The sequence below is a fragment of the Colletotrichum jinshuiense genome, chromosome 12 (genome assembly GCF_051148585.1).
Source record: "Colletotrichum jinshuiense chromosome 12, complete sequence".
Classification (NCBI taxonomy): domain Eukaryota; kingdom Fungi; phylum Ascomycota; class Sordariomycetes; order Glomerellales; family Glomerellaceae; genus Colletotrichum; species Colletotrichum jinshuiense.
This window is the reverse complement of record NC_139305.1, coordinates 395,717-498,530: the sequence shown is the minus strand read 5'-3', so window position 1 is coordinate 498,530 and position 102,814 is coordinate 395,717. Positions and strand designations below refer to the sequence as shown.

Genomic DNA, 102,814 nt, shown 5'->3' with positions numbered 1-102,814 from the left:
ACCCTAACCCTAACCCTAACCCTAACCCTAACCCTAACCCTAACCCTAACCCTAACCCTAACCCTAACCCTAACCCTAACCCTAACCCTAACCCTAACCCTAACCCTAACCCTAACCCTAACCCTAACCCTAACCTTAATACCTACTACTACTACTACTACTACTACTACTACTACTACTACTACTACTACTACTACTACTACTACTACTTTATATATAAGTAAGTAAGTAGGTAATAGCCTAGTAAGTTAAATCTAGTAAAAGGGTTAACTAAGGGTTTAAAGAAAAGCCCTATAGGGCTTTTTAGCTTGCTTTACTATTAGTTATACTTTTATTTATTATACTAAGCTAATATTACTTTACTTTAGTTAAAGATATAGTTTAGTTATATTACTATCTATCTATTTAGGTAACTAAGTAGCCTTTTACTTAATATAGTCTTTATACTATACCTAGCCTACTACTACTACTACTACTACTCTACTTCTACTACTTCTACTACTATTACTACTACCTACCTACTGCTACTAGCCGGCCCTACCTAGCAACTATATGTAACGTAACCTAACCCGCTAGGACCTAACTCTAACCCAACAAGGCTGGAGCCATCCGGGCGTACTACTATATTCTATTAGGCTGTAGTAAGGTAATATATAAGATTAACTATATACTTAGCTTTAGGTAATAAAACGTTACTAACTTAGCTTATATTTATATAATCCTTAATATACTATAGATAACCTCTATAATATAGGCTCTCTTAGCAATAGGGATAAATAAATACTATAATCTTAAATAGGTTGTTACCTTATTAACAACTACAGCAAATTAGTATATTATATAAATTATAACGGCATACTACAGGTTGTAGATAAACGGTTTTATCTCTAGTATTTATACCGGTTTCTAATAATAATAAATTATCTACTTCTAATAGCTAAACCTACAGCTCTACTTTATTCTATATACTTTATCTCTCCTGCCTCCTTATACTTTTTAACTATTTCTTTTTCCTTTATTCCTACCTCCTTTATTTCTCCCTTATCGTCTAGTATATAAAATAATTTACTAGGTGGCCTGCCTTTCTAGATTTAATAGGCCTATACACGCTTAAATACTAACTACATCCCTATTTCCTCCTTAATCTTAAACCTCTATTTCCTCTTCTTCTATAAAACTACTACGTTATTAAACTGTAATACAGCTTTTCTAGAACGCCAGCTTTTAATATATATACTTTTTATTAAATTTACAGCTAAAAAATATAATAAACTCTACTTACCTATTTTTAATAAACTCTACCCCCTATCTTTAAGGTCTCTACTTTAATTTAGCTAGTTGTTTTAATAAACTCTACTATAGTTTATTATTAACGCTATATTAAGCTTCTTTAGAATAGATACTAGATTCTTCTATTAGTAAACCTATCTCTATAAGAAATAAAAATAGGTCTCCTTTTAAAAGGAAGAAGTATTTATACTATCTTTACTATTAAGATAAGACGGAAAAGTCTTTATATAAAGTAGGAGATATACTTTTCGTCTGTTAGAAGTCTAATAATATAGTAGAACTATATAAACTAGTAGTACTTTTATTCTTTCTTTCTTCCTTTTCTTCTTTTTTTTCTTTTTTCTTCCTTTATTTATTTCTTTATTTATTCCTTTTTTTTTTACTACCTTCTAGTAAGCTTTATATTTATAAGATAACAGTTAGTAGAACCTTATTTACCCTACAACAAGACGTTAATAACAAGATTAATTTCTTATACTATATTAAGTAAATAAGACGTATTAAACGTCTTACTAAAGAGATAACTCTAGCAGCTGTAGTAACTATAACGTGCTTTTAAGGTTAGGCCTTCTGCCTGCCTTCCTTTTTTCTTTCCTTTTTTCTTTTCTTTTTTCTTCCCCTTTTTCTTTCCTTTTTTCTTCCTCTATTTATTCCTTTATTTATTTCTTTATTTATTTCTTTCTTTCTAGCTGCCTCTTAATAAGCTTTATATTTATAAGCTGGTAGTTAGTAAAACCTTATTTACCTTATAATAAGACGTTAATAAGATTAATTTCTTATACTATATTAAGTAGATAAAACATATTAAACGTCTTACTAAAGAGATAACTCTAGTAGTTATAGTAATTATAATAAGCTTTATATTTACAAGCTGGTAGTTAATAAAACCTTATTTACTTTAGTAGCTATATAGGCTATAGGTTAAGCCTCCTACCTGCCTTCCTTTTTTCTTTCTAGCTGCTACCTACCTTTTTTCTTTCTTTTCTTCTTTCTTCTTTTATTTATTCCTTTATTTATCTCTTTCTTTCTAGCTGCCTTTTATCTATATACCTCCCTTTTTATTATACCTATTAAGGTAAGTAAAATACACTATAAGTATCTTATTTAGATTTTCCAGCTTAGTAAGCTTATACCGCCTTTAAATAACTTTAGCAGCAGCTTATACCTAGGCTTCTTACATCTAATAATTAATAAAGCTACTTCTATATAGTGTAAAAACCGGTCTTTTATAACTACTTCTACTTTTTTCCTAGATATATACCTACCTTGTTTCAGCTTACTTAAAAACGTTATAGAGATTCTATAACTAAAAGGGAAGAGAGGTAAGAATGTATTTTACTAGCTGATTTACCTACTTATAGGCCTTAGCTACTAAGCGTAAGTATTCTTTTTAGATGCCTAGATGTATAACTTACTATAAGGTTGAAGTTACATCTTCCTCTACTTTACTACACTAAGGTAAAAACTCCTAGAGATGCTACTATATTTATATTCTTACTATAAAGTCAAGCTCTAAAGAGAAAAGCCTTATAAGGCTTTTTTACCTTTCTTACTTATAATTACTTATAATTAGAGGTAGGTTCCTTTAGTTAGGACTTATAGATATAGAATATAGGAAGAAAAGCCCTATAAGGCTTATTTATATATATATTATAGTATACGGTTTTACAGATAACAGTAGAGATAGGTTACCTTTAGATAAGAAATCTTTTTACTTCCGTTGCTTCCTTTTACTCTACTAGCTAGCTATATCCCTATATACCTACATACCAGCAGGCCTTTTTTTTTTTTCTTCCTTTTTTAACCCTACGTTTTTTATAACCCGACTATAGCCCTGCTATCCCCTTCCTAGCCCTAACCCGACCTGTAGTGTACCGATCGGGCGGTCTACTGTATTATAGTTAGTAGTGGGTAGAGTTAATAGTTAATTAAAGTCGATACCTATAGTACGGTTGTCCTGGTATTTTAGGTGGCCAACAGTGGGGGTGGCTAAAAGTAGGTGGCTGACGTTATTCAGCGATAACGAGCAGAGAGTCTCACCTCAACTCTTTGGATTATACAAGTACAATACACTTCTCAGCTTCATGCCCGGGGGTCTAAGACAAGAGCAAACATCCATCTTTAGGGAGATGGAATCTTGCTTGGAAGCAAATCCCGACCAACTGCCGATTCCGCATTCAGCACCAGAGTGGGAAGACGAAAGTCACCGTAGGTATTCAAAGAAAACCAATATATATTCACCACAGTTTTCTATCGCATGTCTTGCCGCAAGCAACCTGTACCAGCAACGGCACGGAACCAATGCCAAACAGGCAGCGCCACGAGGCAAACCACCCAGTCGTTTGGTTTGCTTACATGGAAGTTTGATCAAGAGATTGTCTTTGGCGGCAGCGCTGGCTGCAGGGAGGCCCGCTACTCGTTGTCGACCCACCACGTGAAAGAGGCCTTGTGGCGACCAGGCGCATAGCCGTTGCATGTAGTCTCCCCGCGGGCTCGCACTCTCCACGCACCGCTGAAGTTCATCTCGAACCTTTTGAGAGAATCGCGGATGAGATCGGCAACGTCTGTGTTGCCGATGTAGCCGATAGTAGCGTCGTGCTTGATCCAGAACGCACACGCATTCTTGCCGGATGGGTGGGTCTTGAGGAGCCAAGTTGCCCGGCCGTTGGCGTGATGGTGGTTGTAGGTTTTGAAGAACCCGTTGTTGGCCTTGGCCCACTCCATCAACACCCTGCAGCGCCCAGTGGTCGGCGCATTAGGACCCGTGTCTTTGATGAAGCTGCTGGACCCACACTCGTCCTTGGCGCGGCCGTCCGGGAACCAAAGGGGCTCCATGACGGTGGTCTGTCTCTCGTGCATTGCCGGAGTGGTGCCGGGGGCAGTGTCATCCACCAAGGCTCCGTTGATCAACTGAAACGACGCAGAACGGGGTGGTAATTAGCTGACTGGCTTTCCAACAAACCAAGGGCAAAGGTGGCTTGCAACAACTCACAATCTCGTACGTCTCTCCATCGGATGTTGTAAATTGCTCCGTCCTCACGTGGTCGCTGTCGGAGGAGGAGGCATCGAGGGCTGTCGTTGCATCCTGCGTCGGGGCGGCAGCGACGGCCTGGAGAAGCAGAGGCAAGAGAAGGGTTGAGAGAAGCATCTTGGTATCAGGGTCCCCGGGAGAGCGATGGTTGACAAGGTTGAAGCTGTGCCTGGTGTCGAGAGCAAAGAAGAAATTCCGAAGCAGAAGCCGAACGTGTCGAGTATATATAGGTAGGAAAAAGAACATCGCCTTGGCTCGGCAAGACCGTCGCGTGAGAGCATCACCTCCGGCTCGGCCATTTGCGAAAGAAGTGACAGAGAGAAGTCAACTTTGCAGCAGGACCCAGGCAAGTTGAGCGTCTACCTACCCAGGTTGACGATGTTGAGTAACATCAAGCCCAACATCCACACCAAATCGCCCGGCTACTATGATGAGTGTGTATTTACCCGCCTACCGCCAGACGATGAATATAATGATCCATGCCAAAGATGGACCGAAGATACGAAATCACGCTCGCTCATTGTTTAGGCAACCAGAGTTGAGGCTTGTCGCTCATGTCGGCTATGCACGTGGCTGGGAACAGCGGCCTTGCAGAGACTAGCAAGTGCCTTGGCCGCAGGGACTAGTGTGGTTTTTTTGGACAGTATTGTAACGTCGGCAAGCAACGTTGGGAGGAGTGCTACATGCAGTTAGGTCGTCCGTTCTGTGCCGCTATCCCCCCCTGCACGCTGCCGGAGGATTTGTGTGGACCCTGAGGCCTGGTCCCTGGAGCGTGGCCGGCCGGCCAGCACGGCCGAACGGCCCGGTCCATCACGGGGTCTAGCCCGCAACGTCGGTGGGGCCAGGCTGCAGAAATTCTGGGTTCGACTAACAGTCCGGGCAACATGCCCAGACTGAACCCATCGTGAGAGCGGGGTTTTACTGGTGCGGCACGCTCGACTGTCCGATATGGGGTGTTTGGGCCGTGACTATTCTCGGCTCCTGAGTTCCTGATACCAACTGTATCCAGCCGCGCGGCTTGCTCAATTCTCTGCCGGCGGACAATTAGATCGCAATATCACCTACACTGGTGCCAAATCAACACGTCAAACTATGAGGCGTCGAGCGTTTCGATGTCTTCTGGGGAAGCTAACAAACGCCATGGCGACTATCCGTCACTCAGACTGCAGCCCATCGATATACTGGATGCAGCCACGCGGCGAACATTTTCATTTAGACTGATTGCTGTTTGGTTACGCCAACGTTCTTGAGCGTTATGATCACCCCTAGCTGATCAAGGAGACAACTGGCGGTAGAACCAGAGGGAAGAAATCAGTGCGCGTGCCAGGCTCTTTCTTTACCCTGTCCTGCTGCGGGCGACTATAGTCGAGTAGCCAGCCACGACAAACACCAAACTGTTAACCACCCACCCACTATACCGCCCCCCTTATCACCGAGCTGGACAACACATACAACTTCTGTCGATTACGACGACTTAGCAACCGACAGTAGTGCGAGGCACATCAGAGCCTGGCAAAGACAAGGCCGTATGGCCTCTAGACCGTACAGGCCATTTACCTGGGTACTCCGGAGCACAGTATGTCCATTGCGAGTAGGCGTGAACTAGGATTCGGTATCCAGTCTGAACTTAAGTGGGAACAAAGCTGCCTTGGCACGGCGATAGGTCCAGTTGGGCTTGTTGGTGCCCCATAGCCGCTGAAAACAGCATCCCTGGAACGGAAACTTGTGCGACCTTCCTGCATGCCTATCAAATTTAGGCGATTATGATTAAGAACAGAGAGCGGGACAGGAACTGGAGACAAGTAGCTTCAACGCAACGTGCATTGAGACTGCTAGGTCTGTGATCGATCACTTCAGCCCCCACCAACCTCCAAGTTGTAGCTTAGGTTCTCGGGCGTGGGAAAAGCTTTGTCCAGCAATACCAACGAGAGAATCTCCTGAATCACCACGGATTGGCAAGCACCGCTAACCCCGTCAGATGGTTTGGGCGTCCAACATGGTCGTTGAAATCCCTCGTCTAGTCAGGTTGACACGGCTCGTCTCTGGGTAGTGCACTTGGGCACTGTACCATAACAACTTACGGGGGTTACGTCCCCATGACTATGCGCAGATACTACTTCTCACATGACCGGGACCGCCGAGACCCTGCTTGGCTTTGGAAAGCGAGCGTCGTGTCGTGACTCGTATCTGCTTGCTTCCAGCTCCCGTCCGCTCTTGCTTGCGTCGATTCTCGGCGGCTTCGGCGATGACACACGAGCGGGGAGCGCGGTCACGCCCCCGCTATGTGGTCGCCCGAGACGAAGCACAGTGATCTTGGAGCGAACGCAGAAGCCGTGTTCTTATGCGGTGCGCGACTCGGACGACTATCCGCGCGACACTCACCCCCGGGCTCCATTCTCAGGGGCTTACAGTTCACAGCTCTTATGCCATATAAAATAATCAGGACCGTCTTCACGGCTACCACTGATGGCCTCGAAGATGTGGCGCAACGGGTCCTGGTTATGCCTAGTCTTTGGCTTACCGGATGGTTGACGGAGACGACGGCACAGCTTGCCCAGAAGCATGTCTCGTGTTGCCGAGATGATCGCTGCGCCAGCGACAAGCCAGTGACATTGCAGGGGCTCAACCGTCTTAGGGGTAAGGCGTATCTCACCTGTGTCTGAGACACTCCGACGTCCAGGAAGAACTTACCGTGAGTATATCGCATCTTCCAGGTCGTCTTTGCCGGGAGTTTTGAACTCCACTGGAATGAACTCGGCTGGCTTCAAGGCGGAGACGCTAACGCGGCCGCGGAGATTGAGGGGCGACGATTGTCGCTGCATCTGAAGGTCCCTTCTGAGTGTTCGAAGACGCCCTAAAGGTTGGGGCTTGCAGGGCAGGACACAATGAAGACGGCGATGGCACCGATCCAGGCAAGCCCCTGCGATCAGAGCTCGAGAGGGTTGCTCCTTCGCAGTCACTATGTACAGCACTGCGGGGCACCATCGAGATTGCCATAGTATGTACCGTGGAAAGGTCTCTTGTCCGGTTGGTTAATGACGACGGAGCGGCACACATTGGCTGCGATGGGGCCTCTTTAGGGCCACATCTCTGGAAGCTCTGTCCTGTCGCTGTCGTAGTTTCGGAGTACGCCGCCTTTCATATGGGCGACGAAATGTCTGCAGGCGGCACTAGGTGGTTCAGGGGGGCTGCTTGCTCAAGGCCAAAGGCCGCGACGACCAGTCGAACCGGTGGAAAGAATGTTCCCCTGCTCGGCGAATGGGCGGGGGTTGATGGCGCAGGTAGTAAAATTGAGAACTACGTGCCCGCGTATTCTGGTGGGTGGTTTTGGATGCACCCTTCGCCGAGGCCCCTGAGAGCACAACTTATCTTGGCTATACTTGGTTTGGTGGGCTTGTCCGTTTTACGGGATGACTATTCTGTAGGTTGCAACCAGCGGCCTGGATTGGGGGAGACGAATTCCACTATGCAACCCCCTACCGACCAAACTCTATGCGTTGAGTGTGCTTACCTACTAATATCGCGGACAACAGTAGCGTCCTGGTGTTCAGTTTGCTTACGATCCCGTTATGTACGGAGAAACACGCTTTAGTGAAGTTCCGTAACCAATAGCAGAGAAACTCACCTCATCCCCAACAGTGTAGGCGCTGATGCGGCGAGACGAGGTTTATCTCTACTTACCAAGGGAAAGATTCGGCATAGATAGCGGCGAATGTCTGTTAGGTGAGGGCAAAGTAACGTGCAAATTCCTTAATCATTTCGTTTCCAGGTCGATATATTAGCCCTGGACACTTTGAATGCGGGCGGGCTGTGTCTAAACTGCGTGGCACCCGCCGTAAATTGTGTGGTTGCGTAAGAAACGAAAGTGGTAATTGCAATAGGTAGACCGGGTTAGGGACACTATGTGTGACCGGAGTGGCAGTATTAGGCGTCTCCTGTAATTGCCTAAATCGCCGGCCTCTTGAACAGCCGTCTCGCTGAGTAACCACGCTTAAATGTCCGTTGCTTTCAACAAGATCCTCTATCGCCCCTCCTTGCCGATAAGCAGCCATGGTTGCATAGAAGATGATCTAGACGAGAGAATGCTTGGCTTTATTGTGAAGCGTCCGAAGATAGGAGTCTAGTTACGCGGCTTTGGGGAACCTCCTCCAGCCGAGAGGCTCTAGTAGAACACCTCCCAGCTCATGGCATATCCGACCAGCTGCTAATGGTGGAGCGGGACTTAGGGGCCTCATGCCTTCATCACTGTTTGCTGCCAGGGGACGCATGAGGTAATGAAGATCTATAGAGATGAGGTGGGGTATCGTCTCTTGAACGGGTTGATAATTCTGCCGAGGTCACATCGTGACTCGCCGAGGGGGAAGGTAGTATTCCTGTTGAGTTAGACGCGATGCTGTTGACGACCGCTGCGGCAGCTGGGGTCACATGATGCCTGCACCCTGTTGGGGCCTTCGTTCCTGCTGCCAAGTGAGTGTGTCCTAACTGCTGTTGGTGTGAGTCGTGACTAGGTTGCGTCAGGATTTCAAGACCTTCCTTGAGCAAAACAACATATATATTCCACGATTGATTCTAGAGATCGAGAGGTTTCGATCGCGATTAAATTTTCAAACGATGTGCTCTCTCGAAACGTACGCTGACGATAAGGCGTTTAAGGAGGCCTTGGACCTGTTCTACGCACTAGCCGGCAAGTTTTTAAATGCGACTAAGATTTTTATTACCTCGTTAGCGTTAAGAAAATCCCACGTCCTTGATTATAAAACAAGCACTAGAATTTAGGCGATAGAAGTCGCTAAGTAAGAAACTACTACTATAAGAGACGATTATATTAGAAACTGATAATAAAGTAGGCAGCTGGGACTAGCCGGCGACGTTATAGGATACGAAGATACTTGCCTATACCTGTAAGTATCTCTTGCCTAAGGATACTAAAACTCTCTACTAACACCAAGGTAGCTCTAATTTCCCTAAGAACTTGAAGATTCAGGTGGGAGGAGAAGATAAGGTGTAGATAAAAGATACGCCTTATAATTTTATTTATACACAAGTAATTAGGCATCAGATATATTAGGAGGCTTTTGTTAAGAATGCTTACGATCACCTTAGACCTGGTGGTCAGCTCCAGGTAGAGCTTCTAGACTAGACGCCTCGAAATAAAGACACCGATGTAGAGGAGTACACGGCCCTTATGCGTTAGGCAAAGATGCTCTACGAGAACGATCGACACCTTAGCCATAAAGAGGTGTCTGATTTGCTTAGAGACATCCGCTTTAAGACCCCAGAAGATGAAGATACCTAAAGAATTAAGCTCCCTGTTAATCCAACCGAATACGGATAAGAAATTAGCTTCTGGTTTAATGGTTTCCTAGACCTTTTCCGTAAAGCCTGAAGTTCTAGCCTGGCGACCTCAGCTTTAGACGGTTCAGCAGAGGAGTGTTGTAGCCTAAGTAACTATACTTATTTTTATTTGTAAGTACCCCTTCTAATACATGACTGCGGCTAAAAGTACTAATAGCGCGGAAGCTATGTTCTACATGCGTAGAAGCCATTAAGGCCTTAGGAGTTATAGGCCGTCGGTACCTAGGGGGGTAGCGAGTTCCAAGATGTATAGCAGTTGTTATGGTTATAAAAGGTGATTGTTAACTAGCATATTTAATTCATATTTAAATGAAATCAAAGTCTTTTAGGTTGTATGTTTCTCTATCACCGTGATCTACATCCCGGTGCATGACTATGTAATATAATCGAAGGATTAGAGGGAAAAGACAACGGTAGCAGCGTGGCAGTACGATGGGTATAATGGGCGGTCTCTAGACGTAGTCTTTAGTCATTACATGAGTCCTCCAAGCCGCCGTGGAGATCAAACTGGCATATGCAATTAAGCGCGGGCTTAAATCGACTGCGCATTCGAAAGTACGTTTTCGTGTTTCGATGTGCTGTCGCGAGAGAATCGTCTCCTCAAACTAGCTGTCTACCAACGACCCTCGGTCCGGCCGTTCTATCAAAGACTGCAACAAGTTCGCCATCTCACCTCCTTCGCGGTTGATATCCACGTGCCCCACTTCTACCAGGTCCTGAAGACGGTCACTGCCAAACACCGTCACCCACCTGCATGCCTAGAGCCCAAACTCAAGACCGTCCTGCCACTGACGGCGCGCAAGGCTGTCAGCGACAGTTTGACCATCGCCGCCAGACACAGCCAGCCGGCCCTCGTCCTCCTGATCGACGATGGCTCTGGCTCGATCGCTTAACAGCGAGCCCAAAGTCGCGTATTCGGCGATGGCCCGGGACGTTGCGAGAAACAAGGTGTCGGCCGTCTGAAAGGGAAGCATGTCAGCGTAAGTCCACGGGGTAGGGAGCAGCTGTATGCGCCAGGCCTTGAAGGACAACCTACCTCAGGGTCGTTGGGATTAAGCGGTCGACAATGCTGATCCAGGTTGTAGTCGGGGGACGTGGTTAATATCGCGTGCAGGGCGGTCTTGCTATCGCGGAACACCTGACCGAGATGGGCTCTGAAGTTGGCGTCACCGTCGTCCGCCGACCACCAGATGCAAATCTTGACGTTGCTGGGAAATCCAAAGTCGGCAAAGTAGTTCGAAATCACGGCGGCGAACTGAAGGTTATACGCTGGAATCAGAAAGACGCCGGGTCGGTACAGCCGGTTCGCGATCGGGAGACGTTGCTGGGCTTCGACGTGTGCATCTCGGCGATCGAGGGGGTCGTCGAAGACGATAGACATGGTGAGCCAGTCGACGGAGGACACATGGCTGGGGCCGTTTCCCTTCAGAACGAAGATGTATTGCTTGGTGGGAGGGATGCGATCGTAGTCCAGCTCGGCAAAGTTGACGGGGCAGACGGACGCGTCCTAGGCGTCGCCGCAGGCGACATTGCTGTTCTCTCCGGGCATCGCGACTGTGGGTTGGGCCAGTGCGAAAGGTTTGTCAGCTTGGACGGAAGTCAGCTTGCCTAGAGGTGCGGCTTTTCGGCGGGCGAATGTTTGATGGACAATCTACAGCAGCGTGTTTTGGGGGTGGAGAGATGCTGGAGAGGGGCAAGTAACCGACCGAGTGGAGGAAACGGGAGGGCGGGTGCGGAATACAATGGGCGGGAAAATACCGGCCCGAAGGACAGCAGGCCCCGCCGGAAAATAAAGAAGAAAAACAAGAAGGAACCAGGCACGCAACATCTGGGACGACAAACCTCCCAAACTACAACAGGGTGATTGGTTGACAAGCCACTCAATCCAGGATACCCTCCCATCCCATCAAGGTGGCGCTTCCGCCACATAGCCGGGCATAGTTGCTACACAATCCGAATCCCTCTGGTACTTCTCGACAATGGTCAGCAGTGTGATCTCTATGTATACGGCCATATCGGCCGTTGACCGAGGTTTTATCGAATGACTGCAAAAATCCAATGTCGCTGGAAGTTGTGCTCGCTCTGGCCTGATCTTTTTTTAGTGGAATCGTTGCCCGCCTCTGGCTTCGCCGAGTCCATTGCCCCAGTAGCTTATGGTCTTCGGTATTCCTCGCCTAGGGAATATGGTCGAACGCAATCCCTGTAAGGGGGCTCGGCCAGGCCAGCGGATGAAGACTGATACTGGCGGCTAGTTACCTGTCTGTCTCAGCCTCGATCCCAGAGGTAAATGCATGATTACCGTCTTCGTGATCGCAATGACCGCCGTACTAGCAGCAGGTAATTACACCGAGCTGGGCCGACACTATCAGCAATATACTTAAACCCCAGCATGACTTCACATAGGCGTCGATTCAAGGACCGAACCTGTGAGCTGTTGCGTTAAGAACCAGCCTAGGTCCTTCTGAATTTTAGTACTAATACACGTTTCTAATAGCCAGCCGACTTTAGGTATATTAACTTACCTCACAACACGACAACAACAGCTATGCGCTGGGCAGGATTGGCCGTCACAATGTCGTGGTCGCCGTCTTGCCTGATGGAGAGTATGGTACCACTTCGGCAGCGGTAGTGGCTCAAGGCATGCTGAACAGCTTCCCAAACGTGCGCATTGGGCTTATGGTTGGCATTGGCGGCGGCGCGCCTAGCTTGAAGCACGATGTGCGGCTTGGCGATGTTGTGGTTAGCAGTCGTGACAGAGGTAAAGGCGGTGTCTTCTAGTACGATTTCGGCAAGCTTGTCTAAAACCAGGACGTCTCCTTTAAACACACGGATTTCTTAGACCAACTACCGATGGCGCTTCAAACAGCTGTAAACGCCCTAAAGGGCTAGTACGAGATGGAGGGGCATCAGCTTAATGCGTACATCGAAAAGGCACTAGTATAGTGGCCTCGCCTGCAAAAAAGATATATGCGGCCCCCTTCGCATAGCGATAGGCTATATTAATCTAGTGTCCTTTATCTAAACTTAGTAGACGAATGCGATAGCGTATGTAGTAATGATCCGACTTACCTTATGTATTAGACTAAACGAGACGAACTTGACGATAACCCTACTATCTACTACGGATTAATTGCTAGTTTAAACCAACTAATGAAAAACGCCACTATTAGGGATAACCTGGCAAAAGAAAAGGGCGTTCTATGCTTCGAGATGGAGGCGGCTGGTCTTATAAACCATTTCTTATGTCTAGTGATCTATGGGATCTGCGACTACTTTGATTTGCATAAGAACAAGAACTAGCAAGGGTTTACGGCGATGACGGCGGCTGCTTATACGACGGACCTCCTGCGCTAGATTCCGCCTAATAGAGTTGAGGCTGAGAAGCCAATTGGGGCTATACTAGGCTAGAGTTAGTATGACAGTTTAAGTTTGATTTATACCATCTAACTCGTCTTAGTTTAAGAAGATCTCGGCTGTATACACCAAGACGTGATTAGAACGAAGGCCGCTGTGATAGCCTCTAGAAACGATCAGCATGTTGAGAAGCTCTACTGCTGGCTATTACCTGTAGATCCGTCTACGAACGCTATGAGAGCGTGAGAATGCCGGCACGCTGGCACTGGAAGTTGGCTGCTGGAAAACGCTGCGTTCCGCGAGTGGGAGGCTGGATAACGTCAACACCTGTGGCTCTATGGACTCGCCGGATGTGGCAAGACAGTTCTGAGTACGACAATTCTTAATTATATCGAGCAAACAGGCGTACACCTTACACTAAGGTTCTTCTTCGATTTCAACAACATAAGGAAGCAAAAGCTTAAGGACTTACTACGCTTATTAGCGTTTTAACTTTACGATGCTAGTGTAGAGGCTGTAAAACGACTCGATAATCTTTTTACATCTAGTGATAAGGGCTGTAGACAACCAGACGTTAGTACTCTTTCGGCCTGTGTTAAGTTGATGCTACAGAGTTCCCTAAAGGTCGCCGTCATCCTAGACGCTTTAGATGAATATACGACGAGGAGGGAGCTCCTTTCCTAGGTTGGGGGCCTTGCTTCTGGCTTAAGCAAGAGCAGCATTAAGCTGATTATGACTAGGCGGCCTGAAGCAGAGTTTCAACACGAGATCCCCTAACGTTTCGGCGAGAGTAACTGTAAGCTGCTTGATAAGGAGGCTGTAAACGCCGATATATACTCCTATGTTGATTACAAGCTGAATCAACGGCTTAATTTCAAGGATAAAAGAATACCTTATGATCTTCTGGATTAGATTTGCAGCCGAGTTGGAGATAGAGCCGACGGGATGTAAGTCAACAACATAGAGCATGATGTTTGCTGAATTCTAATAACTAGTCTAGGTTTCGATAGGCGGCGTGTCAGCTGGATAGTCTCGCTAAATGTCTCCACCTTTAGGCCATTAGAGCTACTTTAAGTAATTTACCTCTAGACCTTAATAAGATGTATCAGCGTATACTCTAGAGTATACCGCTAGAGCTTAAGGACGACGTATTTCGTCTTCTATAGTTTCTTATCTATGCCAAACGACCTCTAATAATTCCGGAGGTAGTGGATGTAATTACTATATTAATACAGAAGGGACAACAAGAGTTTAATATCGAATGCAGGCTTCTTTGTAACGACGACATCCTGTATTACTACCTTAGTCTAATATTAATCGCTGAAGTCATGAGGTATAAGACATCTGTAAGAGAAGTGCAGCTAGCCTACTTTTTAGTTAAGGAATATCTATTGGACTAAAGCTAATTCAACCTGCAAATAGCGAGTAGTGTAATCACAAGGACTTGCTTTACTTACATCAGAAGCATTAATTACAGCTACCTGGCTATAAGAGTAATCTTCCCTCTGGCATGATATGCTGCTGAAGTTATAATAGAACGTGCCTAGTTTACAGAAGTCTCCAACGAGACCGTCCAAGATATAGTAACTTTCTTTTAAACAGCAACTTCTTTTAAACGATAGGGCTTTCTATATTAGCCTGATATTCCTTAGGAGAATTACCCTGGTTACCCTAAAGCATAACACCTTTATTATGCTTCTATCTGTAGACTCTTAAGAGTATCTAGGCGTCTAATTAACTAAGGAGCAGACGTTAACGCAAAGGGCGGCAAGTACGGCAACGCTCTCTAGGCTGCCTCTTATAGAGGCCATCAAGAGATTATACAGCTTCTTCTCAACTAAGAAGCAGACGTTAACATACAGGGCGGCTACTACGGCAACGCTCTCTACACTGCCTCTAAAGGAGGCCATCAAGAGATTGTACAGCTTCTTCTCAACCAAGGAGCAGACGTCAACGTATAGGGCGGTAAGTACGGCAACCCTCTCTATACTACCTCTTATAGAGGCCATTAAGAGATTATACAGCTTCTTTTCAACCAAGAAGCAGACGTCAACATGTAGGGCGGCTATTACGCTAATAGTCTCCTAGGGCTACGTAACGCTGAAAGTAAAGTCTTTTCCTAGACTAATTGGCTACGTAGTACGACCTAGAACTAAAGTTTTCCGCCTGGAAACGTTTATACCCTGCTTTGGTTCTAGAAGGCTTTAATAAAGACTTAAATACTTAATACCCTTATGCGTCTGACAGGTTGTGGAAGAGGGCGTAGTGGTCCTACTAGCGCTTGTCGGCACCATCCATGTCGAGGAGCTCCTTATACTTGTGGAGCTAGAGGGTGACCTAGGGAGAGTTAGGGTTGCTGTTGCTGTGGCACTTGGTGAGAACCCCTTTAGCCTTCTCCTTCTTGTTGTTGACGAAGAGCCAGCAGGAGGACTTGGGGAGGAACATACAGAAGATGTAGATAAGGCTGGAGAAGAGGGCCTGCATCTAGGTGATGAGTCGCCAGGAGGCGTCGCCGTGGATCTCAAGGGCGCCACGGGCCGTGCTGGAGGCGACGATGGCGTTAGAGAACTAGAGGGTGTTATACATGGCACCGACGACACCGCGGTAGGCGGGGTGGTTGATCTCGACGACGTATATAGGACCGGCGGAGGCGGCGATAGAGACGCTGCAACCAAGGAGGAAGCGGCCGCCTATAAACTAGCCGGTGCCGTTGGCGGTGCCCTGGATGCAGGTCCCGATGATAATGATGGCGGCTCCAATGAGCATGCCGATGCGGCGGCCCTACGTGTCGAGACTAGGGCCGACGAAGGGAAGGGCGACGACACCACCGATCTAGTAGATGGAGGAGATAATACCAGCCTAGATGCCGTCGTTCTTGGCGCCGTAACGCTCCTTAAAGGAGGGGTTCTAGAGCAGGTTGTTGGTGAGGGAGCCATTGTATCCGTTTATAGTGGAGCAGAAGAAACCGACGAGGGAGAAGGAGAAGGTGTAGATCAGGATCTGGGCCCTGGTCTAAGCGGAGGGAGGCTTCTTGATCATGGCCTTGTTGAAGGCCTTGGAGCCGGTGACGACCTTGGTCTAGACCTCCTTCTATAGGACGCGTAGTAACATTAGCTATTATTTAATATGGTTTGATTATGATAGCTGTCTATTGGGAACTAGAAGCAAGCATCACGACGTACCTTCTTGGAGTTATAGTCGTTATGGGGCTGTACCGTGTTAACGGTGTTAATCTTTTCGGATATGTTGGCGGTTGGTGGCAAGCTGCTAGGAAATACAGTTCCCCTATTGAAGCAGTTGCAGTTGTTAGAGAGAGGTGCCGATTACTACATAGGCCGAGCTATGCGTAATAGAGTTTAAGGTAAAGGTGGAGAGGGATGAGGATGGAGAGCTAGAAGAGTAGGCTAGGGATGACGGGATGGAGGCAAGGTTTTATAGTTTTCAGCCGTCTCGTCTCTTGTTTCTTAGGACCCTGGGAGGATATAAGGAAACGGGAACAAGGAGTAGGAATTCCGATAGAGAGACGTAGTTAATAGCTTGTAGGGACGACTTAAATTTACCTATACTACAAAGCACTCTTTAAGGTAGGTACCTAGCCTTTCTCTCTCGTTAGCTTGGCTGTTTCAAGCTTATCATCCCTCCCCCTTGCTTTATCTCTATGTATGGACGGGGTATAAGGGGGATGGGATGAAAGGACGGGCTATTCCCACCTATATAGAGACCGAAATAGCGGCTGGCCTAAGTAAATTGAATCCTTAGACTTCTGCGTGTACTGAGCTGGATAGTAGATCCTTAGTTATACTACTCTACTCTTAGGCCTGCTTATATACACCCCTCACCCCCCTTGTCGGGGTCTAGACCTTTATCTTTTCGGATTATAATTGCGGAAGAGCTGTAGGCGCTGATTGCCACTAGGCTATAGACCGGTCCACCAGTACCCGATAGATAGGTAGAACGGAGGGAGCGAAAGTAAGTAAATAAGTAAGTAGGCGATCAGTAGAGGCGGCTCCTGAGCCTTAAGGACACGCCGTGGCCGGTTCTCGCTGTCGGTTAGTCTGCCTGCGGCTTTAAAAATCAGACTTATTCTTTATAAAGAGAATAAAGTATGGCTGTCTTAGAGAACGTAATAGCGCTTAGCAGGTATTAAAAAGTCGTTCTCTAGAGACGATAATAGCTATATCGTAATTAATATAAGTTGCTAGAGATTAGGCCTAGGTAGTTACCTCCTAAATTCTGTATCTCTAGTATATAGTTCCTATCGTCTAGTAGCATTTATACCCTAAGGCGTATTAAATTCTTTTATAACTACTATAAATAGCTTTAGGTGAGTGATACTTAGCGTTAATATCTAAATCAGCAGCAGATAGAGTATATATTTAGTATATATCGTTCGTCCTTAGGCCTTTACGTTTCTTTTATTTACCTTATTCCCTCTCTAGATCAGCAGGTAGAAGGGCTCTGTAGAGTAAGGCGACTAGGGTGTTTGCGGGTGTTTCTTTCGCATTAGCCTGCCCCCTTCTGCTGGCTGCTGCCCACCATCTAATAGAACCGCCCCTCCTATCTACAGAAAGAAAGTTTTCCTAAATCTAGAGGTGAGTGTGTGGGCTTTATAGAGATGCTGCCCGTCTTGCCTTAAGCTGGCCGGGCTGCGTTGTGTTAAATACATTAAGAGAAGAAAGGCGAGAGAGTAATAGAGTGACTTGCTCTAGGCGTAAGCTTGTGTGCTTGTGTTATACCTATGCTGTTGTAGTAGTTGCGCCTAAGGAACCGTAAACTCTAGAAACTGTGAATTAGGAGTGACGCTAATAAACCAAGCTCTAAAATCTATGAGAGTAGACTAAAGATGATGTATTTAAAAATAGTGCGTATTAAAGAACGCTGACATGAGGTTGTGTATCTCGGTTTGGTTTAACATTATGGTAAGAGTTAGTGGTTGAATATTGCGAAAGTTTGCAACAAGAATAACTTATATCTGGTATATATAGTTTTCCTCTAAGGACCTAATAGTCTCTCGCTATACTGTAAAATAGGAATATTTAGGGAGTAGCTAGGACTCTAGGATTGTGGAATATAGGATCTAGGACGTAGGATGTGAGATGTGGGATGTAGGATATAGGATGTAGGATGTAGGATTGTAACACTGTAGCTGCTTAAGTGGGGCTTTCGGGCCGTTAAAATCCGTTGAGTGTCTTAGGTAAATGTGGAGTGACATATTCGTCAGGTAGGTAGTATCTTGCTCTTTAAGCACAACCGACGGACATCTACATCCTATTCTCTCCCGTTTTCAAGAGGTATATTTAAGGAGACCAATATGTAACGTAAAACTTGCAAAACTAATACTATCATTTAGCAGACACTACCGCACTAGAAACGTTATTACTACATAATATCCGGGAAGCAGAGCCAGCCACCGTTATGTAATATCACTAAAGTCACCCGCCTTGGCATGTCCATCCATCCATCCATCCCATCCATCCATCCATCCATCCATCCATCCTGCTCAGAGACTCTCCGAACTACATCAACCGACCGGTCGTGATTACGCCTTCTTCTCGTAATTTGACCGCTAGTGCAAAGTCGGCTTTTTCCTTAGCCGTGTAGAAGGTGTTGATCACTCCATCGCTGGTGACAAATTGCCGTAGAGGTGCCCTTCGTCGAGGTCTTCCTCGACGTCTTGCCGGCGGCGGAGGAATTTGTACACTTTGGCCTCCGCTTTCTTCCTCGCTATTCACTTCGCCTTCGTCGTCTGATTGTGCTGCTACGACGATTTCGTCGAGGATGATTTCCTGCTCCTCAGCAGTGGGCTGCGGGGATTCCCCTGGCTCTTCTTCTTCCTGTTGGGTTGAAACAAGCTCGGAAAGGACGGGGATCCCATGTTGCTCAAGCGTCGCCTTAGGGCCGATTCCGGACAGCATGAGGAGCTGCGGAGAGCGAAAAGCACCGGCCGACACGATCACCTCCTTCCTACAAGCTACCTTGAGTAGTAGACCGCCATAGTCGATTTCAACACCGTTGGCAGTCTTGGAAGCGACGAAGAGGATTCGCGTCACCAGGGAATTGGTGTAAATAACCAGGTTTTCGTTGTTCATCCCCAATCTGTCGAGGTAGCTACTGTCTGACGTCTCTTTTGTATCAAGTGTCGAAAGCTGATAGCCGACGCCGTGAAGCGAGCCACCGACGAAGCCATCGGGATTTTCTTCGAAGCCCAGTCCAGTGAGGGCTTTCTTGACCCAAGACGCCCACGGCCAGGCATAGTTGCTGAATGCGAGCTGTAGCGGGCCGGAGGTATGACTCGCCCAGTGCGGCGGATACCGTGCCGTGCTGTTCGGGAAGCGATACGACGATGGGGCGGTGAAATTGACGGGCTTGATCAAGTGAGGATAAAACCCCTCCCAAGTGTATGATTGGTCGTCTACGGCATTCGCCCACTCCTGGTAGCTGCTCTTGGGGGCGAATGTGAAGGCTTGGTGGCTCCGAGTGGATGTCCCCCCAACCGCCTTTCCCTGCGGGTAGAGTCGATGGAGACCGGCTTGTGGGGTGGTGGTCAGGTTCCAGTCGACTATCGGATTCACCAGGGAGCCCGGATAAGTGTGCTGAAAGGCAGAAGCATACAATGGCACTTGGCTGAAGTTGCCATTTCCCAGCTGGTGAAGAGAACCGGCTTCGATCAAAGCGACGGTGCGGCCTGCTTCGGCAAGGCGGACTGCCACTGGGATACCGGCCGTGCCAGCTCCAACAACGATGTAGTCAAAAGTGACTTGTGCGGTAGCGTTGAAGATGTCAAAAATTGGCAGTCCAAATGAATAGCCAAGTAGTCTTGACGAGGCATGAGGCACGCATGCAAGTAATATGATGAGCTTTGCCACCGTTGTCGCCATGGCAAAGGTGCTCATGTTTTTTCCACGGGGGGGGGTTGCTTTATTTTTTTTGCCTGCCTGCCAAAAAGAAATAGCACACAGATGAATGAATGCTGGGCACTAACATTGGAAGTGGGAAGATGGCAAGCATACACAGCGCGGATACCTATGGAGGCTAAAAGAAGGTTTTTCCTGTAGGGTTGTCAGCAAAAATGCCGGAAATGCGAAGAAATCATCCTAGAAACATTCACAATGACAGTGAGCCATTGTATTACAGTTTTGGCAGTGATTATGCTTATGGTAAGCATAAGTGAATGCACTATGATTACCTTTATTAAATGAGGAAAACGTAGGCGGTTGGTTCCCTTGTCTTTACCGTTCTATCCAATTCTTGTAGTTATACCTATTCCCGACCATTCCCGGATGCCAACAGAAGCGCGAAAGAAAGTCCAGACATACTACAACTTGCCCCATTAACCAGCAACTAGACTAATAATATTTGAACTACTAAAAGTGGAAAATACTCTAAGGGACACTCCCGTGTTATGGTGCAATAGGTTGCCTTGACCTAATTGAATAGTGCAGGGTATATTGATAAGCTTGTGGAATTAATGACAGTAACAGGGATCTAAACCTCTATATAAGAGAATGTGGCTTAGACCCTATATTGCACGAGTAATGTATAGGCATTGCATACGTTTCGTATACATCAATCAAATAACCGTGCATTACAGGGTTCTGACCCCCTGGATCTGACAGGTAGTACGTAGAATGTGTTTGACGCGGTTGGTGCTGCTGTTGGCAGCGTCGTAACCTGCTGCTTGCGGAGATCAAACCAACGGTCCATTACCAGGATGTCTATCCGTATACTCCACCAGGATTCTGAATGTTAGCGGGGTGGATTCTCCACCCTTCCACGGGAAACAGTAGATCCCATAGAATCTTGGCAGAGAAGCATGATACAGACGAATCTAGATGTTGCTAGATACGGGGATGACCAGGTACGTCCTGAATAGTAGAGTAATTAAAAAAGACTCGAAAATCGGTAGGAATCTAAGAACTTGTTCCTATCTCCTATATACGTGGCGCTTCTAACAAAGTAACCTTTAGAACCTCGGAGGAGGTGTGGAATGACTAACGTGCTGGCTCTTGCTGTGGAGACTCTGTTGGACCTCGGCTTCGTGCCAGGAAGAGCTCTGACTTCCAGGTTCCTATCCGTAGCTGGGGCCAACCATACGGGATCAGCCAATCAAGTCTCAACAGCACAAACAAACCGTTGGTTTCCTAGCATTTGCTCGGTTAGATATTGCGTCGCCGGTGACGACAGGGGTCGGACGGGGTCGCCACTTTGGACGGTCCAGACGGATTGAACAACCAACATGGGGCCCATATGAAGCCGTGTTAAGCGTCGCGGCCAGGATTATACGATGCGATACCCACAGGTTAGTTTTGACCAGGCCCGCGGTGGGTCCCATGATGCCGAGTACCTGATTGCTAGTGCGGCACGGCTCTGATCAGGCCAGCAGCAAAAAACAGATTCACAGTTTTCCCTTCGACCCTCATCAGAGGATATTTGTAGTAGTCGCTATTTCTAGTTGTAGATACTCTAGCCTCGGATAGGTATACTTTGTTTAGCTAAGAGAGGGTTACTTCGTGATAAAGTCGGTGAGAGAGACAGGAAGGGTTCTAATCAATACATTGTGTAAAGAGCGCTGTTAATATGGATGGCAATGTTAACGTTACGCTATATGAGAACCTCTAGTAGGGCGACCTTGGCTACCGTAGGCTCGAGCCAACAGAAAACGGGTCTACTAGTGGGGGATGTGGAAGAGACAAGCATAAGCGGGTATCCTTTGCTCCAACACAACCAATCGGAAAGCAGTGCTAGCATCCCCAAACACTCAATCCCACCAACCTCACTGTTGGTTGATAATGCTGGAGGACTTTGTGGGCGTTCTTCTGCGATTGCGTTATTTTCTGTACCTTAATACTATGTAGTTGAATACACTGACTACTAGACTTAGCTGAGGTGACTTTTGGGATTACAATATCGCACTAACGTAGACAACATCGAGGGAACTAGAGATCTCTAGACCTTGGAGATGGGCGTTCACGGCTTTTAGGTGCTAATTGTGCCTGTTGGACAACAATTCCAAATTTTCGAAATCGTAGTTCTGCAACACCAACACCACCGAGACCTTGACCGAATTAGATTCACTAGTCAGCCAAGAGCGGCTGGTGCCGAAAGTGTGGTAACTAGGTTAGACCTAGCGTGCTAGCGGCTGTACAGTATAATATGTTCTGTCAGGCCGTGGAACGTATGGGGCCAATAGTGTATATTGATTGACTTGTCTATGACAGAAGCAGGGATTAAATCCTCTATATAAGAGAATGTCGCTTGGACCCTATATTGTATGAGTAATGTATGGGCATTGCATACGTTTTGTATGCATTAATCAAACAATTGTGCATTGCGGGGTTTGACGTCTCTTTCCCCCGTGGCTAGGCGCTTACAGGCCCCGAACGTCCCGAAACAGGAAGGTTGGCGTGCGCGATGTGATGAGATGAAGGACCCCAAGCCTTCGGTTTTGGGAACCGCCGAAAGCCGAAGAGTGGCTTTGCCTTCTCCTTGACGAGGAAGTGAAGAGAGCTTCGAGGACATAACTCACAGTCTTACGACAGGAAGCGATCATGGCGCCTGAAACGAATCATCGCTGGCTTTGGCTGGGAGTCGCCGCCGTGGGAGGCGTGTTCTACGTTAGTTTATCTCTATCCCTTTTACTAAATGACGGCGGGAGGGCGAAGGGGTCAGGCTGACTGTAAGACAAGATCACCAACATCGTAATCTATCGCATCTTCTTCCACCCCCTCGCCAGGTACCCAGGCCCGTTGATCGCAAAGGTCACGGATGGCTACCAGCTCTACCACGCCTGGAAGGGTGACCGCCATCTCGACTTCAACAAGCTTCACGGTCAATATGGTACGCACTTACCTCACACCATCTTCGAGCTCCCCGAGACTATTGCTCTAGTAGCCGCACTGCGACAGTTGCGAGAGAACTGACAAGAGTCCCAGGCAAAATCGTCCGCTTCGGCCTTAACTCTGTCTCCTTCAACTCGTCGACCTCCCTCAAGGATATAAGGCTTCCGCTTCAACGTCCGTAAGGCCGAGTTCTACGACGCCTTCGCCCACCCCGCCGCCAACATGTACACACACGCGACAAGGAGCTGCACACCCGCAAGCGCCGCGTCCTCGCCCACACCTTCTCCGACAGCGCTATGAAGGAGGTGAGGCGGTATATACTCGAAATTGTGCGCTCCTTCACCACCGAGATCGGCCGCGGGGCCTCCCCCGACACAAAGGGGTGGTCCGCGACCAAGAACATGGCCGACTGGTGTAACTAACACGCCATGGACATCTTCGGCGACCTCTCCTTCGGCAAGGCGTTCCACAAGCTCGAGGCCCCGGACAACCGTTTCACGCTCGACCTCGTCGCCGCTGCAACCAAGAGGCACCTCATCTGCGGTGCGATACCCATCACGACAAGCTTAAGCTCGATAAGCTCCTCTTCCTGATGATCGCGGCCAGTCGCGCGCGGTGTGTAGCGTATAGCAAGTGGCAGCTGACGGAGAGGACGAAGCCGCGAGGACACCGATCGCAGGGACTTTTTCTACTACCTCCTTAACGCGCGTGATCCGGAGACGGGACAGGGCTTCTCGAAGCCAGAGCTCTAGGGAGAGTAAAATCTGCTGTAAGTGCATCTTCTAGCTGTCGTCGCAATGGGGAAGTTGTACCGACGAAAGCAGTATCATCGCCGGCTCCGACACTACGTCGACTGTAATGGCCGCCTCGATCTTCTACCTCGTCTACAAACACTGCCACCCTTGCTAAGGCTACCGAAGAGGTCCGCAGCAGGTTCTCTGACGTCAAGGAGATCTACCAGGACGCGACGCGTAACTCATGCTACTACCTCCGCGCCTGCATCGACGAGGTGATACGTCTCTCCCCCTCCGGCAGAGGCCTTCTCCCCCGTAATTTTCTAGTCTGCGGCATGACGATCAACGGAGCTCACATCCCTGCTAGCACCATCGTCAACACGCCGCACTAGACTATCCACCACAACGAGAATTACTACCCCTCCGCATACTCGTGTATCCCGGAGCGGTAGATGACGGGCGCGATAAACCCTGCCACCAGAAAACAGACGAAAGAGGAGGACGTTGCGAGAGCGCAGAGCGCGTTCTGTCCTTTTTCGATAGGTGCGGGAGGGTGTATCGGCAAGGTCTGGCGTACGCCGAGATATCTAGCACGATCGCGCGCATATTATTCCTGCACGATCTGCGGACGGCGATTGGCGTCGTAGACCCGGCCGAGGGGAGGGCTGACTTAGAAGCGGGTCGGAGGAGGATATCGGAGTTCCAGTTGTATAACACTTTTACGAGTATGAAGGACGGCCCGCTGGTGGAATCCAGGGCAAGGTCGTAGGTGGAGATGCCAAACCGTCGATGATGCCTTGGTCGTCGTCTTGGAAGAGTCTGAGTGAGTTTGAGCCATGGCCTGGGCGAGATTGGACTGATGTTGACGGATGCGATCCGAGGCTGGGGGGTCGCGTATTTGAGCTGCATGAAGCCTTTCGTCATTGACGGACGATAATTACATGTGCACCAGCACGACCTTGTGATCGCGCGACGAAGGCGATTCAGGGAGCTCTGGCCGCTTCGGGGAAGAAGTCGAGTTGTTCGTGTGGAGAAAGCTCTATGTTGTTTTCCCAGTCGGCAGATTCAACAAGCAATGCGGGACGAATGTGGGCCACTAAGGAAGCTGCCGTGACCCTTTTTGTCTTCCCAGCTACCGTCGTCCGATTCGGGTCGTATCCGGTCTTTATAAACCTGTTGTCCCTCGGCACTGCTCGTTTTCTCGGGAGAAAGCAACCTCCGAGGCATCGTTCGTCGATGGTCTGAGAGACGCCCAAGAGATGTCCCGCTGCGGGTTGCGAACTGTTGGTCGACTGATAGTCATGAACATTGGCGTCCGTTCGATTCTGGGAAACTGTCCGGAGGGGGTGAGCTGTGCCAATGCTCGTGATGTTAGCGTCGGCTTTTTTGGGGGGCTGCAGGTCCCATTCTCGGTCCGTGAGGGGGAGCTCGATGATGGTGGCGTTCGCTGTCGCACCCATGTGAAGTGGTATAAGACCACTAGAATACCGCGGGATTATACCATAGATACTATCAGACGGGCCAGGGACGTCGCAGGCGGGACAGTTCCGAGTTGTGAGACTGCGACAACGGTAGCCTTGTCAACAAGAGAGGCGGTTTCCAACCAACACCACGGTCTGCGCCGAGGGAACTGCGTTCTATCCCTCCAACCAAAAAGAGAACAGCCATCTCAAGAGGTAATGTTAGTTGTTTTCTTTGCTTTGCCTTACCGACGGGAGTCCTGAGGGTCCTGGAGCCATGTCGGTGTCAAGCTTCCGCTGGAAAAGTCGGTGGATAGCGCTGGCCATGTTGATCCGTATCCCGAAGACGGCATCCAACGCACGCAGGGATATTACTTTATTATTTCTATGTGTCTAGGTGGATATCACACAGACTATTTTGTTCGTAGGCTTATAAGCAGGGTGGAACTAGGCCTGGAGATTTGCAGACGACTGCTGTTTGCCTGTTCACAACCAGAGAACAGTGGGCGGGCTGTGAACTTGCAATCAGACAGACAAGTGCCACCCTGTTTTGGCTCGAAATCGAACGGTACTTTTCTCTTCGATGTGAATCTCAGCTTGCCTGCCGTTTGATTTTGAATACAACATGAATAAAGGAGGATATTTCCTCGGGAATGTCCTCCAAGCTGACCTTTGTCCTCACCTTGAATCAGCTTGATTCTCATCTCTCTGACGACTTGAGATTTCCTCCCAGTATCACCCAGGTCTCACAACTTCTACCATGCTACCGGGTGGGACTGGTTTGGGAGATCAGGCCACATCAGCCAATATTGACAAGAGGGAGCTGAACGTTGGAGACACCATCCCGTTGCCCCAGGTAAGTCAGGGGAGTACATCGCTCTTTAGATTTCTCATTATTTGATAGCTTGTCGTCGTTTGAGATGGTTATCCGGGAAGAGTTCTGTTCTAGTGAGTCTAACATGGTTCTCTTTCCCTCGCGCTGCTGGTCTCTGTACTCGCTATGCGACTCAGATAAAATGCTGCTGTGAGCCAGAAAAGGGCGTTATTGTCTCAGTTATTCCTCGTCCGGACGCAGATGGGACGCTTAAGGCCAAGCTTCTCCAGTTCAAGGGTCACTTGTCAAGTATAGACGGCAATAATCTCGCCAGCATCTTCGAAGAGGTTTTTTAACGCCCCGGCAACCTTAGGTTTTCCGCACTAACGACATTATTGCAGGATAATAATACTGTGGACATCCAGATGGGTTCGGATGAGAAGGATGTTGGTTTTGCGGCCTTTAGTCAAGATACCCTCAACATTGAGATAAGTGGACCTAATGTTAGTTCTCCCCGGACCTCGTGGCTCTCTCTAAGGCTAACACCCCTTGAACAGCAACAGCATCTCACTGTAATTGACGCTCCGGGTATCTTCCGTGTCTCTACACCAGGTAGGCTACAGCTAACTCGCTGAGAGTGTCTACTCATCAATTGGCAAAATCCAAAGGGCTTACCATGGAAGGCGACATCATTCTCATTAAAAACATAGTAAGGTCGTATGTAGTAAATCCACAAACCATATGAGCGTTTGTAATTATTGTCTGTAAAACCGCCTAGCTGACGCATAGTAGCATTCTTGCAGTCATTTCTTGCACTGTTGATATTACTACGCAGGAGATTCTCAAGCTTGCTGAGGGTGCTGATCCTAAGGGTGTGCGAACGATGGGTGTGCTCACAAAACCAGATCTCGTCACAGAGGCGGTCACCAGACGCGCCATCATTGACCTAGTTCTCGGGAGACGAAGCACCCTTAAACTTGGATACTACGTGGTTAAGAATCGCAGTGCAGATGACGACACCTCGACACTTTCCGAACGTGCCGCCGCCGAACAGGCATTCTTTACGGCGCCTGCTTGGTCGTTGGCGTGCGAGATGAATCGCAGGGAACAAGCTGCATTGGGATTGTGCTGTGGAGCCGGGCCGTTGGCGTTGGGTGGAATCTTGGAGCATAGTGGGACCACTGCTCTACCTAGGATGTTCTGCGCAACCTTTTTGGTGGTAAAGTGTTGCGCGGAAAAACAAGGGGGGGGACTGATAATGTTCCGATACACCGTAACCATCCGTGTTTTTCGGTGAGCACTCGGTGTGCGTGCTGTTCGGAAGAGAACCAAGACGGGGCTCGGATAATTGCTATTGCAATGTGATGTAAGCACGGATGGACACTCGCGGGATAACGGCGGGTGGCGGCGGGTGGCTGGTGTCTCATCACCATTACGCAAGACTCCAGAAGAGGCAAGTCTGCCTATCTAGCCGTACTTACCTAACTACCTAACTTGGGTAATGTCTGATGTCCTTGGATGGGGCGGGAAGGCACATCCACAACCTTGGTACGTACCAAGATCACAATCGGCTGCCACCCCCTCACTTGACAATGCTCTTGCCCCTCCCACCTCTCAACCCCCGCTGCCACGGCATGCAAGAAACTTGAGTCTTTCTTCCCCCTTAGAGGGAACGGCAACACTCGAGTGCCTTGAATATCAGTGTCGACGATGCCTCCAAACGAGGTTTCTGAACCACGTGCGTGGAAAATTCAGACATGTAACGTAGTACCGCTTCTTGATGCTAGTTTCTTACGCCAAGCCTCGGCTGTGGGAGAGACGATGCCTAAGCCATGTGTCGAGGAGCAGTGTGAGGCTGCTCCCAACTATTCTTCCCGCGACTGACCGCCTTCCGTGATGACTTCGGTCCGTGCGACCGGTCTCTCCACACGAAGCCGGCACAGGTAAGCCAGCTTCGCGGGCGAAATCTAGATAGCTAGAACAAGCCACTCTCAACCCAAATGTCTTCCGCTAGGTGATCCCACTTCGTAATACCATGTTTATAGGCTAGTCAAGTTTCAAACTCAGGCTTGGACGACCCGGTGAGTTCTGGATTCGGACTCACATGCTTTGGCGTCAGGTAGTAAAAGTTTTAGTTATTAAGATATAGTCAGTAGTAATTTAGAATAGTAGAATTTTAAGGCTGAATGTCCTACTACTTCCAGCAGGATAACTATATACCTGTATTCTAGCTAGATATTCCACCAGTTTTAATCCTATTTACTAAGAGCAACACTAACTATCTGCATCTACTATAATACTTTGCTTATTACCTTATAACCTCATCTCCGATTTACATCCGCTCCGGCTTTGATAAAGAGCTCTGCAATCTCTATCTTTCCCAGCTCAGCAGCTAAATATAATGGCGTGCGGTTTTGTTTATCCTTCATATGGATCCATTTCCGCCCTTTTTCACCCAGACTGGTACAACATTCGAGTAATACCGTTAGGAGAGAGATATCGTCCTCCAGCACAGCCCTGTGGAACAAGCCTAGCCCTGACTTGTCCTGAACCGCTCCGAGATTAGCTCCCAAGTCCAGACAGCACTTTACAGTCTCCATTTGCCTCATTTCTACTGCCCAGAAAAGGCTCGACTTGCCCGACTTGCTCTTGGACTCGGGATCTGCACCGCTTTGTATGAGAAGCTTTACAATTTGAACGTGGCCTCGTGCGGCGGCTGCCAGAAGCGGCGTGGACCACTCATCGTCATCTACCAGTGGCGGGTGCCGTCCTGCAGTGGCGGACCCATCATGATTTCCAGCTTCGGAAGGGCGCCTTGCCAATTGTAAATCGGGCGAGGCAGTTGCATTCACTTCCGTCGGTCCGGACTGATCCGCGCTATCGAGGGAGTTTGGAGAAGTATGGGCAGAGAGCCTTTTGCCCTCTCCCAGATCAGCGGGTGACGTGATGCACTGTGAGGTCGAGGGTGTGTTGATGTCCACATAGGTGTCGGGCGCGCCGGGAGACTCGGTGCTGACACTGAGCAAGGGATCAAATGTGTCCGAACCAGAGGATGGAGAGAATTGAAAGAAATCAGACGGCGAGACGGGAGTAAACTAGCAAGAGTAAAAGGTCAGGCAATGACCAGTTCTGTTCGGCTCTCTTCGTGGCCGTCTCAAATAGTACTTACCGGTTCGACGACTTCTACTCGCGGAGACGTATCTCTACCTGCTTGAGGCTCGTTTGCTCTCACGTAGATGGTGTCATTGCTTGGCCCCGGTAGTGTGTTAGCCTGTGCCGGCCCCGGCATATCTACGCCGGCAACCCTGAAGTCCAAGTCTCCCAAGTTATTGCCGTAAGCTACACTAGCATTTCGTCCGGAGGTGCCAAGTCGCATCGAGGATTGTTGTGTTTCCGCTGGAACGCCATCCAGGGAATGTTCAATATTCATGCTCGATGATGCTTCCGATTGAGTACCTAACCAAGAGCTATAGTTGCTCTGCCCAATCACATGGCATTGTTTTTGCATGGCCTCGTGGGCAAGCAACAGTTTATGGGCATTCTCAAGGCACTGCTTTTGCCGCTCCCCTATATTCAAATAATCCAAAGCTTAGTTCCTTGTCCTGTCTGCCGAAATCAAGGAATGGAACAGATCAGGATGGAACATACTATAGTGGCGTTGAGCAATACGGTTTTGGATTTTGCGTCTCTCATTTACATCCTCAATTTGGACTTGAGATTTTTCCTTCCTTCGGCTCATCGGCATCTTTAGAGTATTCGTCGTTAGGCAGGCCTTTTCAGCCTCATGCCTTGCCAGCGCTTGGCCTACGTAAGCTGAGTTGTACTTGGCGTTCGTCTTGTTTGGTCAAGACGTACACAATCGAGCCCGAGGAAACTCGAAACCTTGAGGGGTTTACCTTACTTTAAACCCGACCAATGCTTGATTCCCCTGAGATCTATACACAGCAGATTAAATCCGATCGTAATCGCTTTCGCTGAAGTTGGTGTTGAGTTTTCGCTTCGATATGGTGTTGTAAACTGATGACAAAAGCACATCATTCACCTCCTCCACAATCCCAGACTTTATAAATTTCCAACAGCGTAGCAAGCTTTCGATAATTTTGCTTCTTTCTGAACGTTAACTATGTATGCAAACACTAACTTGTAAAAAACGTAGATCGTGCCATACTACGTATTGCATACGACGCGCCATAGCAGGGGACAAACCCAAAACTCATGTGTCTCCACTAGGGATATTCAACTGCTACTCAACGTGTACAGAACCGAAACCTTAAGTTGTACGGAGTAGATGGGGGAAAAAAGGGGGAGGGGCCATTGCAATTCGGGCCACGAAATGAAGCCAGTGTCCCTAAAGAGGTGTTTGTCGACTTGACATCAACCATCCATACTTCCGACCCAGGCACTGCACCATGTTGCTTGCCACTACGCCCCAAGCTTCACGGACATCTCGAATACGAGTTCGTAAAGTCTTAAGTTTGTTTCAGCATGAGTCGTAGAGGCCCATGAATTTTCTTCGTACCCAGGCCAATTAGAAATCCAATTATCCTATCGAGTGATGCTTGACCTCATTTTTGCTCAGGGCGGGGTAGAGCCAATTACATTTATTGCTTGGGAATATGTATAAATATTTGCCCAATTAAATACTTCTATGTTGGCGTTTTTAGAGTAAAAATGGGTATTTTGGGGCTTGTCAACCCTTCTAAAATTTAAGCTATTTAAAATATTAAACTTTAATTAGTCTAGAATTCGGAATTAGTTGCCGAAGCTAGACAATTAACGCAGCTACGACTGCATCTCTAAACTCAGCTGTTATTTACGCTAAACTGCAAAGGCCCGGAGTCCGCGGCAACATTACAGCGTCATCAACTTCCCTCTCGCCTAATTTTTCTTGCCATCTTCTGTTAGGGAAATAGGTGGTCTCTCACTCTCATCCTTGATACCTGAAAACCTTTCACTTCCTATCTCCAGAGCCCCCTTCCACATTGGCTTCACAGCTAATGCTAGGCACCAGACCGGTTTAGCCCTGCCTGCCAGCCCAGGCCAGAGCTCTAAGCTGCCTCCAGAGCTAACTACTACCCCAAAGGACAAGCGCTACTACAATTGTCGAATTACGCGTTGTACTTAGAGGGATAAATGTGTGTATTGTATATGTCTTGGCCCCTCCTTTGGATCTATATACCAGGTTGTTGGACACCGATGTTTCGACTTACACTCCAGCAGGGCTCAGGCGGGTGCTTTTCGTTAGGAAAGGTTAACTTTCCCACCTAAGGCAGGCGCGAGCGGAAAAAAAGTCACTGTGCCTTGGGACCCCCTGTCGCGCGCCTTGTGATTAGTCGACGCTCCGGCTTGTGATTAGTAATCAAAAATCGATGGTGATTAGTTAGACGTCGTTTCTGGCCAATCAACGCTCTGTTAGTTCTGTACCGCCAATTAGCTTCAAGAACTCTCACCTATGGCCAATCCTTATAAAGGTTAATCTTACCACCCTACCTTACTTGATTTTCCTTACCTTACCTTGACTAAGCTTCTATTACATACTAGTATTTTTGCCTTAACTACTTTTTACGCGCTTTCTATGGAGGAGCGCACTAAAAGTTTCTGCCAAATCTGCCAAGACATTAAATGGGGCCAAACTCGGGAAATACACTTGGATACAAGGTCTTATCAGGAACTCAGCATATTCGTAGGAAATTATAGAATGAGCTGATCACCAGGGGAATTACATACAAGGCTCTGTGTCCTAGAGAGTAAAGAGATATAGTGAGTTAAATAGCGAAGGTCCTAGATATAATGTAGCCCCTTGTACTGATACTGTTGACGGGGTGATTTGCTTCTTGGCAAATGAGGTGGTAGGCTAGATTGTCGGTGAGATGAATTATGATGCCCCTGATAGATTGTATGCTCGTATTGAAGAATCTCGGTAGCCGAATGCCACAGGATTCTTGGATAGGGTTATTGTGAAAGTGACCCTGGAAGCGATCCATGAGACAAACAACCGGTTGATACCAAAGGCAACTGGCGACCAACCGTCCATGTCAAATTGAAGGTGCATTTTCCTGGGTTTTTATTTCTATAAAGACATCGTGAACACATCCTTGTTCTAACCCTGTGCAGTAACTAAATAGACGAGCTGCAAGCCCTATGTTTTAAGTAAAAGATCTTAGTCCCGATGAGATTGGAACCGTAACCAGGGGCCACTTTTTGCACCCGTTACGTGATCCCTAAGTACAAACTCAGCGGTAGATCCTCGAGATAGTTTCTCATCTCGAGAGAAGTCAAACCGATACAGGATATTCGCAAGTGTCAACGTGATCTCGTGATATGCAAAGCCTTTACCTACGCAGCTCCTTGGCCCACTTGAAAAAGGGTAGAATGCACTCCGCGCCAGCTCGACGGACTCCTTGGTCGATTTATCCTCCCCAACAAGCCACCTCTCTGGCTTATAATTGAATGGCGCCTGAAAGTAATCTTCGTTATGGTGGAGGCTGTAGATTCCTGTGCCGACATCAACACCTGCGGGCAGTGCTAAAGCCCCAATGTTCATGCCCCCCGGGCGGATCTCCCTCCATAACGCGCCACCTACCGGAGGCGACATCCGTAAGGCCTCATCGATACAAGCACGTAAGTAGTTACATGAATTAAGCTTAGAGCCAATTCGGATCTCAGCTAGATTTCGGAAGGTGGTCCTGATTTCGTAACTCACTCTCTTGTATACTTCTGGGTTGCCGCTTAGATAGAATAGGGTAGCTGCTAATGTTGTTGATGATGTATCCGATCCTATGATATATGAGTATTGCTGCCACACAAGTCTCTATAGTAACACATACCAGCAACTACTAGCGTGGCAGATTCTGCCCTGATCTCCGATTTACTAAGCGTGGATTCACCATCAGGGTCCTTGGCAGTTTCCAAGTATGAAAATACGTTCCCGTTATCGGAACCTGAGGCGTTGGGGCGATTCTTCAGTAGTGACGCAAGGAAACCCAGAAACCTGTTCCGGGCTGCGATCGATTCGGGGAATAGGTACTTGTCCAGTCTGGCAATGGTCAAGCTGGAGGCTTGGACCAGGGTGCTGATACGCAAATTGGACTCTTCAAGGGCTTTCATCACGAAACGATACGACTCAGTCTTGAGCGTGTTGTATCGCATACCGAAGATAACTTCCGACATGACGTCGAATGTGAAATAGTCACCTTTCTAATGTTAGCTACCCTGAGCTCTGGAGATCATTGGCCTCAGGGGAGCTGAAGACTTACTTTGAATCGCCATGTCCAACAAAACACCCTCAGATCCAGGCTTATTGCGATCTGCATTCTCGCCGAGATTCGAGCATAGGGTCTCGATATGGCCAAGCAGGATACCCTCGTATGCGCGCAGTTGGGCATCGGAGAAGGCCAAGCTCAGAATCCTGCGTCTTCTCGCATGATCACGTCTGTTCCTGATGGTGAGGGTATTGGGAGCACTGTGAACAAGCGCGTTGTAGGCCTTGGACTTGATGACATTGGCTCCATGCGAGCTAATTTCTGAGCTTGTTAATCAAGGGTTTAGCACATGGATGTAGATCGATTAATACCTTTAGCAGCTAGACTGCTATTTATAAGAAGACGAGATGGCGAATAGCGCACGATCGGCCCTGGACAGTGATTAGAGGGTGCTTGTTAAAGATGGGTGAGCAAGTTATCCTCATACCATACTTCCGATGACAACGGTACATGTCGATATGCAGCGTTCCCTTCCACGCATGGTAGGCTGCGTAGAGATTGGTGCATTTTCCCAAGAAAGGGCCCGGATAACTCGCTAATGGATGCCAGAACAATTGCCGGGCGAGATAACCAAGAACCTAGAGCATTCAATTCCATCTGTTAAAACGCCGACTGCTATTGGAAAGCAAGTGACTTACAATAAGAACCACTGCGCCAACGACCAAAAAAGCCGAGTTCGCACTGAAAATCGGTACTAGAAGTGCCATCGCTGCTGGTATGCTGCCGTGCCAACGAGAATCAATCCAGGGTACAACAGTTCAGCAGTGCGGGTGATTCACATGAGGATTGAGATTTAAGGCCTATTAAATCCGCTGCTAGGGTGCCCTGAAAAAAAAAGAGCTCTTTTTCCCCGTCCGTTTGTTGACTTTAATACGTAATAGTTGCAGCTTTGCTCATGCTCACGTCACATCTCATGTTAGTCAGCGCCGAAACTCAAATATTCCAACCCCAATGTGGTCGACCAGCCGCCCGAAGATGTGACCGAGATCAATGACTCCTTGATCTTGCATGGCTGAGACCTAATTCATCTGGCCTTGTCCAAGTCCAATCAGAGCAGTAGCCAGTTCATATCCAGGTTTCAACATGGAAGCCCTATTCTCGTCTCTACCAGACCTCCACTCCCTTGGTCACCTACTTGCAGTGTCTGCAGGATTGGGGTCTCTAGTTCTCGTATGAAACACTTCTCATCTAGGTCAATGAGGCCATCGTTGACAGAATACAGCTTGGACTCTGTACGCACCGCTTGTTTTTCCACCCGTATGCGAAATACCCAGGCCCATTTCTTGCCAAGATAACTAGCTGGTATTCCGTGTATCACACATATCTTGGGGATCTCCATATTGATATATGGAGGTGCCACGAAAAATATGGTACGCTTAATTGCCCTATACCCTACTGATCAAGCTACTCCTTCCAAAACACGCGGCTAAGGTATTTTCCAGGAGATGTGATTCGGTACGGCCCAAATAGGCTGGTCATTAATACTGATGTTGGGTTGAAAGGTAGTTGAATACATGGGTGATCTACCCCGATTTAATTATGCAATGACTCACTCCTAGTAGGCATCTACGGCCATGGCAGAAATGTTCGTAAGGCCAAGGCCTACCACAGGGTATCTCTCATCAAAGGAGTTGAGGCATCACAAAGTGTCGTGGATAAGAAGCAGCACGGTAAACTTCGACGGATTCTCAATCAAGGCCTTTCCGACACTTATATCAGGTCAAGAGATTCCGAGTTTTCCGCGCTTGCACGATTTTTCTCCTCAATGCTGGGAGAGCCGGTGGACCGCTTCTCCAATCATGGAGCCGATCCTCACGATGGATGGACAAGCTCTAAAAACCTAGCTCATTGGTGTAAGTTGTTCCAAACCCCAGTCCGATAAGTCGCGTAACTGCAGCTCATGTTGTCCCATTATCTATGCATCATACCCGACGCACTGCGCATAGAGACTGACTTTTCCAGGCGATTACTTTACATTTGACATCACATCTCAACTTGTCTTTGGAAAATCCTACCACTTTCTCGAAAGTAACGAAAATCATTGGATCGCAGAGGCAATTCTGGGTCAGATGCGTCGCGTCAGTTTCTTGATGCAGCTCCCAGAAATTGAAGACCTGGGACTTCACAGACTATTATTCCCAGATGCGAGGCGTAAGGCTTTTCGTTTTTCACAGAAGAGTAGGGAAATCATGGAGTCTCGCAAGTCCGCTGAAAAGGGCGATTCCAACGATCTCTTTTCAAAGCTGCTGGCTGCCAAAGACCCGGAGACAGGAGAGTCTTTATCACCGCGACAGCTATGGGCCGAGAGCAACCTCCTGATTATAGCAGGCATGTGATCAACCCCAACACCAACCCCAAATTTAACCCCCCCCCCGGATGCAGTCATGGAATACATATTCTAATGGGATTGAAGGCTCTGACACCTCCTCTACCGCAATGGCTGCGCTCTTCTTCTACCTTTCTAGGAACCCCATCGCCTATTCCAGGGTGACGAGGGAGATACGCAGCATATTCAGATCTTCCGCCGAGGTGTGCCAAGGTCCCAAGCTATCATCCTGCGTATACCTCCGCGCCTGCATTACTGAGGCTACCCGGATGTCGCCTCCGGCTCCTGGCTCTATGTGGCGTGAGGTGCTTCCCGGAGGCTTAACAGTCGGCGAGCTCCATCTCCCTGCGGGTTACGACGTCGGCACTGGCATTTACGCTATCAATCATAACTCCAAGTACTTTCCTGAACCCTTCAAGTTCCAGCCCGAGCGCTGGCTAGTAGAAGAGGTCGGGGAAGAGGCCCTATTACAAGCCAAAGCAGCATATGGAACCTTTTCAGTAGGGCCTCGGAATTGTGTCGGCAAGAGTCTTGCTATGACTGAGATATGCCTTGCTATGGCCGCTGTTATATGCGACCACGAATTCCGTCTCGATGAGACTCATCTTGGGAGAATTGGCGAGGGAAAGGGAGCTGCAAAGGAAGAGTATCAACTTTTCTGGACATTCACTAGTATAAAGAACGGGCCTTATATCCAGTTCAGGCCACTTGAGGATGGATCCGGGGTGGTAAAGCAAGGAAAATTCACGTCTGAGCTGGAAGCGTGAAGGACATTATGATGAGGCGTTTTTCACAGGAGATGATACTCAAGTCCACAGGGAATTGACTAGCTCTCACATGATGCATATAAAAAGCAGGAACAATTATACAAAATGTCACATATCTTCGCCCATGTAGTACATATTTTCGAACGATTAAGCAACACAATTCATATCGTTCGAGTCACTTTTGAAGTAAATGTGTAATGTTCCCAACACCTTTTGACAGCGTAAGAAAGCTCGTTCGACACTTTCAAATGGACAAACATAAGGGCTCCTAGAACAGGTATGTTTCAAGAAACTATCTCTTTCTAATAATTGCAGTAGATCTTCTATGCATTTATTCCAGTTCGTTGTCGAAATTGGGTTTAGGTAGGGTTCGATTATCCCGTCACTCAAGCTCATCACTCCTTATCGTTGGTGGTGGCGTTACTACTCGACAAGCTTTGTGCACCATTTGAATTCGTCTTCCAGCGTTCCGTTCTGGATTCCTTGTAGCTTTGTCCACAATTTCTGATAGTGTGGCCCATCAGGAAGGAAGTCGTATGTTTGATTTGTTGACTCTCGACGTATACATGAGACCGGAACCAGTCCTGCTGCGGTCCCGGCAGCCAGTACTTCTGAGAAAGTAGCTAGCTCGTTAAACCTGACCTACAGTCAATTAGAAAACTAGAGTCAAGAAATATAATAGCAATATTGGAAATTTTGGGACCCGCTCACCACTCGTTTCTCAACAGTCCATCCAAGTGACCTTGCCAGCTTGGCAGCGGAGTCTGAAGTGATACTTTCGATAGCCGCCTTGCTATCAGCAACGACAAGGGTAGTTTGATGTCCGTCATTACGGATTCCGATAAAGCCAGATGTTGAAAACTCGTCAATTTCGGTTTGCGTCTGACTGTCGAGATGTAGCAAGACATTGTATCCGGACTGCTTTGCAAAGGACGTCCAGCGCATAACGGGGGCATAATTGCCGCCCACCTTGACAGCACCAGAGCCGCGCGTGGCAGCACGGTCAAAGTCGTCAATGACTAGGGCCTTAATAGACCCGTGGCCATGGAAAGAGATGTGTGGTTGAACGTAAACGCAGAATGTGAAGTCGTCAGGGGGGTCTAGTCCAATCTGGACGCCAGATCCAAACAGAAGTGGTCGAATGTAGAGCGAGCCGTTAACATTATGTGGGCAAACGTACTCTGCATTACACCTGACCGCGAGCTGGACGCTTTCGAGAAACAGCTTTTCTGGTACATGAGGTATAGAGAGGAAGGTTGCAGACCGTTTCATGCGCGCAGCGTTCTCTTCGGGTCGAAAGATGAGGATATCACCATCAGGACTCCTCCGTGCTGGCAATGCTGGTTAGTGCCAACTTTTTGTCTACGTGTGAGATGAGGCATAGGTCATTACCCTGCAGTCCTTCGAAAGCTTGTTGTCCTAATATTTGATCAGTGATTCTATATCAATAACAGGATGAAAACTTCGTAACAAGGTTACCATAATTGAGCCCCGGAGCCAGTCCGTGGATTGAGAGGAATGGGCTTTTCACAAATCGAGGCGCAGTCCAGGACTCTTCCTCCACATTGAATGTACATTCCACATGGCCAGCCACTTGCAGTGTTTAGCTGTGAAATGTTCAAACTGAAGAAATTGTAACACAAACCATCGTTCTTCTTGCTATTATAAGCGTCCCATTCTATGAGCAACTTATTAGAACATCATGACCTTTTAACTTCACGAGTCAAGGAGAGGGTTACTTACTATAGTCTGCTTTAGGTGGTATCATGATGCAGTTGCCAGCTCGAGCCCGCCGAAAAAGGGATGTAGGGCAAGTAGAAGGCAGTGCTGCGTGCGCCAACTTGAGCTACTGCCTGTTGGTACAGCAGGGAGTTCGGCTACATATCCCATCGGGTGCTGCTTGACCTCATTTCTGCCAAGGGCGGGGTAGAGCCAATTACATTTATTGCCTGGGAATACGTAGATAGATTCGACCAATCCAATTGAATACGTCTATATCGGCGTTTTTGAAGTAAAAATGGGTATTTTGGGGCTTGGCAAAAATGTGGTCAGGCAGCATCCGATAGGATAGGAGCCTCAACATTTCGCATTTCGCCAAATGTAAATGCTGACGTGTGGCCTGGACAGCATGACGTGAGATGGACTGGATCCCGATTAAGCAAGCCGCTGATCCGTGCACCATCATCCCGCCACCCCCTGTGCCTGACAGTGTCGAAGCATGAGGAATGGAAACATCCAGGCATTGCAAGAGGTCCAAGCACTGCCCTTCCCAATAGAGACAGGAGTGGATACAGATGATGGAACTGGAGAACCACGAGTCACGCCAGAATTGACCACTTTGAAGGCCGATCACGAGCTTCATCCGTTGACCTTCCTTATCTATCTTACCGACTGACTCCATCGGAATTATGGCTGATCAGACCGTCTGCCCGGCCCACCAGCTGGGAGCAAACCTATAAGCAAGCAAGTTGTCTTTTTGATTGTTCTTGTAGTTATATACTGCAGCCGCAGGCCAGAGAAAATGGGTGACCATCCACGCGCCCCATTCAGGTTGGAGTTAAATGCTGGTGTCCGCAAAAGCCAATTGCACGTATTCATGTAAACGATACAATCATTATTTGCGTTGCGCAAAAAGTATGGGACAAAGCACTCCGCCTGTGTCACCGGTGCAACCTGGGCGTGCATTAATCTACCCAGTGAGTACCAATAGCTATTGTTGATGTATACTTTCTATTTGTTAGGGGGCGTCAACTCGTTCTCCTAACTATTCGTATCTATTTCGCCGGCGCGCTCCGCCACTGTTGGTGGCCGAACTGTTCTGTCTGAGTCTAACTAACTCGGACTGTAATATGAGAATAACATCAAAAGGCCATCCAAAGGGCATCAAAAGGAAGACGTTGGGCCAGTAATACAGACCCTCTGTTCTTATAAAAAGTCAAATCATCCTAAAAGGTCTAGATTTATCGGCTGTGCTCGTTGGCCACATCATACCCATAACGTGGCGACGAGCGCTTGGCGTGTGAGCTGTTACTCCCCCTGAACCAATGAAGAGGCTGGAAAGGTCTATATCAGAACTCATTAACAGTCACACCCGAGCCTTAACCTCGACGAGGGGACCGCTCTTCCAGCTAATGAATGTATCGACCAGTTCGTACTCCTGGGATGGGTCAGGGCCGAGACCACTACGGGTTCCATTTACCCAAGCCTCCCTAGACAACCTTATATCATACTTCAGCATCAAGGTCGCGAAGAGAATCGAGATTTGAAGGTACGCTAACGGCTTTCCGATACATCCCCGGGTACCGGCGCTAAAAGCCATGAAGGCGCTGCTGGAATGTCTGAGAGACTCAGTGGTTATAATAGTGCCGTCTTTTAGCGTCTCTCCGACTATCCACCGTTCTGGCTGAAAGGAAAATGGATCCGAGAAGTATTCCTCGTCGTGATGAAGTGCGAAGACAGGCACGCCGATGTTAACCCCTTCTCGGAAGAAGTGCTCTCCGACTTGGACACCGCCTGGCTCGACTTGCCGATGTAGAACTGAGCCGGCGGGAGGAGAGAGTCGGAGCCCCTCGTTTATACAGGCACGAAGATAGGTACAGGATTGAAGGTTATTGCTAAATTGGATCTGTTCCGTGCTGGTGAATACATTTCGGATCTCGGATTGTAACTTCGCCAGCTTGTCGGTGTTATGCAAGAGGTAAAACATGGTGGAACTAATGGCTGTCGATGTTGTATCGCTTCCTGCGACGTTATGTTAATTCTTAAAAGTCTAATGACGACGGTATAGATTCTTTTAGCTCACCCGCTGTAATTAACAAGATTGCTTCTTCGACGAGTTCTTCCATGGAGAATGTGTCGCCCGTCGATGGATCGACCGCACCGGTGAGCCAGAACATGAAGTCCTTTTTAGAATCCACCACCTTGCTCACTCGGTCATTCGAAGCTTTAAGTATAAACGAGTCGAAAGTGACTGTTGACCGGACATGGTACGAAAAGAGGAGCCATTTCAGCCTCCAGGTATGGAAAAGTTTCATCGACGTCCCGGTCTTTTATGTCAATTTCTTGTCGTAGCTAGACAGTATAGTTGAACTTACCACATTGTCTGCCCAGAGAGTTGTGTGCAAAATTTTGATTACGTGCCGGTTAGTAGCATACCGCATAGTATCGAATGTTTTTGAGAATGATAGGTCGCTAGAGACGTCGAATGTAAAGCGGTTGATCCAATCCGAGAAATTCTTCGGTCTGCTCCATTGTCCAAGTCGAGGTGTTGCATTTCCACAGACGGCGTCTCCCTCCTGGCTGTCATTCTGGAGAAACTCCAAGCACCGACAAAAGGTGTTAACATGCTTCTTAATAGTGATCTCTGCGGATTTCAAAGCTGAATCCGAAAATCCGTGTCTTAAGATACGGCGCTTCCTAGCGTGTACCTGCTTGTTGATGCAGGAGAATAAGCTTGCGTTCTCTGGGTTTCGGGGGAATGCGAGATATGAATCGGCTTTCCGGACGTAACGGCTGTTTGTATACAACATCTTGACCGCCTCTGCAGATCTGAGGCTAACATGATTCGGGCCGTATCGTACAATCGTGCCATATTTCTCGTGGAGCCGCTCAAGATTGCGGGCTTGGTCCTTTTTCAAAGCGTGGTAAGTGTGATAAAATCCGGAAATGCGGCCGATGAGAGGTCCTGGATAAGACCTCAACGGGTGGAAGAAGATTCGATAGATAGTAATTCCAGAAGCCCATATCCTTTGTTTCCACATGGTTAGCGCCACACGTCACGGACAATGCCCCTGAGCTTAGGGAGTCGTACAAGGCACTCACGGCAACAGCCAGCATGGCAATGAATTCCGCTCTAGCATCGTAGACTTGGTTTGGAAAATCCATGGCTGCAGTCGCTGAAGTCCTGTGCGGTAGAATCAGTTGCTACGTCACGCCACGTTCAGTATGGCTCGAAGTCATTGATTCATAGCAGGTGCACAGAAGATAGCAGGTTCACAGGAGGAGCATGAGTCATCAGCCAGTGCAGCTCTGGCTCTGGAAGTTGCGTAATATGGAATGTGTTTACGTTCTGCTAATGTAATTATTTGAGTTTACACTGAATAGTGTGTGTCTCCGCCGCTGCCGAGTCGCATGTACCGGTGATGGGTCTACAGGGACAATAAGCCCGGGCCCCTGCTTGAACCAAAGTTCTTGATTATCAGGCGCCTTCATGTTAGCCAATCCATGGTGCGGAAAAGGTTGAGATCAGCCGAAGCCCGGTGCTCGAATGTATTTTTGATTTCGGGGTTTGCCTACTTCTTCCTTTTGTCTTCCCCTAGCCTATTTTGCAAACATTGAAATCATGCATCCGGAGTCTGAGAGGGAACTTGCACACATCCTCCTGGTGGAGCTCTTGGCGTGAGTTCACCTTGCGACTCATGTCTAGCCATGGTCTTGATGTATCTAACGCCAAATCTACAGTCACCAGTTCGCATACCCAGTACGGTGGCAAGTTCTCTTTTTCTCCTCGGAGTTGCATGTGACTGACAAGCTGCACAGGATCGAAACACAAGATGTCATCCTGGGATACGCTGGGACAGAGCGAATTGTGGAGGTCGGTCCAACGAACATTCTCACAGACATGATGAAAAAGACATGGTCTCGGGAATACAAGGAGGCGGATGATGCTCGCGGAATTCGTCGAGAGATCTTGGGCCCCAAAGATGATTCAGCGAAAATATATTATGAGCATTCCATCGAAGAAGCCCATGGCACCGAAACTCCCATACCCGTGGTCGATGTGACGACCCTGCAATCTCTAGATACATCAACAACGGCCTCCACGACACCTGCCCCGGACCCTGAGGTTCAGGTTTTGTCGTCAAATGCGTCCAAAGCCATCATCGAAGTTCCCGATACCCAGGTTCCTGTCTCATCCATTGTCATGGGAATCATCGCGCATAAGTTGAAGAAAAGACCGAGTAGTATCGCTTCGGATAAGACGATCAACAGCCTCGTTGGGGGTAGGAGCATCTCCAAGCTTTACTCGGTCTCTGCTAACCATGTTAAAGGGCGTTCTACCCTGACCAACGAAATTATTGGCGACCTACATGCTGAATTTGCGAACCGCCTTCCCGACCGGGCCGAAGAGCTGCCCATTACGCAGCTATTTGAAGCCTTGGAAAAGAACCATAATGGGCTCTTGGGACAGAAAACGTCGAGTCTTATTGCCAAAATGGTTTCATTGAAGTTTTCAGGGGATTTTACACAAGCATGTATGCGACAGCATCTGCGGGACCGATGGGGACTCCTGAAATTGCGGCAAGATGCGGTTTTGCTGGCCGCGCTCCCGTTGCAACCAGCATCTCGAATGGAGACTCAAGAAATAGGCAAGACTTTCCTCGACAGCGTTGCCACGGCTTACTTCCAGGAGCAAGGCCTGTCTCCCCCCAGTGCAGGATTGGGAAGCTCCCCGGGGAGATTGCCAACCTTCATCGACGAAAAAACTGCACAACTACTCACTTCAAAGGACAGGGCGCTTTGGCTTGAGATTAGCGACTCGATCTCAAGACACCTGGGAGCGCATCAGGGGCCAGACTCTAACGATCTGCACAACACGGATAACGTTGCCGATGAAACATACGACGACTCGGACGTGTGGCTCGAAGAGCACGGCGAAGACTATGCCAGAGGCATTAGGAAAATGCTCGATCTAAAGAAAGAAAGGGTTTACGATTCGTCGTGGAACTGGAATTCCCAGGACATAGCCCTATTATTCACGCTAAGCCAGCAGCGCAACCCGGAGTATGCCGCTTTCATAGACGAACTGTCGGCGTGCATCGTCAATCGATCATGTGAGCGGTCGTTGGCCCAACTTCGATACCTTTGCTCCAAGAACCCCGACGAGAAGAGCTATCCAGGAAGTGTGATTCGGTTTTGTTACGAGGCGTGTTTGGCATCTAAAGACAGAGACCCAGTCTTTATCGACCGCTCACTGGATTTGGCGCCCCGGACCACGATTGATATGGACGGAACCATCAAATTCTGCGAAATCCCTTGCATCAAGCTTATCAAAGCACCCAAAGTACCAGCCCCGGGGGCCATTTTCCCTATTCAGTTCTTCGACAATGGAGTCTTGACGGTTTCCGACAGCCTTAGTAGCGCCTACGCCGAGGATCTTGAGGCCGCACGGCGTTCAGGGTTCTCTTTCCGTGACAAGAATGTCCTTCTTACGGGTGCAGGTGAACATTCAATAGGGGCCGAAATACTCAAGAACCTGCTTTCAGGAGGCGCAAGAGTCACTCTTACGACGAGCAGTTACTCCCCCAAGACGACGCGGATGTATCAGGCCATTTATTCTCGCTATGGCGCTAGAGGCTCGGTGTTGCGCGTTCTTCCCTTCAACCAAGGAAGTCGGCGAGATGTTGAGATGCTTGGGGAGCAAATGACGGACGATTGGGATCTTGACTTCATTATTCCTTTCGCCGCAACGTCGGAAAACGGTAGAGATCTTGAGAATATCGACTCAAAATCAGAGCTTGCTCATCGTCTCATGTTTACCAACCTCATGCGGCTCCTCGGGGCTGTGGCTCGCTCAAAGAGACTCAAAGGCATCACTACAAGGCCAGCAACGGCAGTACTGCCATTTTCACCCAACCATGGCATTCTGGGTAACGACGGTCTTTACTCGGAGTCGAAGAGGGCTCTCGAGCCGCTCCTCGCCAAGTGGAGTAGTGAGAACTGGCGTGACTATTTATCTGTTCTCGGGGCCGTCATCGGCTGGACACGCGGGACCGGATTGATGGACGAGAACGATATTGTCGCTCAAGGCATCGAGCAACTGGGAGTTCAGACCTTCTCGCGGTCCCAGATGGCAGCGTATATCACCTCCCTGATAGGAGGCAGGACTAACATGGCCTGTCAATCCATTCCACTGGTCGTCGATCTCAGCGGTGGCATGGGCAAGGTCAAAAAGCTCAAGGACGTTCTCACCGGTATCCGACGGGATATCCGCACTGAATCGGGGATTCTGAGAGCCATCAGGGAGGAGAACGAGCGGGATGCCGCCGTCATAGGTGCTAGGGCTCTTAGGGCAGAGGGCGACATCCTGAGACGACTTTCGCCAAAGGGAAAGATTCAGTTGCAGCTTCCGAGGCTCCCCGACTATGAGACAGAGCTCTCTGGTCTTGCTCGGTCGCTCGAGGGAATGGTGGACTTGAGCCGCGTCGTTGTCATTGTCGGCTTTTCAGAGCTAGGGCCTCTTGGAAATAGCCGGACACGATGGGAAATGGAGGCCGAAGGGACTCTGTCCCTCAGCGGCTGCATCGAGATGGCGTGGATGATGGGCCTCATCAAGTACGACCAGGGGGTTCACAAGAATGGGACGCCCTGGTCTGGATGGGTGGACGCAAGGACCGGGACATTGGTTGAGGAGACGGAGATCCTGGCACGTTACATGGGATTCATCCTTGAGCATACGGGCATTCGGAAGATCGAACCAGACATCTGCGACAACGGATACGACCCGGAAAAGAAGGCGTGCGTGCAGGAAGTTAGCCTCCAGCGGGATCTGCCCCCATTTGAAGCAACTCCCGAGGCTGCGCGCGAGTTCAAGAACCAGTACGGCAACAAGGCAATCGTCTCCAGAGAAGGATCTGACGCCTGGACTGTCCAGTTGAAAGCAGGGGCTACAGTATTTCTACCGAAAGCTTCCCGCTTTAACCGCACCGTGGCCGGCCAGATTCCCACCGGTTGGTCGGCCAAACGCTACGGTATCGAGGACGAAATCATCGACCAGGTCGATCCAGTTACGCTCTTCGCTTTAGTATGTACGGTCGAGGCTTTCCTCTGTTCGGGAATCGTCGACCCCTATGAGCTATACCGCCATATCCACATCTCGGAGCTCGGTAGTTGTATCGGATCTAGCATGGGCGGTCTTTCGTCTTTGAGACAGATGCACAGAGGGCGGTTTCTTGACCGACCAGTTCAGGGGGATGTGCTCCAGGAGACCTTTGTCAACACTACCGGGGCCTGGATCAACATGCTCTTGACGTCCTCGACCGGTCCGATCAAGACCCCAGTTGGTGCATGCGCAACCTCGCTAGAGTCACTTGATAGCGGATACGATCTTATTGTCGACGGCAAGGCAAAGGTCTGTTTAGTAGGAGGTATAGAAGACTTCACTGAAGACGTGTCTTTTGAGTTTGGGAGCATGGGTGCCACCTGCAACACGGATACGGAGTTCGCAAAGGGGAGAAGCCCAAGACAAATGTCCCGCCCTATGGCATCATCGAGGAACGGTTTCGTCGAATCTCAGGGATGCGGCATACAAGTATTAACAACCGCAGAGCTGGCCCTAGAGATGGGGCTCCCGATATTCGGCGTCGTTACGTATACGAGCATGGCGGCCGATAAGATCGGGCGCTCAGTGCCAGCCCCTGGGAAAGGCATCCTAACGAACGCCCGCGAGTCGCACGACTGGAAGAGGCATAACATGCCCTCGCCCATGCTGGACATCAACTACCGTCTCAGGTTGCTCAACATGCGGCGACAGCAAATACAAGATAGCTTCCGCGACAACCTATGTATCCTTGAACACGAGATCGACTATCTGAGGCTGGAGCAACTGGAAGGCTTCGACGAGGCCAAGTATCGCCAGCTGAAGACGGCTCATTTCGAGAGAGAAGTAAAACGACAGGACTCGGAAGTGACATACAACCTCGGAAACCATTTCTGGAAGCGGGAGCCTGATATATCTCCCATTCGCGGTAGCCTGGCGGTATGGGGCCTTGGTATCGACGACCTGACCGTGGCGTCAATGCATGGAACCTCGACGGTGCAGAACGACGTAAACGAGGCTTCCGTGATTCAAGAGCAGATGCAACACTTGGGCCGAACAGAAGGCAATCTGCTACCGTGTGTATGTCAGAAATGGCTCACGGGGCACGGCAAAGGTGCTGCCGGGGCGTGGATGATCAACGGGTGCCTGCAAATGATGGACTCGGGCGTCATTCCCGGAAACCGGAACGCTGATAACATCGACTCGAAATTGCAGCAATACCGTTATCTACATTTCCCAAACACCACTCAGACCGAGGATGTCAAGGCTTGCTCCGTCACATCATTTGGTTTCGGGCAGAAAGGGTCTCAGGCAATCGTCGTACACCCAAGATATGTCTTCGCTACCATGCAGAAGGATAGATACGACCACTACGGTAAAAAGAGGCATAAAAGATGGCAAAGGGCCTGCCAACATTTAAACAAGGGCATGGTTCACGGCAACCTGGTCGCTACGAAGACAAGTCCTCCTTACGACCCTTCCCACGAATCCAAGGCGATGCTAGATCCAACCGCACGATTCTGTGGCCAGAGACGATTAACAAAACATAACGCCAGAGAAGATATGAGCTGCTGCAAGCACGAATAGAAGTTACTGCCTGGCACGAAACGAAGGGTGAGCTCCCTGTATTTGAATTGGTTGCACGGCGGGTAAATGGAGCCTAGAATGGAAAGACACAGGGCAGCATCTAGAACAAGGGAATGAAAATTATTCAGCAACATCATATGTCTTTAATATGAAGGTGATTTTCTTTATGATTGCAATAGACTTCAGGGTAAGAGTCTGGTCAACGGGGTACGAGTACATGCTTCCAGACAGGTCTGATCTCGACTCCCTGAGCTTGGATTTGATCCCAAAGAATGACCGACTGGCCGCTATTTCTGTCATCTACTTGCGTGCCACAGGAAAGTTCGGGATAGCCGCATGTGCTGGGCCTTCCGGTGTCACATAAGCCTAAGAACAGCTGTCAGAAGAGGTCTTGGACTCGAAATGGAGTTGATGATCTGCCTACCTTGGTGAGCCCGCCGTCCACGACCAGCTCCTGGGCATTCACGAACGAGCTGGCATCGCTGGCCAGAAACAAAGCCACGGCGGCTTGCTCGATTGGCTCGCCAAACCTGCCCTGGGGCAGATGAACCTCTCTCCTCGCCCTCCTCGCACTTTCGGCGCCGAGGTAGTCCTGCATCAGGGGCGTATTGAGCGGGCCGGGGCAGAGCGCATTGAACCGGATTCCCTCTCTAGCGTGCACGATGGCGAGTTCTCTCGTCATGGCTATGATTGCTCCTTTGCTTGTCGTGTATGCTAGCTGCGCGGTCGCCGAGCCGATCAACCCGACGATGGAGGAAGTGTTAATCACACTCCCCTTTGTCTTTCCGTGGCGTCTCATGCTCAGGACTGCGTGCTTGCAGCCGTGCCAGGTGCCCTTGATATTGACATTGTATGTCAGGTCCCACGCCTCCTGCGACACTTCAACTGCATCGCCATCACTTGAGGGGAACACACCGGCGTTATTAAACATAACATCCACACCTCCATGTTCGTCGAAACGCTTTACAAGAGACTCTACTTCATCTTCTCGGGCTACATCGCATATTTTGTACAACACCATGCCCTGTTGCGGACCGTGCATTTCAAAAGTCTCTTTGAGACTGCAGAGGGCTTCCGCAGATGCATCTGAGAGGAGCAAGTTTGCGCCAGCCTTGGCAAGCAACAGTGCAATCTGTGTTCCGATGCTTCTGCTTCGTATTAGACTAACACTACAAGAAGCCTAGGCAGCATTTGGAGTCTGTACCCTCCCGCGCCAGTTACGATAACGTTCTTGCCGGTCAACTGGAATAGATCCGACATGCTTGCGTGTGTATAGGAAGGCTCGGAGATTCAATAAACCTCGTATGCATCTACAGCTGAATGGTGCTCGGGACTGATGCTGGAGTCTTTGGATGCGACAGGGTTATCGATGGTCCGGCGGCTTCAACCCCGAGCATGCATGGCATGGCCAGTAAGAAATGACCAAGAAATGACTAGTTTGGCATACAGTGGTATGATGGCTTCCATATATTGCATACATGCAATGTTGACGTGTTTGGGCCCGACGCTGACTGTGTCCCAAGTCCGAGAGGGTTCATTAGGGCCAAATTTGTGACGTGGACATGACATGACATGAGTCCCCACACGGATGATGATGTAATCTTGATGAGGTGAGAATGGACCGTCCGGATTGAATGTTAGGTACGGATAATCGGCCCATTGATAGATAGATCCGATACAATTTGTTTAATGTGACTGACTGTACAACATGGAAAGACGGCTGGCCATGGGATATTTTCCGTACTCCCGGGAAGAAATGAGGATGGGGCCTGTGGTCATCAGGAATATCGAATGTACTATTATTTGGTGATCTTGTAGAACTGAGATGGTGTTGGAGAATAGATACACATACATTGCTGTAAACAGCATGACACTATACCCATGCAGGGGCAGGCCTAGAAACCGGCTTATTTGCATGAGGTAGATGTAACCTCGTTTAGATAGATGCGTATTTAGCCCGCCACAATAGTGTACGGCAGCCTGCAAGGCCGACTAGGTCAAAACGATTTTTGTAATGTGAAAACGGTAGGAGTGGCTAAAACTATCAGAAATTGCTTATCGCCCCGCTTATATCTCTTATCCTAGTAGTATAATTGGCTTATAAAGGTACTAGCTTATGCTATTACCAAATTAGTAATTTAAGCATACTGTTAGATCCATAAAAAGTCAACCCTAGACCCTTTATACTTACTATTCATTGGATGCAGCGATTACACAAGCCTAATAATTACCTACAACTACTACTAGCCACTGCAGCGTCCACCACACTACAGTGCCCGCCGACCATTAATCACTACGGCACTTATTACAACGCTGACAATTACTACCAGCGACTATCAGGGACTGGAGCCAGCTGGCAGCAGCTGTCACAGCATTCTACTATCGCGCCGCTTGGTCCACTTCCTAGCCAATCGCGTTACTAATTTACTCGCAATAAACGAAATGTCGATATTACAGGAGGGTGTAGCTGCAGTAGTCAAAACTCGTTTTGACCTATTCGGCCTTGCAGGCTGCCGTAATAGTGGCCACTTTGGCCAGTTTTACTCCTCTGTAGTACGAATACATTCTTCTGCTCAATCTCTTAATTGCAAGCCTTGCTGGCTGCCACACTGTCTTCGACAGATGGCTACTCGAACCCGCAGTAAGGAAAATTGGATCGCATCCCCCATCGTGTCGCTGGAAATACTGCATAGGGAGACCTAATGTGGTAAAAGAAAGAAAGAAAGAACCAAGGTAACAAGGCAACAAGGAAGAAGAGACACATGGTGGTACACAGCTATGCCGGCTATTCTCGATTATTATTGAGGTCTCCCTCTCCTTTACATTTAATTCTCACCAGGGGAAGACCTGGCCTGTCTGTGTCATAAACTTCCCCGAGGCTGTCTCTCGAGTAGCTTTATCTATAACCTTGAGAATTCCGTCCACACTGTCCTCGATAGTATCTGGAGGGCCGGGCTTATAGCCCCAGGACTTGGCCGAGAAACGTCCCGCATCAGTTTGAACCCACCCTGGGTGAATAGCGACGCTGACGAGACCACTATCCTTGTGCTGGAGGTGTAGCGACTTTGTGATCCAATTTAACGCTGCCTTGCTCGGGCCGTAGGCGCCTCCCGGAACCGGCTCCAAACACTCAATCGAGCCGACGCACGAAGTGATGGCTATGAACTTGGGCGGGCTCTCGCCTGCAGAGCGTGGCTTGTCCATAAGAGGCCAAAGGCCTTGGAAGGTAAGTAATGGGGAAATCGTATTGACTTCGAACGAGGTACGGAGATCCTCTGCGGTGGTGGTGATGCTCGGGGTCAGCGGGGATACCATGGCCGCATTGGCGATGAGGACGTCGACTCGGTCTATAGTGCCCGCCGTCGCAACGGTAAAGGCTTTCCGGATAGCCAACGGCGCGACCGCAACAGAAAAGTCCAGAATCATGATATGTAGGTTACTTCCGTCGCCGTTATCAATTGAGGCGGCGTCGGTCGTGAGGGTCGCTGCGGCGGCTTCATTCCGAACACTGACAACCACCGTTGTTGCTGGACGGGCGAGTAGCTTTTTGACTATTCCGAGGCCGATGCCGCGGTTGCCGCCCGTGAGTACGTAAACGATGTTTGCCATGGCGTTGGTTTTTTTTTTTTCTTTTTTTGCTTTCCTTTCCCAAGGGTGCTGCGGATCAGGGATGCCGGTTCATTCGTAACATCGAAGATTGGGTTAAGTATCATAGGGAAGCCTGAGAAGAGGGGGGAGGAGAGAAGACGACAGGGCTAAGGGAATGGATGGCAGCTGGGGCATGCTCAAAGGTGCAGACTGTAAGACAAAGTTTGTTTATGGAACATACATCACGTCAGCTTATACTTCTCGCCAGACGCCTTCACGAAAGTCTGTACGTACAGCAGAGTTCGTCCAAGCTGCCCCAGATATTGGTGAGTCGGCCGGCTACTTGAAATAGGTGGAAGACAACGCTTGGTGTATTGACAGAACATCACGTGCGTCAGAGGCTCCGTGATGGATGGGGATAGGATCATGATAATGATGTCAATACGCCGAAGTAGGCATCAGAAAGTCAGTTTTGACCAGCAAAAAGAGGCATTGATACACTGCATTCTACACCACATTGGTAACATCCTACTTTACTGTTGGGGATGTCTGAGATACCAGTACTGGGTTATATGCGGGAATATTGCATACACGTCATGGTTTACATAAAACGAGGGTATTTTTATCGGATTGCTACCTATCATTAGAAATGGCAGAAATAACACAACAGCGACAGCAATCTGAGGCAGTGCACGAATGGCCTAAAAGGGGGCTAGGAATACGTGGCCAACTAGTTACGTGTCGCGATGCCCTCATGTTCATCGCGCAGCCTTGGGAGATTTCTGTCAGGTCGGAATAACTATTATTCAGACCCCTCTGGACCGACCCACTATGTAAGATACTTACTTATACGTGCCGGTCAAGGCAGTCTCACATGAATATACTTCAAGCCGTTTTCGAATGTCTTTTCCCACCCGAAGTGTTGACTCTACGACATTACATAAGACGGATTCAGGGGTTCGTCTTCCAGTTTGGGATTCGGAGTACCGATTAAATGGATCAACGGCTTCTCAAAGCGCTTGGTTGACTGCCGGAGTCAAGGTACTGTGAATGACGGATTCGACGTGCTTTTAATGTTGCTGTATGTTTGTGCTGCTGCCGGTCGAACTCGACGAGGCCGACGAGTCGTAGATGGATCGCTCAATGGCTTAATTACTTCTGACTTGCCCGACGGGCAACGGTGTTTGCATGCATGCATTTCAAAGATGCCTACAGGTTGTGGACATGCGAAGAGTGATGCCGAGGCTTGTCACGGTGGCCCAGGAAGCCCGAGGCTCGGGTGGACTTGATAAATCGCCCTCCCGGTTGTTGTTGTTGTTGTTGTTGTTGCTGTTTCTCGGGGCAATACAAGCAAGTTCAATACGAAGCTGGTTGCGGAGGTCGGGCACAAGTCACATTTCCATCCACGCGAAACTGGATCATGGAGAATCTTGACAGCTTTTACTAGTACATGATACAACTAAACAAGTACAAATGAGATTATCTAGAACAATGCGGCGTTTTCAGAAGCAACCCAGCTCCCTCGGCGTTGCTTTCTCCCTATATGCCTTCTCGCCTAGGCCGTGATGCCAAGTCATTCTTCGAGAACGGCGGCAAAGTCGTCGACTACGGCGTCGACCAGCTCTCTAGCGGCAGCACGACCATCCCACAGGGCAACAACCTCAATCGCGTCGTCCAGGATGGTCACCTCAACGCCAAAGGGCCCGGGCGCGGGAGCTGCGAGGCGCGCCCCGGTCGCCCGCAACCCGATAGAAGCCCCCGGCAGCTGATCCACGCCCCCCGAAGTGCCGCGGGGATGCACGACAAGATCCAAGGGAACCCTCTCCGGATACCAGGGAAGTTGGCCGTGGCGGGGACAGTCCGCGCGGTCCGAGACCTGCAGCAGCGCCTTGTGCGTCGCCTCCACGAAAGCCGGCAGGGTCGGCTCGGCCGGCTCGGCGTCCTCAGAAAGGCGGATGCGTAACGGGATTCTGTTTAGCAGCGGGCCGACGGTGCACTCGATACCCGCGAGCGGTCCTGCCCGGCCGCTCAGCGTGTAGCCCAGCGTCACGTCGCGCGGGGACGACGAGAGACGGCCGATGACCTTGGCCCACGCCGCAACGATGAGCGTCGCCGTCGTCACCGTCGTCACGGTGCCCCCGCCGCGGGTCTCGTACACGGGCAGCGGCAGCCGGCGCTTCGCAGACTGCGACCTGCGCGGGTCAGTCAGGCGGTCGTAACGAAAGAGGGACGACGATTTAGCTCCGTCGAGGTACGAGGACCAGAAGGCTAGCGCCGCCGCCGACCGGTTGAGACCGCGGACGTGGGCGGCAAAGTCGGCGAAGGGGAGGTGGCCGGGCGGCGGCCGGTACGACTCGTCCAGGTAGGCCTTCTCGACGTGGTCCAGAAGCAGACGCATGCTCCAACCATCGTAGCAGGAGTGATGCTGTGTCCAAATGATGTGCCGGGGGCCTCGGCCGGCCGACCCCGCCTCGTTCCCCGGGCCTGGCTCCGGCTCAACGAGGCAGAAGCGGGACAGGGGCTGTCCCAGGCCGAGCGGCGTGCCGACCTCGGCCTCCAGTGCGTCTTCCAGGGACCCAGATGCCAGCCACCACGCCGGCGGCTCCGCGGCGACGACCTGCATCATGCATGTGCCCTTCCCCCGGTGCGTCGGCATGGGCACTTCGACGAGGCGGGCGCGCAGAATGGGGAACCAGGCGGCGCAGCGGTCAAAGGCCGACCGTATCTTGGCCACGTCCAGACTCTGGTCGAGGGAGAAGATGAGGCTGGACACGTGTGCCCCGGGGCATGAGATGGAGGCATTCATGAAGTGCTCCTGGGTGGGCGTCGGGGGGACGAGGTCAGCGGCGGTTACGCCGGCAGGCAGGCATCGCGCGTCTTGGGCGGCCCTAAAAGCCTCGGCCCTCCATCCATCAACGTCATCATCGTCGTCGTCGTTATGGCGCCCTGCCGCGTCCGGCCCCGTAGTCTCGGCCTCCGTGCCCCGGCAGCCCTGGGCAGCCCTCGCCATCGAGGACAGTGTGGGATTGGTGACGATGTCCCGCCAAGTCAGCCCCAAGTCGAACCGCCGAGCCAGTGCCACCAGCCGCATGGCCGTGATGGAGTCGCCGCCCAGCTTAAAGAAGTCGTCCCCCCGTCGCGCCGGCGCCGCGCCGCCCGCCTTCAGCCCCCTGTCCGGGATGCCTTCGATGCTCTCTTCGGTGCTCGAATGGCCGTGGAGGACGCGCGTCCAGAGGTCGGCGAGGAGCGTTTCTTGAGCCGACAGCGGCCCTTCATCGACCTGCGCTGCCCCCGACCAAGGCTCGCCGGGCGAGAAGGAGAAGGAGGCGATCTCGCCGGGTGTGAGCGACTCGACCTGCTTCCGCAGCGTCCTCTCGTCCAGCTTGCCCGAGCTGGTCACGGGTAGTGACCGGAGGGGCACATAGCCGTCGGGTATCATGTATGCCGGTAGAACCGAGCCGAGCTCTTGCTGGAGTCGGGACGTGATGGCTCGCACGGCCGACAGCGTATCTGGGTCGTCGACTACGGGCGTCGTCGACGTCTCTCTCTCCTCGGCGCCCTCGTGCCCTGGACCACCATCATCCCTTGCCGAGCTCGAAGTTGAACCCGAGCCCGAACCCATGCCGAAGGCGGCCAGCAGCATGGAAGACCGCGCACGGGCATCCATTTCGTCATGGCCGCCGCCCGTGGCTCCGGGTTTGAAAGTCTTGACTGCCACGGTGACGGACGGCGGGATACGTCGACGGATGGCCTCCTCAATCTCGCCCAGCTCGACCCTCTGGCCCCGCAGCTTGACCTGGGCGTCTTTGCGACCGACAAAGCGCAAGCTCCCGTCGGGGTTGTAGCACACCAAGTCCCCGGTGCGGAACACCCTGCATCCATGATCGGGACCTGCGCCGCCGCCGCCGGACCCGGATCCGGACCCGAACCGGTCGAGCCAGGGAGGCCGCTCCAGGAAGGCAGCGGCCGTCTTGGCGTCGTCATGGAGATAACCGCGGGCCACGTTGACTCCCTCTATGTACAGCTCTCCGACGGCCCCGACGGGCGCCAGCTCGTGGAAGCCGCCGTGTTGTTGCTTGAGGGGGTTGACGACCCAGAGCCTGCAACTGTCCAGGGGGAAGCCGATGGTGCCGGGAGGGGTTGCCTGGGTCGTGACCTGCATGACCGAGGCGATGCAGGCCTCGCTCGGCCCGTAGCCGTTTGACAGCCAGACGCCACGGGAACACCAGCGGTCCGCGTCGCTTTGCGACATGGCCTCGCCCCCGAGGCTCAGCTTCCGGAGAGGTGACGGAAGCACCGCTTCGGGGGGGATGGTCCGGGAGAGGGACGGCGTGCAAAAGAGGTGGTTCACCTTGGCGTCTACGACGAAGCCGGCTATGTCGTTCATCCTCTGCTTGTCCGACGGCACGCACACGCACCCGCCAAAGGCCAGCGTGCCCCAGATCTCGACCAGCATCGAGTCGAAGACGTACGAGGCAAACTGCATTGTACGCGTCGCGGGGCACATGTTGTGGCTGGTGCCCAGCGCGATGAGCGACGTGCTGAGCGATCTGTGCTCGACCATGACCCCCTTGGGCCTTCCGGTGCTGCCCGACGTGAATAGTATATAGGCCAGATCCGACGGCTCGGGACGCCCCGGTCCAGCCTTTTCATCTCGTACCCGTCGGTTCTCCTTGTCTTGGCCCCACGTGCCGGCGTCGGCGCCGTCGTCGTCGACGACTATACACGGATAACCGACATCTTGACCGGCGGAAAGGCAGTCCGAGGTGACGAGCAAGGCGGAGGCGGTCACGGTGCTGGCGATGAGCCTCAGTCTTTGGACAGGATGCGCAGGATCCAAGGGCACCAAGAGTCCGCCGGCATTCCAGACGGCCAGCATGGCGACGATGGCCCATTTGGACCTGCGACACAGCATTGGGAATGCCCTACCGTGGCAGTCGCCGAGCTTCTCCCTCAGCCTGCTCGCAAGGCGTTCAGACGCTGCCGCGAGCCCGGCGTACGTGAGCTGTCCGTCCCACGCGTCGATGGCCGTGTCCTGGGCGCGCAATTCCGTCTGTCGGCGGACCAAGTCTTGGACGCACGACTCGACGGGGCGCGGCTTGTGGCTCGCCGCACGCCGATGGAGGAGAGCGGCGTCGTGAGTTGTCAAGCACGGGAGCTTGCACAGGGGGGTGCTCATGGCGTCCTCTCTCGCAAGCTTGGAGAGGATGCCGGTGAACGTCAGCAGGATCCGCCGCGCGGCATCATGCGGGACGAGACGCGGGTCGTAGCCAAGGTTGACGCGGACGTCTCGGTCCCCGTCGTCATCGCCGTCGTCCACGTCGTTCCGCAATGGCGACGGCGGCAGGCATTCCACCATCAGGGGGTGGGGGTACATGGCTGCCGCCGCCGGCGTTTGGACGGGCTTGATGCTGGCCAGGAACTCCTCGACGTCGCCGTCAACGACCCCCCGGGTCCCCAGATGCCACGACGACGAGGACGGCAAGACGGTGGGCTGCACGACGACGATGCTCTGGAAGCGGCACGCATGACGGGCATCCGGGCTCGCTCGGGCGATCCGCTGGAGGCCGAGGTGCGCAAAGCGGGTGATAAGGGCCCCCTTTTGCCGTACCTGGTCGAGGTAGTCGCGTGCCGGCTGCGAGTAGTCGACGCGCAGCCGCAGAGGCGCCGAGGCCATGGTCGGCCCGGCCAGTGTCTCCGGGTCCACATCCGCCAGCCCGGCGATGGGCTCGCGGCCAGACGAGACGACTCCGAACACGACCTCGGGGTTGGCGGTGTAGTGTGAGACGGTGAGGGCCCAGGCACCGTGGGCCAGGTCGACAAGCCGGTACCTGGACCTGTACGAGGAGCTGCCTAGGGTGGCTTTGCCCGTCAGGGTCGACGACGCCGCCGGCCGTCTCGCGACCGATGACGACGACGACGTGGAGGAAGATGGCAACGGCGGCAGCGCCATGGGGAAGTGGGTGCAGTCCGGGGCCCCTTCAAGGTCTTCCCTCCAGAAGGCCGTCATCTCAGCCCGATCCAGGAGACCGAGGTACCGGACAAACGCCCTGAAAGGGGTTCTTGTCGGCGTAATCGCAGCGTCGGCGCCGGTGCCGGTGCGGCTCAGGGTCTGTTTCCTGAGCGACTTCATCTCGGCCCCGACCTCTCTCCAGAGCATGCTCATGGAGAAGCCGTCATAGATGGCATGGTGTGCGGCAACGATGACCTGGACCGGCGCCGTCTCCGCCCGGCCGCCGCTGCTGCCGCTGCCGTCGCCCTCCTCCTCGTCCTCCTCCCGCGACGCCGTCACCCGGGCCAGTCTTACCAACCGCTCGCCATACGCGTGCCGCCCGTGCACGTCGCGGATGAAGCTCTCGACATCCGGGGTACTTTGCCAATACTGATCTGCGGTCTCGTACTCTGGGGCCATGACGACCTGCAGTGCTGCGCTGGGCCGCCCAGCACCGGGGGCACCGGGGCCGCCTGTCTCATCCTCGCTGCCGAGCCAAGGCACGATGCGGGTGCGGAGCAGCTCGTGGCGCTGATGGATTGAGTGCCACGCCGTCCGGAAGTTCTCAAACTCCCGGACGGCGACCTCGAGCGTGTGGAACGAAATGTAGGCGCCCTGGTGCATGACGCTCATGGCCATGAAGGCCTCCTGGATCGGTGTACAGGGGTACGCGTCGCGTACGTGAGCTCCGTCTATGCCGTAGCGGGGCATCAGCTGGCCGAGGATGGAGTCGAGCGACTCTTTCCCCCCGACAAGCTCCGAGGGACAAGCGGAAGCGGAAGCGGGAGCGGCAGCGGCAGCGACATGACCGTCCAAGCCGTCTTGCAGCGGTGGATGCTGTTCTTGTTCTTCTTCTAGCTGCTTCAGGGTGTCTACCATGTCCGCCAACCGGGAGTGCGTCACAGCGTCTTCGTACTTGAGCAGTCGTCCACGATTGCGCAGCATGCCGATCAGGCGGATGGCGGTGACGGAGCTACCTCCCATGTCGAAGAAGTTGGCCTCCCACCCGATCAGCGTCACAGGACGGATGGAGAGAACCTCTGCCCAGCACTCCTGGAGAAGGCCGGCATCTCCCATGAGGTGATGAGTCGCCTCCGTCTCGCCTCGTCCAGGCTCGGCGCCTGGAGACGAAGCAGAAGAGGCACGTCCCAAACCTCGGAAGACCAATCTGTGCTTGTCTACGAGCGTCTCGAGGCATCGATGGACCCAGCGGCTGTCCAGCTTGCCCGACGGGGTGACGGGCACCTCGTTCACGGCCACGTATGTCTTGGGGACGATGACTTCGGGGATATGCCGGCGCAGGAAGGCATCCAGCTCGGCAGCCTCGAGGGTCAGGGGTGATTGCTGCTGCCGCCTGCCGGGGATAGCAGAAGCAGTAGCCGTAGCCATGGCGGAATGCAGCGCCAAGGAACACGCCACCCCGTCGACTTCGTAGACCTGATGACCATCATCATCACCATCGGCGGCGTCGGCGCCGCCGCCACGCCGCAGGGGCCGCGCGCTGGAGATGATGGCCACTAGGCAGTCGGCAGGGCTGAACGCCGTGACGGCTGCGTTGGGGACGAGGACGGCCGAGGCGCGCCGGGATACCCACCGGCGGATCATGTCGGCGACTTCGTCGGGCTCGACGCGCTGGCCGCGGATCTTGACCTGACCGTCTCTTCTCCCGAGGAACGACAGCGACCCGTCCGGGTTGCGGGACATCAGATCGCCAGTACGGTAGACGCGTGGGACGGCATATCCGGTCAACCACGTGGGCTCATCGATGAAGGACGCTTTCGTTCTCGGCTCGTCGTCGTGATATCCGCGCGCCAGACCAGGGCCTCCCACGAACAGCTCCCCGACGGCTCCCGGCGGTGCGAGGCTCCCGGACACGGGACTGACGAGCCACAGGGAAGCCCCGGCCGGGTAGCCGACCATTTGCGGACTGGTGTCCCGGCCGACCGGCATGACGGCCGAGACGACGCAGGCCTCCGTCACGCCGTAGACGTTGTACATCCTCCTCTCCATCCCGTGAGGGCCGCCGAGCCAGGCTTCGATGTCAGTCCTGGTCAGGGGCTCGCCGCCCGTCACGACGGTCCGCAAGCCCGGCAGGTCCATTGGGTCCAGGAGGCGCAGGAGGGATGGTGTGAACGTGCAGACATTGACGTTGTGCCGGCGGATGAATCCGGCCAGGTGGCCCGTACGCTCGGCGTCGTCTGGCAGGCAGACGCATCCGCCGACGCTCAGCGGTGCGAACATCTCCAAGATGGACGCGTCGAAGGCGAAGTTGGCGCACTGCAGCATGCGCGTGTCCTTGGTGCACCGGATCGCGGCCGTCTGGGCTGCCATGCTGCTGCAGAGGGCCTGGTGCTGGACGACGACGCCTTTCGGCTCGCCGGTACTCCCCGACGTGTAGAGCAGGTAGGCGGCGTCATCGGGGTAGCGCTGTTGTTGTTGACGGTGGTGGTAGTGACGAACGGATGCGCCGTCGTTGCCGTTGACGCTTTCACCCGCCGTCCGGTGTAGGAGGACGTCGCCATCCCGAGTCGCGGCAGCAGCAGCGAACGCAGGGGGGTCAGGTTTTGCGTCAAGAGCCCAAGTTTCGACCCCCTTGACGCCATCAAAAACGGTGCTTGTCGAGTGTGTGCAGAGCACCAGCGTAACGCCGGCTCGCGAAACGAGACTGGCCAGGCGCGAAGGTGGGTGAGAGGTATTTAAGGGCATGAAAGCCGCCCCGGCCTTCCAAATGGCAAGCATTGCCACGACAGCATGGGGAGATTTGGGCATGCAAATGGCCACGAACCGGTCTCCCCTGCCGGCGCCGGCTGGAAGGCAATGCCTGCTCGCGGCAAGACGGCCAGCGAGCTGAGTGGCTCGAGACTCGAGCTCCCGGTAGGTTAGGGAGGCCTCCGTCGCCACCAGAGCCTGGCTGTCTGGTTGCCATGCTGCCCGGTAGGCGATTACGTCGTCCATGCGAGCATAGTGCTCAGTCAAGGTGGGAAGAATACGTGGATTGGGAGAAACTGCCGAGCCGGAGCCGGCGGCCCCCAGAACCGCCATGATGCCGGCGAGAGTTTCCTGGGGGCTGGTCCGTTCTATCTCACGGCACAGCAAGTCGAAAGAGCGGACCATGCTGCTGACACGGTGTTCCTCGATGCAGTCCGGATCGAAGCGGACCTCGACGGAGAGAGAGTCGTCCACCATGAGCGAGAACTCGACGTTGAGGACATACGGATGAAATGCGTCGTCGCCCGAGGCCGGGTCATCCGTGCTGCAGACCCCGACTCTCACCTGCGCTTCGGACAGAGAGGCCGAGTACTCGGCCGGCTGGACGACGACGACGGACTTGAAGTCGCAGGCCGCCCGGGGCCCGGGCCCGAGCCGGAGGATTCGGTCAAGCCCGAGGTGCTGGTGCGCCGTCATTGCCAGCGCTGTCCTATGTATGTGGCCGAGAAAGTCGGCGATGTTCCCGTCCCGGCGCACCGGGATGTGGCTGGGCACGGCCGCCATGGTGGGGCCGACCAGCTGCTCGATCCCTGGCACTGGCGTATCTCGGCCGGAAAGGACCACTCCGAAGGTCGCCCCCGGCGTTCCGCCGTACAGGGCGAGCACGAGGGCCCAGGCTGCATAGATAAGAGTCGGCGCCGTGACGTTGGAGTCCGAGTACCGGGGCGTCCGAGGTTGAGGAAGAACCCGGGTGAGCCTTGCGCGGGCCAAGGGTTGATGGCCGGCCGGGACAGCCGGGAAGGAAGTGCTCTCGTCTGCGTCGGCATCGGCCAATGTTTGGCGCCAGAACTCTTCAGAGTCCTTGCCGGCCGTCTGTTGTATCCAGCTCACGAATGCCTGAAAGGGTGGAGGAGCCGCCGCCGCCACCGCTGCTGCTACGGTCGTACTTTCTCCCCCTACTCCTCCTTCTCCTTGCAGTGGTTGGCAGTAGACCGACGCGACATCGTCCCAGATCAGCTGGAGGGACCATCCGTCGTAGATGGAATGGTGTGCACTGAACACGACATAGACACATCTGCGGCTGGCACCGTCGGGCCGGCCGGTGCTGATGCGGTGCTTGCGGTTGGGCTCGGGCCCGGCCTCGGAGCAGTGCACGATCGCAAAATGCACCAGCGGACTGCCATAGTCGAAACGCACCTCTCTCTGCCGCTGTTCCAACCAGGGCTTCAGAGGACCGTGGTGGTGATGGGTGGTGCACTGCGATGCGGCCGGCTCCTTGGCCATCACCAGCAGGCCACCCCGCGGCGTGGAGACGATGCAGCTGCGCAACAGGCCGTGCCTGCGCAGGGTGGCTCGCAAAGCCGCGCTCATGCGCGCCACGTCGACCCGGTCGGACAGGAGGAAGGTCTGGTGACTGACGTACGGCTGCGGGTTGGTCGTCCGGCGTGTCGAGACAGCCATCAGGTTTTCCTGCAGGGGCGTGCAGGGGAACACGTCCTCGACCTCGCTCACAGCCATGCTGCACTCGGCAGCTACTCTCTGTACGAAGTCGTCGGTGGAGCTGTTCATGTCCGGGAGAATACCGCTGCTGCGGAGCAGCTGGAACGGCGGCGGCGGCGACGGCACGTCCTGGCCCTCCTCGAATTTCCCTGGGCCTCCGTGGCTTTGATTGCTGCAATCCCCGTTGACAGCGGTCGTCGCCGCCGCCGCTCTGGCACGCATCTTGGAGACCATGTCAGCAATGTGAGGCGTCTCGAAGATGTCTGCAACGGTCAGGGTGAGGCCGTGTCTGCGTGCCATGCCGCTGAGACGGATGGCTGCCACCGAGCTGCCGCCCAGGTTGAAGAAGTCGTCATGCATGCTGACCGTGTCCAGCCCGAGCTGCCTCGCAACCATGGCTGCTACGGTGTCTTCGATGGAGCCCTCGGGCTCTTTCGGCCGGTCTGGTTCCCGCTCCCGTTCCCGTTCGGCCACGGGAGCAGCATCAGCGGCGGCGACAGCATCGCTCTTGTCGTCCTTGTCGGCTTGAGGACCAAAGGAGACGAGACGCTGGCGGCCCAGGCTGGCGGCGATTCGATGAAGAGCACGGCGGTCCAGCTTGCCGGCCGTGGTAGTCGGCAGGGCCCTGAGAGGCACAAAGATGCGCGGCATCATGTATGACGGCAACGGCAGTGCTGAATGTCGGATCCGCTCGACCAGAGACCGGAATGAGGCCAGGGTCCCGGGATCCGCGGCAGCCAGGGCCTCCTCGACGTGATCCTGATCCTGATCCTGATCCTGATCCCCTCCGCTCCGGGCATCTTGTCCTTCTTGTTTGTGCCTGCTGCTGCGCGCGGCAGCGCCCACAACGACGAAGGCCGCGAGCACCTCGGATCCTTCATGTTCCTGCTGCTGCCTGAGCAGCTCGACAGCCACGGGAGGAGAGGCCTCCTGCAGAATATGGGCCATGGATACACGCAGGTGCTGTTCGATGTCGCCGAGCTCAACGCGTTGCCCGTGGATCTTGAGCTGTGTGTCCTTCCTGCCGATGTAGTTGATGGTGCCATCCGAGCTGTACCGCACCAGGTCACCCGTCCTGTACAGCCGGGCGTCCGGCCGGGCATGTCGGCCACCCTGCAGCCAAGACGGGGCGCCGATGAAGACGCGGCTCGTCGCATCAGGGCGGTCCAGGTAGCCGCGGTCGGCTACGATGGGACCCTCGATCAACAGCTCACCCACGGCCCCGATGGGCTGCAGTCGCTCGTGGTCATTTTCGTCGACTATCCACGTCACACAGCGATGGGCCCGGCCGATGTTGGAGGAAAACGAGTCCCGGGTGACGGGGCTGTTGTTCGTCGCGGCCATGCTGCACTCGCTCGGCCCGTAGATGTTGACCATCCGGACGCGGTCCGACCACCTGTCGACGAGCGACGGCGGCAGCGGCTCGCCGCCCAGGCACATGCACTTGAGGTTCGGCACGTCCTCCGGGTTAATTAGGGACGCGAAGGAAGGGGTCCACAGCGCCCAGTTGACCCGGGTGCGCGCCATGAAGGCGACGATGTCCATGTTACGGTCCTCGTCCGAGGGGCTGCAGACACAGCCGCCCACCGTTAGCGTCGTGAGCATCTCCCCGATGCTCGAGTCGAAGCTGTAGGCCGAGAACTGCAGGGCCCTCGTGTCGGGCCACACCTCGCAGATGGCGCAGTGACGCGCGAAGCCCGCGGCGAAGTTGCGGTGCGAGATGACGATCCCCTTGGGCAGCCCCGTTGTGCCCGACGTGAACTGCAGGTACATGGAGTGGTTGGGCCGGACGCGGCGGCATACCGGAAGGCCGGACATGGCGGCGTCGACCGCGGCTGGGTCCCGGGCAAGCTGTCGCCGGACCCAATCCTCGGTGACGGCCCGGACCTGTATTGCCTCCTTGATATTGACGCTGGCGCTGCTGGGAAAGTCTCTCGCCAGGCGTTCCAGACGAGCCTTTTGCTTGGACGAGGCCAGCATCACTCGCGGGTCGACCTGCTCCACGATAGAGAGGAGCCTGGAGTCCGGGTGGCTCGGGTCCAGCATCACGAAGCACCCACCGGCCCGCATGACCCCGAGCATGGCGACGATGGCCCATAACGACTTTTCCGAACAGATGGGCACAATGCTGTCGGGAACGACGTGGCATGAGTCCATCAGGTATTGGGCGACGCATCGCGTTGCTCGGTCCAGCTCGCCGTACGTCATATTGCCGTCCCAGCTACAAATAGCCTCGCGCTCGGGGCTGGCCCGCATCCGCTCCTCGACGAGGTAATGCATCACCCTTCCACCGGGCTGCACGCACTCCTTGTTCCAGCTCCAGATCTGATCGAGGTCGTGGGGGCTCGGTTTGGCCAGATCGCGGGCCGTCATCCGGGGATTGCGTAGTATCTCCGCGGCCAGGTGGGCGACCGTCCCTGCGACGTTGGCCGCCGCCGTGTCGCTCATGAAGTTTGTCTGATATTGGATGTGGACACGCATCGCGTCCTTGCCGGTCTCTACGATCAAAGCGATATCCATCTGCGGCGTGTGAGTATCCTCCTTTGATGGGACACAGGAGCACATCTCTTGGCTGAACGGGACTCACCTCTGATAGTTCCCTGTTTTCTACCTGCGTAAAGAGCAGCTCAAAGTTCTCCTGGTCCCCCTCCGTGACGAGAGGCCGGCATGAGATGCCCGAGTTAAACAGCGGCGCCCCGGAGCTCCTGTCGCGGACCAGGCCAGCCGCCTGCTGCATCTCGGCGAGCGAGCACGACTGCTTGCTGCTCCCCTCGATCGCGGCACGCTGGATCCTCCTCATGATGCCCAGAAGCGTACGGCCAGGGGTATGATCGCGCTCATCCTTATCCTCCCCGTCGTCATCATGATCGTGGACATCTCCTTCTTCTTCTTCTTCTTCTTCATCAACATCATCACGGCGGCGGAGGAGGTCCACTCGACAGACCAGCATCCCCATGAAGAGCCCAAAGGCATCCTGGATGCCCCTGACCGGCACGTTCCGCCCAGAGTCGATGTTGCCCAGCACAAGTTCGGTTTTTCCCGTGTACAAGTGAAGAACCAGTGACCAAACCATCTGAAAGAAAGTGGGCAGCGTAATGCCCAGCCGTGCCACCGCTTGCTGCAGCCCGCGCGTACCATTGCCGAACGTCACTTGCACCTCGCGTTGCTCTCCGCGTCTTCCCCCTGACTCGGAAACCGAGTTGGAGTCCGAGTCAATGAGGCTGGGGAAACGGCACGCCTCCACCCCCTTCAAGTAGGAGCTCCAGTAGGCCAAGCTCGCTTCACGCCTGTGCCGGTCGCGCGTGTACCTCACAAACTCGGCACCGGCCGTCATCGGCGTCATCGGCGGTCCCATGTCGGGTTCCCCGGTGTGGCGCCCGTGCCGGTACGCGAGGGAGAGGTCGCGGAGCAGCGGCAGGATGGACATGCCGTCCTCAACCAAGTGGCTTACCTCGAACCTGAGCCAGACCCTGCCACTGCGACGACCTTGTCCTTCGTCGGACGCGTCGTTGCAGACCATCAGCATGCTGTGCGTTGGGAGCCCAGCGTGGATGAGCTGGCCATGGCTCAACTTCAACTTGTCCAGCATGCGGGGGGACTCCCGCGCAACGTGCCGTGCATCGTCGTCGCTTGCAGCCCTTGCCCGGCTGAAGCTTGCCGGGCTTCGTCGCAAGACTGCTTGATGAAGCGGCATGCTCGTCTCTGCTGTCGCCTCGTCAACGGCGTCAGCGTCAACGTCGACGTCAACAAACACGGTCCGGAGTGCCTGGTGGCGCGCGACCACCGCCTTCCAGGCCTGCTCGAGACGCTCCGGGTCGATTTGGGAGCCGTCGGCGGCCCGTAACTCCCAGAGAAACTCATCCATGTAGAACCGCCCCCCCAGCCGGGCGAGGCTGAGCGCCAGTGATTCTTGGATCGGGGATAGCGGGAACACATCTTCCACGTCTTCGAGGCGGTGAACGGTGGGCAGAGCCAACAATGCTTTTCTAATGCCCGGGATCTGTCGCCATGACGCCGGTCTGCCAACAAAACCGTTGCCTGCTGCTTGCTGCCCGCCAGATCCGTGTCCAGTCCCGTCCTTGCTCTCCCCGTCCGCCGCTACATGTTCTACATCGTGAAGCCCCCTGACCTTGGCGGCCACTTCCAGCAGGCACGGGCAGGTGAGAAGGAGTTTGACCGTCATGCCTTTGCCGACCTCCCGGTATCGTGCCACAACCTGCATCGCCCGGATAGAGTCGCCTCCCAGCCGTACAAAGGACTGGCTGAGGTCAACGGTTGCCGGCTCCATGCCCAGGACGGTAGCACAGACTTGCTGCAGAAAGGCCTCTTCTCCGTGACTGGGATCGGGAGGGGGCGTCTCGGCGAGAACGCCTGATGTGCAGATGCTCTCGTCTCCAACGAATTCGGAGGGCTGCCCGGCCATGGCCTCAATCTTGCTCAAGACCAGTGAGCGTGACAACTTGCCTGAAGATGTCATGGGGAAGTGGGAGATGCTCAGCCACACGGAGGGCACCATGAAAATCGGCAGGGCCTTCCCCAGTTTTGTCGACATGTCTGCCGCCACGTAGGACGAGCAGCGTCCGAGTCGCGGCTCCAAAGGCTGGTGGCCCTCGGCGCTTGGTGTTCCCAGCGGCAGAGCTCCCAGGACGGCCGTCAACCTTCCGGCGAAGGCCCCGGCCTTTGGCACAAAAGCCGAAACGGCGCGGAAATCCGATGTCTCCCGCAGATGGTGCTCCACCTCGGATAGCTCGAGCCTCTGGCCTCCGAGCTTTGCCTGGGTGTCGGTGCGCCCCATCACCTCTAGAGCCCCGTCGGCGCAGAGACGGCCAAGATCGCCTGTACGGTAAAATCCATGTCCAAATCCGGTGCCGACTTTGGCAAGCTGGAGGCTCTGAGCCCACTCTGGGCTGTTGGGGAAGCTCTCCCGGCCCAGAGTCGGGTCGACGTTGATATAGCCTTGAGTGACCGCTTGAGCGCCACGGGTGTTAATGAGCGGTCCAACGATTCTAGAAAGAAAGGAGGGTGATCGGGATCACCTACTGGGGCCCTCGAGCCATATCTCGCCCGTGCAACCAACCGGGCTGAGTGCCCGGTTTCCTCTTCTGACGATCCAAACCCTGGTGTTAATTCCGTAACCACTGATGTGGCCGCGGCCGATCCGCGCACCGCGCTTAGGTGTCGTGACCTGCACCCACGTGGCCTCGGTACATCCGTAGACGTTGAATGTCCGGACGCCGGCGTCGACCCAGCCGGCCACGTCTGCGTCACCCATCGGCTCTCCCACCAGGAGGAGTGTACGCAGGTGCTGCGCCATCTCTGCAGGTCTCAGCGTTCGCGCAACCGTGGGCGTCAGGTGCGCCCAGTTTGCCCTGGTTCTGGCCACATAGCCCTCCAGGTCGTTCCAACGCTCGTCGTCGGACGGGACGCAGACGGTGGCGCCACGTAACAGGGAGCCCAAGTAGTCCTGCACGCTCACGTCCCACGAGTGCGCGGCAAACTGGACCGTCCGGGTTGAGCCGTCCACTTCGAAAGCGTCCCCGAGCGCGGCGGCCGCGGTGCAGATGTTGGCATGCGAGACCACGATGCCTTTGGGCACGCCCGTGCTCCCAGACGTGAAGACGACAAATGCCGTGCTGTCGGGCGAAGGCCGCGCCTGCTGCTGCTGCTGCTGCTGCCTTGTGTCGCCATATGCGCTGTCTTGCGGACTTGCTTCGCCGCTCGGCACCTGTACCATGTGAAGCTGCTGTATCCCATAGCCCCTGAGCCTTCTCAGCTGGGCCTCGGAAGTTAGCAACAGCCTCGCCTCTGTCGCCTCGGCGATCTGCAGCACGCGGCGCTTCGGATAATCCGGGTCCAGATTCGAGCAGAACCCTCCGGCCTTGAGAACGGCCAACATCGCGACCGACATCCACACCGACTTTTCGAAGCACAGGAGCACGCCCGCGCCGGGGGCGAGACCCCCCCGCCGGAGCCTTTCCTTTAGCATTTCCGAGGCCTCGTCAAGATCCTCGTACGTCATGCGGCCGTCCCACGCGTCGATGGCCAGCTGGTTTGGCCGGCGGCGGACTTGTTCCGCAAAGATGTCCTGGATCAGGCCCGAGTGTTGTCCGAGCCCGCCAGTGCCGGGGTACGGGTGCCACGACACCATCTGCTCGATGTCCCTCTCGCTGGGGCCAAGGGCGGTAACCGGCTGGTCGGGATCGGCGCGCAGACGGGCCATGATAGCCTTCAGAGTTGCTGCGACGTTCTGGGCCTCGCTGTCGGACATGAGCCTCGGCCGGTACGTCATCTTGCAAATGCTGACGGTGCCCTCCCGATCCTCCAAGGCATCCAGCGCGAGGTCCATCCCCGGGGGCAGCGGCTCCACGGCGCCGCGTTCGCCATGGTGCATGGTGAACCGCGTCTCCGTGTTCCAAGAGACCGGCGGAGACGGAGGTTGTTCCCGCTCCCGCCTCTCTTCCAAATGCCGCAACATCGCGGTAGCGACATCTCCCAATGTGTCCAGCTCGTCGATGGTGCAGGATATGACGGAGTACGTCCATGGTCCGCCACTACCACCGCGCCTGCAGCCGAAATAGACGTCGTCGCGGTTCGCATACAAATGGAGCAATACACACCAGGCCGTGTTGATCTCTGTTCTGGTTGCGGCTGTCGGCTCCTCCTGCCATCCAATACTCCGTACCACGTCCTTGTCGCTTTGATCTCCCCCTGGTAGGTCTGGAAGCACGCAACCCGGCCCGCTGCCGTCACGATTGGGCTTTATTTTTAAATCCATGCTGAACACTGGGTTGATAGGCATGGCCAACGACGAACAGTTGCTCAGAGTGCGTATAAAGGACTGAATAAGAAAGTCGAGGGGATATATTACTTTGTCCTACTCCTGCTCTTGTCTGCTTTACAGTCTGGTGTACATCTATTGGTGTCTTTTACTTGTGTGTGACATCCCTTAATGGTTACCTCGAGAGCTGAGTCGTCCTCAGCAGCACGTAGCCTGGACCTGCAATATGTACGGCAAGGTATAGCAAAGCCCGCAAACCTAGGGTAGCACCGTAGACTGAATGACAATTTCCAAGTCGATTTCCCAAATGAGCCTAGCAGCTAAGAAGCTCCTCATCCGTAAGCACAAATACACACCCAATGCCATTTGGGGATCAAACCCTACATATAAGGTTTCCATCTCATGTAAACCACTGCTCCATAAGTCAAGCTATAGACACTGTCTTCCCCGTTCCTTGTAGCCCCCGCACATCACAAGCTCTTTCTCATGACTAAATATATTAATTAATCTACGTAAGCATCTCCCTCCCCGCCCACTCATCCCGAAAAGTTAACCGACGCTTTTTACACCAACACTCAGATCTTGACACTACGTGACGGAGGTAAATATAAGCATTGGGTAGCTCGCTGCATTTAAAATGTGCTACCTTACAGCTGCTAATGTAGAATATTCGCCCACTGATATAGAAGAGGAAAAGGAACTAAAAATACTCGCAGAATGAAGTTGACTTATAGAAACAGATGATGGAATATTAATCACAGGCAATTGATACCCTCAATCGTGCTGCTATGAGGGAGCTTTCTGAGCCAGCCCGTCCTTGCGCTGCATGACAGTAAGCGAATCCAGTGCAGGTCCTGCGCAGAAAGGGTAAACTGTAAATTACGTGTTCAGGATGTGAAACTCTTTTCGGAATAGTTCTGATGGCATGTCCGATGACCCAGCCTCACTGCTTTCACGTTGGTTTCGATTTGTTTCATATCATGTTCTTTGTTGTAGACGATATTGGAGCCATCGGACTGCGGCTCAAACAAATGTGAAGTGTGGTCTGCGAACCAAAACATAAAAAACCGTGCCAGAATGGACTTTACAGCGGTAGTCAGCCGTTGAAATATCAAGATACACCAATACCTCCAACTCGGTCCCAGTCTGCAAAGGGCAAAATAGACGTGATCTTTCAACCCATTTTCGGGGAAACATGGCCTCAAATTCGAGAATTATCGACCTTGCCCGCAGCATCGCCGAGCATGCGGCCATCGTCGACGCCTACTTACAGGTGAATGGACTATCGGAGCGTACAGAGAGCAGCGACATCAACAGCCCTCCCTGGATGCCCATACCAGAGACGACGGCCGAGCAGTCGCGGCAAAAGACGATGGCCGCATGCCAGGAGTTGCGTGGGCTCGTCGGAGGCCCTGTGCTCCCACTGGTCGTCGACTGGACGAGGCCGGTGATCCTGCGACTCATCATACAGCTGCGGCTGGCAGAGCTGGTGCCGCTGCAGCCTGCCGGCGGCACTGCGGGAACGCCTTTTGCCTCCGTGGCCGCTGCGACGCGCCCGCAGCTCGGTGAGTCTTATGTCCGCCGCATCCTCCGCCACGCCGTCACTCACGGCATCTTTTGCGAGCCCTCTCAGGGGCTCGTGGCCCACACGCTGACGTCGGCATTGCTCGTTCGCTCGCCCCCCGTCAAGGATCTCGTCACCTACGGCATGCTCGATATGTTGCCCGCGGGCATGAGGCTGGGCGATGCCTTGCAGCGGTTTCCCGGCAGCCTGGATCCCAAGGATACTGGCTCTGCCCTGGCAAACTTGGACCACGACCTTGCGTTCGTGGACGCTGCCGCAGAGGACGGGGACGTCGTGATAGCACTGTCGCGGCGGAAGAGCCTGTGGCAGATTCACTCGCAAGAGCCCGAGATCGCAAGACGGTTCCACGCCGCCATGACGCATGAATTTACTGACGAGGACGCCTTGCTGAGTGAGTTTTTCGGCGAGATCCGGATTGAAGGTCAGACGATAGTGGATGTTGGCGGCGGAAGGGGAGCAATGGCCGTTCAAGCGGCCGGCAAAGCCCCTACTGCGCGCTTTGTGGTACAGGATTCGGAAGAGAACTGCGAGAAGGGACGGGAGAGTCTCTCTCCCGAGCTTCGGGAGAGAGTGCGGTTCATGGCCCAGTACGTCCTCTGCACGCCCGCCTCCGCAAAGGCATCTCTGGCTGACCGCAGCGTTATAGTGACTTTTTCTCTCCGCAGCCGGTCAAGGATGCCGAGATTTACTTCTTCCGCTGGATTCTTCACGACTGGAGCGATGATAACGCGCTGAAAATCATACGCGGCCTCATCCCGGCATTGCGTTCCGGTGCGAGAGTATTGTTGAACGAGTTGGTAGTACCCAGGGCGGGTACCGTGCCTTGTGAAGTAATCAAAGCTGCGCTGTGAGCTCGTCCCAAGTCCTTCCTTAGAGTCCCTCTCTTCCACTTTCCCTGGTCTCTTCCAGCCGGGCTTCTACGTTTGACACGTTTTGCGTCCTCTGTTTGCCTTTTCTTCACCTGCTGCCCTTTATACTTCGGACCTCGGCCTTTCATGAACTCTCGCTGACGCATTCAACTGCAGAAGTTATGACTTGGCAATGATGGCGTTGTTCAACGGGAAAGAACGTACTCTATTGGAATGGCAGGAGCTTTTCCAGCAGGCAGACCGGAGATTCAAATTTGTAGCCTGCAGGACTAAGGACCCTAAACAATTATCATTGATAGAATTTATCTGGAATGACCAGCTATGAATAATTTATCAGTCTATATGATAAAATAACTTGGACTGTTCCTAGTTTTATTAAATAAAATAATAAGCGGTTTTATGAAATAGTTATAACTTGATGTTTAGTTACCATGTAATTAATTATTGAATTATACTTGAATAGTAAAGTATTTAGCCTCAAAAGAAGCTAAAATAAAATAACTTTATTAGATCGCGCGCTACCGGCGGCCTGAGGCACTTACGGAGCTTGCCAAAAGGTAAGAATAGCTAGACCACATACAATATGCGCAAGCCCATGGGCAATTCCACTATTCAACAACTACTTCAACAGAAGGATACCTGAAATATCCGCACAGCATAAGAGGTTCAAGCACTGTATGGTTTAACGGAGAAGGGAATGAACCAACCAGGATGAATAGATCGGTATAAATAACACCATAATTATTTACTCTGAGTCCCATTACCAGCTTTAATAGTTGCCATGTGTACCCTATCTAATTATTTGCTCCCATCGAGTGCTCTACCCGACCAGACGGCTTTGTCTGTTTCACCATTTAGAGTCCTCATGCTTTAACAGAATGTTGTATCCTCATTAGTAGAATCAGTCGGTTATCCTGCTCAACCACATGCGGTCGCAAGCCAAAGTATAACCCCCTATTCAGGTTCCTGTGGCCGTGCTGCCTGCCAGAGGTACTTCCAGTCACTTGTGCCTTTCTGGGCCAGTCAGGTCACGACTCTGCTCTCAATCTGTGGGTCAACACCACGAATACCAGGCCCAGGGTTTTTACTTGCCCATGACACCGTAGTAGAGTGTGAGGCACCCTTGCGTCTAAATGTTACGACCCGTGATGCAAGGATAACAGTTAACCGACCCACTTGGGCGTAGGGCGGTTATGACAGGACATCGGTACTGCAGGATCACCGGAACAGCAAGGGTTCACTCCGAAACGGAAGAACTATGGTGCAAATCACGTGATGATAAGATAACAGATTAGATCCGTACGCCAAGAATACGGTGGCCGTACTTGGTGTGTGCGGGATCCGTACTATCAAAGGACGGGCCCCGTCATGAGTCGGAACGGTGACAAGGAGGACTGTTCAAGAAACACTTGTATATAGTATGATCTGAGCCTGGCTCATGGTCAGACTTCCGTAGCTCTTTAGCAATCAACTTCGTAAACATTCTTCGGAATACTTTCAGCTTACCTTCACTGCGAATTACCTTGTTGAGTCTAAGATTGATCACCTTAGCCTCTGAAGACCTGATCTGTTCAGCACACGCCAGCCCTACATTCAGTACCTACGATATCTGATCTACCGCGTCATTACCAGCTTCTGTTAGTAGACCATACTGTCGGATAGCTGACCGTAACGCTGGGCTTCACTTTTGCCCGCAGCACCCAAGTAAGCAGAAAGCTTCCTACACTCGCCAGTGAAACCGTCACTTGCCCTTGCTACACTCCGGCTGGTCTTTATGGAGGCGAGATGGGAAATTACCAGGTGGCAAGGACTGAGATTCGCCGCATTGGGAAACTAGTGGGTTGATCGATGCAGTGGGCCCAAGTTGGTACGCTATTGAATTAGACTTTGCTCCCAGTCAGCAGCATAAGTTTTGCTGACTATGATCAAAACGTTTTATGCTGCGAACTCATCTTCTCAGCTCATACCACAGTCTTGATCAGCTCACGTCAGACCTTCTTTCTCCCAGCCCCTCCCGGCCCCTCTACCCCCTGCCTCCCTCCCCGTTTTCGTTTGATCATGCGGTACTGCAGGGGCACAACGCCACGTTGTAAAAACATGATGACGATTGTTGGTAGCAGGCTGGGCGACAAAACGCTGCCTGGCTCGCGCCACGGAATTACTTCCGGCAGCAAAGGGGGCCATCAACAAGCTTTTGCAGGAAGACGTCTCATCGAGCTGCGACGGAACCCCGGCATTATCGACCATAGCACTGTCCCATCTACAGAGTAGTAAACCGGGCCTTGTGCTCTTGAATTATATATATATATATTTTTTTGCCGCTAACAGGCCATTGTTCCACGTACTCCGAGAAATGAACTCCTCACAACCGGACGGATCATCTGATGCCAGTAGCTTGGTAAGCTTCACCGCAATCTTCACGCCAAGAAATTACGCGGAAAAATCTAACAAACGATATGCCAGGAACACGGGTATCTTTCAGGTTGGCGCCTGACGGCCATCGTAGTGGCACTCACGTTGGGTCAGATAACGATCGGGATGGTAAGTAGCCTCTTCGTGAGCGGTCCGCGAGGCAACCTAGACCCCGAGCCTGTGGTGTGGAGCCCCTAGAGCCGGAGAATGCGGTATACACAGTGTCCTATTCGCAGAATGTGGCCGTTAACATCTTGGTTGGTGTCGTTATCGCGTAGGACGCGAGCTTTGTTGGAATTCTAGCGCCAACACTGGCGGAAGAATTTCACTCGCTGGCGGATGTCGGCTGGTGGGGATCAGCGTAGTAAGTTTCCGAGAAACCCTAACCCCGATCCGCCTCAACACAGTCAACAAGGTGATCGAGTCTGACGCACGGCAGCCTAGCAGCGATCGGCGCCTCGCTGTTGACATTTGGCAAGTTGTATGCCACGCTGTCTCACAAGAAAGTATTCCTGGTGTCGATCCTAGTTTCGGCGGCTGGCTCGATTGCTTGTGCTGTTGCCAAGACGTCGCCCGTCTTTATCATCGGGAGAGTCCTGGCTGGCCTTGGGTGTGCCGGTATGCAAGTTGGAACTACGCTGTATGTCTGCGCCGCTTCATCGCTTCCCTGTCCGCCGCCGATTTTATTTGCTGAAAAGAAACCGCACCCTCCAGCCTTACGGTATCTATCGTGCCCTTGTACAAGCGGCCTTTTTATGGCGGAATCATGGGAACGGGAGAGACGGTTGCTGTCTTGGCTGGTCCCCTTGTTGCAGGTGGTATCACCAGCTCTGTGGGCTGGTCGTGGTGCTTTTGGATCAACTTGCCCGTTGATGCTGTCATCATGGCATCTCTCATTTTCCTATTGACCGAAAAGAGAACAGACTCGAGACATTGTGGGACTTTACGACTGGCAGACATCGGTAAGCTTGATCTGTCTGGGGGACTCCTAATCGCGGGTGGTATGGCATGTCTGCTGGTGGCACTGAACTCGGCCGGCGCAAAAAACTCTTGGACTGACGCTGCGGTTCTGGCACCCCTCCTGATATCGGTCGCCCTCTTCATCGTGGCAGCCGTGGACCAGCACAAGAAAAGGGACCGAGCCACCTTCCCTACGCGGCTCCTGAAGAATCGGCACTTTGTCACAAACGTTATTTGGCTGTTCACGCAAACGGGCTCATCAATATCCACGGCGTACTTTGTGAGCAAAACCCGGCAGAATATTGCACTGGCTCGTCCCATATTTCACAGCCCCTGTCCTCGCTGTGCCCAGGTGCTATACTGACATTTCAATACCACGTGAAAGTTTCCGATTTGGATACAGGGGCTGGCAACTGATTCCGTTTTCCAAGCGGCCGTTGGCATAATGCCCACTCTCGGCGCATCCATCGTCGGCGCCATTGTAAGTGGGCTCCTAGTGTGGGTGATACACTATCTGCCTCCGGGGACGATAGCGGGAACGGCGGTCATGACGGTCGGCTCAGGCCTACTCTGGAATCTACGGCAAGACAGCGGCCCGGCGTCTTGGATGGTATTCGGCGCCGTTTTCGGACTGGGAAACGGGTTTGTGACTCAGCAGGGCGCAGTCGGTGCCCAGGCCGAGCTGGACGAGAAGGACTTCCCTGCTGGGATGGCGGCCCTCGCCGTGGTGAGGCACGCTTCTGGAGCCATCCTGATCGCCGTGGACCAGGCTGTTTTTCTCAGTCGACTCTCCGGCCTCTCCAGCATATTGCCGGGCTTCGACGCAGCGTCCAGTTCCAGGATCAATAGGGGTTATCTGCGGAGCCATGTGTCGCCGGAGAATCTTGATCGAGCGCTGGACATATACAACGGAGCCTTGACTCGCGCGTTCCTAGCCTCAATGGTTCTGGGAATCGTGGGTTTCGTAACAGCTTTCTTCCTTCCCTGGACGTCTCTGAAAAAGCCGCAGGCTAGTCCTGATGTCTGTAACGAGCTGGATCCTGTTATACCTCGCGTGCGGGAACTTCCATGGCTTTCAAACCACGACACAGACACTTTGAAAGTACACTACCGCCACACAATTGCAGTGGAGCGCAACATCGGTGAGAAATTATGTCAGGGCGATTGGCTCGGGGAAGACGCTGCATTTCAGCCACAGCGTCACAAGTCGGGATACAATAGCAAACGTCGTGTATCCTTATAGATAACTGAGTTAAATAAGCGAAATTAGACATATTATCGAACCACTGGTCCTGACTTTGGTGCAACAGGCAGGTCACTGGTGATCAAGCCGGGGTGGCTGGTTGGTAGTGGCAAATCGTCCTGCAAAGATGGGCTTTATCAATGTATCTACCAAGGACAGACAGAAAAAGAGTTTGCCCGAGGTCTAAGGTTACTGGGTCTAGACTCTGTATGTTTACTAGTGGTCTACATCAACGATCCTGCACCAGCCGTAACGGTCTTGCTCAACTCCTCTCTGTATTCCTCCCAGGGCTGTAAATAATTTGTGATGGTAGCAGCCGCCTGAGGCGAAGTCGAACTTCTCACCAGTCGATTTTCGGTAGATCTGGCTAACAGATAACGCTCCTGACGCAGTACCCGCTGCGATAACCTCCACCATGGTTTCGAGTTCTACAAGGCCGATCTAACACGCAGACGAGACTGGTCAGCTTGGATCACGCAGGCAACATCAATAGCTAGAACAAAGTGATACAGGGACTAGGGGCTTGCCTACCAGCCGCCTCTCGACTCTCCACCCAAACGACTTCGCAAGGACCGCAATCGAGTCCACAGTGATGCTGTCGAGCACCGTGTCGCTTTCCGAAACTAAAACTGTCACTGGTCGATTGCCGTCACTGCGTATACCGACGAAGCCAGACGTGGAGAACTCCTCAATCTGGGTCTGCGTGCTGCTGTCCAGGTGCAGCAGGAGATGGCATCCCTCTTCCTTGGCGATGCGGGACCACTTGGGGATACAAGCATAGTTGCCCCCTGTCTTGGCCTTGCCAGAGCCCCTCGTCGCAACGCGGTCAAAGTCGTCGGCAACTAGGGCTTTCAAGTTAGGGACGCTGTGGAGCCTGAAATGCGGTTGCACGTAGACACAGAAAGTGTATTCGTCCGGTGGATCCAGTCCGATTTGCATGCAGGATGCGAACTCTAGGGGGCGGATGTACAATGAGGAGCCAACGAGGTCGTAAGGGGGGACGTGTTCGGCGTTTCGGCGGACAGCCAAATCGACACAATGCAGGAACAAGCTTTTGGGAACCTGGGGCATCTCGAGAAAGGCTGCCGACCGCTGGAAGCGTGCCGCATGATCCGCGGGTCGAAATACAGCTATCTCATCATTTGGATGGCGAAACGCCTTGAGGCCCTCGAAAATTTGGTGACCGTAATTAAGACCAGGCGAAAGCCCATGGACCAAGATTGCCGGGCTTTCAATGAACTCGGGCGTTGACCACTGGCATGTCCGTGCAGTGAATATGCATTGCACATGGCCGTTGACTGCAAAGGCAAAAAGGGTAGCCCGGTTAGCGGTAGCCCACTCCTCGAAGACTACTGCGGCAGAGCAACAAGCACGCTTACCCGGATTCTTCTCAGTATAATACGCCGAACAACCTGTAATGTTGAGTATTAGTACTCGACATTTCAGAAAATCCCAGTTCGGCACAAGACACTGGTGAAATTTAGGGGACATACGGGTTTCGGCCTTGGGTTGGAGGGCTGGCATGACGCCGTCAGTCGCTGGCTTTCAGTAGGACGCGTAGCGGCCTTGGAAATGCTTAGAAGGGGAGAGGAGAAACGAGAAAACTCGACATAATAATACAAATCACTGCCCGGCTGAATGATTCATCAACCGCAAACTTGTAAAACGATTTAAGTCTTGTGAGATGCCTACACGAGATTTAGTTGGATATTACGACGCCGTGACATAAGCTAAAAGTCAACACATGTTAACCTTATTAACAAACGTGAGTTTACGTTATACACTGCGGCCTAAAGCGGGCGAGGGGAAGTCATCGCCTTTTGAATACGCCTCTTTCTACTGTTTCAAGCCTAGTTCTATATGAGGATCACTCTGACGGCGGTAGATTAAAGGCTGATTTCACTCCAGACTGGTAACAAGGCAATCTGTTACGGAACATTATTCTATACCTGTCACCTTGGTCACAAAATGATCGATGCTGCGACAATTCAAGACAAGTATGGCGGCAGGATGCCGCCTCCGGTACCTCTTCCGGATCGCCAATGGCCATCCAGGACCATGACGAAATGCCCGCAGTTCCTATCGCACGACCTGCGCGATGGCAACCAAGCCTTGCCTATTCCAATGGTACGCAGCTGAGAACCTTTAGAGTCTTAGTCCGATACGTGAAGCGTCGTTCTTGATTATCCCCGCCCCGCCATCCCCCATCTCTACAAGGAGGGACTTTTATGATGGACTCACTTGATAGTCTGGCAGTTTACTAATTGTTTTGTTACCAACAGACCTTTGACCAAAAAGTAGTAATTTTCAAACAACTAGTCTCGATGGGGTTCAAGGAGATTGAGCTAGCCTTTGTTGGCGCTTCCAAGACGGATCACGATTTCGTTCGCTACGTGGTCGAGACACCCAGTCTCGTACCAGACGACGTATGCATCCAGGTCTGCTCCCCTTGCCGGAAGGAGGCACTTCTGGAGACCGTCAAGGTTCTCCACGGCGCCAAAAAGGCCAACATCTTCACCTACATCGGTTGTAGCAATTACCTGCGTGAAGTAGTGCTTGGAATGACGGAAGACGAATGGATCGAACGAGCGCGGTCTTGCGCTGCGTATGTGCGATCCCTCGTCAAAGACACCGGCCCTTATGCCGAGGGGACGGAATGGACTTTTAGCTTTGGTTTTGAAGATTTCTCAAATGCTCAAGTTGAATCAGTGGTACGGTGTGCCGAGGCGGTCAAATCAGCATGGAAGCCAACGGTCGATGACAAGATGGTTCTCGGTGTTGCTGCAAGCGTCGAAGTATCACCTCCTAACGTCTTTGCTGACCGCGTCGAGTATCTCTTGAAACAAATTTCAGACCGCGAAACCTATCGTTTCGGAGTACACCCGCACAACGACCGGGGATGCGCCGTTGCAGCTGCCGAGATGGCCTGCTTGGCTGGAGCTGACCGCGTCGATGGTTGCCTCTTCGGCCACGGAGAGCGCGGAGGCAATGTCGACATTATAGTCGTCGCTGCTAACGCAATGACTCTGGGTTTTGATCCAGGTATCGACCTGAGCCACCTCGACCAAGTAGCCAAGATCTACGATGATATCACCGGCATCCCGGTTCACCCGCGAACTCCCTATGCTGGTGCATTTTATTTCCGCGCCTTCAGCGGATTTCATCAGGATGCCGTGTCCAAGGGCCTCAAGGTGCGCAAATTAGCAGCGAAGGGCGAAAGCTGGAAGGTCCCGTACCTGCCTCTCGACCCGGCCGATGTAGGCCGCGACATCGGGGAGTGCGTTGTCGGCATCACCAGCCAGAGCGGCAAGTCTGGCACCGCCTGGGTTCTCCGTCAAAACCTGGGTATCTGCCACATTCCCTGTGAGTTGTTGCGCGAGTTCCAGAACGTTGTGCAACAACTTGCCGAACAGGCCGAAGAGGAATGTAAGAGCATCAGCGCCCATGACCTCTGCCAGACCTTCTGCGACCTGTACCACGTCAAGAAGCTGGGGAAGAATGCCGAGCCCGCCTTTCTGATGGCTACGGGCGGGTCGGAAATACTCAAACTGGATGACATCCTATCGGCCTTGGACACGAACGACCTGGACGAGACACATGCGGTTTTGGCACCGTTGTTAAACCTCCCCAAGCAGGCCGAAATATCCGTACAATACGAAAGCCTGGATGGATCGGAAACCAAGGCTCTCCAAGGTAGTACTGTGGCGTACGCAAAGCTCACTGCCTTCGATACGGTTGCGGGCTGGGGCGTTGGCGTTGGCGGCGGAGAGGCCGAGGCGTCAATACGCGCTGTCCTCTCGGCGTGCATCGTGAGTAACACCGGTGAATGTGTATATATGCATGAGACATTCGAGCTGACCTGGCGCTTTGCGCTTATAAACAGGTTACCGGGCACCTGCAACTCTGCGAGCGCGAGGCCAAGGCTAGCACAATGAGCGGTAGACACATTGATCCTCGTCCTCTGCCCAGCAGCCGTAAGCTGCAAGCCGTCGAAACCATATAGATGACTCGATACGGATCTTGTCTTTAGGGCAAAGGTACATCATGTAGACTTGCTTGGCCAGATTTCGGATAGCAAATTCTTTTTTAAAAATTCCTCCCTTCAACCGTCTATTCTCCCTCTTGCAGTGACCGTCGCATGAAGACTGTGACGCTGGTGGCTATGTTCATATCGTGATAATCTCCTATCTCTCTTGGCATCGCTCAGGTTCTTTGCCTCGAAAAGGCAGAAGCCAAGAACAACACTCGATGGTCACCAGGCTCTGCCATGTCAGCTGACACACCAAGACATCCTGTAGCCCGAACGATCCAGATGATTCCGAGTCCACATTCTCTGTCTATATATATATATATATATATATATATATATATATATATAGAGTGCATGGCAGTACATGAGAGTGTAACCCTAATCCCAGGCCTCGTTGTCATAGAGAACAAATGCTCTCACTTCGATGCTCTGTCTCCCGGGTGCCTTTTCGTCGAATGGGGGCTCTGGAAATGCAGAATGTGCTACCCTCCTGGCTCTGCCGTCTGTCTTGCTGTCAAAGGTCTTGAAGATCAAGACGTCGTCATGTTTCATGCCCGACTTGTAAAACCACTTATGGCCCTTGCCATGCCGGACCTCGTTAGTCTCCATCTTTGGAATGGACTCATCTGTGCTGTGTTGGATGGTAATGGTGACCTCGTCCTCAGGAGGAACACTGTGGGCTTCGCCCACGCACAGAGGATCCCGAAGGACGGGCGCCAGAGGCCGCCAGGTGTTGACCATGACCACGCGGGACTTGAAGAGCTCCTCGGCTTCGGCGGGGAAGAAGTCGTGGACGAGCTGGTGGGCGTAGGGAATGGACGAGTCAAAGTGCACCTTGTGGCAGGGCTGTCCTGGATAATCAGACCTGTCCCCGTAGCGGAGCTTGTGATTGGCAGCCACAACACGCTTGACACCGAGCCTGTCGCGCCGGGTGCGAACCGTTATCAGCCTGAGAGTATCGGAACCAGAACACGCAACTGCAGGGCAAAAGGGGCGTGCTGGGTCTTTCGAGGCGATACTCACAAGTCGCTTAGCAGCTTCTCCGTCTCGGCATAGTAGACCTCCTTGACGAGGCGTTCGTCTTCAAAGTCCTTAAGCCCTGACGCGTGGCGAAGCCATTGAAATCCATGCTGTTCAAGCGTAAAGTGCTCCTCGTGACCGCTGACATCGAAGACTGTCACCTCTCTGTTGTCACAAGGTTTCGCATGTGTCTCCGGCTTGTCCATGTAGGACACAAAATCATCCGAGCCATCGCCCTTCACTTTGATAAAGTTTAACGTTGTGCGCACTGGGCGACAATCATGCTTCTCGGGCATATTCGACTTGACCGCTATTGAGGACAGCTGCAGCAACCTACAGATGCTGTTCGAGTGCCAAAAACGACACGGGACGGGGGGGGGCTTGAAATTAGCGGCGCAATTCGGGGCGATATTGACGGCTGGAGAGAATAAGGCGCGGGATGGGGTGAGTTGCCGCCTCTCCGCGTGAAACGCACGTACTTGGTCGATCGGGGTCATGTCGCAGGTCACCTCACGTAATGCGTTTCTGTGCCTGTTGAAGGTTTGTTTGGGCTGATGATACATTGAGCAGCGCCCTCTAGTTGCGGGGCTTCTATGTATCGTAAGCAGCCTGATCAACCCACGTAATGTAGAAGGAATGGAAAATCATCTTGATTAACCGCAGTAGGCACCCCTAGCGGTCGAGATGACATATCCCGTATTGCAAGGCAAATCATAGGCATGAATCGAAGTTATTCAAAATTGTCAACAGCCTGACGTACCAATGAATGCACATCCGCCCCGCACTCCCTGGAGGCGAGCTTTTCGCTCACGTCTCTGGATCAGGTCTCTGTGGTTAGCATCGGTGGTGTAGATAGACACCAACCTCCCGACAGGAAGGTCTCCCCGCTAGACGTGGCATTCTCTCTTCACTTGACAGCCTATGACTATCATCGTCTCACTCCCTCGGCACAACTTATGTAGTCTCGTATAAGATGCTCAAATCATTCATAGTACGTTCTAGGTTTCCAGTGTTCCATGAGCATGATTACATGTACAAATCGGATGGATTAGTTGGTTCTAGACCGATTTCGGTAACTAGTGCGATTATTCGCATGGCTCGACCTGGCAGCTTGTTCTGACACGAAGAAAAGCACTTCTAGCCTGCCTAGGTCGCTCCTGGGTATCAAAATAGCAGCAGTGCTAGAAGCCCGTAGTAATGGCAGTGCGGGGCCAGAGCACAATTCCACCCTTCAAGATGTGGCCCATGTTCGCGAAGCTGATTACGGCAGCCAGCCCACTGGTTGCTGGCTAGTAACCCAACGAGAACGAACACTTTCACAGGATCCATAGGAGCCCATCGATACCAGTTGCACGAAGACCGAGGACTCTGCTTCACACATGGACCGTTCAGTATACGTTGATGGGTTATCGTTCATCATCCCCTATAGCCACACTACTTGAACTGCTTTTTGCTGCTTTGACACAGCTACAACCATATTATTAACCCTCGAGCAGGGAGTACGCTAAGAGTATTTTTAATATACGCCGCCCCCTGTGGCATTCGAAAGCTTAGTCCGCCATTTCCGTCTACATTGTCAGGTCGATCAATTCGTCCCACTCAGACTCTGCTTGTCTAAAGGGAAGAAAACAAGACAACATGGCCGTCGAACATGACATTGTTGTTTTCGAGGGCGACTATGCTGGTCCTGAGGTAAGATCAGCCGCTCCCTTCCCCTCACCGCCCCAGGGCCTACCTGCAGCACCAGACTCTAATAGTCCGTCATATCCTATCTAGGTCGTTCGTGAGGGTGTCAAAGTATGTTTTCATACGAGAGGGCCGACGTGGTGGCCAAGATTTTTCTCCCAGCATTACCTTTTCGTTAACAACGGATTGAAAAAGGTCCTCCGTGAGATTGAGCGTCAAACTAAAGGGACAAATTTCAATTTGAAGTACCGTCTCATTGGCGGAGTGAGTGAGGCCTGCAGGACTGGACATCTTGACACACCCACTCACCCAGTTCCATCGTACTTGACAGAGCTCCTGGGACGCCGACGGAGTCACGATCTCTGAAGAAACCCTAATCGAGGCCGCATCGGCGTCGGCCGTCCTGCTTGGCGCCGTCGGAGGACCGGTAAGGACACAAATGCAGCAGCCCTAAATTGGTTGCGTTCAAGATGGCTGACCTTCCGGGCACTTCGCCCCATGACTTTAGAAGTGGTCCACGGCAGGGGTGGCTGTCGAGTCTGGGCTTGGACGGCTGCGCAAGGCCATGGACGCCTTCGGAAACTTACGGCCGATCAGCTTCATAGCACCGTCGCTCGTGGCGCAGTCCGCGCTGAAGCCGGAACGATGCTGCGGAACCAGCATGATGATTGTGCGCGAACTGACGGGCGGCATGTACTTTGGCGAAAAGACAGAGCACGACGGGTCTTTCAACATGGCTGCTGACACAGACTTATACACGAGAGCCGAGATCGAGCGAGCGGCCCGGCTGGCAGGTAAGATGGCCACGGCTACGGATCCGCCTCTGCTTGTCATCAGCCTCGACAAGGCAAACGCTCTTGCATCGTGCGGCCGTCTTTGGAGGGGGGTGGTAAGCCAGATCATGGCCGCAGAGTTCCCTCAAGTTCGATTGCAGCATATGTTGATCGACACGGCTGCCATGGTCATGGCAAGCAACCCGACCAAATTGAACGGCATAGTACTGACAAGTAACATGTTCGGCGACATCATCAGTGACGAGGCGTCTGCTATCGTCGGCAGTATCGGACTGCTGCCTAGCGCCAGCTTGTGTGACATTCCTGAGGACGTAGAGGGGGGAAACAGAGTTCGTGGTATTTATGAGCCTATTCACGGTAAGTATACATAAAGAGCTCTAAAGACGAGCTTCCAGTCCCGCTGTCGGCTTTCACTAATGAACCGTCGTGCAGGTTCAGCGCCGGACATTGCTGGGAAGGGAATCGTCAACCCCGCCGGCATGATTCTCTCTGTTGGCATGATGTTCAAGTACTCACTGAACATGCCTCTGGCTGCTGCCTGTATAGAAAGGGCTGTCAGCATGACGTTGGAAAGTGGTCTACGGACTCCGGATATTGGTGGTTCAGCCTCAACGTCGGAGTTTGGCGACGCAGTGGTGGCCACTCTATCTACTCTGCTTTAAATTATATCAGTCTTGGAAGCCTACGCAAGGCTATAGTTATACAAGGTCATGAAACGATGGTTCCCGCGCCCAATAAAGATATGTGTGACCACTACAAAAAACATGGTAGATCGCCAGCACCTGTATTGGCAAAGACCATTGTGACATTAGATTGGGGACATTCACGGACGTCTCCATAAGCAGTCTTAGCCCTATTCCCACCCGCCTAACCTGGCTGTCCTCGTAGGCCGATATCACACATGATAGCATATCTCTTTACCAGCTCTTGGTCCGGCATCCAAGCTGCAGAAACTGGGTCTTATGTTACTTCTGACGCTGAGAGTCTCCAACAACAGGTTTTCACGGTTTTCATTTGGCTACAGTGAGAGCCTAGTTGTGCGGTGCCGGTCCCTTCTACTATTTGTCAGAGCAGCTAAACAATGATTCGAACCCCGGTAAGTTGTGATATCTATACAGCAAGCATGTTTGTAGGCTCGTCCATGATTTAATATATGATATCCGGTCTTGAAATTCTCAAGGCGATGGCACCACATACAAATGTCCTCGCCCGCTCGCGCATTCAGCTGGTTCAGCTGGTGTTATCGTCCTGCCGAGGTTTGATGTCAATGGACGCAGCAGGCAAATTGAGCACCCCTCCCGGCGCCTGGAACTCGAAGTTATGTACGAGATACATCATAACCAGTCTCATGTAGTCTGCGGCAAAGAACCTGCCGGGGCAAGTGTCCCTTCCCCGGCCAAAGGGCAAGTACGTGTCGCTTGTATCCGTCAGTTCGGTAGCTTTCTCTCCATTTGGACGTACGAAGCGCCACGGCATGAACTCGTTACATGCCTCGTAATTCTCCGGATCACGATGGATGGCGTCATACGCCACAGTCAACCAAGTACCCCTGGGAAGTGTCGGACCGTCCTTAGCGGATGGGAGCCTTAAGCCGCTCTCTGCCACCACCTCCCGATTTAGGCCCAGACCGAAGCCGTTGAAAGTGTGGTAGCGCAGGGTCTCTTTTAGAAAAGATTCCATGTGGACGAGACCCCGAGCGTAATCTTTCGGCATCGTATTCCGTGCCCCCTTTTCCAAGAGTTTAGCCGTCTCCTGTCGAAGCACGGCCTGGATGGACTCGTCGTTTCCTGGCACCTGCCGCGTCAAGTTGATCGCAGAGTCGCTCAGGCTCTGATAGATGGTTGGAAGCGCGAGTGCGCCGATCATCAGGACCAACCGTGATATGATGACGGCGGGATCGCGATCTTGCGGGTTCGCTGACCTTTGCGCCCACTTGACGTGGTGGTGGAGCACGGTATCTCTGTCCTCGTCGGTCTCAGTGCCGTCAAGATGTTTCTGGACGACAGGAAACAACCACTTTTGGAGCTTGCACAGGTAGTACCTCGATGGAGCCGCAATCAAGGGCACGTAGAGCCGTCTTAGCGGCTTGGGAATGGCGTCATGGAGCTGGTACGGGAAGCTGTTGAAGGTTACACCATACATGATCATGGTTCTAACGAATTCTGCGTCACGACTGAGGCTCTTTGATAGGAAGAGGCCTACAGATACGCGCCCAACAATGCCACCTAAAAAGTCAAAGAGGGGCTTGGTCTCCCAGCCATTGTCCGATGGCTTGGCATGGGAAGCCCGGGCATCAAGGCTAGTTGGGATGCTATTAATAACTTGCTCCCAGATAACTTCCGGTGTGATTTTCTTCAGGTCGACATTGATGGTTGGCATGTGCGTGAATTCGCCAACGGGCATCTTGGGCAGGTAGTATTGCACCAGATCCGGGTGGATGACCATCTGAGGCGGCATGACTTCAGATCGGGGTCTTTTTGATAGCCATTCAATGTCAGATGGCGGCACAACCACTATGGGCTTGGTTGTTGACAGCGGGGTCACGAATGGCATTCCGTGTTTGTTGAACTGCAAACAAGATAAGTTATCAGTGCAAATGCCCGTAGAGCGTGGATATCCTCCAAATTGTGTTTTTGTACAGTCAGACTTACCTTTTTATACCCTTCCCCCGTGATCCGTATACCTTGACGCTTGTGACGCAGGCTAGCTCGGAGCTTAGGGAACAGCTCCTTTCTCAGGCCAGTCCAGGGCAGGCCATCGTAGGTGGGATGGCGGTTGTGCCGCATCCATAGTATCATCGCCGAGGCCGCCATAAGGCAGCCAAATAGTATACAGAATGTTTTCGTAGTCAAGACCATTGTGGGTTAAGCCGGTCAACGCCTCCGTGTCGACACCGAAGATGCTGGGCGAAAAAGCGACGCAGAGGAAGGAAACGTGGTCCGGATATTAACGGCGCTTGGCGAGGCACAATCCGTCAGCAGTTGACTTTCTTGCTGCACCGCAGAGATCTCTCTTTTCCCCGGCGTGTCCGTTATCACTACCACGCGCGACAACGTCGCGACACGGAATCCCTGCTCTTTTGTTGTTGACCGTTAATATTGTTGATTGGGAGGAAACCATTACCTACACTGGAATTTACTGTGGGACACAATGAGGTCACCAGCCCAGTTGCAAATTCTCGAATCTGCTTACGTTTTTTGCTCACATGTGCATCGACTCAGCATTCATGTCATTAGTACACGAAGGCATTTATACTTTTTCCAACAAGAGGCATTCGCTTACAAAGCTGTCGAGATGTGGCATGAAAGTTAGGTTAAGATTCACCCTTGGCATCACGTCCCCTCTGCCGCACACCGCCAGCAAGCAATGTCACCGACAGCGAAAACAAAACTGCCCGCTGCGGGAGAGCCAGCGATATCTAGTACATTTGACTAACAGGACTTCTGCTGTTGCATCAACTTCTCAAGGCACCATTGTTCAGGGCGCCCACAAACGACACGGCTATCATGGAAGAAGGGCGTCATGGGTTATTTTCAGCCGAGTGGCCTGGCATATGGGCTCATACAGGCCCGAAGCTTTTGCTGCTGGCTCTTACCGTTTGGTTCTTTTCCCGCCTTTTTTGGACGTCTACAGCCCGGCCTCTGCTTCCTACCGCAATGCCGCTCGATATCGTCCTCACCAGCGTATGTGTGACCGCGGGAGGAAGGGCTCGGAAACTCCGGTAGGCCTCCGTCGCTTCCCTTCAAGAGCTTGCTCATTTGTGACTGATGTGACATTTCCAGGAATGTTTTCCGGCGGTTTGGCGGTCCTCTGTACGGATTCACCGCGAAGCATCAAGTAATCTACGACCCGGACATTAGCGGGCCGCTCCTGATCAGCGGCCAGCCCGACCATGCCCTTGAGACCAGGACGGTCATGTGGAGCCTTTTCATGCGCGTCGGAGGGACCGGCAAGGAGGAGGGCGAGGAATTGCACACGAGTTGGCAATCGTCGTACAAGGATCTCCTGACTGCTCTCGAGCGCACCTTTTTAAATGAGCACGGTGCGGCGAATGCATTGGCCTCGGGAAACATCCCAAAAAGGATGTCGAACTTGGTATCCTATGTCGATGGCAGTGACAAGACGTTACTCAAAGCCTGGGAGCGTACTGCAGGCGTGAAGGTCATCCGGCCCGACACCGCGGAGCAGCCAGGCATAGTCGAGGTCGACTTGATGAATCTGCTGCGGGACTTTGGAGCCCACCTGGCGATCTCTCTACTATTTGGAGACAAATGGCTGGAGAATTATCCTGAGTGCATCGAAGACCTTTGGAAGTTTGAGGAGCAGGTACTCTTTCTCACTCTAGGCTTGCCCAGATGGCTGCCCCTGCGGTCCTTCAGGGAGGGCAACGCAGCCCGCACCCGAATGACAGGGCAGGTGGGCGAGCTCTTTAAGAAGATCTCAGACTTTCAGGACGGTAACATCAGTATTGACGAGTTGAGCGACGTGCCCGCCGTGTCATTTGGACGCAGCGACGTGTTCCGCAAGCACAACGTCGGTCTATACCACCGCGGCGTGATCGAAACTAGCCTGCTGCTTGGCCAGAACAGCAACACACAGAGGGCGACCTCGTGGCTTACCATTTTTATATGCTGCAACCCAGACCTGCTACAACGGCTCCGCGATGAGGTGGCCCCGTACGTCACCGTCGAGCGCAACGCAAAAACGAGCCGGCCCGAGATCACACACTTTGACCACAATTCCATTCACAATAAGTGCCCAATGCTCAAGGCGGCCCTGTACGAGACGTTCCGCCTTACAAACGAGGCGACCTCGGTGCGCCATGTGCATAAATCAGTCGAGGTCCCTATGTCTACGGGCTTAGAAAAGCCTAAATTACATACCCTCCCGCAGGGAACCTGGGTCACGGCGCTTCACCACCTCATCCAACACGACCCGGCTATTTTCCCAGACCCAAAGACATTTATCCCTGGCCGGTTCCTCCAGATTGATCCTATCACAGGCCAGAAGGTCGCGCGGCATGGCTGCATGAAGCCGTGGGGAGTCGGCTCTGGCATGTGCCGTGGCCGTACATATGCCGAGAAGCAGGTTTTAGCTGTCGCAGCTGCCTTTATTACTCTTTATGACGTTCAATCTGTGGACGGCAAGGGAGGTGGGATGAAAGCTCCCCAAGGTTTGCCAGGCACAGGGACCAAGGTGCCCAAGGGAGGCATCAGGGTGAGGCTGAGTAGAAGGAAACTCGACTGACCGCGGCCAAATTTCAATGCGAATGGCAAAACCGGCCTAGGAAAGTGGAGTGCTCTTGCCGGCGCCCGTGTTGGGTGTCTGTGCCGTAGTGACCTCTGCGTGATGGCTATAGAACTCCCGGCCAAGTCTAAACCATTGGAATATACATATATATACACATTCTATCAAAAGTGCTTTTGAGCGTACTGTTAGTTCGGGGTGATCAAAGGCGCAAGCTCTCTTCTGTTCTCCGTCTGGCCCGTGTTATTGACTCAAACTCGTGAAGAGCCGCAGATTTCCTATAATCTTGGGGCTTCCCCTCCATGTCGGCAGCACAGCCGCCCTTGCGGCACGGCTATGCCCTTGCGGCAGACCTCTCGAAGGCCATGTGGCGTAGAGGGCCGTTGGCCGGACCTGACTATCTTATAGTACATCGTCCCTTCATCTAGTCCACCAAATCCTGCCTTATGTCCACTATGTGTTCTTTCTGTCCCTAGTTCCCGCTGGTGGCCCAGTGCCATTCCGCTTTCTTCTGTCCTTTAATAAAACACGTCGTCTGGCTGGTACTTATGCTAAAGCCTAAGTGCTACTAGTGCAGATAGATCTTCTAGAGGAAGTCTGTTATATAAAGAAAGGCGTTAAAACCTTATACGTTAGTAATTAGCCCTTTGTAGTACTGCTTAAGAGACCCTATAGCTCCTATAGGCTTGGTTAAGCTGGAAGGGCAGAGGGTCGGCTGCTAATACCTCCTTACTACGGTCTTTTAATAATAGACTAAATAATCTACATTTTTATATCTCTATAGAAGTATGTTAGTAAGGCTTTAGTAGTAGTTCTTAATGTTTCTATGGCCCAATTAAGCCGCTAGAAAATAATAAAGTAAAGCTTATTGAACTACTAATTTCCAATGAGAATGCCAAAATCCTCTTGGAAGATAGAAAGTATGCTTACTGGCGGGCATAAGTACATCGCCGTTATGCAGCAGCCGCGGGTCGATAGCCGTAGAATTCTGAAGTCCTCCAAGTTCTCAGGATGTATGCGAACCATAACAATCTTACTCAATGCCGTTGTGTTCCAACCTCACTCATTTCCTCTTCTTGTGCACAGCTATTGTATGCTCAGTCAAATAGCCTGTTTTCCCCCGTCTCCGGTCCGATTTCCGTTATTGACCCAACAGTGATGGGTTGCGCAGTACCAATCGAGTCAGTGCCGTGAGTACGAAGCAGCGATGCAGAGCTACGACAGGATTGTGATCCCCTGCGAAGAGAAGAACATGAGAAATGCGGCTCACTTTATTCAACTCTACTGACTCCCTGTTGAATTTTCAATGAATTCTCAAGTCATAATGCAACTGAGTAGATGAGCTAACACTCTTATTCGAATTACTGGACCGTGCGTTACTGACAAGTTTGCTATCTACATTCTACCAAGCCAATTCCTCCGTCTTTTTGTGCTGCATCGAAATGTCTGCTAGAGAAGCTGGTGATGGCACCTCCGTAAGAGCGCCTTTAGGATAGCAAAGAGCATCATAAACGTCTTTTCTGTGCCGCCGAAAAGCCTCAGCGAGGCCTTTGTTCTCAACTAATTTGAGCTCCATGTCATCTAGCCGGAATGCGAACACTCTGTCGCCCACCCTGACGCATCGTCCTTGCACGTCGATCTCTATCTCAGCGCCATAGTCCGCAAGCCGGTAGAAGTCGTCGTCAGTGATTATGAAGCCGATCAAGCCAATGGTGGGCATGTTGCGCCCGAAAATGAAGGAGAAGGATCTCGCGATGACGCACTTGACGCCGATACCTGGGTACGCAAGGCTAAACGTCAGTGACTTGAGCCATCGAACACGGCATGGTCAGAAGAGTGCGCGGCCAAGGCGGAGCTAGGGGCAGGATGCTTCTGCTTCGACGAGAACTCACCCTTCAAGGCTCGGGCAGCCTCCTCTCTCGAAGACCCGCACCCGAAGGCTTTTCCGCCTACGACAACGATGTATCCTTCGCGAACATGCTCGCGGAACTCAGGGCAGACGTATTCGAAACAGTGCGAGCCCAAACCCTCATCGGTAGGGCTGGAGCAGAACGGTGCGGGGATGATCTGCGTGCCGTAAGGGAGGATAGTCAGTCCATAGAAGCTCTTCCCGCCTTACTCGCTGGTCACGAGCCATATGTATACTGACCGCGTCTGTGTCCACAAAATCACCCATCTTGAAGACCCGGCCTTGGATAGCATTCGTCCCGTCAAGTTGTCCGCCTGTTGTTTTGGATGCAGCTCCCTCCTGGGTCAACTGTACCACGCTCTGATGGACTGCCACCGCCGTCAACGCAGGCTCGACATACTCAATGTCTCCATCTTGAACGTCGCCATGTGCGTGTTTCGTTGGCGGTGCTATGGTCTTTCTGTTCCGCCAGGCTTTACACCGTTGTAAGCAATCTTTGTATCTGGCCTCGTCGACATCTTGCAGTAGGTCTGTCGGATCTGACAAAGTCATGCTGAAGGAAGCAGCGGCTACAGTAGCAGCGGAGCAAATATGGCCGACCGACCCTGTCATCAGTCAGCGGGCTGTTTTTCAGTATCCGTCTGTGAGGGGATAGCTGCATTTTGATGCAAGCAGTGTAGAGATCGTCGAGTAACAAGAAGAAATACATACCCTTGCCCATTCGATTCTTGAAGTTTCTGTTCTGCGAAGAAAGCCAATTCGTTCCCTCCTCGGCAACATCAACCCCCACTAGAACGTTTCGAGTTAGCGGATGTATCTTGCTGATACTTAAGCAACTCTTATCAAGACATGAGGGATTTGCGACGTAGGTGAATGCAGGAGACACCTGGCACCAGGCTTAATTACCGTCCGGTGGGCCGGGAAGGGAAGTATTCTTTTGGAGGTCTCACTCACTTCCGAGGCACATGCTACAACCTGGTGCGGGTTGCTCGAACCCAGCCGATTCATAGATGTCCAGGAGGCCGAGCATTCGCAAATTCCTAGCAATCGGCCGACTGCCCGGAACCACGAGGCGTTTGCCAGGTGCCATCGCCATGCCTCGCTTTAAGCCAGCCTCAAGGACCAGTGCAGCCAAGACAAGATCTTCCTCGGTCGTTGTACACGCACCGATGAAGCAGCCGTCAAACTTCATGCCCAATCGTCCGGTGACTGGGTAAACGTCATCCGGTGAGGGATATATGGCGATGCTGGGCTCGACATGACTCAGATCAACGTCGAACACGGCGGCGTACTCGGCGTCCTCGTCGGGGGCGAAATACACCGAGTTTGACTTGTAGACCTTGGACTTTCGACCGTCCAAGAACGAGCGCGTCACCTTGTCTGGGACGAAGATACCGGTGATGGCGCCGAGCTCTGTGCACATGTTGCAGATGGCAAAACGAGCATCGCAAGAGAGATACTCGGCACCCGGACCGCCAAACTCGACGACACGGTCGGCGGCAAAGGTATTTCGACGGAGTGTCCTCAGGATGGACAGGATGACGTCCTTGCCCTTGATGTGCCAGGCGGGCTTGCCGGTGAAGTTGACCCGGATTGACTCGGGCACCTTGAACCAGGTCTGGCCCGTTGCGAGACCGATCATATTGTCGCCTGCTCCCAGCCCGATGGACAGAGAGCTGACGGCACCGCCGGAACAGGTGTGAGAGTCGGCACCTATGACCAGCATGCCGGGTTCCGCCCTCTCCCGTACAAACTCGGTGTGGAGGATCGTGTACTAGGCCAGCGACATGTCAGACTCGGCAAATGACGTGCGGGGAGGTCTCGTATCTTGAAACGTACGTTGGACCCCTGGTTCTCCGTCATCTTCAAATTCTGCTTCGCCGTCTCCATCTCTTTTCTAAGCATCTGGCTCTTCTCCTGATGATAGTTGCGGGGATCGACGGCATGGTCGCCAGTCAGCCAAAACCGGTCGTTCCTCCAGGCCTGCGCCTGCTGCCCGATGCTCCTCATGCTGTGAAGCATGCCCAGCCAAGCCACTTCGCTGGCGATGACCCAGTCCAGCGACACCCTCACGACATCTCCCGGCTTCACACCCTTTGCCGATGGCAGCGAGAAGGCGTGGTACGCCAGGATCTTTTCTGTCAAGGTCATCGGGTGGGCGTTACTAGGGGTTCCCCGCCGTTTCCGCAGCGCCGGTCTCGCTTGCTGCGAAGCGGCTTCTCGAGAAGTGACGGCCGACAGCCATGCATCAACTAGGAACTCGACCTCTTGAAGCACGGGCTTGTCCGTGGTGGATCCATCATTCGTCTCCGTCGGCGCGGAATCCGGGCCCCATTCTACGGCATCTGCAATGATACCCAGGCCTCCTAGCTCGGGGTCCGTTGCGCATAGCTGGGCAACGTGGGCGATAGTTTCTGCCTCTGCCACATGCTCTCTGCGTCGCAGTTCATTCTCCACGGAACCAAGAAACCGGCTGAGGTTGAAGAAGGAAGAATCAAGACCATCTGTGAAGTCGGGCAGACCAGATACGTAGTTAGTGATGCTTGCTCAGACAGAGGAGAATACGATGCGACTCTTTTCCGTCGCACATTGGGGCTTTTTCCTCTCCCATATCTCATCTTGGATGCCGCTTCTCTATAGTAACCCAGTTTCAAAGGACTTGCACTCACCTCCGTAAGAGTGCGTCGCGTCGTCGAGATCGATGCCACGGATACGCTTCAGCGCACTCAGTGTGTTGGCCACGAACCTACTTGGGGGGTATTCGGTTGCCATGCCCCCGTAATAATTCAACAAGAGCCCTAACGACTGTTCTAGCTTCGGTGCAACGTTCGTCGAGCCGACTTGAGTGACGGACTACAAGGTGCCGAACACGGGCCGGCCACCACAGAACCCATTTTGTGATCAGTCTAGACTGGACAGTTTTGGTCAGAGCGTAATCAAGCTTCACATGGGCCGGTGGCATTGATGCCGTCAGCCGGTGGGGCACGGAGTTTTACACATCGTGGTGCTGTAGCATCCCCTGAGTTGTACCTTTTTGACCGGGTAAGCCTGCAATGTATTTACATGCGGAAAGTCTCGTATCATGCTTACTCATGCAAATGGCTCACGTCATCACCCACGAAAGCCCGGCGGCCCTGAAGTTTGACACGACCTTGAACCCTGTATTCACCTTGTTAAAAAAGGCTGTCGTAAGAGTGGTCGACTTTGTAGGCTGAAGGGCTGATAAATCTTAGCTCTTGTAGGTAATTCACTCAATTCGGTAAGTCGGACTACCCACTTTCTGGCACCCCTCCAGTCCTGGCACCCCTTACCCACCAAAAACAGCGATTTATAGTAGTTAATATCTCCACATTCCTACAAAGGAAATATATAAACAAGTTAATTGTAGAATTTAACTATATCAAAAGCCTATGTTGATTTTTATATGTGGAAAAAATAGCTGGTTACATAGTTATATAGCTTTAAAGTTGAAAGGTAGCCTAATGTTAGTATTTCTATATACTTTACTAGTAATCCTTAACATTAGCCAAAGACCGCATCTTTTCCCTTCTCAAGCAGCCAGAGAAACTGTGTTGGAAAGGACTTGCCTATGTCGAAGCGACGCTGACCCTGGCTCACATCCTGTACAGGTTCGACTTTTGCCGTGACGAGTCCATGCCTATTGGAGGCGAATATGTGCTCAAAGACCACGTCACTTCCGCCAAGTGTGGCCCTTGGCCTCATTTTACCAAAGCCAGCCGTGGTGAGGAGCCGCAGTCGGGCGGTGTAGAGGACTCTCGGGCGGCCGAGTCTGAGATTGGCTTTCCTCGCAGTAGCGACGATGAAGCTGCTGCCCAGGCTCTTTCAACTTTCGAGGAGGTGCTGCCTCCACCGAATTCTCGCATGGATGCTTCTTCTCCCCTAGAACGTCGCCTTGCGCAAAGCCCTATCCTGAGCGGGTCCTCCAGATTCTCCTGCTCTGCACCTACTCACCCAGAAACCCTAAGCCCGGAGTCAGCAGTGACGGCTCCCGAGCATGACATCCTGAAAGAGTGAGGCACACCACTGGATGCGCAGATGATTGCCGTTGCGCGGAGAATGAGTCCTGAGATCCAGAGAGATCTCAGTCATGTTCTGCTCATCGAGCTGCTTGCGTAGGTGTCTGATCCAATAGTTTTTTCCGAGCGTCACTAACAGACCAAGGCACCAGACATCAGTTCATGTACCCAGTCCGATGGTGAGGCCCTGTCTTCTGAAACCCGAGTTGCCCTTTCAACTGTTTTTGAACAGTCCCCCAGCCAACCTGCTCCGCTGTCATTCATGCTCCAACTGTTGGCGACTTTCGAATACGTAATGCTGATTCAGTGCTTCACCATCCAGGATTGAGACGCAGGAGTGGCTTCTCGAGGACCTCCAGGCCGAGCGCATTATTGAGGTTGGCCCGGGAAATACCTTGGCGAATTTGATGAAAAATACATTACAGACATCAGCAAGCCGTGAAGACGCTCGCATAATCCACCGCCGGTTACTAAGTCTCGGCAGTGACCAGGAAAAGATACATTATCGCTTCACCCCGGCTTTAGAACACCCGGAGCATTCGGGTAATGGCTCCATGCTCCTCGGAAAGGAGCCAACCACCTCACAACCCGCCGTTGGCTCGGCTCAGGCGCGCTCAGAGGCCCCCTGTCGCCCAACGTCCCCCAACAAACAAGGCTTAGGAGCCACCAGCTGCAACCATAATGGGAAGAGATGCAACTCCAGGGGCCACGGTTCCCGACGAAGCCATCGCTTCTTCTTCGGTTTTGAATTCCATCGTTGCAGCAAAGTTGAAAATTCATACAAACGATGTTGATGAGTCTAGTAAAATCACGTAACTAACGGGAGGTAAGTGTTAAAGACCGAAACTTCTTCCAGTCATGTATGACTACAATAGATCTACTATGGCTTCGGATCGAGACTCGCTAATGTTTGCTCGCTCATCTTGCATAGCCCGGTCCACCCGCTCCAACGAACTTGTTGGTGACATACAAGTTGAGTTTGGGGAGCAGAGTAAGCAAGCTTTCTCAAAAATAGATACCTAATGCAGTATCATCTTCATTGATCCGTTACGACTAAAAACTGGGTTACGTCTCGACAACCAATACAAAAAAGTTCAACAACACGAAGAAGAGCGCATAGAGAACAAGGGTGGGCGGTTTTTTTGTATTCTTTGTAGCTTAAGGCCGGTATGACGGTAACTATGGTCGAGCCGTAGATTAGAAACGCTTCTAACAGCTTCTTGGACGGATGTATAGGCACGAACACTAGTAGCTAATGATGCTAGCAAAAGGAAATTTTAACTAGTTAAGATTTTACGTATAATAGTAAGCATTACAAAGACAAGAGCTGCCTTTAGGTATTTGGGATTTGGATATAGATATTTAAGATTCTTATTGCCTTGTTACTCTTTCTTTTTGTTGCTATCGTAGAAAACCTGTAGCTGACAGTCGAAAGTTGCGAATAACTAGCGGAAAGCTACTGGGGCATTTTCAGTGGATACAAGTCATGTAGTGGGCTTTTTGCAAATGGAACGGTCTAGTCTTACGTAGGGTTCTAGTAGCTAGGGACTGTTTCTGTTACTACTGGCCAACTAAGATGGTAATCCTTTTGTTTAAACGTGAAAGACCCAAAGCTCCCTACCACTTTTTGATACTCAAAATAATTCGCCTTAAGCACTCTAGCAACAAGATCTTCAGGATCTACCCCTCCTTGCCTAGATATGTCTTGCCTATCTCGAATAGGAGACAATGGGTTTGGTCCAACTATGTGCAGAAGTTTCTCATGTATGTCATGTATGCTCATCCCCCACGAGCTTGACAGAATGTTTAGAAGGTTCTCAAAGTAGACAGAAATCCATTGACACAAATCCGTCGGTACATTTACCAGCAAAATCTCAGTTCTATACTGAGCATCTGATCAAGCTGAGGCATTGCCGTGATCCAGACATCCGCAGAGTTCTGCCTCGCCCGACCCCAACGACCGCGCACTCGGTGTCCCCCAGTCTTATTGTTTGGCCGATTGCTTCGTGATTTGGGAACAAGATGGCTGAGTTGAACCGACTCGTTGGCCATTGCGTGCAGTTTTTGATGATGGAGCGAAATCCGACGTATTGACGCGGGAGGGATTCGTTGGACTGTTCTTGTAGTTCCTTAACAAGCAATGCCATGGTTTTCTCGCCGTCACCCATGGAGGATCGAACTGGTACCAGATTGATACAAGGACCTGCTATCTGCTCCGCGCTACCAGGGGAATGTGTGCCTGAGAAGCGGTTCGCACTCAAGAAGCTAAAGATGACGTCGTGTTCTTCAAGCACTTGCGAGAGAACACAGGACTACGCAGCCTTCAATACTGTCGCGGTCGTTCCATTTGGGCTTAAGAGATTTGTAACAGGCACCTGTATCGATGCATAGTGCTTTTGTGTATGGGACACAGGTCGCCGCTGCTTCGTGCTGCCGCTCGGTGCCAAGGGGTATGATATGGAACCCTTTAACAATTCTCTCCAGAAACCTTGAGACTCAACAATTCTCTCGGCGTTGGCGACATGTGATGACCACTCATGGAAGCTTGGTTGCCTTGCCAAAATCTCGTTTCCACAATAGGTATTCTTCAGATCTTCCAGGAGGTGACCGAGGGAAATTGCATCATAGTGAGCGTGATGGATGGTGACCTTGAGGCCCAGACAGACCGCTCCACTATCATCGCTGATCAGGTCGAAGTGCGGCAAGATATTAAGAATGTTCAACGCTACCGAGACTCGATGTTTGCTGCTCTCGCCTGCCTGCAGCATATGAATCTGCTTGACCGGCGGACTCCGCAACGTTACCTGCAACAGGGACTGCTGATTCTGAATGAAGACGGTTCTCAGGATACTGTGGTGGCGAATGACTTGCTCGCAAGCCTCTCGCAGCCTAGTAAGATTTAAGCTCTGCTGCTGCCGCCCGGTATGAGGTTCAACGCAGATAGTGGCAACCATACAACCCCCTTCGGGAACATGCCCCTCGGAGAGCATCAAAGCCTGGAGGTCTGTTGCTGGAGCGACGCCCTCGATATTTGATGTGTCTAACCATGTTCTCGTCTTGGACAGAAAGCCTAGGCGTGGAATATCACGTGGCTCTATAACAGCGGCAGACCTGGGCGTAGGTGCATTGCGATGAATTATCAACGGGCAGGTCTTCAGTGCCATTTCGGTCAAGGTGGGGGATTTGAAGGTATCAGCGACGCTGATAAGGTATCCTGACGTTTTTAGGGCTGCCACAAGGCGCATGGCGCGGATGGAGTTGCCGCCAAGGGTGAAGAAGTCGTCGTTAGGACGGATCGACGGCGCTGAAACGTTGAGCAAATCGGCCCATTTTTGCTGCAACAACGACTCAAGTGCCGTCATCACAGCAGTGAAACTCGTCTGCTTGAGTTCACTACCATTCTGCTGCCGTCCCTCGAGACGACAAGACATCAGATGAGCCTGAGACAGGCTATTCGCTGTCGTGCGCTGAGCTTTGCGGTCCGTCTTCATTGACCCAGTTGTTGGAAGCTTCCCTAAAGAGCGCTTTTAATAGTAGTACCTCCTCTAGTAAGAGCCTTACTTTCTACTGCTTTACCTATAGTGCTACTAGGTATATAGTGCTTACTAAGGTGGCTTTATAGATAATCATCTTGTTTAACTGTCATAATATATTTATAGCCTTTATTAACAATATTATAAGCAGCTTTAAGTGTACTACACTTAAGCTTAACAGTCTTATTATGGTCTTCTATTCTATATTTATACAGCAGGCACTTAATATCGCTATTAGAGGTATAAACTTTACCAGCAGACTTGTCTAGACCTCCTTAATAGAGTCTAGCGTCTTATAGAACTATATAAAGATTTATTCTAGTAATCTCTTTAAAAACGCTATAATAGGTAAAGGCAACACTCTACTTTAATACCTGTTTATTAAGCTAAATATTCCCATCCTAAACCTCCTTCAGCTTAGCCTTAGCTATTTATTAGTACAAAGCAGTACTGTTAGATATCTAACTATAATGAAGTACTATTACTTATCCCAAGAAATAACTCCCCGGTATCGCATGTGCCCGCTACAAAGCTTTTCTATAGCCTTGTTGATCCCGTCCTCTGTAAAAGCAAAGGACTCGATGACAGGAAGCACACCATGCGTTGCTGCAAACTCCAACATCTCCTTATGAAGAGGAGGCGAGCACGGCAGACTGCCGCGAATTGAAATTGCATTCATGACAAGATCCATGTATGAGACCTTCAAATCTTCTGGGTCAACGGTTATGGCGAAAACTACTCCACCTCGCCGAAGCATCGGGATAATCGTCTTCCACTCCGGCTGATGGGATCCAGTAAGTAGAATAATATCCAACAGCTTTAAACTTTTGAGGGCGCTACCGCACTCTGCCTCAGACAGACAAACAAACTCAGAGGCACCGAAGCCCCGAGAGTCGGCCTCTTTGCCGGGAGAATGTGATATGGCCACGACATGGCTACCCATCTGGGCGGCGAATTGGATCGCGAGGTGGCCAAGACCGCCGACTCCCATAATACCCACCCGAGAGCCCTTATGAACTTGGGCGGCTTTCAGCGCAGAATACACAGCCGCGCCGGCACACATCAACGGAGCTGCCTCAGCTGACGAGATTGAGTGGGGAACCCTGAATAGAAAGGACTGCTCGCGTATGGCGTGTGATGCACAGGAGCCCTGGTCTAGGTTCGTCATGCCATACAGCTTGCGCTGGTCGCAGTAGACATGCTCTCCATTCCAGCAATAGTGACACGATGCACAGCTTCCATGGCAATATCCCCATCCAACGCGGTCGCCACTGTGAGAACGATCAGCATCTCACAAAGGCCTCCATCCTCGAGATGTCCACTTACATCTTCAGATCTTTGACCGATTCGCCTAGCCTTTCAACCACGCCAACCCCCTCGTGGCCGAGGACCATGTCCTGGGTTTTGTAATGTTCGTCCGTGCCACATAGTCCAGAATGTGTGATTTTAACAAGAACTTGGTTAGGCTTCAATGTGTCCTTGCTTACTGGAACATAGTGTTTAACCACCCTGCCGCTGGGAGAACCTTTGTACACAATACTAGTAGGCATGATGGTCGATCGATGCTTGATGAAGATTTGCCAAATGATGTATTGATGCTCAATTGATAACAGTCAGAGTAATTAGCTGCAGCTTCTTCAAAAGAAAATCAGAGATATTTATATTCGCAGTTGCTCCTAGAATACAGCGACCTTGGTAAACACTTATCATGCCGAAGGGAATTATCTTATTGCTATATGCCGTCTTATGCAACATCGTGCCTGACAATGACACAAAGCCAGGGACCAAAGATTGACAAAGCCCCCACATGCTGTCAAACTGGCGAATGATTGCTTAAGCATTGTATGAGTTTTATAACATCATTATGGTTTGCAACATCCCGATCCTCTCGGGTTAAGATGTCATCGCTCTGATTGGCCACTTTAAAAGCAGACTGCTTTCAAACTGACCAACCAAAGAACTTGCCAAGACATTACTATTCCCAAACACGCCAATAGTGCCGACTAGCAACACCAAGGCAAGAGGGCTTAAGGATTGTAAGAAAATGATTCATAGCTTCCGTATAAAGATTAAGTATGGTATAAAAAGGCAGTTCTGCGAGGATTAGGGGATAAATCCAGTCTTTATATTCAAAACAATATCTTAAAGTACGAAATCACATACGACATACACGACTGTCACCCACAATGCCGACCCAGGAAGAACAAACCAACATCACCATTATCACCGAGTACTTTGCAGAGTACTGGGGCAAAGGCAATGCCAACGTCGTAGACAAGCTCTGCGCAGACAACTTTGTGATCAACTACCCTATGCATGGCCCCCGGTATGGGAAGGAAGAAGCGAAGAAGATGCTTCGAGAATTCAAAGAGGTAAACTCTTATTGCCCTCGAAAGCTGTTCTGTTAGAGGTTTTCGGTCCTGATAATGTATATGACAGGCTTTTCCCGACATCTCGTTCCATGCATACCAGCACCCTCTTATCGCCAGCGGTCCCTATGTCGTCGGCAGATGGATTGGTGGAGGGACGCATACTGGCGTAGCCTTTCATGATTTGGCGGTCGGTGCGCTGGATCAACCTAGCACGGGTAAGAAGATGTACTTCTCTGGCACAACAATCTTCACGCTGGAGAATGGCAAGATTGTGGATGAGACGGGCGAGGAAGGGGCCCTGACGGCTCTTCAGCAATTAGGACTTGTCCAGGGACCAAATCCCGGGAAAGAGATTGCGTATCTCCACGAGTGAATAGAGCACGCCTCGTATTGGATAGTCCATAGATCCGTAGTAGCACAATAACTCTCTCTACGACGCTGACTCAGCCCCTGTGAAACCATAAAAAGCGCTCGCCCCCCGCTGTCTTTAGTGGATTTTCCATAGACACACTCGCCACCCATCAGCCAGGCACCACACACCGCCTCTAATGGCATTTTCAACAGACAGAACACGTTGGCAAGCCCTCTGCAACAGGGCACCCGACGCCCATGCATCGTTTATCTATGGAGTCATCACCACACGCATTTTCTGTCGTCCAACATGCCCAGCACGCCTCGCACGCCGAGCCAACGTCGTCTTCTTCGATGACGCTGAAGACGCCGTCCGTGCAGGTTTCAGAGCCTGCAAACGCTGCAAACCAGACTCAGCAACCCCTAAACAGCGCAACCAAGAGGTGGTTGGGCGAGCGTGTCAAATGATACTAGACCGCAATGGGGAAGTTACTCCGACAGAGGCTGCTAACCTCGTTGGGCTGTCGTATCGATATTTTCATGGAATCTTCAAAGAGGTCACCGGCGTGACGCCAGGGCAGTTCGCCAAGCACTGTAAAGAAAAACCCCTCACAGATGCAGCAGCAGCGTCTACAACTGTGTCGTTGCCGCTAGTTACGATTCCGATGGAAACAACACTTGCCAGGGCGATTCCTAATGCAAACGAAGAACCGTATGGAGATCACAGCATACAAGCAGCAGAAAGCGGCTGCTTGGGAATCTCATTGACGGATGTTGATTTTGCTGAGGGGCTGGACTCAATCTGTCGAGAAATGTGCCAAGACGACAGCTTCAGCTTTTGGACACAGGAATCTAGGACCACTAGTCAAGAAGTAGCGGATGGCGGATGGCCATTAGGTCCCTGTTTAGATAACGATGTAGGCATTTTAGATTCTGAATGGCTAATATAAAACTTAGTTTGTTCCTATGTAAAACTCTTGTGTTATAACCAAACAAACATAACAGTACCAGGGTTTTCCTACAGACGCCTGACGGCTGTAGTACAGAATGCATACAGGATGCAGGAATATGTTAAGCTTACTACTCTGTATTATATTAACAGAACCTACTTCTTATCGAATTCTACCTACTGACTTTTTGTCTGCCACCTAGCAAACCTAGCAAACAGCCTTACTATCATCTCGTACTAGTGCCAGAAGTGCCACGTTACAAAGCTTGTAATTAACTAACGTTGATGTTAAGTAGCTGTAACGCAGCCTTTGCGTACGATCTCTTGGACCTCTTGACCCTGCGGCCACCACCAATTAACCCAAACGGCCTAAAAGATCCGTCAGCGCTTGCACGCGTGCAAGCGCTACTGTCAGCACTGTTTATATGCCCTTATAACATACAACCATCTAGCTAGAGGGGCTGTGCTGTTTATAATTAGGGCAATTAATGTAGGCTATTCATTCATAAGTTCGTGCGCCTGTCATCATATCGTTCCCATAGGCGTTATTGCCTTCGCGCCGGGCTGGTGATCTTTACCTGTGCCTAGGCAGCCCTCTCTTAGAAACTCTTCATCCAATAGCAAGGCCACCAAGAGGCAACAGTATGCATCTCAATCATTATAACGTCACCATTGTCACTAACGTCTGTATTCCCATTGTCTGTCCTTAAAGGGCAAGCTTTCTGCTCTTGTGATCCGGTATACCTAACTGGCGTGACCTTTTCGACCTTTAAGGAAACATTTTCCAGAGTAGGCAGTCCTGAAACGACAGATATAGCCGAAATTGAATGTCAATCAAGCGGATGAGGAAGTATAAGGATGAGCTAAAGGGCTATTAAGAACTCTAGAACCTGTAGAAGGCGACGGCAGACATGTCTACTAACTAAATGGTAAGTTGCACCTTACTCTTCAAGTCACCTACAACTATAGGGAACTGCCTAGATATAATAGGTCCAGATAGTACCTAGGGGAGTGCAGGTAGTAGACGCACCTAGCAGCCTCGGGAGAACGCGGTTCAGCTTAGTGTTTGGTATAGCACTGCTAGGATTGTGCAAGTGCGAGGGAAAATGTGGCTATATAAGGATAGTGGAGAGGAACCAAGGAGTCATGTTGGTAATATTCTTTTAGTAAGGGAATGCGGTTGCCTTGCTTGAATTTTCTTTAAGCGATAGGGGGCGGATATACTCAAGTGAAGCATAGCATGAAGAGCAAATATCGCTACTTATCAAGTAGGCAATTATGGTAATACATGTTGAAAAGTGCAAGAGAAAATGGCGCACGGTATACAGATAATATGCTATTTGAAGTAGAGACAAGTCGTTCACTAGAGTAACAAAACACCGTCAGTCGAAACTCACAATCTGCCTATACTTTTTTGTTAGAGGGAAGTAATTGTACCTTGTTTGCTTTATTACAGCAAGAATTTTGCTTAGGGTGGCTTTTAGAGTCCTTCTCGCCTCTCTTCAACGAGAACTTGTTAACTCCAGGCCAGTGTAGCTATATAATACTCTAGATTAAAAGAGTAGGTTTAATGGAGGGTTTAGGTATCTCGAATGAGGGTTTGGGGTATCTGCAGGAGGCGGTAGGTGTAGTGATGAGAGAAACGTCGACGCCAGTAATGCTGATGGCTTCCGACAAGCAAGCAGGAAAAATGTAGGTGTTAGGTCCACACTTAGGCAACAAAAAGAGGAGACAGCCGACATTTACTTTGTTGAGGCTTGATTGCTGCTGGAGTGTTGGCTTGCTCCGGTTTTTATAATGGATGAATGTATATCTTTAGTGGATTGACCAGACTTTCAGGGCCATAGACGCTGTCTGGAGTCCAACAATTCAGACGATTATTTGTCCCTACTGCAACAGTCGCACACTTCAAGAGCTTTATAGGGATAACCATCAGCTTAAGCTGGCTTACACTCGACTCAAGCCGGCTTAGGCTAAAAGCAGCAGCCGTTCAGTTTTAAAAATAAAATAAATAAGATTTAGATGAGGAACTACTGGATGTTGATTTTAGGGTTGTATTTATCTTATTGTAGGCTGCGTTAGTTACTGACCAGATTCAGATAATAGTCGACTACTTCTAGGCTATACTGCCGCTCCAATAGGATAAGGAACCCAAGTACTGATTTCCACTTTATACACGAAAACGGCCCGGTGCACCGTTAGAACAACCACAGCCAGGGCCCAGAAACTAACGGCCCGTCGCCAAGGCTCGATCCTTCTAGCTGATGACCGCACAGCCAATGGGGCCAGTCCAGACAGCAATGTCGGCAATCGAACAGCAAAGCCTAAGTCTAATATTGGATCGGGTAGGGTACCAATCATTCTCAAAGCCGCGTTCGATATTGCTTGTGCATC

At 51.9% G+C, this 102,814-nt stretch overlaps 25 protein-coding genes across 25 annotated transcripts; 11 read left to right on the top strand and 14 right to left on the bottom strand.

Annotated features, from left to right (window-relative positions):
* Positions 1–3,702: 3,702 nt before the first annotated feature.
* EsH8_XII_000098 (uncharacterized protein) lies at positions 3,703–4,567 on the bottom strand (the record flags this gene model as incomplete). Its single annotated transcript, XM_083273861.1, has 2 exons — positions 3,703–4,200; positions 4,283–4,567. The coding sequence occupies 2 exons, from the start codon at positions 4,565–4,567 to the stop codon at positions 3,703–3,705; spliced, it is 783 nt and encodes a 260-aa protein (XP_083120475.1).
* Positions 4,568–10,434: 5,867 nt separating this feature from the next.
* EsH8_XII_000097 (uncharacterized protein) lies at positions 10,435–11,690 on the bottom strand (the record flags this gene model as incomplete). Its single annotated transcript, XM_083273860.1, has 3 exons — positions 10,435–10,635; positions 10,713–11,183; positions 11,625–11,690. The coding sequence occupies 3 exons, from the start codon at positions 11,688–11,690 to the stop codon at positions 10,435–10,437; spliced, it is 738 nt and encodes a 245-aa protein (XP_083120474.1).
* A 2,668-nt stretch (positions 11,691–14,358) lies between these two features.
* EsH8_XII_000096 (uncharacterized protein) lies at positions 14,359–16,126 on the top strand (the record flags this gene model as incomplete). Its single annotated transcript, XM_083273859.1, has 3 exons — positions 14,359–14,376; positions 14,780–14,995; positions 15,278–16,126. The coding sequence occupies 3 exons, from the start codon at positions 14,359–14,361 to the stop codon at positions 16,124–16,126; spliced, it is 1,083 nt and encodes a 360-aa protein (XP_083120473.1).
* Positions 16,127–18,546: 2,420 nt separating this feature from the next.
* EsH8_XII_000095 (uncharacterized protein) lies at positions 18,547–19,908 on the bottom strand (the record flags this gene model as incomplete). The annotated part of the gene is made up of 1 exon (XM_083273858.1): positions 18,547–19,908. The coding sequence occupies one exon, from the start codon at positions 19,906–19,908 to the stop codon at positions 18,547–18,549; it is 1,362 nt and encodes a 453-aa protein (XP_083120472.1).
* Positions 19,909–22,578: 2,670 nt separating this feature from the next.
* On the top strand, positions 22,579–23,169 carry EsH8_XII_000094 (uncharacterized protein; the record flags this gene model as incomplete). The annotated part of the gene is made up of 3 exons (XM_083273857.1): positions 22,579–22,644; positions 22,717–22,867; positions 23,030–23,169. 3 exons carry the CDS (start codon positions 22,579–22,581, stop codon positions 23,167–23,169), a joined length of 357 nt encoding a protein of 118 aa, XP_083120471.1.
* Positions 23,170–23,297: 128 nt separating this feature from the next.
* On the top strand, positions 23,298–23,995 carry EsH8_XII_000093 (uncharacterized protein; the record flags this gene model as incomplete). The annotated part of the gene is made up of 3 exons (XM_083273856.1): positions 23,298–23,412; positions 23,598–23,638; positions 23,780–23,995. The coding sequence occupies 3 exons, from the start codon at positions 23,298–23,300 to the stop codon at positions 23,993–23,995; spliced, it is 372 nt and encodes a 123-aa protein (XP_083120470.1).
* Positions 23,996–32,037: 8,042 nt separating this feature from the next.
* Positions 32,038–33,591, bottom strand: EsH8_XII_000092 (cytochrome P450; the record flags this gene model as incomplete). The annotated part of the gene is made up of 5 exons (XM_083273855.1): positions 32,038–32,654; positions 32,705–33,070; positions 33,134–33,400; positions 33,451–33,510; positions 33,567–33,591. 5 exons carry the CDS (start codon positions 33,589–33,591, stop codon positions 32,038–32,040), a joined length of 1,335 nt encoding a protein of 444 aa, XP_083120469.1.
* A 1,737-nt stretch (positions 33,592–35,328) lies between these two features.
* On the top strand, positions 35,329–36,232 carry EsH8_XII_000091 (cytochrome P450; the record flags this gene model as incomplete). The annotated part of the gene is made up of 2 exons (XM_083273854.1): positions 35,329–35,471; positions 35,656–36,232. 2 exons carry the CDS (start codon positions 35,329–35,331, stop codon positions 36,230–36,232), a joined length of 720 nt encoding a protein of 239 aa, XP_083120468.1.
* A 423-nt stretch (positions 36,233–36,655) lies between these two features.
* On the bottom strand, positions 36,656–38,000 carry EsH8_XII_000090 (branched-chain amino acid aminotransferase; the record flags this gene model as incomplete). Its single annotated transcript, XM_083273853.1, has 6 exons — positions 36,656–36,874; positions 36,944–37,563; positions 37,625–37,651; positions 37,712–37,825; positions 37,878–37,910; positions 37,976–38,000. The coding sequence occupies 6 exons, from the start codon at positions 37,998–38,000 to the stop codon at positions 36,656–36,658; spliced, it is 1,038 nt and encodes a 345-aa protein (XP_083120467.1).
* Positions 38,001–39,317: 1,317 nt separating this feature from the next.
* On the bottom strand, positions 39,318–40,077 carry EsH8_XII_000089 (uncharacterized protein; the record flags this gene model as incomplete). The annotated part of the gene is made up of 2 exons (XM_083273852.1): positions 39,318–39,973; positions 40,035–40,077. 2 exons carry the CDS (start codon positions 40,075–40,077, stop codon positions 39,318–39,320), a joined length of 699 nt encoding a protein of 232 aa, XP_083120466.1.
* A 1,496-nt stretch (positions 40,078–41,573) lies between these two features.
* Positions 41,574–46,637, top strand: EsH8_XII_000088 (uncharacterized protein; the record flags this gene model as incomplete). The annotated part of the gene is made up of 3 exons (XM_083273851.1): positions 41,574–41,629; positions 41,693–41,716; positions 41,771–46,637. 3 exons carry the CDS (start codon positions 41,574–41,576, stop codon positions 46,635–46,637), a joined length of 4,947 nt encoding a protein of 1,648 aa, XP_083120465.1.
* Positions 46,638–46,937: 300 nt separating this feature from the next.
* EsH8_XII_000087 (uncharacterized protein) lies at positions 46,938–47,679 on the bottom strand (the record flags this gene model as incomplete). The annotated part of the gene is made up of 2 exons (XM_083273850.1): positions 46,938–47,003; positions 47,062–47,679. 2 exons carry the CDS (start codon positions 47,677–47,679, stop codon positions 46,938–46,940), a joined length of 684 nt encoding a protein of 227 aa, XP_083120464.1.
* Positions 47,680–49,469: 1,790 nt separating this feature from the next.
* Positions 49,470–50,246, bottom strand: EsH8_XII_000086 (SDR family oxidoreductase; the record flags this gene model as incomplete). Its single annotated transcript, XM_083273849.1, has 1 exon — positions 49,470–50,246. The coding sequence occupies one exon, from the start codon at positions 50,244–50,246 to the stop codon at positions 49,470–49,472; it is 777 nt and encodes a 258-aa protein (XP_083120463.1).
* A 1,552-nt stretch (positions 50,247–51,798) lies between these two features.
* EsH8_XII_000085 (uncharacterized protein) lies at positions 51,799–67,420 on the bottom strand (the record flags this gene model as incomplete). Its single annotated transcript, XM_083273848.1, has 3 exons — positions 51,799–63,165; positions 63,233–65,613; positions 65,686–67,420. The coding sequence occupies 3 exons, from the start codon at positions 67,418–67,420 to the stop codon at positions 51,799–51,801; spliced, it is 15,483 nt and encodes a 5,160-aa protein (XP_083120462.1).
* Positions 67,421–68,618: 1,198 nt separating this feature from the next.
* On the top strand, positions 68,619–69,859 carry EsH8_XII_000084 (uncharacterized protein; the record flags this gene model as incomplete). The annotated part of the gene is made up of 2 exons (XM_083273847.1): positions 68,619–69,595; positions 69,655–69,859. The coding sequence occupies 2 exons, from the start codon at positions 68,619–68,621 to the stop codon at positions 69,857–69,859; spliced, it is 1,182 nt and encodes a 393-aa protein (XP_083120461.1).
* A 2,371-nt stretch (positions 69,860–72,230) lies between these two features.
* Positions 72,231–74,500, top strand: EsH8_XII_000083 (uncharacterized protein; the record flags this gene model as incomplete). Its single annotated transcript, XM_083273846.1, has 7 exons — positions 72,231–72,275; positions 72,341–72,418; positions 72,568–72,653; positions 72,729–72,929; positions 73,004–73,529; positions 73,653–74,391; positions 74,493–74,500. 7 exons carry the CDS (start codon positions 72,231–72,233, stop codon positions 74,498–74,500), a joined length of 1,683 nt encoding a protein of 560 aa, XP_083120460.1.
* A 208-nt stretch (positions 74,501–74,708) lies between these two features.
* On the bottom strand, positions 74,709–75,431 carry EsH8_XII_000082 (uncharacterized protein; the record flags this gene model as incomplete). The annotated part of the gene is made up of 2 exons (XM_083273845.1): positions 74,709–74,933; positions 75,024–75,431. 2 exons carry the CDS (start codon positions 75,429–75,431, stop codon positions 74,709–74,711), a joined length of 633 nt encoding a protein of 210 aa, XP_083120459.1.
* Positions 75,432–76,816: 1,385 nt separating this feature from the next.
* On the top strand, positions 76,817–78,427 carry EsH8_XII_000081 (uncharacterized protein; the record flags this gene model as incomplete). The annotated part of the gene is made up of 1 exon (XM_083273844.1): positions 76,817–78,427. One exon carries the CDS (start codon positions 76,817–76,819, stop codon positions 78,425–78,427), a length of 1,611 nt encoding a protein of 536 aa, XP_083120458.1.
* Positions 78,428–78,900: 473 nt separating this feature from the next.
* On the bottom strand, positions 78,901–79,838 carry EsH8_XII_000080 (uncharacterized protein; the record flags this gene model as incomplete). The annotated part of the gene is made up of 2 exons (XM_083273843.1): positions 78,901–79,441; positions 79,546–79,838. 2 exons carry the CDS (start codon positions 79,836–79,838, stop codon positions 78,901–78,903), a joined length of 834 nt encoding a protein of 277 aa, XP_083120457.1.
* Positions 79,839–81,180: 1,342 nt separating this feature from the next.
* EsH8_XII_000079 (3-isopropylmalate dehydrogenase) lies at positions 81,181–82,684 on the top strand (the record flags this gene model as incomplete). The annotated part of the gene is made up of 5 exons (XM_083273842.1): positions 81,181–81,234; positions 81,391–81,492; positions 81,560–81,655; positions 81,737–82,379; positions 82,455–82,684. 5 exons carry the CDS (start codon positions 81,181–81,183, stop codon positions 82,682–82,684), a joined length of 1,125 nt encoding a protein of 374 aa, XP_083120456.1.
* Positions 82,685–83,252: 568 nt separating this feature from the next.
* Positions 83,253–84,479, bottom strand: EsH8_XII_000078 (uncharacterized protein; the record flags this gene model as incomplete). Its single annotated transcript, XM_083273841.1, has 1 exon — positions 83,253–84,479. The coding sequence occupies one exon, from the start codon at positions 84,477–84,479 to the stop codon at positions 83,253–83,255; it is 1,227 nt and encodes a 408-aa protein (XP_083120455.1).
* A 1,199-nt stretch (positions 84,480–85,678) lies between these two features.
* Positions 85,679–87,269, top strand: EsH8_XII_000077 (uncharacterized protein; the record flags this gene model as incomplete). Its single annotated transcript, XM_083273840.1, has 2 exons — positions 85,679–85,743; positions 85,805–87,269. The coding sequence occupies 2 exons, from the start codon at positions 85,679–85,681 to the stop codon at positions 87,267–87,269; spliced, it is 1,530 nt and encodes a 509-aa protein (XP_083120454.1).
* Positions 87,270–88,671: 1,402 nt separating this feature from the next.
* Positions 88,672–91,950, bottom strand: EsH8_XII_000076 (uncharacterized protein; the record flags this gene model as incomplete). The annotated part of the gene is made up of 7 exons (XM_083273839.1): positions 88,672–89,045; positions 89,162–89,336; positions 89,419–89,783; positions 89,890–89,967; positions 90,133–90,952; positions 91,018–91,682; positions 91,848–91,950. 7 exons carry the CDS (start codon positions 91,948–91,950, stop codon positions 88,672–88,674), a joined length of 2,580 nt encoding a protein of 859 aa, XP_083120453.1.
* Positions 91,951–97,229: 5,279 nt separating this feature from the next.
* Positions 97,230–98,298, bottom strand: EsH8_XII_000075 (chaperonin 10-like protein; the record flags this gene model as incomplete). The annotated part of the gene is made up of 2 exons (XM_083273838.1): positions 97,230–98,019; positions 98,075–98,298. 2 exons carry the CDS (start codon positions 98,296–98,298, stop codon positions 97,230–97,232), a joined length of 1,014 nt encoding a protein of 337 aa, XP_083120452.1.
* Positions 98,299–98,934: 636 nt separating this feature from the next.
* On the top strand, positions 98,935–99,493 carry EsH8_XII_000074 (ester cyclase; the record flags this gene model as incomplete). The annotated part of the gene is made up of 2 exons (XM_083273837.1): positions 98,935–99,120; positions 99,188–99,493. The coding sequence occupies 2 exons, from the start codon at positions 98,935–98,937 to the stop codon at positions 99,491–99,493; spliced, it is 492 nt and encodes a 163-aa protein (XP_083120451.1).
* Between the last annotated feature and the right edge of the window lie 3,321 nt (positions 99,494–102,814).